Here is a 144,179-nt window from a genome sequence, read left to right as displayed (position 1 = left end):
CTCATACCATGTCGAACTGCCATGGTCAAACTGTATCATACTTTCTACAGCATACTTCATACAGCATTATATTCGCGTGGCAGCCACACGCATGGCATGCATGCTTACACTGATATTATAGTGAAAGTTTAAGGTATGACTAGGAAACAGCTGGGAGTGGCTAATCAGGTTCCAATTGACTGGCCAGCTGACTTTAGCATTGCAAACCTAATGACCAAAAGGGGGGGTGAAATTTATTGCTCTCCTTAGATAAGGAAAGCATCTCTGCAAGGATGGATGAAATATGCCATTTGGGGGAGGTGGATGGCAGAAATGTCTAAAAGTAAAGTTTCATTTACCGATGCAAACAGATGAAATGTAAAATACACAATTCACAGCAAGCAAGCAGCACAGAGGATTTAAGCAGAGGGAGATAGCAGGAGTTCAGCTTGGAGTGGGATGATGCAGAAAATGAACGTACCGATGCAAACAGATGAAATGTAAAATACACAATTCACAGCAAGCAAGCAGCACGGAGGATTTAAGCAGAGGGAGATAGCAGGAGTTCAGCTTGGAGTGGGATGGTGCAGAAAATGAACGTACCGATGCAAACAGATGGAATGTAAAATACACAATTCACAGCAAGCAAGCAGCACAGAGGATTTAAGCAGAGGGAGATAGCAGGAGTTCAGCTTGGAGTGGGATGATGCAGAAAATGAACGTACCAATGCAAACAGATGAAATGTAAAATACACAATTCACAGCAAGCAAGCAGCACAGAGGATTTAAGCAGAGGGAGATAGCAGGAGTTCAGCTTGGAGTGGGATGGTGCAGAAATAAATGTACCGATGCAAACAGATGAAATGTAAAATACACAATTCACAGCAAGCAAGCAGCACAGAGGATTTAAGCAGAGGGAGATAGAAGGAGTTCAGCTTGGAGTGGGATGGTGCAGAAAATGAACGTACCGATGCAAACAGATGAAATGTAAAATACACAATTCACAGCAAGCAAGCAGCACAGAGGATTTAAGCAGAGGGAGATAGCAGGAGTTCAGCTTGGAGTGGGATGGTGCAGACAATGAACGTACCGATGCAAACAGATGAAATGTAAAATACACAATTCACAGCAAGCAAGCAGCACAGAGGATTTAAGCAGAGGGAGATAGCAGGAGTTCAGCTTGGAGTGGGATGGTGCAGAAAATGAACGTACCTGTTGAGAGAGGGAGAAGGTAGATGGATGTTATTAACTGCCATGGTCAAACTGTATCATACTTCATACAGCATTATATTCGCGTGGCATGCATGCTTACACTGTTATAAAATATCAATTCTAGTTTTCTGCATTCGCGGTCAGATATCAATAGTTTGGACCAGTTCACCGGGATTAGCAGCAGCCTGTACCCAGTTCCCATGAATAATAGTCTTTCCTAAACAAGCCAACATTGTCAAAAGGGAGAGAATGAGTCCTTTTCTTACTTATACCTCTGTGTTTCTGCTCCTCATCAGAGATCTTGCTGACAGGACAATTACTGCATCCCTGTAGTATCAATCTGGAGAAACTTCCTTCTGCCTCCATCTGCAGTATACGTACTCCTCAACTCCACTTCTGGAACTTCCCGCTCAGAGTCCCGTTCCCTCGCTCCCACCTTCTCTTATATTGGTAGCACACTTACACAAAACAACATGAGATTTATCACTAAACAACAAAACCATATCAAATAGGTAACCAGCGTAGTCTGTATCCCCCCTTCAATAGAACACATTTAACCCCTTGAGTGGCACGCCCGGAAATTTTCCGGGACGAGCTCCACTGCTCATAGCGACATAGCCCGGAAGATTTCCAGGCTATGTATCACTATGGGAGCTGCAGAGCACAATGCCACAAGCTGTGACAGTGTGCTCTGCCTGCACAGACCCACAGAGAACAAAGCAAGGGCTTTGAAAAACCAGCAGAAGATATTGCCGATATGCCGGCAATCTCCTGCTTTGTTTACAGGTTGCCATAGAGACCATCGGCTTGTCAGAAGCAAGCTGATGGTCTCTGTGGCAGGGAGAGCTTGGTGCTTGGCTGTGAGAGGACAGCTAGGTACCAGCTCTTACAGCAGAGATCAGAGAAAACCTCCGATCTCTGCTGTGTTAACCCTTTACATGCGGCAGTCTATGTGACTGCAGCATGTAAAGGGCTGTCACTGCAGCATGTAAAGGGCTGTCACCATGGGACCCCCCTCCAGAATGTGATCAGGGGGTCCTGATGGGTCTCTGTGGAAGTCCCCTAAAGGGACAAAAAATAAATAAATAAAAATTAAAAAAAAAAAAAAAGGTTTAAAATTATAAAAAAAATTATAAAAACACTCGTCTCCCTTTACTTTGTAAAAAATCAAAAATGCAATCACACATGTGGTATCCATGCGTCGTAATGACCCAGAGAAGGAAGTTAATACATTATTTAACCCCTTAATGACATGGCCCCTTTTTTTCTTTTTTCCCCATTTCTTTTTTTCCTCCCCTCTGTTTAAAAAAATCACAACTTGTCCCGCAAAAAACAAGCCCTCACATGGCCATGTCAATGGAAAAATGAAAAAGTTATGGCTCTTGAGACGCAACAGCAAAATTTGTTGAAATTCAATGATTAGACCATTTTAAAAAACCTGCCCTGGTGGACACGACAGGGTGGTAGGAAACCTGCCACTCAAGGGGTTAAACCATTGGGCCCCCCAGAGGTATGGATACCATTGGCTCGTTCCTGACTTATTGATGACCCCTTTCACATGGTAATTCTGTTATTAGACCCATTATGGTCATCTCCAGCCATAGGTCCTATATAGGCAGCTGGTGATGGACTCCTCCTACCCCTGAGTCATATAAATGTAGACAATGCAGTCCCCCACAGATACTGCAGTATTTCCAAAAAACAGAGCTCCAAACAGCCCTGTCACTTTGTGCATCATCAAAGGAGCTTCTTCTGACTGTTGCTGTAGCAGTGCCACCCATGCCTTCAGATGGGGAGAACCAGTGTAGTGGCAGCACTGCTCATTCTCATAATTGAGCTACTCTACTCCCTTACAGTCCAATATACTGGGCCACTAAAGGGGCGAGATTATTGAAATTTACATAAAACTCATGTTTCTATGGAATTTTAGGGTGGAGTAGAGGCAGCGCTTACATTGTACTGTAATTTAAGAGTCCAGTGTTGGGTGACCTCTTGGGCCACTTGGTCCATTTTATAAAAAGTAATCAAAGATAAAAGAGAGACAAATGAACAAAATGCTCCTAAGGAACCATAAGGAGGACAACTTGGCCCCCAGAAAGAATGGGTAGTAGTGGGGAGACTCATGTAGTTAGGTTGGGATAGTGTGGAAGAGGGGTTACCTTGCACAAACTGTAGTTGACCACATGACTGGCAGTGCCAGCTAGTCTAGAGGGGAAGTAAAGAAACAATAAGGAGCAATTCCTTGGATGGAAGATAGGTGTAAAGGTAACTGGGTGATGGTATTGGGGGGGAGTGACATGGCGGGATTTGGAGGAGGCAGGTAAGGTAGTAGGAAAATTCTGTTTTTACATTGCAGGGTAAAGAAAGACCCATCCAGCCTTCTTTATAAATTGTGTTGTGATGTTCTGTAAGATAGTATTGCGGCACTTTGCACACATGGAATCAGTAGCTATGTGTCATGGTAAGATAACCAAGAGCCGGACAGCTGGGTTTCTCATCTATGGGGGGATATGAGTTACGCTGCTAGTTTCTGGTTTGAACGGACTTGGTCAATCATGAATGTTGGTCTGGTTGGACCATCTGTTGCTAGAGGGAAGCCAGTAGAGGTCCGTAGGCACCGCCGGCTCTAAGTTGGTGGAAAAGACAAAAGCTACTTTAGATGGCTGGTCCATGGTTCAGACAGACTCGAGGAACCATGAATGTTGGTCAGGGTTGACGATCAATTGCTAGTGGAAAACCAGTGGAAGTACTACTGGCTCCAATTTAGTGAAAAGGGACACAAGTAAGACAGCTGGTCCATGGTTCAGACGGACTTGGGAAACCATGAAGTTTGCTCAGTGTCGGCTAGTGGTTTTTCAGGAGGAGGCAGTAGTGGAATGGCTGGGGGCTGGTGGGCCCTGGCCCATCATGTGAAGTGTTAAATCTGTTGGGATCTCCCAACTGTTACTGTATGGTGTTGTAAAATAAAGAGTCTCTAATGCCATAATGTTTCGTGGTAATATTGTTTGTGTGGTTATTTGTGTTAGATGATGGGGGGGGGGGGGGGTGTTAACATGCACTTCTTAAATATTGAAAATCAGGTCTTTTATTAAAATTATCAATTCAGTATTTATACGATGAAAATTACAATAATTGTTTCCCTATTTAAATATGAATTTAGAATTTGAGGAAAAGCTAAACTAATATCAAAAGTTTTGCTAAATCTGTTTTTGGCGATTACCCAGGAGCGCAGTGAAGGCAAATTTCTATGCCACCATTATTATAAGTGAGCCGTTACTGGTTAGAAAAATGTCAGATGTAAAGAGATATAAAGGAGAAGTAATGGCGCCTGTGTTATTCCAATGACTATGACCCTCTGGAGGATGGGAAGCAGGTCACCGGCGGAATCTTGGCTATGAAGACTTCTTCTGAGATACATTGTATCATTCCTCTGGGTGCACAATTAAAACGAGAGTGCGTTAAATCATGGTAATTATAGTACACATTCGCCGGTGCAGGATCCTGGATAGGTGTCGCCGCTTCTTGAAAAGTCTCTAAAATAACGTGAGATGCTTTGGGCAAGATGAAAGCTCCTGTCTATCTGTCCTGTGGCTTCACAGCCTAATAAAAGCAGGAAATGACAGGACGAGAAGTGATTCATTAGCCGATGTCAGATACAGCCCTGCTGTAATGTACATTACTAAGCACCGGGGCGCATCTTAAAAATGGAAGATGCTGTATGGAACAAATATACATGGCTTCAAATAGTTAAATAACCGCAAGCATTTCTATGTGTAATTCCAAAAAATCCACAGCTCCTAAAATGCATCATTTCCCTAGTTATCGCTCTGAGAGAATATTTGCCCCCTATTTTTGTTTGTACTTATTTGTTTCTCCGAATGACTTCTCTTCTTTAACCCTTTCCAATCCAATTTGTATCCTGGTTTTCCTAGGGGCCTTACTCTTTTTCTGCCGTTATACAACGGCGCTATCTGCTGGCTAAAGCCAGTACTGCATGAGGTGACACGTTGGATAGGCTCCGACAGCAGAGAGGCTGGCAATATATAGTAAGAGAACCCCGGCGGACATCTTCCAACATCGGAGCTGTACAGCCTTAAATCACGACAGTGGATTGGAAAGGGTTAACTGTTTTATTTCTGCATCTACATCGCTGTTTAGGGCCTTGTTTTTGCAGTGTTAGGCCTTAGTCAGACGGGCGTTTTTTTCGCGCGATTTGCGGATCGCATGACGGATGCGCATCCGCAAATCGCGTGACCGGTGCGCGCAAGTCGCCCGCAAATCGCCCGAAAATCTGCTCCTAGCCGCGTTTCATTAGAAACGGGCCGGAGCAGTCCAGCGCATTGCATTCAATGGAGACGGCAATAGAGCCGCCTCCATTTAAAGCAATGCGCTGCGGGCGAGCCCGGGATGAATTGTCGGTAAGGGCTTAAATATATAAGCCCTTCCCTGCAATTCATCCTAAAATGTGTAAAAATAAAAAAAAATTATATACTCACCTTCTCCCGGCAGCCGGAGCTCCGCGCGACCGTCCTGCAGTGGGTGTGAAGGGGGTGTGAGTCAGACCTGCCCCCTGATTGGCTCAGCGCTGAGCCAATCAGAGGCATGCCTCACTCACACCCATTCATGAATTCATGAATGGATGTGAGTCAGACCTGCCCCTGATTGGCTCAGCGCTGAGAGGCAGCAGTCACTCACCCATTCATGAATTCATGAATGGGTGTGTGAGTGAAACCCGGCCTCTGATTGGTCAGGGCTGTGACCAATCAGAGGCAGATCATTCAGCAGGCGGGGATTTTAAAGCCCCGCCGGCTGATTAGTGCCGAGAAGCAGTTCAGGAGAACTGACAGCGGCCGCGGCTGGACTCCGGCTGCAGCGGAAAGGTGAGTATACAATTTTTTTTTATTTTAACACATTTTAGAATGAATTGCAGGGAAGGGCTTATATATTTAACCCCTTCCCGACAATTCACCCCGCGCACGCCGGCAGCCCATTGCTTTCAATGGAGCGGCTGTATTGCTGCTACAGCTGTGGCAGAGAAGAATGATTTGTCTTCTATATGTTCTCAATGGGGTCGGCGCTGTTGCAGCGGGACGCCGGCTGTGACTGACAGCCGGCTCCCGCTGCGGGATAGCGCTGGATCATATGTGATCTCGCGCTATCTCCAGGACGTAAGTTTACGCCCTGTTGCGGGAAGTACCAGGCTGCCAGGACGTAAACTTACGCCCTGCAGCGGGAAGGGGTTAAACTCATTGTTGCCCCCTGTAGTCCCAAAGCCTCCCAGCAAGGTAAGATCTAGAGACGCAGTAACAGGCTGCAGCAATGGCGTGAGGAATGGACCTTTGATCTTGCTTGGTTGTCTGGAGCTTCGGGGAAATCGTCGCCTATGGCAAGTTGGGTCTTTGGGAACGCTGCGACTCCTATAACTACGTCACTGGTTTAGAAGTTTACACTGTATGTTCCCTTTATTAGAGACCCCCTAATGTACTTTTCTGATTGGTGCTTCACTGTATGGAAATTAGAGCCATAATATTGGTAGCATAAATCCAAATCCAAAGTTTTCTGAGGATCAGTTGAAGCAGGTCACCGGTGGTGTTGTGTAACGGTGTGACGGTGACAGATGGAGGCAGAGACCGCACTTCTTTTGTTATAGAAATAACTTTATGAAATGAAAGGTTAAGGTTAGCTGACGGCACTCCATAGGAGGGCACCGATACTTCAAACACTATGGATTTTAAATCAAATTTCATATTTTTAACGTATAACTCCACATGCCCAAATCAGGGGAACATCTCAGGGAGACAAGGCACTTTGAACCTCAATGATGACTAACCCCTGTCTTCGTAGTACTCCATATTCATCATCATACTCCATATTACATTCTCGAATGTCCGTGGCATGGCATTGCAGGTGCCAGATACATCCCGCAGCACTGTGGACACACCGTAGGTGCATAAAGCCATCTCTAGTACACTTCCATCATGCAATCTTTCATTTGCGCATAATGCTGCTACTCCACAGTGCCTTGTTTCCCCCATTACAAGATCTACACATGGTACCCGACTTCACTTAGCTACACAGTGTTGTACATAACATATCACTCTACCAAGTAATTCACACATAACTACAGTCCCATGGTCCATATTAGTCCATCATAGTCCCCAGTGTGTGTAAGCTAAAGTCTTGTTGGGCCAGTTTTCCACATCCCGCAGCTTGCTCCGTCCTGAGTTTAGGAACCGTGGCGTGGTCTTCTTCTTCTACGGGAAGGGAGACTTCCTCTCCCTCCACGTAGCTTGTCGCTGTCCTCTTTGCTCCTTTGGTTTCTTCAGCTTCATTCGCCATTATCAGAGCTTTTAAGTGGGCCTTCTCCTGTGCTGCTCCCCAGTCTGGGAACAGTGCTACACTTGCAGCTTTTGCCTCTTTCCACTGTCCATGGCCATGTTGACCATAGGCTTTTCTCTTGGTTCCTCTCACTGCTGCGTCTGCTTGCAGCTGCCTTGTCACTACTGCAGTGATACAGCTCTAATCACTTTATATGTGTCCAAGATGGCCGCCAGACGCGCCAATGTTGGGCAGGGCTTCGCTCTGCTCATCATTTCCTATAAATCGGGCTTATCTTCTGGACGCTGATGCTCTAGCTGCGTCACCGCCCATGTCACCAAGAGAGTAGAGCCTCCTTCTAGCAGCCTCCAAGAGGCTTTCCCAAAATGTTGTGTCCTGTGCCTCTACTATTCTTCCTTTTCCTGCTGCTGGTCTGGCATGGAAGTGGCACCTTGAACCACTGATGCATGGGCCTGTGAGAGCAAAGGTGGTTCTAAGTGCTGTGCCCTCTCCCCTTACCCCATCCTAGCTGAGTTCTGGGCTGCAGGGAGTGGGGCCTGCTCGTGGCACTCAGGGCACTCATCTAGAAATCTGAGCTATTGCTTTGTAAGGGGGATTAATGTCAGCGCTACCCCCTTACACAGTTTAACTGTGAATTCACATTAAATGGGAAAATCCAGCGATCTGAGCAACTTCCAATGAGGCCCGGTCATTGCTGCTAGACTAGCTGGGGATGTGATGTAACTGCCGACCGTGTGGGGTTTTTCATGTAATGGTGTGGAGATAGAGTTGCCACCCAGCCGATACTTTTCCCGCCGGGCCGGTGCCGGTATTTTTTTTTACCGGCACCATTACAGGCCAGTGTTTTGGTCAGGCCCCAGTGAGAGAGAGGATGGGTAGACATGAGGTCACTCAGTGATCTGCGCCTGCGTTTAGACTGTATGCGATGCAAGCAAGTAAATACGTCCTTGTATATTCGGATGCTAATTACACTCGTGTAGATTGGCCCTTACACTAACATGGGTTTGCGCATTGTGATACTGCAACAGTAATAGAAGACCAAAAAGTTTATAAAAAATTGTGTTTTGGAGCCCTGAGGCCAAGTCTGGATGGTCTGCTATTGTTTCAAACTGACTCCAGGTTGGTTGGTGACACTTGTTAGGACTATGGTTGCCACTCAGCCAGTAAACCACTGACCCAGCCAGTATCCTAATCTAGAACGCAGTGCTGGTATTTAGTTTTTGCCAGCCATATTAATGGCTGGTAATAAATAATTACCTGGTATGAGCACCTCCAGCCTGGCAGCAATCCTGTCATCAGGCATTATAACTTAAGGTAAACTCCTGGTGAAGATGCTGCAGCACTTGGGGAACATCCTCATTCCAGTCCCAGTACCATACTAGGCACAGTGTGGACATTTTATGAGCACTTCAGCGTGGTCCTGACTTAAAGTTTAGCAAGTTAGTACTTGATAGCAGGGTTGCTGCCCTACTGGAGGTTCAGGGGTGGGGAAGGGCACCAGGGGGGGGGGGGGGCACTATTACCACTAGAGCTACTGAGGGGGCACTATCACCAGCAGCCACTGCAATAGTAAAGGAGAAAAAAAATGCTGTGATAAGCCACGCCCCCCCCAAGACATGGCCCTTTTACCATGGCCGGTATCTTTTCGTGACAAAGGTGGCAACCCTATATGGAGAGGAAACTGCAAATTTTGTGAAGGAGGAAAAACGTCAGCGCAAGGATGTGGATGGAAACAATCAATGAAAGGGGTCGGAGAAGGATGTCAGGAATCGTTCTGACCAGCAGGCGCTGCACAGTCAGGAGCTGAATACAAAGCTGGAGCTCCAACTAACGTATCCGAACAACACGTTATAATAATGCAGAAAGAGATTAACTAAAATACTGTCAGATTTAGAAGATTGAAGAAGCTGAATATTTTTCTTCCCCAGAGTAAAAACTAATGGAGGGGGCGAATATCACGTTTACTTTGTTGCTTTGTATACATTCCTGTGACCCGTGTGTGCCGCCGACCATTATCCTGCTGGAAGCCGCCATGAGATGAACACATGTGGCTGCAGGATGTCCTGAACATATCGCTGAGCTGTCATTGTTCCTCAAACCACTACTAGGGGGGACCGACTGCCGTATATAATGGCCCCCCAGACCACCACACCAGCAGAGGGCAGTGTACCACTCCACAGCAAAGGCAGGATTGAGGTGCTCACCCCAAGGTCTCCAGACACGAACACAGCCATCATAAGTGCCCAAACTAAACCTGGATTCATCGCTGAAGACAAACAGATTCCCCTCTATAGAGTCCAGTTTCATTATTCGTGAAAACCACTGCAAACGGAGGTGACAGTGGGTGTTAGAGGCAGTACATGTAATGGGGGTCGTGAGACCAAATGTTCTTCAACCAAGCCCCTGGAAATGGCTCAGGCAGACACAGAGGTGTAATGATGCCGCTACCAGTCTTTGGATGATGGACAACAAAACATTTCATAGCTGTCGGAGGAGGTGTTCATAGCTGTCGTATGATCAGATGCTCCTCTCTACTGGTGGTCTGTTGGGGGGTCCTGAGCCTTGTCACCTTGTGTCCCCCATCTACTGGTCCCAACACCCCCTAACAATGTGGTCAGACGCTCCTCTGTACTGGTGGTCTGTGGGTGGGTCCTAAGCCCGATCACCTTGTGTGCCCTCACACATCCACTGGTCCCAATGCCTCTTAACAGTCTGGTCAGACGTTCCTCTCTACTGGTTGTCTGTAGGAGGGTCCTGAACCCGGTCACCTTGTGTGCCCTCACACATCCACTGGTCCCAACACCCCCTAACAGTCTGGTCAGATGCTCCTCTCTACTGGTGGTCTGTCGGGGGTCCTGAACCCGGTCACCTTGTGTGCCCTCACAAATCCACTGGTCCCAACACCCCCTAACAGTCTGGTCAGATGCTCCTCTCTACTGGTGGTCTGCCCGGGGTCCTGAGCCCGGTCACCTTGTGTGTCCTCACACATCCATTGGTCCCAACAACTCCTAGCAGTCTGGTGGGGGACAATTTATCGATACGACCATCCAGCTTCTCCCATCCCAATAATGCGCCCCTCTCAGACTAACAGGGTGAAATCTCTTCTCTGCGTCATAGAGCCGTCTAGTGGTCAACAAGCTTCACACAAGTGAAGGAGGGGTCACTACACACAAGGAGCCTCCGAGAGCCTTTTATAGTGTAGGGACCTGAAGTGAGTGGGGCCCCTCCATAATGTTACATGGTTGTCTCGTGCATTTGTATTGTCAGCGTCTTACATGTAGTGTGTATCTGTGATGTGTATTCCACCTCTGCAGCACTGAATGGGTTAATGTCTGGGTTATGTCTGGGAAATTTATCTTGTGTGTCATGTGACGGTGTCATATATATGTGTTTGCAAGATGTATGCAAGGGGGCTTTTAGCAAGAGAGAGAGAGGGAGTCTGAAATGGTAGTCTTGCAACCACAGTGACCGTCCGGAGTGTGGAGAATGGAGGAAGTGGAGTGATTCCTACTGCTTGGCCTGGGACTATTTCACCTAGAGTGTTGCAGTACTACCTTTAAGTACTAAGTATGAGAGAAGGACTGCTGTACGGCCAGAAGCCAAGGACCAATAAATGTGAGTGTTGACCGGTAAAGAGTAATAGAGAGAGAGTCGCCGGGAGCGGGATCACACAGATAACTGGTACTGTGGATCGTAGGGGAACACCCCGAGTGTCCTCCCTGTTATACCACTTTATTTAGTTATATCTGTGCCAGACTGTTGATGTTGTGAAGGTTCAACCAGCTACAGTAAACAGACATTACCGACTGTTACCGGTTTGTCCATAAAGTTTCCCTGTGTGTGGACTGCGTTATTGATGGCATTCAGATTCACCGCAGAGTATAGAACGGTGATGTCACGAGTTATAAGAGGACATTAAGGTAACTCACCGTTACTTTTCCCTGTGACCTGGACGGGTCCTGTGCTACCCCCAGGGAAGGAGATGGTAGAGCCACCATGACCAAAGTAATCCCTGTCTTCCCCGCCATCTCCTCGGCTATGGGCCCTCTCCTCAGACGCTGCAATAGGCCAAGGGGGGAACTACTTTTAGGGTCTCCGTTGACAAGACCATTCATCTAATCACCACAAATCTCAGCATTTACATATCTGCCTGAGATGAAACCACAGGACAAGTTTTGCAGCAAAACAACAACTCATCTAGTGGCGTGATTGTTATTTTTACAATGAGTGTATATATATACGCATTGTAAGAAATATATATATTATATATTGAAACTTGTCGGTATAATTGCACATTAAGTGTGAGGACCAGATTCCTACGCACATAATGTGACATGATTTCCTTAACCTGTTGTGATGTATTATTTCACTAATACTAATTTCTGGAAAGTTCTGGTTTCCGCCTCTGTCGCTGAATCAGCATTTTATTTGAAATGTCATGAATTTGCTCATTTGTCTTGTGGAACGTATAAAGTATTTTCAAACTGATTAATTTTTCCTTCAATTAATTTCGCCGTTTTCCCCTGATATCACTTTCATTTCACTCAATTTAATGTTTCCTTCCTACTGAGTTAATTTTAAAGTCATGTCCCATTCGTCGTCCAGCCGGTCATAGGAGTGCAACTTTCACAAAAACTTATTCCTTCACTTCTAGTTCCCTACTGTAATGTTCCACTGCAGTAAATCCGGTTTGGCTCTGTTCACATTACGCTGCGGCTGTACGTCATTTGGGGTTTCCTATACAATAAAAGAGATAGGACTTTCTTTTGGCCTTCATTGGACAAATGGGGTCTAGAGCTACACTGGCATAGCATAATATGAGCACAGCCTAATGCTAGCACACGGCTAAATGGATCTGAGAAGTTTTGATGAGCTTACACTCACAGGGGAAGTGGGTCCAGAATTGTAATTTGTAGCTCTGGGAGCTCCATTACAAAATCTGCCATGTGTCATTTACTACACTGGTGTCTCCTCATGAGCCTGAAGTGATTTTGGCCCCTTAGGCACCAGGGCCTGGGTGCACCAGCTACATCTGTAGCTACATACCTGAACATCCTCACAGGGGTAGTTATAGAACTCATTGGGGCAATAGCAAAACTCAGAATTCCACCTCCCCCCTCAAAAAACAATTATATATAAGAAACAACATATCCATATGACATCTGTTATAACAGATTGGGCTTAGATACAATGGCTCAGTTTTAGTATACTCCTATATAATGCAGTCACCACTTAATAGATAACAGCTGTACAAAATGATATTAATTACAGTGCAGATACCTCCAGTAATCACAGGTGATATCTTCTCAGATTGGAGTCATCTTTTTTTTTTTTTCTTCTCTATATGACCTCAGACCAACATGAAGACTTCTTCCAGCCCCAAAATGTATCTGAATACTCTCTCCATCCTGCTCCAACCACCACTGATCCTCTTAGTGTTCCCTTTGTAGTAATAGTGCTCCCAAAAAGTAATGGTGCCCTCTCTGAGCCCTCCAAAGTATTACTTCCTACTTTGTGTCCCCATAAATTAATAGTGTCCTCTGTAATCCCCTAAAAGTAATAGTGTCCCCTTTGTGCTCCTCAAAGTTATAGTGCCCCTTCTCTACTCCCAAAAAGCAGTAGTGCCCTGCCTGTGCCCCTCAAAGTAATAATGCCACCTTTGCGCTCATTAAAGTAATAATGATCTCTCTGCACAACTCAAATAATGCCCTCTTCAAACCCCTTAAAGTAAGAGAGGCCCTTACTGTAATAGTGTCCCCTATATACCCCCACATGTTATAGTGCATCCTCTGCACCCCTAAAAGTAATAATGTTCCTTCTGTACCCCTCAAAGTAAGAGAGCTCATAAATATAATTGAGCCCCATCTGTGATTCCAAAGTGGCAGTGCCCCATCTGTGTACCCTCAAAGTATAATGAAAAAAGTTTAGTAATAATACTCCCTTTGCACCCTACAAGGTAATAGTTCCTCCTCAGTACCCCTCAAGGTAAGTGAGTCCCTGAATGTAATAGTGCCCCCTCTGTGGCTCCACAAAATAATAATGCACCATCTGTCTGCCCTTCAAAGTAATAATGCTTCCTTTAGCCCCCCTTCTCTCCACTTCTGGCTATAAGGAGTGGAAGAACTATCTTGCTAGCTACTTACTGTGTAAATTGCCAAGAGGCTCACTGCATGCAACTGGCAGCTCCGTTCTAAAACTAGAGGTCTAGTTATACCGACATGTGGACATGTTGCAGCTTCAGCAGCTTGCAGAGAAGGAAATTAAATAATGAAGTAAACTTTGTGACAACAACCCTAATGGGCACCACTTTGTGGAGTTCGCTACTTAATAAATTTGGTGTAGCGCAATTGAGGTGGATTTGTGTTCTACTCCTGTAGATTGTACTGTATGCTGGAATCTGCCATGTGAACTGGAAATAACAGCTGAAACGGCAGAGATACGTGATTGACAGTCGATAAAACCGTAAATGCGCTTCTTTAAGAAAACCAACGAGATTCATATGGTAATATCAGTAATGAGACATATGGCCGCATTTGTTTTCCCAAACATCCCAATTAAGAGAAAGGAAACGGCTCTGATGGCGTTAATGATGAAGACGTATGCAAGCTTTAATATCATTTGCCTGTTCAGCTGTGAAATCAAATTTAGTGATATTAGGCAGGACACAGGCCGATGTAATAGCAGCATATGGAAGTATATTTACCATGACTAATAAATTCCAGAGTATAAAAGAGACAGAAAGGAGAAGAAGAAGCCATTATACATGAAAAGAGAGATAAGAGAATCGAGTTCTGCGCGATTAAACATTGAAAATGAAAACAAAACCGCCACCCCCGGATAACGATATTTCCTTCTTGACATTCCAAAGGCTGTACAATATCCTATGGCTGATGCTGTTTAAAATGGCAAATTAATATCTTATACTCATCCTAAGTGGTTAATATTGCCACAGAGACTACGTACAGCAGTGTGCCAAAAATTGCTGCAAAATTGTAGTGTGTGCCACCTGAGCTGCTACAGAAGGAAGAGAGGTAAGGATCCTATGGCCTAGAGCTGGAGGAGAATGATCCACACTGATGAGGAGATGGAGAAAGAAGCAGAGAGTAGTGCTACTGACCCTGGGCAACACTGCAGGATCTCTTAGGTTGGTAAAAGTGGCAACGCCCAGGCATCCAACTGTAAGTGAGGCCGACCTCAGCTGAGAAGGGAAAGAATGTCAATCCCCAAAGGGGAATGATGTATTGTGTTCTATAATCTGTATTGTCATGTTGTTGTTGTTAGCCAACTTTTACATATCCGGCACTTTTACATATCCCGACTATCAGCCCTTGTAAAAGGGACAATGATCAGCTGACGAATGAGCAAACACTTGTTTGTCTGCTGATCATTGATTTTTAGAAAGCATAAAAATTCTCGCTGGTCGGCTGCTCATCTCCCTGTGTGAATGAAGAGTTGTACAGCTGACCAATCACAGCTTTATGGTTAAGATCAATTGTAGTAACAATCATTAGTCCCCATGCAGTGTAGGCAGAGCAGGCGCACAGCCGAGGAGACGATGAGGGAAGAGAATGGTCACTTGTCATGGTGGCTCAACCGTCCCCTCCCCAGTTCCGGGTAGCACACGACCCATCCACATCGCCACAGTGGGAGTTCACAAGTAAATAAACATGGGTGGTAACCAGGCAAAGTTACCTGAAAGTCCTTATTGGTCACGGGTGACGCCACTGTTCCTTCCTTTGGTGTGACTCTTCTTGAGAATAAACGGGGCCCACACAAGGTAGTCTTTTTCTGGACACACTGGGAACGGTCGATGATGTCCACTTTACTGAACAACACAGAATACAATCCAATGGCAATACCTAGCAAAGCAGCAGTGGAGGTACATGGGGCATCCATACAAAGTCCACAGTCCAGTTATCTGTGTCTTGCTTACTCTACCAGAAAAGCTCTCAACACTGGCTTGCTCTCAATAACTCACTGAACACTTGCATGTGAATATCTCCATCTCTCTCTCTGTACTCATCATCAGAACTGAAGACGATTGCGTAGGTGCCAGTACATGCTTTCCTGGCTCCCTCCATAATGTCATACATGTATGTCTTACGTAGATGCTCTGTGCAAAACTGTCTTGTCATTCTGTTATGTGTATTGCACAGCTGCAGCAAATGATGGGTTAATGTCTGCAAAGTGTGATCTAACTGTCTGTTAATGTATCAATTTATATCCTGTCACGTGGTATGAGAGGCTATAAATGTGAGTGCTGGAGAGTCGGAAAGGGCTTCCATCATGTGTCCAATCTTCAGTTCCAGCAGAGAGAGCAAAGCACAGAGACACATGAGGGCACCTTCAGCTCTCATGTGTTGAAGATGGAAGAGGAGGAAAGGTTTTCCTGGAGTGCTTGTTTCTGTGATGAGGACGGAGTGAGCCCCCAAGAGAAAGAGTGAACAACTACTGAGTAAGGCTTTCTCAAGGGTCAGTGCAGAGGTACTCTTCTTTTCTCAATTGTTCACACCCAAGCATCCTGAAGTTTGGGACCGCTGGGTGAAGGTACACTTGTACAAGTGTCACACACACAGGTGTCCTGAAGTCTGTCATCGCTGTGTGGAGGTACTCATCTTCACGTCTGTCTATATATACACATCTGTAACACTACCTGCACTTGGAATACTGTCAACTCTTGACTTGTATTGTTGGAGTTGTTATCCAGTAAAGTTATTCGGGGCCCTGACCACTCCCAGGGACCCAAGGTACTCTATTCCTGTCTGCGGCTCATTTATTCTCTGCCGATGTTCATGCTGGTGGATACCGGAACGTGGCGTCACCCGGGACAAACTCTTTTCCTGTTCTGCCATCTATTGGGCATTCCTATCCTAGGGGTGTCCAGAAGAGGCCCAGCGCTGCCCTGGCCTTGGCTGTGTGCATCCCTCCAGGAGGGAGCGTGGTAAGTGCCGCTGTGACAAGCCAGCATCTTGCCCTCCCAACTCTTCCGAGTATGCCACGTGTCCAGGGCCACCCTACGGGACGCTGCACTTGCAGTTACATTGGTGGAGGCCATGCATCCACAAATCTCTCTGCTTCCTCCATCTTCTCCACACCCAAACTAAAGGTGTCTGAGCGTGGGCAGACTCTCATTCCTTCCAACTCTACGTTCTCTCCCCAACTCTCAATTCTCAACTCCACTCTCAATCTCCATCTTGCAAACACATATATGTAACACGATCATGTGACTCAAAAAAATATACATTTCCAGACATACCCAGACACTTAACCCTTAAGGGGCTGCAGACATGCAATGCACACAATGCTGATTCATGCTGCAAGCAAAACAAGGAAACTACAAAAGCACCAGACAGACATAGATCATTTAAACACACTCTGGAACTTTCCATTCACTTCAGGCCACTACACCCATACCAGCAAATCTTGGCCCATGTAAGAGGACACTTAAGATTGATTCTTGCACCACAAATGTTGGAAGAAGACTGGTGATGACACACAGAAAGAAGGTGGACTTATCCAGGAAGGACTGATGATGTCATTGAGTGTGTGGGTAGGGTTTTTTGAGGAGGACTACTCATGTCACAGAAAAAGGGGGGGGGGACTTATCTGGGGGGCAGGGGTTGGTAATATCATTGCATGCAAATGTGGACTTATTTGAGAAGGACTAGTAATGTCACAGTGTGAGGCTACCTACACATTGGCAAGTGCGACATCGCACTTGCCAACGTGCGTTTTCGCGCTGATGGAGACGTCTTTCTAGCAAATACACTTCCCATCACTTATGTGAAGTAGCGAACTTCTAGCGCGGCATTCAGGTGCATTAGCGGATTGGCAAATGTTTTCCATTGTTTTCAATCGGAGACCTCACATCCCACTTGCGTGCACATTGTACGGCATGCGATGTGTTTTACTGTCCCATTGAAGCCAAAAAGGTGGTGCGTTCTGAGGAACGAGAAGAGAATGGACATACCATGATATCTTCGCTCAATGTATATGACTCCATTCAAAAGATTGGGGTTCATATTCACGCGGGATTTGTGAGTCTTGCAACGCACAAATTTCGTGACCATTTCTCGGCCATGTAAAACCAGCCTTAAGAGGTGGACTTTTTTTTAGGAAGAACTGATAATGTCATTGAGTGTGTGGAAGGGTTTTAATGCGGAGGACTGGTAATGTCATGGAGTAAAGTGGTGGACCTATCTAGGGAGGTCTGGTGATGTCACAGTGTGAGGAGGTTGACTTATTTGAGAAATCACAGTGATGTCACACTTTGCAAAAGTGGATTATCAAGGAAGGACTGGTGAGGTCACTGAGTGAAGAGATGGACTTATCTGAGGAGGGCTGGCCTGATGATGTGGACTTATTAGGCAGGACTGGTGATGTCACAGGGTAAAGAAGTGAACTTATCAGCGCTTGTGGTGTCACTGAGTGTGCTATCAGGAAAGGACGAGTGAGATGTTGGACTTATCTGGGGCAGGCTGGTGATGATACTATGTTGTGAGGTTTGTTTGAGTAAGGCTGTTGTGTCACTGAGTGCTTGGCCAGATTTAGGCCACCTGTAGACGGCAGAGCAAGGTTCCATATCCTGGAGCCGGCAGCACAATCCGGTTCTAACCATGGCCGTCGACCCAGCGTGCCAGTCTTTTATCATCTTCTTCTGTACTGCGATTGGTCCGCACGGCTTGCTGCCGGACATGCACAGTACAGATTTTTTTAAACTCCTGTGAAGGCATTCGTGTGGAGTCTGCACGAAAATGGGGCATGTTGTAATTTTTTTTCCTTGAGAGGAAAATCGCAGTCGCTGTCGGCTTGTGTGAGCGGTAATGTGGATGCTCTATTGGTTTGGATTTGTGCAGAATACCGTGGATCAGCCGAGCGGAAGACGATCATGGATTTCAAACCCGGTTGTGAGGCGGCCTTATCTGTGGAGGTCTGATGATGTTACTCTGTGTGACTATGAGGTTTATCTGGGGAGAGCTGCTGATGTCATTGTTGGGGAAGGTGATGCCATTGAGTGGAGGTCGGGTTTATCTGGGGAGGATTGACTGATGAGTCTTGGGGTAGTATTATTTGAGGGAACACTGGTGAAGTTTGTGGATAGGGTTATGTTGGAAGGACTTGTGGTGTCAGTGACAATGGAGGCCAGGTTTCTTGGAGAGAACTAGTGATGTCACTATGTGCGACTGTGAGGTTTATCTGGGGAGAACTGGTGATGTCACTGCTCAATTTTCTTGACTCTATACATTTAGCTATAAAGTTTCCCTACCCTGCTGTGAGGAAAGGGGTGTGATGAGTGACCCCTCCGCTAACAGGCAATCCCTCTGTCTGTGAGCTGCAGGATCTCATCTCGTTGTCTCTCTTTTCACCTGTGGGAAACTTAACATCATTTGTTTTTTTGCACTTTGTAAAATTCACTATGTCTTCAGGAAAAGAGAAATCAGTAGACACCTGGAAGCGTTTTTCTAATTTGGGAGTCATTATAAGCATGGTGCCTCTGTAGCAGTTTTCACAGCTCAGTCTGCAATGCAGCAACAAATTATCTGCATTGAAATAAGCTCTCACTGGAGCCGTCGCTGGAGTTTGCGGGAAAAAGTTCAACTGTTGTTTTTTTCTAATAAAAAAAACAATAGTAAAAGTATTTGCACCCTTCATGAAAAGAGTAAAAAAAAAGAAAAAAATATTCCTGCTAAATAAAAGTCCTTGAGTCTTGAATACTTTCTTAGGGCTCATGTACACTGAAAAGGTGAGCAAAAGGAACTGGTATGGCAGCACAAGAAACCTCTATAGACTCTGCACCTGTATATGCCCCATAGTCACTCTATGTGCCATGCTCTGTGGCATCTGTACAATACCGTAGTCTCCTATGTCTCCAAGACTACTAGGAAAGAATACCGCCATAATACGGCATCTAGCGATCCGGGAGCAAATAGTTTTCTCTTTGTGCCTCTATATAAAATTGGAGACACATGTGTTGGACCCATTAACCCTTTCCAATCCAATGTCGGGCCTGCCCCGACCTCATCATTTCCCTCCACAGCTCCGATGTCGGGGCAGGCCCGACACTGCAGTGCAGGAGTGCATCTTCACCCGATCATCAGACACATCAGGTTCAGGTGCACTCCTGCACTGTTCCTCATCGAGGACACCCGAGGAGAAGGCAGAAAGGGTTTTTAACCCTTTCTGCCTTCTCCTTTACACATTACATAGCGCTCAATTAGCGCTATGTAATGCACAGAGATTCCGGCCGGCGATCATGTGACCGCCGGTGTTACCTGACCCCCAGCGGTCACATGAACGCCGAGCCGGGAGCCTGCACCATGGGGGGACCTGCTTACCTGACCGGCGTCTTGCGCATTCTGCTTCTGCCTCCTGGCCCGGAGATCATGTGACCTCCGGGTGCCACCTGACCCCAGCGGTCACATGATCGCCGAGCTGGGAGGCAGAAGGAGAATGCGGAAGACGCCGGACAGGTAAGCAGGTCCCTCCACGGTGCAATGAACACCTGCACCCTCCTGAACTCTGTCAGTTCAGGAGGGTACAGGGAAAATGTATTTTTTCTCATCCATTCTCCCCAGCTCCAATTTATTTGGAGCTGGGGAGAATGGATGAGAAAAAATAAATGGATTGGAAAGGGGTAAAGTCTATGGAAACCATATGAGGGATCTGTACAGCATAAATTAAAGAATGAATATTAAAGTACGTAGCTTTTGGAAGATATGCCCCACCCAGGGGTGCCCCTACCATGAGGTGACCTGGACCAGGACCTCAGAGGGGCGATGGCGGGTTACGACTTGGCTGGTAAGTCACTGGCCCAGATGGTATTTAGTTTTTTAACGGGCATATTAGTGGCTGGTAAAAATAGTTGCCTGCTTCTATAATCAGTCTGTGACCCCTAACCTCTCTTAACCCTGGCATCTGCGGTCCTGCATGCAGATGTTGTTCTGTATGCAGCACAGATGCCAGGTGAAGAGGTCAGGGGTCACAGACTAATTACAGCAGTGGCCGCCAGACCGGACCTACAGATGGAATGAGTCAAACATTTGTCGGGTTGCTGCCCAACTTGAGGTCAACTCTAATGGGGTCAATATTACTACTGAGGTCACTGACAGGTCACTTTTACTATTGGGGCCACTAAGGTGGCACTTACTATTGGGGCCACGTCTGGAATCCCTATTATTCTGTCACTTCAGACAAGTCTCAGTGGTTTAAATATATGTTGGGTGTCTTATGTATTGGTAATTTCAATTCCTCTAGAATGATGACCAGGTTATGGCCAGGTTATTTTGATACAGGGTTAGAACTGTTGCCCTCGGTGAAGTGGTAAACCATGTGGTCCTGGGTGGCAGGTGGCACTGCCCTGGCTGTTTCACCCCCTTTACTACTGTGTAGAACTGATATCTGACTATTATAGGGTGACATTAGGAGCATTATTAGGAGTGTACTAGAGATGAGCCTTTGTATCCAAGCCAGCTACATCATAGATATTCTGTCTCCCATATCATTTTTTGGAGGTGGGGGACCAATTCTGATGTTTGCTATGGGTCCAACAAGCTCTGTTTACGTTGGTAAGAACGCTATGGGAGCCGTAGTGGTGGCCACATTGGGTGTTGTAGTAGAGGCAGGATCTCCCTGTATACATGAGTATAGGATCCAGCGCCTCTCCTCATTAGGGAGGCTTGTGAATTAATGTGGTTGTCATTCTCCAATTTGGGATCTTCTGATGAGTTTTTCACGCCACGATGATTGCAAAATAAGCGAGCGTAAGTGGATTGGCCGTGCTATAAATCCCTTCCAAGGACTGAAATGATACAGAGGATGAAATTAATTATGTTCTTCATTAAGTGCATTCAATTTCCTTCCTCTTTTCCTCGTCTTGAGTTATGACATTTGACTTGTAGTAATTTGTAAATTAATGACATCTTATTTCCTTTATTGCTTTCTGGATTTTTCTCACTTCGGCTCCTGTAACATTCGTCACTCATTAAATTTATATCTCATTGCACCAGAATCTATCAGCCTAATGGACAAACGTTGCTGTGTCCCTCACTGAGACGGATTCTGAAGACTTGCTTTAAGGTGATAAGATGATAGATTGAGCTTTTTGGGCTGAATAATTATTTACAACCTGGAGGTAAAGTGGAAAGATGAGACTTATAAACTCTCACCGATGACAAGTGAGCCAATTAGTGAGCATAAAATATTAGTCGTCCTCTCGTGTCCAGTCATTTGGTATCCTATTCTGTCATTTCTGCTATTCTGGTCTCCCATAGATGGTGGAGGATAACTAATAATGAACACCATTGCTGTGCCCATGGGGATGCCACTCAGCTTTCCATAGACCATAAGGGCGACTTCACACGGACACATTTGTGTGCGCAAAAATTGTGCACGCAATAGCCAGAGAATAGATCCAATTGATTTCAATAGGTTCATCCTTATTTCCTATTTCCAAGAAATGCGCACACAAAAAAGTAGAACCTACTCTATTTTTGTCCGCATAGAAGTCTATGAGAGGTGGCCAAATGCACAGATAGATGCGCATTACACTGCGCTACTCCATGAAAATAAGAACACATCTGGACCTCGTTAGGCTAAATATTGGTTTAAATCAGAGTGGGGGGTGCTACATGCACATGTGAACAGGCCCTGCATGTGCAAAAAGTGCGGTACGATGCGCCAATACATGCACAAATCAACTTTGTTCACTGTGCAAATACATTGCGCAGAGGCGAGTGTAGTTACACATATGATTTTCTGAAGCTGCACTTACTGTAGTTCTGGAATTTTATTCATTCACATACATATGCACAGTTTGCCACTTATACATATATGCATACCAAGGACGTAAGTAAAGGATCAGGGGTCCTGATGCAAAAGGTGAGTTGCCCCCCCCCCCCCCCCCCCTCTATCTGTATCTGTAACTTGATGCTTCTGGGCCCCAATGCAAAACCTGTAAAAGGGCCCCCAACTATAATGCTTTACTCATAGTACTGGGCTCCCTCTATGGAGAAGAGAGGCCTTATGGGCCCCCTAAGGCTCCTGGGCCCAGGTGCAACCGCATCCCCTGCATCCCCTGTAGTTACGTCTCTGATGCATACATACATTTACATATACACACTCTGATGCATAGAGGCGCATCTTTGCATAAATATTGTCACAGCGCGATAGTCGCAACTTAAGAATGGGATCGGGGTGACGTCACAGCATTAGTCCCAATTCATGTGACCCAGTTATTTGGTGCATGCTCAGTGTTATTTTGATACTGGGCACCAACAAGAATGCTTGTCTGTATGTATTTGGGTAGATCGGTTGGCTGGAGGGGTGGGACAACCCAGACAGCCAACCAATGACTATTAGTTTGTGCATATTTATTACGACTCTTCCCCAAAATAGGCGCCAGTTATACTCCTACTTGACTTCTCTTCAGGGTTCCGTGTGACTCCTGTCTGAAGACTCTCTGTCTGAAGATGGTTCTGGTCCAGTTGACAGTTGCTGATTTTGATCTGCATGTTAGTCAAGATAAGTCAAGATTAGTAAGTGATTACTAATTATCTGGGGTTTATGATATCTTATCACCTGTACTTCTGTGTTTTCTACATTTGTGTTACAGCTAACCTTTGCCACACTCCTTGTTACAAATAGGGAAAGTCAGGGTCACCCCAGGTTCCTGATGTGGGGCCTCATTCGTCTGACCCTGATTAAAGGTAGGGTTCCCACTTATCAGTAGGTTAGGGTCAGTTCCCTGGCAAGAAAATGGCAACTAACAAAAGAAGACAGACAATTATGACCCTTAGGCAGGCTTCACACGGGCGAGAAAACTGCGCGAGATTGGTGCGTTGCGAGATGCACAAATACATGAGCAATGTTTTCCTGCATTGCATTGCACTGCCATGCGATGTAGGAAACAAATTATGGCTCGTTCTATCTTTGTGCATTCTCTCTCATCGCATCCCCTAGCGTCCGAGGAGCGGGCGCCAGCCTAGGAGACAGTGGGGTAGAGCTTGGGCCCTGTCACGGTGGCTCTACTATCTCCCCCCCAGAGGGTAACCGGTGACACATCCAAGGGACTGATGGCAGGCTGTTAGACAGGGGAAACCAATGATGGATTACCTTAGTCCTTTGTGTCACGTGTGACACCATCGTTCCATCCTCTGCGGTGAGTCCAGTTGTTGGTAATAAAGAGTCCACACACAGTGATTTAATTTTCTGAGCCAAACCGCGAACGGTCGGTGAAGCTCGTTTACTTGAAGCAACTTGATTACAATCCAAGGATTCACGCCAGCAGTAAAACAGTGCAAAACTAAAGACGGTGTGACAGGGAGGATTCACGGGTGGACAGGAGACACCACAGTCCTGTTATCTGTAGGTCCTGATCCTGGCAGCACTCTTTCTTCTCTTCAATTCTCTACCAGTCAACACACAGATTTGGGAAAAGGTGGGCTGCAAGGTGGCTCTTAATTCCTTAAAGGGGTTGTCCCGCGAAAGCAAGGGAGGGTATACACTTCTGTATGGCCATATCAATGCACTTTGTAATATACATCGTGCATTAATTATGAGCCATACAGAAGTTATTCACTTACCTGTTCCGTTGCTAGCGTCCTCGTCTCCATGGTGCCGTCTAATTTCAGCGTCTAATCTCCCGATTAGACGCGCTTGCGCAGTCCGGTCTTCTCCCTTCTGAATGGGGCCGCTCGTGCCAGAGAGCGGCTCCTCGTAGCTCCGCCCTGTCACGTGTGCCGATTCCAGCCAATCAGGAGGCTGGAATCGGCAATGGACCGCACAGAGCCCACGGTGCACCATGGGAGAAGACCTGCGGTGCATCGTGGGTGAAGATCCCGGTGGCCATCTTGGTAAGGTAAGTAAGAAGTCGCCGCAGCGCGGGGATTCGGGTAAGTACTAAATGGTTTTTTTTTTTAACCCATGCATTGGGTTTGTCTCGCGCCGAACGGGGGGCCTATTGAATAAAAAAAAAACCCGTTTCGGCGCGGGACAACCCCTTTAATTCTCTCTCTCTCTCTCTCTCTGTCCAAGGGTGCCACTGACATCTCCTGGGTCAACTTCACATGAAATCGATGATAAGATAAGACTGACGCAAGCTGAGTTATCTGCAGGCAGCGCTGATAACAGCTGGTAACATTCTTTAACAGCTTTCTACAGCCACTGTCCCACTGGAGAACAATAGTGATGTATTTAGAGAACAGACCACCCGCTGTTCTCTAAATAAATGCAAATGAAGTACTAAAGGGCTGATTAGCCCATTAGTAGCTAATGCAAAACGATCACTCAGGAGTCAGGGCTGTCAATTTCTGACGAATTTTGAGCAATCATCTGTATGTGTAAACGCATCTTTAGACAACAATTTAAAACAGACTTCTAGGTTATGTCAGATCTACTTAAGAAGACAAAGATAAGCAGGTTGGCTCCAAAGAATGAAATGGCCTGCACAGTCATCAGACTTAAACCCCATTGAGCTCGTTTGGGATGAACTGGACAGAAGGGTAAAAGCAAAGGAATTTAGGGTGAATGCACATAGGGGGAAAATCCATGGCGGGATTTCCCGCAGAATCAACGACCATGCCCGCTGCCATAGGATTACATTAGATAACGCAATCCTATGCAGACACCCGCGATTTGACCGTGTGAAAACTCGCGCGGTAAACAAATCGCTGCATGTCCCATTTCTGTGCGAGCCTCGCAGAGGCCAGCACAGAAACAATACCAGTGACGCGCTGGCTCTGTGAAGAGGCAAATTCTAGATTTAGTTTGGTGAAACAAAGTTAATCCACTATTTTTATTCATCTTTTCCTGTTTTTTTGTTTGCATTTGAGACATTAAGATGTGAAAATCTAAAAAAAACAGGGAAAAATTGAGGTGTTCTAAAACGTTTAACCCACAGTGTATTTACATCCAGGAAGCATGTTAATATTACACCCTGCACAAACATAACAAGAGCGTGATTTTAGCGCAGAATAGGAGCGTGAAAAGATCGCATCTAATAGAACTAATGGTTTCCTATAGAAACGTTCAGATGAAGGAATTTTAGATGCGCAAAAAGCTTGCACCTAACAAAGATAGGACATGTGTGACTGCAATGTGCGCATCTAAGGTCGGTGCTGCGAGAAAAGATCGGACCTGAGCCATCTTTGGTGCATGCTGCGCAGGAGTGTCCATAGACTCCTATGGGAGCTGGATAACACTCACCGCGCACCTCTGATCATGGTAACGGGCAATTTCACTGCTAATTAAGCTTGAGAATTAATAGCTGGAACTTAACCATTCACACTATTTGGAGGTTTAAGCCCTATACCCCTCTCCTGCAAGCACGTATTTAGTAAGATTATTTCAGGTCTTTGAATTTGGGGCCAAAGATTTATGGATTGTCCAAGACAGACTTTCATTGTGCCTATAATGGTTAGATTTATGATTAGACATGAGCGAGTATACTCGCTAAGGCACATTACTCGAGCGAGTAGTGCCTTAGCCGAGTATCTCCCCGCTCGTCTCTAAAGATTTGGGGGGTGGCCCGGTGACAGGTGAGTTGCGGCGGGGAGCGAGGGGAGAGAGGGAGAAAGAGATCTCCCCTCCGTTCCTCCCCGCTCTCCCCCGCCGGCCCCCTGAATCTTTAGAGACAAGCGGGGAGATACTCGGCTAAGGCACTACTCGCTCAAGTAATGTGCCTTAGCGAGTATACTCGCTCATCTCTATTTATGATGCAATTCTCTGGTGATTGCAATGAGATGCAATGTTACAATGCAGAAGATCAGATCTTGCTGTGATACCTGTTCTATCGTATAACTAGGTATACAGTATTTGCCATTCAGGTGTCTTAGAAAGTTTGGTGGTAAGCTCCCTTTCAGTATGTGATGACTTCTACCATGGACGCTATGAGAAGGTCTGATGGGTCAGTCCAAACACATGAAGCCTGTGATGGCAGATTCCACGTCTGAAGCCATCCAGATGTCACTTTTCCTCCGAGGACACTTTACACTTCAATATTTCTGGATTGCAAATTAGATCCTAAAGGCAAAACTCTGCAATGATTGTACAGTTCCACATGGTCCATTACCAGCCCATCACAGCTGCCCTCCCAGGATTTCCCAGCTCTCTGCTGACGCTACAATTTATGATGAAGTTGGAGATGACTTTTTTAACTGTTTCTTACATCCAAAAAAAACAAGAAAACGGAAATATAAACAGACAAAAAACCCCACAGAAAGCAGCCAAATACTTACTAAGGACTCAGTCAGAAGAGCAGTTTTTTTGCACACCTATGTGCGCAAAAAAAAGCGCTCAATGCATTATCAAAATGCATGTGACTTAGTTCTGTGTCCATTGCTTTCAATGGGGCTAGCGCAACCCCTGCAGTGATTTTCGGTGAGGCGCTTGAAATATAAGCCCTTCCCTGAAAATCATCCCTAGCTGCAGTAAAAAAAAAAGACATCACCTTCTGCCGCTCCAGTGCGTCTTGTCGCTTGGTCCCCGGCACTGCTCTGAAGCACTTTCTGCTGGGGGGGATTTAAAAATCCCCGTCTCTAGAAAGTGCTGGTCTGTTCGGCTGAGCGCTCAGCCAATCACAGACAGCTCTCAGCCATTCATTGAATTCAATGAATGGCTGAGCGCTGCCTCTGATTAGCTGAGTGCTGTGACCCATCACAGGCAGCGCTCAGCTGTCATTCAATGAATGGCTGAGTACTGCCTCTGATTGGCTAAGCGCTGTGATCAATCACAGGCAGCACTCAGCTGTCATTCAATGAATGGCTGAGCACTGCCTCTGATTGGTTGAGCGCTGTGACCAATCACAGGCAGCACTCAGCTGTCATTCAATGAATGGCTGAGTGCTGTCTGTGATTGGCTGAGCGCTCAGCCAATCAGACAAGCACTTTCTGGAGGTGGGGATTTTTAAATCCCCGGCCAGCAGAAAGTGCTTTTTTTTGTGTACATAGGCTGACACTTGTCTGATCTTTGTGCAGGTGAAGGTACAGATGAGCAGCTGCTCACACACCTTCCCTATATGGAGGGGCGGCTGCTTAGTACTATTCACAAAAACAGGCATATTAATGGTGTCAGGCCACATTGTATGTGTAGTGCACCATGCAGGCCTACTAACAACACCATATTTTAATGTAGCGGGCTGACCTGCACCCTGTAGGTGAACCACACTGGCACACTGGGCGCCCCTAGGATTCAGACGCACTGCATGTTACTGATAAATAAGAGGTATTGGTTAATTTTTTTGGCCAAAATACACAAGCTGATGGCGGTCTGCATATTAAGGGATATGGTGTTTTACCTGCCCTCCTGCATTAGTAAGTATAGGACCTCTTTCTGTGATTTTTTTCTTCTTACATCTTAGATGCATTTCCTCGTACAGATGTGTAGCTGCAGGGTGGGCAGAGGTTATGGTTGATGCTTAAGGAAGCCCAACAGTTCTGCATATTCCTGTATGAGGCTACCAAACCTAGAAATGACATTGCAATGCACTTGGGTTCAAAAACTTCAAGTCACCACTCTGTCTGTCAGTAATATAGTAACACAGTAACATAGCAACATAGTATGTAAGACTGAAAATAGACCTACAATGTATGTCCATCCAGTTCAGCCTATTAACCCTAAGTGTTGATCCAGAAGCAGGCAAACCCCCCTGCATGAGGTAGAAGCTAGTTTTCCTCATTTTAAGGTAAAAAAAGTTCCTTACCGGCTCCAATCTGGCAATTGCCAAAATCATGGATCACCGACCCTTGTGAAGTAATCAGTGATATAACATGTAATATTATTACACTCCAGGCTCCTCTTTTACTCTTATTCTGCCACCCGGGAGCAGGGCAGAGAACTGTCAGTTCTCTGCGGTGAGCCTATCTGAGTGATTTGAGTCCCGTGAGCAGAGAATCGCTATGATTCTCCTGTCGTGGACAGGGGGCTGTGCTTTCCTTAGCAACACTATGGAAAGCGTGCACTGCGTTACTCGCGGCTGGATTATCGCCGCGAGTAATGAAATGCAAGATCGCCCGTGGACAGGAGCCCTAAGTGAGTTTACCATCAGCACATCCTCAGGCAGAGAGTTCCATAGTCTCACTGCTCTTACAGTAAAGAACCCCTTCTATATTGGCGTAGAAACCTTCTCTCCTCTAGACCAGCGGTTCCCAAACCGTGCTCCGCAGAGCCCTTGGGGCTCCGCGAGTGACAGTCAGGGGCTCCGCCTGAGGGTCTGTGTGGTGAGCAGCCAACGGCTACTCACCACTGTAGTGATTACTGGCGGGGTGCCGCAGCTTCCCAGCCAGTAATTCCGCTGCACAGCTGATCCCAGTACACACTCTGACATCAGTGTGCACTTGGGATTCTCCTCCCCCTGAGTCCTCTCCTCCTCAGTTCCGCAGGGGAGGACTCAGGGAAGAAGAGTTCCAGGCGCATACACTGCTGTCAGTGTGCACCAGGGTTCAGCGCTGAGCAGAGGAACAGCAGCGCTGAATTCAAGGAGAAGGTAAGTATATGGGTTTGGGGGGCTATTATTACTGGAGCTACTGTGGGGTTAATATCACTGAGGGGTTTAATATTACTGTGATGTTAATATTACTGAGGGGGTTAATATTATTGTGGCTTCTGTTGGGTTAATATTACTGATCGGGTTAATATTACAGAGGCGGTTAATATTACTGTGGCTACTCTTGGGTTAATATTACTGATGGGGTTATTATTATTACTGTGGGGTTAATATTACTGAGGGGATTCATATTATAAATGTAGCTACTGTGGGGTTATTATTATTACATGGGCCACTGTGGAGTGGTGGTGGGGGTCACTATTACTGTTGAGGCCACTGTGAGGGCCACTATTATGACTGGGGCCACTATTACTACTGGGGCCACTGTGGGGGTTACTATTACTACTGGGGCCACTGTGGGGGTCACTATTACTACTGGGGCCACTGTGGGGGACACTATTACTACTGAACCACTATGGGGGACACTATTACTACTGGCGCCGCTGTGGGGGTCACTATTGCTACTGGCGCCACTGTGGGGGTCACTATTACTACTGGGGCCACTGTGGGGGTCACTATTACTACTGGGGCCACTGTGGGAGGTCACTAATACTACTGGGGCCACTGTGGGAGTTGCTGTTACTACTGGGTCCAATGTGGGGGTCATTATTATGACTGGCGCCACTGTGGGGGTTACTATTACTACTGGGGCCACTGTGAGGGTCACTATTACTACTGGGGCCACTGTGGGGAGTCACTAATACTACTGGGGCCACTGTGGGGGTTGCTGTTACTACTGGGTCCAATGTGGGGGTCACTATTACGACTGGTGCCACTGTGGGGGTCACTATTAATACTGGTGCCACTGTGGGGGTAACTATTACTACTTGGGCCACTGTGCGGGGTCACTATTATTACTTAGGCCACTTTGGGGGTCGCTGTCACTACTCGGACCACTGTGAGGGTTGCTGTTACTACTGGGGCCACAGTGAGGGTCAGTATTACTACTGGTGCCACTGTGGGGGTAACTTTTACTACTGGGGCCACTGTGGGAGACACTATTACTACTGCGGCCACTTTGGGGGTTGCTGTTACTACTGGGGCCACTGTGAGGGTCACTATTACTACAGAGTCTATTGTGGGGGTCACTATTACTACTGAGGCCATTGTGGGGGACACTATTACTACTGGGGCCACTATGGGGACACTATTACTACTGGCGCCACTGAGGGGTCACTGTTCCTACTGGGGCCACTGTGGGGGACACAATTACTACTGAGGCCACTGTGGGGGCCACTTTTACTACTGGGGCCACTGTGAGAGGTCACTGATACTACTAGGGCCACTGTGGGGGTTGCTGTTACTACTGGGTCCAATGTAGGGGTCACTTTTATGACTGGTGCCAGTGTGGGGGTCACTATTACTACTGGGGCCCCTGTGCGGGGTCACTATTACTACTTAGGCCACTTTGGGGGTCGCTGTTACTACTGGGGCCACAGAGAGGGTCACTACTACTACTGGGGCCACTGTGGGGGGTCACTTTTACTACTGGGGCCACTGTGGGGGCCACTATTAATACTTGTGCCACTGTGGGGGTCGCTTTTACTACTGGGGCCACTGTGGGGGACACTATTACTACTGCGGCCACTTTGGGGGTTGCTGTTACTACTGGGGCCACTGTGAGGGTCACTATTACTACAGAGTTCATTGTGGGGGTCACTATTACTACTGAGGCCATTGTGGGGGACACTATTACTACTGGGGTCACTATGGGGACACTATTACTACTGGCGCCACTGAGGGGTCACTGTTCCTACTGGGGCCACTGTGGGGGCCACTATTACTACTTGTTTCACTGTGGGGGTCACTTTTACTACTGGGGCCACTGTGGGGGACACAATTACTACTGGGGCCACTGTGGGGGTCACTATTACTACTGGGTCCAATGTGGGGGGTCACTAATACTACTAGGGCCACTGTGGGGGTTGCTGTTACTACTGGGTCCAATGTGGGGGTTTACTATTATGACTGGTGCCACTGTGAGGGTCACTATTACTACTGGTGCCACTGTGGGGGGGTCACTATTAATACTGATGCCACTGTGGGGGTCACTATTACTACTGGGGCCACTATGGTGGACACTATTACTACTGGGGCCACTTTAGTGGTCGCTGTTACTACTCAGACCACTGTGGGGATCGCTGTTACTACTGGGGCCACTGTGGGGGTCGTTATTACTACTGGGGCCACTGTGGGGGCTTACTATTACTACTGGGGCCACCAATATAGGGGGTCACTATTACTATACAGGGCGGATTTGCTGCAGAATTCACAGTAACTGTGGCACCAAAGTAAATGAGATTTAAAAATTTCATCCACACGCTGTGGAAAAAATCTGCACAAAACCCAGATACTGACATGCGGTGCGGGGTTTAATTCCACAGTATGTTCATTTAAATAAAATGTATATCAATAGCCCATCCAGTGTTCCAGCATTCCTCCCTGTTTTTTAAACGGTCCTGTCCTTTTATAATGACAGAGGTAAAAAATTATATGTCGTGATAAGACATGCCCCCTAAACCCTCCCCTGACCACACCTTGGGGGTGCACGAGAAACTTGTGCTTCAAAAAGGGCTCCATGGCTGAAAAAGTTTGGGAACCACTGCTATAGACATACAGGGGGCCCCCTTGTTACAGCCCTGGGCATAATAGATCATGGGAGAGATTTCTGTACTGACCCCTGATATATCTATATACAGTAATTTGAGTGCCCTCTTGTTACAGTCCAGGTATAAATAGACAATGGGAGAGATCTCTGTATTGTCCCTGATATATTTATACATAGTGATTAGAGCACCACCTTGTTGCAGTCCTTGGTATAAATAGATGATGGGAGAGATCTCTGTATTGTCCCCTGATATATCTATACATAGTTATTAGAGTGCCCCCTTGTTACAGTCCAGGGTATAAATAGATGATGGGAGAGATCTCTGTATTGACCCCTGATATATTTATACATAGTTATTAGAGCGCCCCTTGTTACAGTCCTGCGTATAATAGATCATGGGAGCGATTTCTGTACTGACCCCTGATATATCTATATATAGTAATTTGAGTGCCCCCTTGTTACAGTCCAGGGTATAAATAGATGATGGGAGAGATCTCTGTATTGTCTCCTGATGTATCTATACATAGTTATTGGGTCACCCCTCTTTTTTCTAAACTAAGTAACCCCAGTTTTGATAATATCTCTGGGTACTGTAGTCCGCCCATTCCATTTATTACTTTTTTTTATTAAGTAATTTTTATTGAAAATACTTTATCGCTTTTTTTTACTGTATAACAAACATTATATTACCCCATTACACAATTCAATCCCCCCTCCCACTCTCCTCAGATATATTACTTGTAGTCCATTTGTGCCTTTAACAGAAAAATATTGCATAGTGTTCATGTCGTTCTCCGCTTCAGTGCAGTCCGGTCCCCTTTAAAAGTAGATTTTTTGCTTTGCCTAGATGTTTTGTTGCAAAGGGGATAACTATCTCTATTCCGACCATTACCACCACCCCCCCATGAATAACGAATACACATTATAGTGCGCCATGTTTCAGTACAATTAAAGCAGTAATTGCTTCATGGAATGCAGTCAATTTAACGGTGTGTTATTGACACTTGTGATCTTTTTATATTCTCTCCCTCCCTGTATCCATAGCTCACTCTCCAAGCCCTTTAGCATTCCCCTCAAACTACCCATTTTCCTTATATTTTGTGCCAATCATCCCAGTGGGAAACTACTAAGCAGATTGCACTAGTCCTGGAGTACTCGACCATTTTAACCATAACTTATTATATTTATGTCCTGCTTTCCGTTTAAGATATATCCCCTTTTCCCATGGCAATATTCTATTACCCTTATCCCTAAACTCTCCTAGCATGGGAGGGGACTTATCTAAGCCATGCTGTGCTATCAGCTCCCTGGCAATATATAGGCTCGCTATTGCCATTTGCTCTTGCTCTTCCACTGGTAGATCATTACATATACAATGTGTAGTAGCCCAGAGTTAGGTTACTACACATCTATCACTGTGTCAGTATGAATGTTTATATTCAGGAGACAATGTGGAAAATGATTGGTGTTCCATGTTTTAATTATCAGGCAACAAGAATACTTGGTTTCTTAGGGGTTAACTTCTAATGTTCCCATTAGCTAACTCTGCATTATTCAGCAGAATTCAACTAACCCTCTCTCACTCCCGTCAATCATCCTTAGGTAACTTGGGTATTGGACAGTTAGTTGGGTCCTCACTCAGGATTGGTAGACGCAGAAGGTATAAAAGATAGTGAGAGGGTGGGGTTAAGCAGTTCCTTTTAAGTCTAGCCAGCTGAATAGAGACTGAAGGAGACCAGGGAGAAGAAGAATCTATTCTAAACCAGTGTGGTGGGAAGAAGAATGCAAAGTGTGAGTATGAGCCCAAAGGAATTATGGAAAAAAAGAGAGAGGTCAGAAACTAAAGGAACAGAAGTTGAGGTTTACTAAAGTAAGAATGGAGTAGAGAAGGCTGGAGGGAGAAGAGAGAATCCGTGAATGTGTCTACACAATATTAGTCAAAGCCAGTGATGAAAGTTGGAAGTGTTTTACTGCAATGTGTTGCCACAGCCTCCCTGAGAGAATTTTCCAATGCCATTTCTGCAAATGTGATTTAAAGTTCCATATTCCCACAAATCAATGTGATGCAACCGTTATTGCCAGTGAAATTGAACTGTTGTTGTCTACTGGAAAGTTGCGCTATTCCCTGTCTCACCTGCAAGAAAGAATGGAAAATTGTTTTTATCTAAAGACTGTCTGCTGGATTACTTCCCACCATTTGTAGCAACTACACTGAGGTACCACACAACTCGGCAGTAATGTAAGGACTACTACCCCCATCTTTCTTTGTTTTTGGTCTAGCCCCGTTTTATTTTCTTTTTATTTGTTTTTGTCCACCCATGTACTGACTGGCATCACGATAGATTAACGATTATGTTATTTTAACCGTATTTTATTTCTTATTTTTACCACTCTTGCATGTCACACACTGACCGAGAGTGCGATTTCCCAAGTTGGAGGGAAGCAGCAGAGCCACCATGACTACTCTTTATTTTTCCCTGCTGCTTTACCCATGTTGCTGGTCCGTGCTCGATCGTGCTCGCTCTAAATGATACATATCAGTGCTGTGAGGTCCAGGTTGACACCATACACAGCACTCATCAGAGACTGCACCTCAGTCTAATACCTATGTAGTTTTGGGCATCGCCACATCATGTGTATCAGACCTGCAGTATGAATTTTACATTGCATATATAAAGAGTTGTCCCTCACCCCTATCTTATGTGGAAAGTCGGGGGTACGGCACACTCTATGCAGTAAGTACAATTGTTATAGTCTGTGCAACAATTTGGGGGTCATCTCCACTATTTCACTCCACTGCGAGTCTTCTATTTGTCCCATATCCGCCTCGCACTAAAGGCCTATTTACACCAGCCGATGATTGCTAAAAAATCGATAATCGGTGCGTGTAAATGTGCGCCCATCGTCTGCTTTTCGGGCACTGCTGGCTGATCATTAAATTCAGTCCAACATAAAAATCGTCGCTCACTTTTATCAGCAGTTCTCCACGGGGGGTTCTAATAGCATTGTTTCCCCGTGGAGAACAAATGATCTGAGCGCAGATAATAGCGAAGGTTTCATTTGCATACCTAGTTGGTATTTAAGTAGCTTAGAAGCTACTTAAATACCAATTAATTTTTATGCAAAATGATCGCTCAAAGCTGTCACTGTCGTTTGAGGGATCTTTGAGTGATCATCTGCCCGTGTAAACCAGCCATTCCTCTTGGCCACTTTTAGGTTCCCCCGGGTTTGGATAATTTTGCAAGTGGGTGTATATTAATAAGATTTTTCCTCCTGCAGACTCAATGGTACCTATGATTTCGGCTATTGGTAATTTAATAGTTTCCACTTCCATATGACCCGTTTCTGTCTGGTAAGCGTGACATAGCCGCAGGTACTTGTAGAATTGTGCATGTGGTATGTCATAAACCAGCTGCAATTGGTGAAACGTTTTTATTCCTGTGCTTGACAATATTTGAAGGATGCGTCTAATACCCCCGCTTCCCTAATTTTCATCGTCTTGTAATTTATTTAATTGTAAATGCCAGAGGGGTGCCCCATATGGGTGAGTACTGTGTATACCCTTTAATTCCTAAGACGTTTCTTATTTTCCACCACACTTTGTGCATGGGAGAAAGTGTAGGGAAATACTTGCCATTGCATTTGAAACTATGTATCTCTAAAGCTTTGTATACATGTGTGTTTTCCAAATGTCCCTTTATGAAGCTTTGATATGTCCTTCTTGAGTACTGTTGCCCAAAACTGTCCACAGTATTTCATGTGTGGTCTGGCCAGTGACTTGTAAAGCAGAAGAACAATGTTTTCGTCATGAGCCCCCAGACCTCTATTGATGCCCCCATGATCCTATTTGCTTTGGCAGCAGCTGCCTGACACTGGTTGCTCCAGTTAAGTTTACAGCTAATTAAAATCCCGAGATCCTTTTCCATGTCAGTCTTAGGGTGGTTCCACATCTGTTTGGGGAGCAGGAATGGGGAATCCCCATGGCCAAACAGCTCCATCTCAAGAAGGAACCAAATAGTGCCTAACAGACCCCATTGACTATAATGGCGTACATTTGGTCTCTGCTCAGCTGCCGACTTTCAAATGGAAGAAAAAGCACCGCATGCAACACTTTTTCTTCTTGTATTTTTAGTTGGATCTGTGGTGGAACCTCCGAACGGAGGTTCCAAAGCTGATGTAAAACCCCCTAGGTATACTAAGGCCCAGTTAGAACCTGGTCTATGACCTTAGATCTGGCCTGGACGGCGCAGATGTGCCTAGTGTTAATGGTGAGAGTGCTTTTAAGTGCTCAAAGACTGTTCTTGGTGCTCCTACAGGGGTGCCTACAGTGCAAGTGGTTATAGTTTCTGGGAGTAGTCAGGAGGGGTCACAGATTCCAGTTGCCCCTTCAACAGAGACAACATCTGGTAGGAGTTATGCCAGTATCGCCATTGGAGGGAGAGGGTCATTCTTGTATCCAGGCTCTAGGGAGGGCATTTTGCAACAGCACCTCCTTGGAGCTTTATAGAAGGGGGAGAGTTCAATTGCATACGAAGGAAGAGAGGCAGACCTATGTATATGGATAGAGAGGCATGGCTTAGGTGTCTTCAGAGAGCCAAGGGGGTAGATCGTAATGTCCCTACAGATAACCAGGCAGAATATAGTCTGCCTTCGCTGGAGAGGCAATGATGTAGGTTTTCCAAGAGGGAAGGTAGTGGAGCTTTTGCTGAAGATGAGCTTCAGGATAGTTGACATCTTTTACCTGATCCATTGCTATGGCACGTCTGAGTTTGACACCAGTTTCATTCACCCTGAGGGTCTAGACCTCTTTTGGGGGAATTACGATCTGATGAAAAACGAACCAATTAGACTTTGCCATCCAGGTGATGTCTCACCAGGTCAAGATCAAGAAGGTGACCCTTTTGACCCATAATGAGTCACTTTCTTGCTTCATCATGTCATGATGTGGCTCAGTCCATATGGAGAAGTAACAGACATGCCCGAAAAGAACAGTGATGAGCATGGCTTCTGGTCCAGGGCCTGGAAGTTTATGGTCAAGCTGAAATGTTCAGTGGCTCACATACCATCTGCAGCCTTCATTGGCAGGGACAGTTTCCTGGCCTTTTACCAGGGGCAGCAAAAGCTCTGCAATAGGCGTGGCAACCCCTCAAACGTGAGCGCCACTTGTAAAACCTTTAAGTGCGCTCTGTGTAGGGGTGGTCATCTAGGTGCCTGCTGTGCAGAGATTATCTTGGTCACCCATTTAGCCACTAGCCGCACTCCTTTGCCAGTGCAGTCTCAGCCTCTATGAATGAGGGTCGTGATTTGACCTTGGGGGAGACTAACCGAGGTGGGGGAGCTATTGAACCATTGAAGTACCAGCAAAAGATGGCTGTTTAGCAAAGACATCTGAAAAAGTGCAGACTGAGCAGGGAGCTGACAGGAGCTCACATGGCAGGTGGGTTAATGGTGGCCCCTGTTCCAGAAGTGAATCTTGTGGCTAAGGCTTTGAGGGACAGCGAGTTAGATGAAGAGGATAGGAGGATCCAGAGGAAGGGGGATGAGACCAACTCTTCAGATTTCTCCCCTTACGAAAGTGTCAATGAGAAAGACAAGAGATGGTTAGAGAAAAAGCAAAAGCTAGGTGCCACAAGGAAGAAACAAAACATGGATTCAAGGTCTTCTCCCACTCTGGGCCAGGTTCTGGAAGGAGAAACCTGCTTGACTTCAGTTTGACTCTCCAATGGATTCTGGGCCCTCCAAGATATCTATTCCTCCTCTTCTGATGGGTACGTGAAGGGCAAGGTTCCTAGGGTCAATGGGGGTGCTGAGTTTCCTTCTCATGAAGGCATAGTTCCTTCCAGGGAGGAGGCTACACTAGAGCCTGGAGACAAGGACAACAGGGTCCGACACATCCGTGCCCAAAAAAAGAAGCCAAGGGCTTACCTCTGAGCCCAAGGAGGGGGATGTGAGGAAGAAAGACATCTGATTTAAATCACACATGATGTTGGCATTCATTCTGCTGACTCTGGCATCTTCAGGGTGATCTCTTTACTCAAGAAGTGCCTGTACGATAGACACGAATCCTTGGTTTTTGAGGGAGATTTTAGGAAGTACCGCTTGCCTGACCCTTACAGAAACTGTACAATGCCAGTGAATAGTAAAGTACTCACTGGACTAATTGCTAGTATGGGGTCCCTGAACTGATTTAGATCATGGATTCTACAGTTTGTCAGATCCTGCTATTCGCAACTCTTGAGAAAAAAGGATCTAGATTCAGATGGGATGTCAGCTTTCCTGGCTGAAACTGCCCCTGAGCCAGGGGTAGACACCTCTCTTGTTGTTTTGACAGAAGAGATCCGAGAAAATGGGACCTTCAAAGACCTCTTGCTTCTTTTCTCGACATAGGTATTAAATGAGAGTCTTTCCTAAGGCGCTCTGCCTAGGTCAATGAGGAGGTCAGCCTTGATCATTCTGTCAGTGGGTAAAGATTTGAGGCATATTGAGAACCAGAATCCTATTGCGCTTTTCAATACCAACAGGAAGGTTCTGGCAAAAGTGCTGTTTAATCGTCTGGTGAAGTTTGCAACCCGGCTCCTTTCGGGGCCCAGCATTGCTCTGCTCCAGGCTGTAGCACCTTTAGTGCTGTTATTGGTGTCCAGGAGGCAGTGTAGCAGGGTAAGGCTGGTCACTGGGAGGGGTACTTGCTGTTCTTGGATCAGCCTTAAAAGCATTTGATCAGATTAATTATGAGTATCTCTGGTTAGTCCTTCTGAGGTACGGCCTGCCTATGGGGTTTGTGGATTTGGCTTAGAACATTGTATACAGGGTCTGAGCCTTTCTCACTGATAAACGGTTGGCTTGGCTGCCTTTTTGAGGTGGGGTCCGGCGTCCTACAGGGCTAACCTCTAAGCCCCCTATTGTATGGGTCTGCAATGTATAACTACCCTAGGAGCCTTAATCGTGGACCTATAGCAGGGAATGGGGATGGAAAACCATGCTAAACACTGTAAAAAAATGGTGTGTGTGAGTGGGGCCTTAGGCTTTCGGGTTATGGCCCCCTGCACACGGGCGTAAATTCCACGGTGGGATTTTCTGCAGAATTTCCGCCTGTGCCTGCCTGCATAGGATTGCATTACAAAATGCAATCCTATGCAGATGGCCGCGATTTGTATGCATGAAAATACACGCGGAAAACAAATCGCGAAATGTCCCTCCTGGCACGCCGGCTCCGTTCTGCGCACACGCTGGCTGGGCGGTGGGCGGCACATCACAGAGCCTGAGCCGCGGGAGCAGGTGAGAGCCGCACTGGTCACTGCAGGGATGCAGGTCAGATCCCACTGCGAGAATTCTCGCAGGCGATCCGACACGGCCGTCTGCAGGTGGCCCATATGAATAATATTTAGTGTATGACGTGTATTTTGGTTTATTGGAGTTTATTCTGTGTTTGTATATATGTATATCTTCATGTTTTGGATGGTAGGTAGGTTGGGTGTGGAGTTCGGGGGAGTGGGATTCACGGCTTGAGCCACAGCCTGGCACGTATGCCAATTGGCTTTGTATTTATGTTAGTTTTTTGTTAGTTATGTTGGTATTTATGTTATTGCATATGATTTGTGTGGTTTCTGTGTGATGCGGCTCTGCCTGAAGTTTTAGTTTCTATGTCTTTATGTTCTCAATGAGGTATATGAGCTATATGTTGTGAGCATACAGTGTAATTGTTGCAGTTTTCCTGACTTTCTTATGTTTTGTAGTTTTAGAAAAGATCTACAGGATATGATTCAGGAATCAGGACCAGATAACTTTTGTCATGGAGATAAATGTGATTTCAATATAATTTCTGCATCGTACCGCATTGATACATTATGTCATATTATATGCGGTAGAGGAAGAGCAGAGGGTTGCTGTAGACTGGATATAGGATGGAGAGAAGATGTTTCTTCCAAATCCCAATACATATTTGATGACTTACATATGGTGTATAAATAATAAAGGATCATACAGTGCTCACTCCCACGGGGGGATCAGGGTCAGAACATGAATTACATTTTTCCCCCATGACTTCTGTCCCAGTTAGAATTGATAACAACCTCTAAAGCTGAAACTAGTTTTTCTTTCTGAATGTGTCGCTGAGTGTCCGTTAATGTGTCAGCGTTATCAGCCAAGTTCTCGTAAATTATCTTTAGACAAAAGAAATTTGTCTGCGGCGCCAACTAAAATGATCTTAATATAATTATCCATAAAACTATAAATCAGACTTTTCAGATAGATTTATGGAATCAATTGACTTTAGTCCTGTTCTAATATAAAATATATTTGACAAGTGTTATTACGAGCTCCACGAATTCTCGACTATTCGGCAGGTTTCTCGTTACCGGAATCGAGGCCAAATTCAGAGCACATTTGGCTCCCCTGAGATCTGCACCACCGGGGTTTCAGAGAATACTGTATATCTTTACAGGGGTGAAATTCTGGCTGCCTGCAGCCACCACTAGGGGGCACTCACTGAATGCCACAAGTGTTGTATGCAAAGGAATCTATAGAAATGCAGTGCAGTGACACTCCTCCGAGTGTCAGCTGCAGTTTGGGGTGTTGCCACTGTGAAGGATTAGTTAAATGACAAAACACATTTAGTAGTAAACCATAAAGCTGGGTTCACACAGGGCGGATTTGCTGCGGTTTTGCCGCTGTTTTCCATTGCCATTTTGCCACAGAAGAAATGCTTCTGCGGCAAAACCGCTTCAAAGGTTAATTTTGGCTTGCGGATTTTCCTGCGGAAGAATCCGCAAGCGTTTTTTTTCTTCAGCGGTTTTTACTTTTTGCCGCGTATTTTGGTGTGGATTTTGCTGCGTCCATAGAGGTCTATGGACAAAAAAGCGCCGCGGAAAAGACAGAAGAATGGACATGCTGCATCTTTGAAAACCGCGCCGCAGTTGCATTTCCGCACTGCGGCTGTGCGGAAAAAATCCGCCCTGTGAGAATAGCTTTTTTGCAAAACTCATTTGTGCTGCATTGCACTGCAAGGGCAGCGGTTTTGCCGCAGTGCGGATATGCAACGGCAATCCGCAGCAAATCCACCCTGTGTGAACCCAGGCTTACAGTCTTTACTTGGCAGCTGAATCAGCAGTAGAGTCACTTTAGGTTGGTGACAATGTTTTGAAACATTGCAACACTGTTTCAATACTTTGATAATGCAATTTGTAACACTTGTCTACACAGACTCTGGAATCTTAGCAAAACTGTCTTGGCTTGCTGGCCTTTGTGGAATCAAGTACAGTCTCTTCACTAAGCAGCGAAGCCTTTTGCATGATCTCTGGTACTTGCGTCACACTCCTGACTTGAACGCCAGTGCAGGGTGCTTTGCAGTTGCTGTATATTCTCAGTTGCTTATTATTCACAGTCTTTCTATATTCTGTTTAGTTACTCATCAGGCCTCGTGTATTCCTTGGACACTCTTGACCGTTCACATTGATTAAGAGTCACAGTCTCTTAGTGGTGTAGGTCTTTTTCTCTGAGTCAACAATCCAAAGGGTCACCGATTTGATCTGCAGCAGCCAGAGGCATAACTTGAAGCTCCTGGGCCCCAATGCAAAACCTGGAATGGGGCCCCCAACTATAATGCTTTATTCATAGTACTGGGCTCCCTATATGGAGAAGAGAGGCCTTATGGGCCCCCCAAGGCTCCTGGGCCCGGGTGCAACTGCATCCCCTGCATACTCTATAGTTACCCCCCTGGCAGCAGCTATAGTGGCCGAACTGTCTGGACACTCTTCCTCTGGACAGGATACTTCAGGGATTCTCTTGCAGCGCACACTTACAGGCCACATCCAATCTTTTCTGTAGCAGGCACCCTAGGGCTTCACTTGTGGCTCACAACCACAGTCTGCACCTCAATTCTGCTCAAACCTTTCACTCCTCTTATGCAGTTTACCAATGCAAGAAACAAACCAACTTGCATGCCACATACTATCTCTTATACCTCAACAAACACCGCCCCGTGGTTCGAGGTGTGTCCTAGCATTAATCTATCAAACACATATGTCCCATCCAGCATGGTACCTAGCGCTAAACACCAATAACATGACTACCGTGACTGAGAACGGGACCAATTGCACAATGTCCACATAGGCCACAACAGAGACTGTTACAGCTCTCCATCTGCCTGGTTATACACTTTTTCACCACCTAGTACTGAAGGCTACTTGCACCTTAATGAGAACTAATTTTTCAGTTTTTTTCCATCATCGCATTCCTAAAGCCATAATTTTTTACTTTTTCGGTTACATGGCTGAATCGAGACTTGCTTTTTGTCGGTCAAGTTGTATTTTTTAATTGCATGATTTTCAGATACATACACTCATTATCAAAAACAGAAGGAGTTGCTGGAATCAAATGAAACTTTCTCTGTGATTGTAACATTGATATAAGTGAGTGATTACAATATCAGAGCAAAAGGACCATTTGTTGTGGAGAACCGACACCTTCTCTGACACCTTGTCTAGTATCCTGTTGTACCGCCTCTATCTTGGATACAAGATGTGATACGGGGAGGCATGGAGGCTCTAGTACCCTGTTGTACCGCCTCTAGCTTGGATACAAGATGTGATATGGGCGGGCATGGAGGCTCTAGTACCCTGTTGTACCGCCTCTAGCTTGGATACAAGATGTGATACAGGGGGCATGGAGTCTCTAGTACCCTGTTGTACCGCCTCTACCTTGGATACAAGATGTGATACGGGCGGGCATGGAAGCATACAGGTTCTGTATGGTACTCTGCAGCATATCGCTCCATATTTGCTTTAAGTGAGCCTCTAGATTGTACAAACCAAGCTTTCGAAATTGGTGTTCCAGATGGTTGCATACATGTTCTATTGGCTAAAAATCTGGTGACTGGGCAGCCACGGAGGTGTGACAGTGTTGTGGGGACATTTCTGTGACCCCCTTGTGTGTGCAGCAGAACATTATCCTCCTGCCTCTTGGAAGCCGCCATGAGAGGAACACGTGTGGCTGCAGGATGTCCTGAAATATCGCTGAGCTGTCATTATCCCTCGTATCACTACTAGGGGGGGCCGAGTGTCGTATGCGATGGCCCCCCAGACCATCACACCAGCAGGGTGCAGTGTGCCGCTCCACAGTAAAAGAATGATTGAGGCGCTCACCCCGATGTCTCCAGACACGAATATAGCCATCGTCAGTGCTCAAACTAAACCTGGATTCATCACTGAAGACAACCCGTTTCCACTCCGTAGGGTCCAGTTTCTTCGTTCATGACACTACTGCAAATGGAAGCAACGGTGGGTGTCAAAGGCAATGCATGTTATGGGCAGCAGTCTGATCAGACGCTCATCTCTACTGGTGGTCTGTCGGGGGGTCTTACGCCCGGTCACCTTCTGTGCCCTAACATATCCACTGGTCCCAACACCCCCTAACAGTCTAGTCAGACGCTCCTCTATACTGGTGGTCTGTAGGGGGCGCCCTGAGCCCGGTCACCTTGTGTGCTCTCATACATCCACTGGTCCCTTACACCTCCTAACAGTCTAGTCAGACGCTCCTCTATACTGGTGGTCTGTAGGGGGCGCCCTGAGCCTGGTCACCTTGTGTGCCCTCACACATCCACTGGTCCCAACACCTCCTAACAGTCTGGTCAGAATGGCCGCTGGGGGACAATTCATGGATACGACCATCCAGATTCTCACCTCCCAATAATACTCCCCTCTCAGACTCTGGTAACGGGGTGACATCTCTTCTCTGCGTCGTAGAGGCGTCTAGTGGTCAACAAGCTCTACACAAGTGGAAGAAGAGGTCACTACACACAAGGTACCTCCGAGAGCCTCTTATAGGCCAAGGGGGGGAACCACTATTAGGGCCTCCGGTGACAAGACCGTTCATCTAATCACCATAACTCTCATCATTTACACATCTGCCTGAGATGGAACTGCAGGATGGATTTTGCTGCAAAACGGCAACTTCTTCTAGTAGTGGGAGTGTTTTGACAACGAGCGTATAATGTATTGTATAACATTTATTAATTTCTTTAGCAGGATTGGGGGAAAAAATCCACCATTGTTTTATGGATTTCATTTTTACAGCGTTCAGCGTGCAGAATAAATAACATGACATTATTCTCTGTCAGCGCAATTCCAGAGATACAAGGTTTATACAGATTTTTTTCATGTTTTGCTATTTTTGTACACTAAGAACCCTTTTTTGTGCCTGAGATGTTTGAGCATCAGCGAAGCTTTTTCCTGCAAATAATCCCACAATGCTGCCGCTTGCGATTTTTTTTCACGCGAAAGGCAATAGAGTTGCTAATGTTAAAAACAATAATGTTATGTATCGCACGAACATTGCAAGTTTGTGCATGGCGATGCAATATTTTGGAGGTCCCACAGGGAAACCTGGGCGAGTAAAGAAAGGCTTATTACAGCAAGATAGGACATCCTGCCATGAAAAACTACAGTGTGTCATGGAGATTACTGTTGAGCGAACCAAAGAACCCCAACAATCGATCCGTGCTTTGGGTGGAACTTTTCTAAAAGTCTTGTTTGATGTAAACCAAAACCTCGGGTGACTCATCTCAGCCAAACCCACTAAAATACTCCTCCCTTGTCACTGGACTAATTAAGTATTTACTGTTCTCCTCATCCCTTTCTGGTATTTATATAAGTGCAAATTAATCACACCATGTCTGTGCCCTCCCATGTGACCATGTGCAGGGGTGTAGCTAAAAGCTCATGGGCCCGTGTGCAAAAGGTTTATCTTGGGGTCCCCCAACTTCTCCTAACCCCATAATGCGAAGGCGTAACCTGAAGCTCTTGGGCTCCAATGTAAAACCTGTAACAGGACCCCCAGCAATAATGCTTTATTCATAGTACTGGGCTCCCTATATGGAGAAGAGAGGCCTTATAGGCCCCCTAAGGCTCCTGGGCCCGGGTGCAACCGCATCCCCTATAGTTACGCCAGTAATCATGTGTATATGTTTTTATATAAATACATCTTTAGATCTGTTCCATTTTGTAAGAGTAAGAACCCTGTGTAGGTCTGAAAGCTCGCTGTAACATCATGTAATTTGTTAGCCATTACAAGGTATCATATCTACAAGATTACGTTGTTTCTCTTGCTGAGAACAATCACATTTTGCTCTACTGGCTCACACCGTACCAAACCTTTTTCGTGTTACTCACTGTGTGTTTATACATGAAGGCAGGATAAATCAATGGGACCTTGCTGCTTTCGTTTTGCACACGTGAAAAATAAAAAAAATGAATATGTGTGCAAAAAAATACAATAAGTTCCAAATACGCAGTGAAGACACCCGTGCAAATAAGTCCTAACACCAATAAACCGCGTTGCATCCAGAACAATTTTCTTCTATGTGTAAAAAACAAAATTTTTCAAGACAAGAACTGCAGTTAATTATTTCAATCCTGCTTTATAATTTCCCTTTTTGTTTTCATGTTTTTTTGTTTTTTTTTGCTCATGAAACTAATCAATTTTGAGCACTTTTGATCATTGAACTTTCGAAAAAAATTAGGTTCATACAATTAAATCAGAGTAAAAATGTCTGTTAATATGGCCAGAGGCCGGAAATACTAACCAGATTTATGTTATTACCTGTAAAAAGGTGCCGAAAACAAGAGACAAGAAGAGAGAACATCATCCGTGGTGGCAGTGGCAGCAGATGTATCGTCTCCCGGTAGTGTGAGCCGGCAGGTGGTATCTGATCTTGTAGTAAAGGGAAAGTCTAGTAACTCTTGTTAACTAACAAAACAGGACATAGGAGTAAAGAAGAAAAAAAAAACACATAAGTAATGTCAGCAGGTGTTTTGTCTTCTGGAAGAAAAACTCCTTGTTGGTGTGCCAATTAGTGCCAAATCTGGTCCTATAGAGATACCCAAGAGCCTGTTATTAACTAGGAAAAAGGACACAAAACGGAAAAAAATGGCAAAAAAGCAAACAAAAATACACTGATAGCGGCGACAGGTATATCTCCTCCAGGAAGAGAAGCTATTGGCAAGTGTGAATGGGCAAGTGGTGCCAAATCTTGATGTACAGGGATGGCGGAGGGCCTGAGACAAATACAAGATTGAAAGGACTACAAAAAGAAGAAAAAAATTAATGTCGGCGGCAGATATACCATCTCCTGAAAGAAGAGCGCTCAGCAATTGTGTAGGGATAGGCTGTGCCAGATCTTGTCACACATGGATAGCTGAGGGTCTAGTCTCACCCATGAACATAAAGCACAAAGCTAAAAGGACGCCAAAGGGCAGAAGAAAATAAATTGATGGTGGTTGGAGGTGTATTGTCTCCGGGAAAAGGAGCTCTCAGCAAGTCTGAACGGATGACAAGAAAGTTAGGAAAAATAAATGTTGGCGTCAGGTGTATCGTCTATTGGAAGAGGAACTCTCAGCAAGTGTGAATGGCCCTGACTCACTTCTATTTAGGGACTAACAAAACACGAGGAGCCTTGACGATTGGCTTGTGAGCTCAAGTATTTTGGCCAAAATCCAACTATTACCTCGCATTTAGTATGTATTATTCACATGCAGTGTGGCTTTACACGTCGGGAAAGCCTAGGGTGGCAGTACCAATGTAGTTCACTTTTTAAGGTGCAGGGCAGCCCGCCAAACTATTATGGTGTCATTAATAGGTTGCCTGTTTGCATGGTGCACTACATGTATCAGGATGGTCTGGCACTTTGTATCTACTCTGTGCAGGAGTATACACCAAGCAGCTACCACCCTCTATATATGAGGTTGTGTGAGTGGCTGTCTCATCGGTGTCCTCCACAGGTGTAATTGGCTCCCTCATTTGGCATATGGCTGCCTGCTTGCTGAGGTTGGTGCACATGTTTGCCCTCCTCTGTCAGTAAGTATATGGCTGTTCTCAGTGATTGTTTGTTTTTATATTTCCCTTTCTGTGATGAACATTCCAATAATGAAATCATTTTTGAAGGACAAGCATCTTCCAGATGATGACACTTCCGAAGTCACAACGTGGCTTTTGGAACAACTTCTACATGTGTTTACAGTTGCATAAAGAGATGGGAGCCGTGTGTGTTCCTAGGTGGGACTGATGTAGAGAAGAACTAATAACTGGGCCAAGTTTTGTTGCTCTCAGTCCACGGGAAGTGGGTCAGGGGAAATCTTTAATGAGCACCCCCCCCCCCCCCCCCAGTTAATGGTCTGTTTTTACCCCAAGAGACAAAACACAAAACTGAAAGAACTCTAAAAACAAAAATAAATGTTGGCGACGGGTTTATCGTCTCCTAGTAGAGGAGCTCTCAGCAAGTGCGAAATGTAAAGGTGGTGCCAAATCTTGAAGTACAAGAATAGCCGAGGCTCTAAGTAGACAAAAGAGAAAACAGGATGTCGGGAGGGAGAAAAAATGAGAAAAAATATAAATTGACGGTGGTGGCAGGTGTATCGCCTCCTGGCAGAGGAGCTCTCAGCAAGTGCGAATGGGCAGGTGTTCCAGATCTTGTAGTACAGGGATAGCTGAGGGTCTGGTGTTACCCCAGGAGACAAAACACAAAACTGAAAGGACGCCAAAAAGAAGAAAAGAAAATGTCGTCAGCAGGTGTATCGCCTCCTGAAAGTGGAGCTCTCCGCAGGTGTGAATAGGCAGATGGTGCCAGATCTGGTCATTGAGGGATAGCTGAGGGTCTGTTCTTACCCCGGGGGCAGGACGCAGAAGTAAATACTTCTTATTATTTGTTCATCCACTTCTTCATACTTTAGTAAAGATCAAGGTTATTCCCCTGAAGGAAGAGCCGTATAAGAACAGTAAATAGGAACACTCAGCTAGTTTCTTGTAGTAAAAAAAAACAAAACACAACTCTTGAAAAACATGTTTGTCTCAATTATGATCAATGCGGCCGCCGTCTGGCGGCAAGGAAGGGGTGACCTACTTAAAGCGAACACCGCTCCTCTGTCATTGCACAGATGAGTCGCTTTACTTCTCCTTGTAAGTCAAGATTATTACATTCTGTACATTAGTTTGTGGTCACAGACAGCAAAAACCAACTTCAAATCCAATATTTTCCAGTGAAGCCCGGATATCAAATATGGCCGCCAGTGCGTAACGCAATTACCGTACGCTTTATATAATCCATCAGAATCATCTCTATTTTATCCCCTATTTGCAGCTAAAAGGGCAGCAGATGAAGAAGAAAGTCTGAAGATCTTCGCTAATAAGAAATGCTTCTTGTAATATCCTCAGGAAATGTCTCATTTCCTTTAGAGGGCCTTAAATCCGTCAGTCCTCCCACTGTGCTCTCTCTATATACATATTTACGGGACATGAAAAAAATTATAAATAGAGTAAAATGAAGAAAAATGTAATACTTACCTATTTTGGCGCCCCCCCTCCCCCCTGTCCAATGATCCAGCTTCACAGGCTTCAGCAGTAATTCCTTTATGGCCACTAAAGCCTCTGATTGGTCACGTACACAACGGCTTGTGACCCGCGCCACTTCTTCTGGGTTTCGTGTGTTGGGCATCGGGGCTGCAGTGCTCGAAGGGGAATCGCCAGGAGAGGTGAGTATTCAATTTTTCTTCATTTTAACCCTTTATAATTTTTTTTAATGTCCCAGAAAACGCCTTTCAATCCCCTCCTTAGGCCGGCTTCACACAGGCGAGAAAATCACACAATTGTTTGCAAAATACGAGAGTGAGTGAAAATGTAGAATTATGAAACCTGTGCTTTTCAATGGTTTCCTTCACATTTGCGATATATTCACTCATGCAATGTTGCGTGAAAAAAAATTGCGGCATGTCCTATCTTTCTGCATTTTGCTTTTTTAAAAATCTCCCACATTTCCCTATGGAGCCTCCTTTCTATCGCATCGCAATGCATGAACTTGCGATTTTCATGCGGTGCGAAGCGTTTTTAATGGTAAAAAGTCCTCTTGACTTTCGCACACAAAAAATTGCGGCAAAATCAGGCAAGAAAATTGCGCAAGAAAATCGCAAGCGGTAGCGATGTTTTTGTGAAAAAAAGCAACTCTGACGATCAAAAATCGCAGAAAAAAAACAGGATTTTGTTGTGATTTTCTCGCTGCAAAATTGTGATCGCCATTGTGAAACCACCCTTTGCCAATCCTCACACGTGCCGTCGGCAAAATGCTGTGATTTCGATAGCAGAAAAATCACATGCAGTTTTTGGCTGATGCCTGCTTTTTTTTTTTTTTTTTTTAATACTTGTGTATTTTTTTTACTGGTGTTTTTTGGGTAGAGTTTTTTTAGTCACACATGAATTTTGAAACACCAGAAAAAATGCCAGACCCTGAGCATACTGCATTTTTTACAAAAACACACTACAGACCCCAAAAATGCAGCAAAGGTGAGAAAGATGGCGCTACAAAAAAACACAACGGAACTTACTTACTATTGAAAATTTCACAGTTTTCAGGTGCAAATTGCAGCACCAAACTGTCAGACATACTTTGCGCCACATTTACTATGCGTTCTACACACATTCGGTCACTTTTTTGGCTGTGCCGGACAAAGGGGCATTTCTTCATAAAAAAGAGGGCGTGACTTAAATTGCTCCAAAAATTCTGACAAGTTGCGCCAAACTTTTGCTGCAATTTTTGGAGTAAACTAAACGAACTAAAAGGTGGTGCAAACCAAGACTAGAAGGTCATAAAATGTAATAGATTTATCATTCAGCTGAGGCATTGTGATAAATCCGGTGCATTTAAGACTGTCTCTTCCACAGTATTAGTACATAAGCCCCGCTGTTTGTCGCCTGTTTCATATTTTACTATTGAGCTGCAGCAAACATCCAGCCCTTGTTTTACGGCTTTAAAAAATTCCACTCAAAGCACAAAAAGTGCTGTTTTTGTAAAAAGACTGATGCTGCTGTATTAAAGGGTGACTCTGGTTACAGGACAACCCCGCTAAAATAGTACTGGCTGCATGAAAGTAATAAACAGAAGTATACTCCTGCCTACCATGACCAGCGCTGCGCTCTGCTGCTGCCCGCTGATTGTTGTGACATATGGTTAGTTTCACTCGTCTTGATCGCCCCGATTTTAGTAAAATTGAATAGCGTTAGCCCGAACCGATTTTTGGTGAAAATTGTGGTAAAATTGAATTTCCCATAATGCCTGCTGCAGACATTAGCATGCAGCCAATCAGCAGCTTTACTGATGTCACCAAGAGTGTCCTTCATCTTGCATATGGGCAGCAGTTTCATTGGATGCCTGCATCACATGACCTAGCCATATATAACATAGGCACAGTGTAACCAGCGGACAGTTTACATTTGAGGCAGAGAAGCTCCATCATATTTATTTAAAAATAAATATTGTTATTTGTATAGCGCCAACTTATTCTGCAGCGCTTTCAGGTAATTTATTTACCACCCCCACCAAGCTGGGTACTCATTTTACAGACCTTGGAAGAATGGAAGGCTGATGAGTTAACCTTAAGCCGGCTACCTGAACCATTCAGGGATTGAACTTGCAACCTTCAGGTTGTGAACGAGAGTTTAGGATTGCATTTCTGCTGCCTGGTCTGTTGTTAGGGATAGATATTCTACAAAGTATATATTGCTGCTGGGTGTGGAAGCTTGTATACCAGCAGAGGATTTACATGAGGTTGTATTGGAGGGAACTGAGAAAAAAGTTGCCTCACATTTCTTTGTGGTCTGTGCATTGGGAGAGGTTATATTTTTGCTGCTGTCAAAGTTGTTGTTGTTGTTAGCCGTTTAGTCGGTCACGACCCTCGGTGACTATAAAGGTGAGCTCCCACCATATTTTTCGGTTTTGCGCTGCTTCTTTCAGTTGTGTGATATCCATCCCAGTATCAGCTCTGACAGTATCGACCATCGTATCATTTGACGTTGCATCTTCTTTTGCCGCTGATCTGTCCAAGCATTATAGATTTTTCTAGTGACTCTGCTCACATTACATGGCCAAAATACATGAGTCTGAGCCCGGTCATCTTGTCCTCCATGAGCCTGAGCCCGGTCATCTTGTCCTCCATGAGCCTGAGCCTGGTCATCTTGTCCTCCATGAGCCTGAGCCCAGTCATCTTGTCCTCCGTGAGCTTGAGCTCGGTCATCTTGTCCTCCAGGAAGCCTGAGGCTGGTCATCTTGTCTTCCATGAGCCTGAGTCTGGTCATCTTGTCTTCCATGAGCCTGAGCCCGGTCATCTTGTGCTCCATGAGCCTGAGTCCGGTCATCTTGGCCTCCGTGAGCCTGAGCCCAGTCATCTTGTACTCCATGAGCCTGAGCCCGGTCATCTTGTCCTCCATGAGCCTGAGTCCGGTCATCTTGTCTTCCATGAGCCTGAGCCCCGTCATCTTGTGCTCCATGAGCCTGAGCCCGGTCATCTTGTCTTCCATGAGCCTGAGCCCGGTCATCTTGTCTTCCATGAGCCTGAGCCCGGTCATCTTGGCCTCTGTGAGCCTGAGCCCGGTCATCTTACCCTCCAGTGATATATCGGGTCTTATAAGATTTAGGACTTCTCTGTTTGGTACTCTCACCATCCAGGTCATACGCGGCAGCTTTCGCCAGCATCACAGCTCAAACGCATCAATCCTCCTTCGATCAGCTTTTGTTGCAGTCCAGCTATCACATCCATACATGGCTATGGGGAGGATGATGGTTTAGCTCCTATGCTGATATCCCTACTTTTCCAGATTTTGTCCATGTTTACCATCACGCTTCACCCCAATGCTATCTAACGTTTTATCTCTGGCATGGATTCTCCAGCCTGGTCAAAGTACATAGCAGCAAAGCAGACGACAAAATACACTTTGGCGAGAGGAATATTGCAGTCCGCTGTTTGTGGCCTCAGGCGAGGTTCAAAGTCGCCAGTCTGGCCACTACAAATTATTTACAGACCTTTCATAGCAGTGGGGTTGGGGGAATTCAATCATGCTGTGCTAAACAGGGACAGTTCACAAAGATACAAGCTTCTCTCTGTGTCCTTCTGTTCTCACATATTGTGACTTATTTAGTTACTGGTGCTTTTTTCGTTAACATAAAACAAGAAAACCAAACAGGGAAACAGCAAATACACATAGTGTGTGTCAGCAACCTCAAGCATTGTTCAGTTAGGCCAACAAAGTATTTGCACAGCTAGCAGTGGTTTGCTGAAAACTACAAAGTTAGCTGATAAGTGGGCCTTCTTTTGTTTACAGTGACGCCCCCATGCTACGACTGACCCCTATTCTGACCAATTTTCGGGAGGAGCACAGTGTTCCCCAGATGTGAGGCTGTATTCCACAGCAATTTGGGGGGCTTTGGCCGCATTGAGAACCTTCTGGAGGGCAAATTAATGAACCTGATTTTTACTCTATTTGACTCTAATGAGTGTTGGAATAGGGAGCTCCAATTCACAATGATTTTGGTGAAATCGGGCCGATACCAACACAAACCGATTATTCCACTAATCGCTCACTACTACATATGATGCCATAGAAAATCATGTGACCGCTGTAGCCAATGAGAGGCTGCAGCCTCATGTTTTTGAACTTCTGGCATCATCGTGGTCAGAATGTGAGTGCTAACACCAGAAGAACAAGCGGTAGATCTGCACCCTCCCATTGGCTGCAGCGGTCAAGTAACTTCCTCTAACACAGGGGTCCCCAACCACCGGTCTGCAGACCTGGGCTGGGCTGTTAGGTGTTTAGCTCCGGTCCGCGGCACCGCCGGGAACTTTTCTTCTAAACGCAAGGCCCGCGGGCTGAATCCGGCCCGCTGCCTCGTGTTATGTGGCCCGCGGCGTGCCAACGCCGCTCACCACTGAAGTGATTACCAGCTGGGGTGCCGCAGCTCCCCGCTGGTAATCGCGCTGATCCCGGCGGACACTGATGTCAGTGTGCAGCCAGGATCCTCCTCCCCGAGTCCCCTGCTCATTAGTTCTGCAGGAGAGGACTCGGGGAGGAAGCGTGCCGGGCTGCACACTGACGTCAGGGCAAGCAGAGAGAGAGAGCGGCGCTGACAGCAGGAAGGAGGTAAGTATATGGGTTGGGGGGCTGCTAATTACTTGGGGGGGCTGGTTATTACTGGGGGGGACTGCCTATTACTGAGGGGTCGGGGCTGCCTGTTACTGGGGGGGGGCTGCTTACTACTGGGGGGGGGATGCTTACTACTGGGGGGGCTGCTTATTACTGGGGGGGCTGCTTATTACTGGGGGGCTGCGTATTACTGGGTGGGCTGCGTATTACTGGGGGGGGCTGCGTATTACTGGGGCGGGGGCTGCATATTACTGGGGGGGCTGCTTATTACTAGGAGGGGCTGCTTATTCCTGGGGGGGCTGCTTATTACTGGGGGGGCTGCTTACTACTGGGGGGGCTGCTTATTACTGGGGGGGCTGCTTATTACTGTGGGGGGGGGGCTGTCAATTACTGGGGAGGAGATGAATTATATGTTGCCCTATGTGTGTGCTTGGGGGGGGAGAAATTATATGCTGCCCTATGTGTGTGCTGGGGGGGGGGATAGATTATATACTGCCCTATGTGTGTGCTGCCAGGCGGGAAGGGGGGGGGGGATATATTATACTGCCCTATGTGTGTACTGCCAGGACATTCTAAATGTCATAATTAAATAAGTATGCACTGAACTCCAACCCCCTTCATAACCCCGCCCCATATAACCAAAGCCCCGCCCATGTCCCGCCCAACCCTGCCGGGCCTTGTAAAAATGGTCTTGCTTGAAGCCGGTCCCTTGTGCCAAAAAGGTTGGGGACCACTGCTCTAACAGACTGCAGCACTGGTTCCTAGGTACCACAAGTATAACAAAAGAATACTTCTGTTTATTGTTTTCATGCAGCTAGTGCTATCGAAGCGGTAACCAGACAACCGCTTTATGACCTGCACACAAAACATCCATCATATTACGGACCTGTTGAAACCCCTAGCATCTTCACTGCTGGACCCGCTAATTCTGGTGTCCTCCAGTGAATGCCCATGGAGCTGCATGGTGCTGCGCTGTGAGCACAGGTCCCACTGCAGGACTTCGGGCCATCATGCTATCCCCGTGGAGTTTGTATGACATTTTGGTCAGTAGTCCGCTGGAGGTCATTCTGTAAGGCTCTGGCACGCTCCTTCGGTTCCTCCAGACTTGATGCCAGGTTGATGCCCTCCTATCCAGCTCTCCTCGTGTAAAGGTCTGTGCCCCAATGTATGCTCCAGGCTCTTGTGCTGGGAGACTCAACAAACTTTTCTTGCTCCGGCTCTTGTTGTTGCCTCTCTGGAGCTCCTGTTGTCACTTTCATTTGCACTATAACGTGAACCGGGTTCACAATCACGTCTGCTTCCTGACTGGAATAATTGATGTCCTTGAAGTCTAAGTGACTTGGGGTTATATTGGGATACTTAAATGTTTCGGGAATTTTATTTGGAGCAGTGTGCTTACCTCACTGGTTCTCCTCGATCTCCAGCTGATACATGATGTTGCGATGTTCAATGTGATTAAATTCTGTAGCCACAACATCCAGTCAATGCCGGCTGCTGTGACTGCACTGTAGATGAAAACTTAAAGGGGTTGTCTCGGCTTTTTCTAACTGATGACCCATCCTCTAGGTAGGTCATCAATAGTTGAAGGACGGGGGTCCACCGCTCAGGACCCCTGTCCATCGTCCTGACAGTGGGCCATACATCATTATCAATGGTCAAGAGAGTAAGTGGGAGCACCGGCTTCACTACCATTGAAATTAATAGGAGCGCCGCGCTGTTCTTCCACTTCCTACTACTCTCATGGTCAGGACTGGATGTGACATCTTAACCATGAGAGAAGCAGGAAGTGGAAGAGCATCGCGGTGCTTCTACTTCCTGTGCTGACCGTTGATGACAGTCGGCTGGACGATCAGCTAATGGACAAGGGTCCCAAGCAGTGGACCCCCTGACTATCAGCTACTGATGACGTATCCAGAAGACAGGTCATCAGCTGAAAAAAGGACAGAAAACCCCTTTAAGGTTTACCAATAAGGGCCAATACAAATGAATGGGATTAGCTAATATCACTTTTACTACCATTCAACATCTCACCATAGTTCATTGTAGCGTTGAAAATGGCACATTAAATTAAGGGCAGCTCTTTGGAGTTAAGCTATAAATAAGTATACCCTCCCCATACCGTAAGTATATTACCCACGTATGCTGTGAGCAGATCATTACGCATTTGTGGCCACCATGTAAAGTGCTGGAAATGCACAAACACAACATCTCAGTGACATCTGTCATCTGGGGTAACGGCGAATGTGTAATTTTCAGCATAAGAAGGGGGCAGACAGCAGCCATTGTGTTTGTCTGCCGATGACAAGGTAATTGTGCGAATTACAACAAATCTGACTCCACAATTAGCAGCGATGCATCAGGTGCACTTTGGTTCTAAGGTTTTGCTTTGTCTGCAAATCACATTTATAGTCACTGAACCTGTTCTATATCTGCTCCCTGGGCCAGGAAAGCCAGCGACCGAGCAGATGGCTGAGGAGTTTAAAAAAAACCGGAAAAACGGCGAATAATGCAGGTCCCGCTCTTCAAAAACGAAAGAATCATACCTGATCCTGGGACAGCTGGGTGATGACTACTATCGGAGGCGTCCATAAATAGTTATCGTTTGGCTTTTTTCCCTTTGTTCTCAGGGTAGGTGGTCTCAGAAGTTGGACCTCACTCTTCATAATGTTAGGACTATTACTCTAAAAAGGTTTATCCAGGATTAGGAGAACATGGCCGTCTTCTTTCAAGAACAGCCCTACGCTGTCCATTGGCTGTATGTAGTATTGCAGCTTAGCTCCATTCACTTCAATACAGCTGAGCTGCAGTACCACACATAATCTGAGGACAGGTGGTGGCACTGTTCTCAGAGGAAAGCCTCCATCATTTTAGAATCTTCTACAACCCATGTAAATTCCGTGGATCTTCATTTTCTCATTTCCCAATGACTGGAAATACACATATGGACCTATATACTATTAAAAACCAGATTCAATAAGAGGTGCATATTGAATTTTGCTCTGAGCTCACACGTCTCAGAGGTCCCTGCTGGTTCAATGTCTGTCCATTGGAGCAGATTTACTAATCCTGTCTAAGGGCGAGTTCATGTGGCAGATTTTGACACGGATCTGCAGCAGATATCATTCTTTCAATGGAAGTGTGCGGTTGATCTGTGCCAAAATCAACATCAAAATCTATACCAAATGGTGTGGATTTTGGCTAAAATTTGGGTTTTTCCAAGTGAATTCTGCCTCTAAAAACTGTGTCAAAATCTGCGTCTTCCCGATGTGGTGTGAGGCCGGCTTCAGAATGTGCCTGTGCAGTATATTGAATATTGACCTCAGTGGGCTCACTCACAGGCGGGGATTCTTCTGGTACATTATGGTCTCGTAAAAAAAAAACCCCACAGCTTGCTCTATTTCCCTGCACAAAAAGTCCCATTGAAGTCAAAGGGCCGTGCGCAAATGTGTTCACAATACACAAGGAGATACGTGAATCACTGCGCAGTAGTAAAAATGCATCGTGAACTCATTAGAGTTATTACATCGGCCCGATGTTTACAACGCGAACATAAAATGTTTCCGCAGTGGTCGCGGTGAACGTCTAAATCTGCTCGGTTAGGTGATTATTTAGAGGGTCAGTTTGTAAATGGAGCAGATGTCTAATATAAAAAAGCCTACAGGTCTCTCTCTGTCTCTTTATCTGTCTATTTTTGTCTGTCTCTTTATCTGTTTGTTTGTCTCTCCATCAGTCTTTCTCTCTGTTTGTCGGTCTCTCTGTCTGTTTGTCTCTCTCTGTCTCTCTATCAGTCTCTTTCTTTGTCTGTCTCTCTCTCTCTGTTTCTGTTTGTCTTTCTCTCTATTTCTGTCTGTCTTTCTCTCTGTCTTCCACTCTGGCTGTCTCTTTCTCTCTGTTTGTCTGTCTCTCTGTCTGTTTGTCTCTCTCTGTTTCTCTATCAGTCTCTTTCGTTGTCTATCTCTCTCTCTGTTTCTGTCTGCCTATCTCTCAGTGTCTCTGTATCGCTCTGTTTCTCTGTCTGTCTCTTTTGTTCTCTTTCTATCTCTCTGTCTTTCTCTGTCTGTCTCTCGCTCTCTCTTTCTGTCTCTATTGCTCTCTCTGTCTATCGCTTTCTCTGGATCTCTCTATCGCTCTTGTTCTGTCTGTCTATTGCCATCTCTGTCTGTTTCTCTCTGTCTCTCTATTGCTATCTCTCTGTCTGTTTCTCTCTGTCTCTCTATTGCCATCTCTGTCTGTTTTTCTCTATTGCTATCTCTCTCTTTATTTGTCTGTCTATCGCTCTCTCTGTCTCTCTACCAACATCATCCACCAAAGTTACAGCAAAGTGTGGTGCAAGAAAAAGCACGTAGGCTTATTTATATTAGATGAGTCATGCCAGTAGCGGGGGGGTGGGTGGGTACAGTACGATACAATAATGCCCGTGCTAAAAAGCAAAGTTCGGTCCGCAAAACACTGCGTGCATGCGCATACCCTCGTGTGAAGTCAGCCCAAGACTGATGAAGCACCTGGTGATTGGCGCACGGTGGACCGTCATATGTGCCCCGTGTTTATGGTGATTATGCCACCTCTTCATCTCCGTCACTCATCGCCACTTTTTCACGTTCTCTTATCTTTAATATTTTTCCAGGGACTTTAAAAGAAGCCGAGACTGATCAGCGGCCAAGACTCAGGAAAGACAGCGAACATGTCATAACTATTTCATTACCCAATTACCTCACCTGCGCTTCCCAAAATCTCCGCTATCTGCAACCGAGTGAAAACCAAAAAAATCGATCCCAACACAAACAATTTTGCTTTTTTAAAAGGTGTGTTTAGAATGGATTGGGCGGGGGATGGGGGGGCGTCCTACGAGCCGCGGATACAATCGCTGTAAAGGCTACATAAGCCGTGCATAATAAACCAGATTGATCTCTATATAATGCGTATTGATCGCTGGGAGATGTCAGGCCTTATGCCCTCCACTGCGCAGACGGACGCCATTAAGCGGCTCGAGGGCTTTTATTAAATCATTTTCCTTTGCAGCCTTTAATTAAGAGCGATCTTCAGTGATGACAGAGCCGCCCGTGAAAATGTCGCTGTCGCTGCAGACATATCATCACCATGAAAAGTCGGAAGAGCATTTTCGTCTTCCTATTAGCTGCGGTGAGAAGCCAAGAGGGTCTGTGTTTGTTTCTCAAGTGTTATATTTCAAGATCTCTGCTTGCTGTCTGTGAATGGAAACATTACATTCCGAGGCTGAGAACATGTACAGGTCGGATATTGCTGAGGGTTTGCCACAATTGTATTCAGGACTCCCAACTGTTCCAGAGTTGGCAGGACCATCCTGGATTTTGGGTCTGCCCCGCAGGGGCGGGAGGCAGGAAGCATCTGCTGCAGGGGCAGCCGGGAATGGAGTATAATAAAAAACAGCTTTCCTGCTGCTCTGGTCCACACTAATCTGGTGCCCGCTCTACAGGCACGAACACGGCCCTCGTCAGCGCCCAAACTAGCCTGGATTTAGTTTAACAACCTAGTTCAACTCACTGTTTAATTTGGAAGGGTCGTGATCCGGGGATTATTTCAATGACAGTCGTGCCTGCAGTTACAATCGCCGGCCACTACACAGAGGTCGGCATGGAGGCTTCAGATCTGACCTCTGTGTATTTGCGACGCTGACAGCTTGTGCCCACTCAGCTGATCGATGGGGTCCCGAGTGGCGGAACCCAGGCGCTCAACTACTGATGACTAGAGATGAGCGAGCACCAAAATGCTCGGGTGCTCGTTACTCGAGTCGAACTTTTCACGATGCTCGAGGGTTCGTTTCGAGTAACGAACCCCATTGAAGTCAATGGGCGACTCGAGCATTTTTGTATATCGCCGATGCTCGCTAAGGTTTCCATTTGTGAAAATCTGGGAAATTCAAGAAAGTGATGGGAACGACACAGAAACGGATAGGGCAGGCGAGGGGCTACATGCAGGGCTGCATCTCAGGTTCCCAGGTCGCACAATAGCAGCAAGAGTGACCCCCTCCCAACAATTTTTACTTCTGAAAAACCCTCATTAGCAATGCATACCTTAGCTAAGCACCACACTACCTCCAACAAAGCACAAGCACTGCCTGCATGACACTCCGCTGCCACTTCTCCTGGGTTACATGCTGCCCAACCCCCCCGCACGACCCAGTGTCCACAGCGCACACCAAAGTGTCCCGCAGCAGCCTTCAGCTGCACTCATGCCACACGCTGGCCTCATAGCCACACCACCCTCATGTCTATTTATAAGTGCGTCTGCCATGAGGAGAAACCGTAGGCACACACTGCAGAGGGTTGGCACGGCCAGGCAGCGACCCTCTTTAAAAGTTGCCGGGCAATAGCCCACAATGCTGTACAGAAGCAATGAGAAATCCAATCCTGTGCCACCTCCATCAGGAGCTGCACACGTGGGCATAGCAATGGGGAACCCATGTGCCACACACTATTCATTCTGTCAAGGTGTCCCATAGCTCAATCCACACTGCAAGGGGAAAGCCGTCTGCGCTCTTCCCCTCTACCCAAGTCAGTCAGTGTCTTTGTGCCAGACAGGTCAAACACCGCGATGGGAGCTAAGTTTGCACGAGCAGCATAGGTGGGTCCTAGGAAACCCAAGACATGAACCAAAAATTGATCTGACTGGCCAAACATGGCAGACTTGCACCGCAGCCACGACATAGGCCTCGGCCCCCAGCTTCAGCAATCCTAGGCAGGAAGCGGACTTTCACTGCACCCAGGACATAGGCCTCTGCACAAATCCTCAGCAATCGCGGGCCTACAGCGGACTCCAATGCTAGCGTAGCTGTGCACGTCTCATTAGCGCTGTATTGCTCCTGTGGTTTGTCCCAATGCAGTGCCCTGGATAGTAGAGTTAATGTCAGATTAAATACAGGTGGGCTTCGGCCCACACTGCATGCCCCAGTCAGACTGGGGTTTTTTATAAGTAGACACAGGCAGGTACAACTCCCTAATGTGAAGTCCCTGTGGACCGACAGCATGGGTGGGTCCCTGGAACCCACCGGCGATACATAAATAAATCCCATTGCATTGCCCTGCACAGCTGAGGTAACGTCAGATTACATACAGGTGGGCTTTGGCCCACACTGCATGCCCCAGTCAGACTGGGGTTCTTTATAAGTAGACACATGCAGTTACAACTCCGTGTGGATTGACAGCATAGGTGGGTCCCAGGAAGCCACCGGCGGTACATAAATATCTCCCATTGCAGTGCCCTGGACAGGAAAGCTAACGTCAGATTAAATGCAGGTGGGCTTCGGCCCACACTGCATGCCCCAGTCAGACTGGGGTTTTTTATAAGTAGACACAGGCAATTACAACTCCCTATTGTGAAGTCCGTGTGGACCGACAGCATGGGTGGCTCCCTGGAACCCACCGGCGGTACATAAACAAATCCCATTGCAGTGCCCAGCACAGCTGAGGTACCGTCAGGTTTAATGGAGGTGGGCTTCGGCCCACACTGCATGCCCCAGTCAGACTGCGGTTCTTTATAAGTAGACACATGCAGTTACAACTCCGTGTGGACCGACAGCATGGGTGGGTCCCACGAAGCCACCGGCGGTACATAAATATAACCCATTGCATTGCCCAGCACAGATGAGGTAACGTCCAATTAAATGCAGGTGGTCTTCGGCCCACACTGCATGCCCTAGTCTGACCGGGGTTTTTAATACATAGACACTGGCAGGTACAAATCCCTCATGTGAAGTCCCTGTGGACCCACAGCATGGGTGGCTCCCTGGAACCCATCAGCGGTACATAAATGTATCCCATTGCAGTGCCCTGCTCAGCAGAGCTAACGTCACATACAATACAGGTGTGCTTCGGCCCACAGTGCATGCCCCAGTCAGACTGGTAATATGTACCTTAACAGTAACCGCGTTGGTGGGAATGTGGTAGCGACTGCGGATCTAGTAGCGCGGTTTTATTTAGTTGGTTTTCGGAAGGTGGCCAGGATTAAGTGGGCCGTGACGGGGGGATGGTGGGGGGGCTCTCTTGTTGTGTCGGTAAAGGTGAAATTCTTGGACTGCCACCAGACGGACCAATGCAAAGGTATTTGGCAAGAATGTTTTCATTGTTGGAGGAGGAGGGGGATGTTTTTGAGGCACTACGTGTCCTTTCCACGTGTCCGTGGTTATATGCACCTTAACAGTAACCGCGTTGGTGGGAAATGGCCTCCCCACCATCATGTCTTTGGGAAGCCTCCGTTTCCACACCCCAGTGACATAGCATTAGCAGCGGTATAGGCAGAGCCCAGAATTAGTAACATTTCAGCGGTAGCATTAGCAACAGGCCCCAGTAACATATCACTAGCAGCATTATAGGGGGAGTACAGTATTAGTTCCATTTCAGTAGTAGTAGCAGTCCAGACAGGCCCCAGTAACAATTCCGAAGCAGCAGTATAGGGGGAGCACAGTATTAGTTCCATTTCAGTAGTAGTAGCAGTCAAGGCAGGCACCAGTAACAATTCCGAAGCAGCAGTATAGGGGGAGCACAGTATTAGTTCCATTTCAGTAGTAGTAGCAGTCAAGACAGGCCACAGTAGCATTCCCATTGCAGCTGTTTAGGGAGATAACAGTCTCTTTCACATTTCAGTGGCTGCAGTATAGACAAGGCCCCAGTTACATTTATGTAGCAAAAGTGTGGGCCAACCCCACACACCTTGCTGTAGCATGAGTGCAGGCGTAGCCCATAAAAATTACGAGGATTACACTGTAGGCGAGGGCCCAAAAAAATTGGTGTACCAACAGTACTAATGTACCTCAGAAAAATTGCCCATGCCCAACCAAGAGGGCAGGTGAAACTCATTAATCGCTTTGGTTAATGTGGCTTAATTTGTAACTAGGCCTGGAGGCAGCCCAGTTAAAATAAAAATTGGTTCAGGTGAAAGTTTCAACGCTTTAATGAGAATTGAAACGTATAAACATTGTTTACTAAAGTAATATGACTGAGCCTTGTGGGCCTAAGAAAAATTGCCCGTTCGGCGTGATGACGTGAGGTTTCAGGAGGAGGAGCAGGAGGAGGAGGATGAATATAATACACAGATTGATGAAGCTAAAAGGTCCCCGTTTTTTATGGTGATAGAGAACGATGCTTCCATCCGCGGGTACAGCCTACATATTGTTTAGGTACCGCTGCTGTCAGCTTGTGGAGAAAAGAAGTCTGGGGAAATCCAGGCTTTGTTCATCTTTATGAGTGTAAGCCTGTCGGCACTGTCAGTTGACAGGCGGGTACGCTTATCCATGATGATTCCCCCAGCCGCACTAAACACCCTCTCTGACAAGACGCTAGCCGCAGGACAAGCAAGCACCTCCAGGGCATACAGCGCGAGTTCAGGCCACGTGTCCAGCTTCGACACCCAGTAGTTGTAAGGAGCAGAGGCGTCACGGAGGACGGTCGTGCGATCGGCTACGTACTCCCTCATCATCCTTTTACAGTGCTCCCGCCGACTCAGCCTTGACTGGGGAGCGGTGACACAGTCTTGCTGGGGAGCCATAAAGCTGGCAAAGGCCTTGGAGAGTGTCCCCCTGCCTGTGCTGTACATGCTGCCTGATCTCCGCTCCTCCCCTGCTACCTGGCCCTCGGAACTGCGCCTTCTGCCACTAGCGCTGTCGGATGGGAATTTTACCATCAGTTTGTCCGCCAGGGTCCTGTGGTATAGCATCACTCTCGAACCCCTTTCCCCTTCGGGTATGAAAGTGGAAAGGTTCGCCCTATACCGTGGGTCGAGCAGTATGTACACCCAGTAATCCGTAGTGGCCAGAATGCGTGTAACGCGAGGGTCACGAGAAAGGCATCCTAACATGAAGTCCGCCATGTGTGCCAGGATACCTGTACACAACACATGGCTGTCCTCACTAGGAAGATCACTTTCAGGAACCTCCTCCTCCTCCTCAGGCCATACACGCTGAAAGGATGACAGGCAAGCAGCATGGGTACCCTCAGCAGTGGGCCAAGCTGTCTTTTCCCCCTCCTCCTCCTCAACGCGCTGAGATATAGACATGAGGGTACTCTGACTATCCAGCGACATACTGCCTTCCCCCGCCACCGTTTCCGAGCGCAAAGCATCTGCCTTTATGCTTTGCAGGGAACTTCTCAAGAGGCATAGCAGAGGAATGGTGACGCTAATGATTGCAGCATCGTCGCTCACCATCTGGGTAGACTCCTCAAAGTTTCCAAGGAACTGGCAGATGTCTGCCAACCAGGCCCACTCTTCTGTAAAGAATTGAGGAGGCTGACTCCCACTACGTCGCCCATGTTGGAGTTGGTATTCCACTATAGCTCTACGCTGCTCATAGAGCCTGGCCAACATGTGGAGCGTAGAGTTCCACCGTGTGGGCACGTCGCACAGCAGTCGGTGCACTGGTAGATTAAACTGATGTTGCAGGGTCCGCAGGGTGGCAGCGTCCGTGTGGACTTGCGGAAATGTGCGCTGAGCCGGCGCACCTTTCCGAGCAGGTCTGACAAGCGTGGGTAGCTTTTCAGAAACCGCTGAACCACCAAATTAAAGACGTGGGCCAGGCATGGCACGTGCGTGAGGCTGCCGAGCTGCAGAGCCGCCACCAGGTTATGGCCGTTGTCACACACGACCATGCCCGGTTGGAGGCTCAGCGGCGCAAGCCAGCGGTCGGTCTGCTCTGTCAGACCCTGCAGCAGTTCGTGGGCCGTGTGCCTCTTCTCTCCTAAGCTGAGTAGTTTCAGCACGGCCTGCTGGCGCTTGCCCACCGCTGTGCTGCCACCCCGCGCGACACCGACTGGTGGCGACGTGCTGCTGCTGACACATCTTGATTGCGAGACAGAGGTTGCGTAGGAGGAGTAGGAGGAGGGTGGTTTAGTGGAGGAAGCATACACCGCCGCAGATACCACCATCGAGTTGGGGCCCGCAAGTCTGGGGGTGGGTAGGACGTGAGTGGTCCCAGGCTCTGACTCGGTCCCAGCCTCCACTAAATTCACCAATGTGCCATCAGGGAGATATAGTGGCCCTGCCCACCTGTGCTTGTCCACGTGTCCGTTGTTAAGTGGACCCTGGCAGTAACTGCGTTGGTGAGGGCGCGTACAATGTTGCAGAATGCGTGCTCGTGCAGGGCTGGGACGGCACATCGGGAAAAGTAGTGGCGACTGGGAACCGAGTAGCGCGGGGCCGCCGCCGCCATCATGTTTTTGAAAGCCTCCATTTACACAAGTCTATATGGCAGCATCTCCAGGCTGATCAATTTGGCTATGTGCACGTTTAACGCTTGAGCGTGCGGGTGCGTGGCGGCGTACTTGCGCTTGCGCTCAAACAGTTGCGCTAGCGACGGCTGGACGCTGCGCTGAGAGACATTGCTGGATGGGGCCGAGGACAGCGGAGGTGAACGTGTGAGTGCAGGCCGGGAGACGGTCGTACCTGTGTCCTGAGAGGGGGGTTGGGGCACAGGGGGAGAGTCAGTGGTGCAAACCGGAGGCGGTGAACGGCCTTCGTCCCACCTTGTGGGGTGCTTGGCCATCATATGCCTGCGCATGATGGTGGTGGTGAGGCTGGTGGTGGTGGCTCCCCGGCTGATCTTGGCGCGACAAACCTTGCACACCACAGTTCGTCGGTCGTCTGCACTCTCAGTGAAAAACTGCCACACCTTTGAGCACCTCGGCCTCTGCAGGGTGGCATGGCGCGAGGGGGCGCTTTGGGAAACAGTTGGTGGATTATTCGGTCTGGCCCTGCCTCTACCCCTGGCCACCGCACTGCCTCTTCCAACCTGCCCTGCTGCTGCACTTGCCTCCCCCTCTAAAGACCTGTCCTCAGTAGGCTTAGCAAAGCAGGTGGGGTCAGTCACCTCATCGTCCAGCTGCTCTTCATCCGAATCATCTGTGCGCTCCTCCCTCGGACTTACTGCAATTAGTACTACCTGAGTGATAGACAACTGTGTCTCATCGTCATCGTCCTCCTCACCCATTGAAAGCTCTTGAGACAGTTGCCGGAAGTCCCCAGCCTCATCCTCTGGACCCCGGGAACTTTCCAAAGGTTTGGCATCGGTCATGATAAACTCCTCTGGTGGGAGAGGAACCATTGCTGCCCAATCTGGGCAGGGGCCCAAGAACAGTTCCTGGGAGTCTGCCTGCTCCTCAGAATGTGTCATTTTCATGGAGTGAGGAGGCTGGGAGGAAGGAGGAGCAGCAGCCAGAGGATTCAGAGTTGCAGCTGTGGACGGTGTAGAAGACTGGGTGGTCGATAGATTGCTGGATGCACTTTCTGCCATCCACGACAGGACTTGCTCACACTGCTCATTTTCTAATAAAGGTCTACCGCGTGGACCCATTAATTGTGAGATGAATCTGGGGACCCCAGAAACTTGCCTCTCTCCTAATCCTGCAGCAGCCGGCTGCGATACACCTGGACCAGGAGCTTGGCCTGTGCCCACACCCTGACTTGGGCCTCCGCGTCCTCACCCCCGTCCACGTCCTCTAGGCCTACCCCTTACCCTCAGCATGGTGTACTACGAGATTAGAAGAAACAGAACGCTGTAATTAAATATGCCGCTTATTGGCCTGTGGTTGGAGGCTGACTTCGCGTACGTAACGCACTGCAGAGGCAGGCAACAATTATGCGCAAGGCTGGGTATTAATTCAACAACTACTACCCCCAGCAGAGACGCAGTAAACTGAAGGCAGTGACAGGCAGGCCTAATATTGTATTTTTTGGAAGTTTTGGGGAAAAAGCCCACTGCCTATATAGCCAGTATACCTCTCTCCCTGCCTCACCAGTACTGCTCCTATACTGAGTAAAATGACTGCAGACTGAGGACGCAATGCTCTGCACGCCCGATATACAAAAAAAATAAAAAATTGTGCAACACTACTCACAGCAGCCTCAACAGTACTGCACATGGTCAGATGTGGCCCTAAGAAGGACCGTAGGGGTTCTTGAAGCCTAAAATCACTCCTAACGCTCTCCCTATAACAGCAGCAGCATCAGCAGCACTGTCTCTGATCTCTGTCAGAATGCATCTGTGGCGAGCCACGGGCGGGGCAGATTTAAATACTCTGGTGTCATCTGATCTCCCCAGCCACTCACTGCAGGGGGGTGGTATAGGGCTTGAACGTCACAGGGGGAAGTTGTAATGCCTTCCCTGTCTTTCTATTGGCCAGAAAAGCGTGCAAATTTCTCAGAGATGAAAGTGAAAGTAACTCGAACATCGCGTGGTGCTCGCCTCTAGTAACGAGCATCTCGAACACCCTAATACTCGAACGAGCATCAAGCTCGGACGAGTATGCTCGCTCATCCCTACTGATGACCTATCCTGAGGATACCATCAATAGTATTTCAATGGAAAACCCCTTTAAGGCAAAAAAAAGGCTTGTCAATAACAAGAAGGAAGGGATGGACAGAATTTTTAGGGACCCGCAGAAGACGACGGCTCAGTGATCTTATCTTCCTGACATCAGCGGCTCCTGGTCTTCGACCTCTGAACAGTAACATTCTCTGAGAGCCGCGACAGGTGCGAGTGGAGCAAACGTTGAGCGTTACGATATCATCGGCGGCGGCGGCGAATGGAGGCTTGTAAAAAAACACATTTCAAAGGAAGTTGTTGATGCTTCTGTGAGGCTGTGATGGAAAGAAGCCGCGATCCCCCCGCACTTAAGCTATGAACATTGAATTCTTGGCCCAGGTACTGCTCTTATGTCAGCAGCTGGCCATATTGAGAAAAACGTACCAAGCTTCTTATCTCCCCGCATCCATTTACTACAGATTTGCTCATTTACATGTGTTGGATACATCCACAGACAAATGCAAAGAGCAGTTCTAGGCAGGACATGTAAAAAGTCAATCTGCTCCTTACAGATTTGCATGGGGTGGGGGTAAGTTTTCAATTGATCAGAATTACATTAGGTGTGAAAATCCAGCAATCTGAGTGACTTCCAAGGAGGCTGGGTCATGGGTGCTAGATTAGCTGGTGTCGGGATGTCACTGCCAACTGCATGAGATTTTCTCGCGTGACGGTGTGGAGAGTATACCAAGAATGGCGTGATTGAGGAAAAACATCCAGCGAAAGTGGACACTGTGAATGGAAACAACTCAACTTACCGAAAGGGGTCGGAGGAGGATGTCAGGAATCGTTCTGTCCAACAGGCACTGCAAAGTCAAGAGCTACCAAGTACAACGCTGGGGCTCCAACTAACATGTCCGAATGCACAACTCGTATGAAACACTGGTCTACGTCAATGTACCCTAATATGCTCCATTTCAACCATTGGTCCAAGTGAACTTCTAATAGATGTATTAAAAGGTGCAGTGCATTAAATCTGGGGCAAAATTCAAAGGAATATTCTGGACTTTTTTAACTGATGACCTACCCCCTGGATAGGTCATCAGTAGAGATGAGCGAGTATACTTGCTAAGGCACATTACTCAAGTCTCTAAAGATTCGGGGGCCGTCGCAGGTGACAGGTGAGTTGTGGCGGGGAGCGGGGGGAGAGAGGGAGAGAGAGATCTCCCCTCCGTTCCTCCTCGCTCTCCCCCGCCGCTTCCCGCCCTGCCGCCGGTCACCGAATCTTTAGAGACAATCGGGGAGATACTCGGCTAAGGCACTACTCGCTCGAGTAATGTGCCTTAGCGAGTATACTCGCTCATCTCTAGTCATCAGTAGTTGATGGACAGGGGTCTGCCACTCAGGACCCCTGTCAATCGGCTGATCGTCTGGCTCGCTGTCAGTGCAGTGGGCGGGACATTGTCATCAATGGTCAGAGTAGAACATCTCTCATTAAACTCAATGGCAGCACAGCACTTCTACACTTCCTACTCAAGACCAGGGTGAGGACGTCACATCCTGTCCCAGGCAGGAGTTTTAAGAGCTGGCGTTCTCATTTCCTCCTCTCACCACTGATTATGATGCCCAGTCCGCTGTCAGTGCAGTCCTGAGCGGTGGACCCCCGTCCATCAACTACTAATGAACTATTTAGAGGGTAGGTCAGCAGTTTAAAAAATCTGGAATACCCCTTTAAGCCTCGTTTACATGGGCATGGTTAATGCCAAATGTATCAAGAGGCTTTCGCTTCTTCACACATTAGTTGCGTCTGGCAGATCCTCCATGAACCAGCTTCCGGTTCCAAGCTAGAATAGGTTTCTGCTATGATGTATGCCAGTTACTTCTGTACAATATAGTAAATATGATAAGACACACCCAAATATTAGGCCACACCTACTTTTTAAAAAACGTGTCAGGACTAACGTAAAAGTTGAACTTTTAGAGGGTGCACCAAGGTTTTGCAGAAATAATGGTGTACAAAAGATAATATATATAGGTATACAACCGCCAGGGCAGAAAATGATGTATATCCTGTAAGCTGCTACATCTGCTCTTCGGCTCCTGCGTTGGCTCTACATTAGGACAGTGAGGATGATGATGGTGATGACGATCTGCTCAAAGTATTCCTAAAAGTATCTGGAAAAACTTATGATTCATAAAACATATGGCGTTTTTAAATATTGATCCCGGCAGCGCCGAAGACCAAATGATATTAGTGTAGCATAGGATTCTATTTGTAACTCTGGGATTAAAGGCAGGGAAGTGGAAAATTGGACTTAAGCAGAATTCAGGTGGAGTGGAAAGTACATCTGGCGGAGTTACGAAGGAAAGAGAACGGCGGCGCAGAGGAGCATTATTTAAGAAATCAATTCTCGGCAGGCTCAAATGAAGCAAAAAGGAACATATTGAAATGAATCCCACGATCTGATTATCCTTAATTTATTTGGGTCTGATCTGTGCACAACGAGGCTCTAAAATGAGACAAGCTGCCCCCCCCCCCTCCGCACGTTTTATAGCGCTGATGTTATGGATGCATGATACGCTGAATATCCCTGTTATATCTTATCAGAAGGCTCTCCGGCCGCGGCGGAGCTTTGTCTCCGTATAAGTGCGCGGTGATTGAATGGGGCGTTCGCAGTCGATGTCTCTTTGTAGTTTGATGGGCGCCGTCACTTTGTCATTCTATGCCCATTCTTTGTATTTCGGGCTGTAGATGGAATGCTCAGGGGAGTCCGGAGAGAATGGTTAGGCGGGGGATGTTTATAGGGGTGTCAAGCGTTACGGGATGTTCACATGAAGCAGAAATGCTGCAGATTCTCTGCAGCGAAATTGACTTTGGAAATCACGCGTGATTTTGCGGTACAGGCATCGTGTCTGAGATGTGAAGGAATGTCTTCCACGCAGTGCAGAGAAAATCCGCAGCATAGATTTGTAGATTTTCAGTGCAGATTTCAAATAACGGAGCAAAGTCAAAACCCTAATTGGTGCGGATTTGGCCGCCTTTTCACTTGCGGAACAGCTGTGGAATTCAATCCTTGTATTTCAAGGGCTAAACTCCACATCGCGGTTCCGTAGCATAAATAGACATGCAGCGGAATCAGAATCCACAGTATTTTACTTTGTTAAATCCTCTCCGCATGGATTGTACTTCACACGAGGGAATTTGCGCAGCTAACTTAGGGTGACTACCCACTACAGGTTTTTTTTTCATGGCGAAATTCGCAGCCTTTTTTTTCTGCAGGGGTCTATGGGACTTATAATCTTAAAATCACTAGAGATGAGCGAACGCGTTCGTCCGAGCTTGCTATTCGTGCGAATATTAGGGTGTTCGGGATGTTCGTTATTCGTAACGAACACCATGCGGTGTTCTGGTAAATTAAACTTTCTTCCCTGAGACGTTAGCGCTTTTTTTTGGCCAATATAAAGACAGGGAAGGCATTACAACTTCCCCCTGCAACGTTTAAGCCCTATACCACCCCCCTGCTGTGAGTGGCTGGGGAGATAAGGTGTCCGCCTGATATGAAAGTCTGCCCCTCCCGCTGCTCGCTATGGATGCATTCTATATGCGCTCAATGGGGCCAGCGGCAGCAGCGCTGACCCCATTGAGAACATATAGAAGACAAATCCTTCTTCTCTGGCACAGCTGTAACAGCTGTAGCAGAGAAGAACGATGTTTGCCCATTGAATTCAATGGAACCGGCAATACAGCCGACTCCACTGAATGCAATGGGCTGCCGGCGATCGCAGGATGAATGGTCGGAAAGGGGTTAAATATATAACCCCTTTCCTGCAATTCATCCAGAAATGTGTTACACTAAAAATATATACCGGCGTATAAGGCGACCGGGCGTATAAGACGACCCCCCAACTGTCACCTTATACGCCGGTAATACAGTGGAGAAAAGAATAAAAAGCATTACTTACGTTTTTAGATGATCTGCGGTGCTCCTGCAGGCTGTCGCTCCCTCCTAATCCACGGCAGAGTATTCCTTTCTCCACGAAAGACTTTAAATCCCTGCCTCCAGAAAGACACGTGCCTTCAGCCAATCACAGCCAATGACAATGATGTCATTGAATGGCTGTGATTGGCTGTGTTTCTGGAGGCGGGGATTTCAAGGCTTGAAATCCCCGCCTCCAGAAACACAGCCAATCACAGCCATTCAATGACATCATTGTCATTGGCTGTGATTGGCTGAAGGCACATGTGCTTCTGGAGGCAGGGATTTAAAGTCTTTCGTGGAGAAAGCTTGTCTGCCGTGGACCAGGAGGGAGTGACAGCCTGCAGGAGCGCCGCAGATCATCTAAAAACGTAAGTAATGCTTTTTATTCTTTGCTCCACTGTATTACCGGCGTATAAGGTGACAGTTGGGGGGTCGTCTTATACGCCCCGTCGCCTTATACGCCGGTATATATTTTTAGTGTAACACATTTCTGGATGAATTGCAGGAAAGGGGTTATATATTTAACCCCTTTCCGACCATTCATCCTGCGATCGCCGGCAGCCCATTGCATTCAGTGGAGTCGGCTGTATTGCCGGTTCCATTGAATTCAATGGGCAAACATCGTTCTTCTCTGCTACAGCTGTTACAGCTGTGCCAGAGGAGGACGATCTTTATGCTGACAGTGGGGGGGGGGGGGGGGGGCACTCTTGCCGCTATTGTGGCTTAATAGTGGGACCTGTGAACTTGAGATGCAGCCCACCATGTAGCCCCTCGCCTGCCCTATCCGTCACTGTGTCATTCCCATCACTTTCCTGAATTGCCCAGATTTTCACACATGAAAACCTTAGCGAGCATCGGCGAAATACAAAAATGTTCCGGTCGCCCATTGACTTCAATGGGGTTCGTTGTTCGAAACGAACCCTCGAGCATCACGGGAAGTTCGTTACGAATAACGAACACCCGAACATTTTGGTGTTCGCTCATCTCTAAAAATCACGACCACGCAAAATCGCAATTTCGCTGTAAATTGCGATTTTGCGCGATCTCGATTTTAACCTTACAAGTCCCATAAATCCCTGCAGAAAAAAAAAACGCTGCGAATTTCGCCGTGAAAAAAACCTGTAGTGGGTAGTCACCCTTACATGCGCAAAAAACCCCCGTGACTATTAAAACCAATGGTTTCCTATGGAAACGTTCAGACAAAAGAATTTTAGCCGCACAACAAAAAAAAATCGCAACTGAAAAGAAAGGACATTAGAGTCTGAAATTCCCTGCTGAGCGAAAATATAGATCTTGACCTATCTTTCATGCACAAAGAGCAGGAGTGTCCATAGACTCCTATGGGAGACTATGCGAGCCGGCCGGCAAAGGGAGAAGAAGGGATCCCCCTCAGCTGGAATGGATGGGGTTCCTTTGTTCTGCCCTGCAGGACAAATGCCTTGAACCCCTCCATCTCTGCTGCAGGGGGAATCCCTTGTTCTCCCCTGCTGGGGAACCCCTCCATCCCCAGTGAGATGAAGGGAGTCCTCAGCAATAAAGGGCTTCTCTTCACTGCAGAGAAAGAGAGATGAAGGGGGTTCCCTTGGGGCTTCCCTTCATCTCTTTCTCTCTTCTCCCAGAGCTGCAGCACAGTTTTCTGCAACACGCATCTCCAGATTGTGTGAATGGACGATTGTTACACTCATGAAGCTCGGAACTCGACTGAGGAAAATCGTCCATTCACATAATTTTTTGCACAGTTAGTTGCGATTTTTTTGCGCGGCTATCTTGTGCGCAATTTTGATGCCCATGTGAATGAGCCCTAAGGTGTCCGGCACACCTTTATTTATACTGCACACTGAGCGCTGTTAAAAACAAAAAAAGGAATTGCAAAATTTGTTCTTGCTTCTAGAAAAAAATGAAATAAAAATCACTCAAAATGTTATAGGTTACCAAAAATTGGAAATAAGGAAGATGGAACAATACCCCTGCAGCGCCACCTATTGGATGGCAGCATTCCTGCAAATCAATGTATGACCCTTTATACACATCTTTATAACAACACTAGCCAAGCCAGAATCCTACTGAAGACTGATGAGGGGCAAAAACCCCGAAACAGCTGTCTGTGTATGGATTCTGGCTTGGTTTCCTATTCCCAATCATTGTTATAAAGACCTGTATAAAGGATCGGAAATTGATTTACAGGAATGCTGCCTTCCAATAGGTGGCGCTGTAGGGGTACTATTTCATCTTCCTTATTTGCATATTTCCCAGAGGAGCAATATTAGTCTCCTCACTCACCTTCTAGGTACTCTCCTTAGAGCTCCTTCACACTGATGATCGCAATTTCGCATTGAATGCAATGGCTGTGATTGGTTCATCAAGTGCTGCAGTGATTGGCTGAGCCGGAGCGCTCGAGAACCAATCATAGCCAGCGCTTCCTGGAGGCAGGGATTTCGAACCTCTAATCCAGGAAGCACTGACTGAAAACTACAAGCAAGTCTGCCGGAGCTGCAGAGGAGACAGCACTAGAGATGAGCGAGTATACTCGCTAAGGCACATTACTCGAGCGAGTAGTGCCTTAGCCGAGTATCTCCCTGCTCGTCTCTAAAGATTCGGCAGAAGGCAGAATTTATTTTTCCCCCAATCCCCCTAAAAAAACGAATAAAAGTTATACAATAGATTTCATGTACCCAAAAATGATGCCATTTAAAAAAACAAAACAAAAACAAGCCCTCATATCGCCACGTCGACGAGAAAATTAATAAGTTATGGCTCTAGGAATGCGATGAAGAAAAAAGTTTGAAAAGTTAGTTGGTCATTAAGGCGCAAACAGGCTTTGTCACTAAGGGGTTAATCAGAAATGCTCTTGCTCCACAAAATAATCCAGTAATATAAAACCGACCTCTTTGTAGAGGACAAAAGAGCTGTTGTTATTATTAAGTGCTGGAAACCGAGGAGCGCGGCTCGTATCATTTAATTTGCGGCAATAGCGGCCACTCATCTTCATTAGGTAGTGTGAGAATGATTTTTGGGTCAGGATCTTGGCTATGAATTGCTGCTTTCTGGGATCCTGCCATCCAGACCCAGACCGCGCGCTCAGCGCCAGCATTCTGGCATTGACCTTTATTTCACTCGTTCATATCCAGCCGGCCGCGGCCAAACTATTTATTTATTTAGCTTGTTGGCTCGCTGAGTGGAGCAGATAGAGCGCGTTATGTGGTGGGGTGCAGCGCGGACCATCCTTTACTGTTGGGTTCATCGTCTGTTACAATATGCTGGATATACCGAGCGGATTCTCTACTAGTTTGTAGCTTTGTTTCATATGCGGTGTTATATATTACTTTCATAAAGGGCCGGATACGCGGCTGGTAAATAAAAGCTTCAGCAACATATAACCCGTACAGGGTGGAGTCAGAAAGCCGGATGTAGAGCTATATCTCAGTACTGGTGACCTTGTGCTGAAAGAACAATAGTGTACTTGAATAGGAAGGCATGGATGCCCTACATGATGGTATGGCACATGGGCCCCTGGGGCCCCAGAACATGGATTTCAGTTTTGTGTTGTGGTCTCTGTAAGAGAAAGAAAGTAAAACCCAACATCGTTTGGGGGATTTAAATGCCGGTTAGAATTGACAGCGGCATTTAAAGGGTTAACAGTCCCGATGAGCCGCGCGACTTAATGGGGCTGTTGCCGTTGGGTGTCGGCTGTAAGAAACAGCCGATGCCCGCGGTGTATGACGAGAGATCACCCCACGATCTCTCTTCCTACATAGACCACTGATACAGGCCATCGAAAAGCATATCAGTGGGCACGGAGGGGTTGAGCAAATCTAGCTGTGCTATGATGAGCAGTGCAGACAGAGAAAAGCGGTGTGGCCAAGTATTAGATGTGATCAAAGGACTTAGGCCTTTGGTTCAGAGTGATGGCCCCAGTGAGGGGGAGGGAACTAGGGTGGCAACCTCCAGCGGTAGTTCGCAATCAGGGGGATAATATGCGGTACAAGGAGGGAATAGGATGGGAGTCTGCTGGCAGTTTAATGAGGGCCAGTGCAAATTTGGGGGAAACTGCAAGTTTAAGCATATCTGTCTACAGGGTAACGGCACTTTGCATGGGGCAGCCAGATGCTTTAAGAAAGGTAAAGGAAAGAGCCAGCTAGTGCTGGAAAAAAGGGAGGGCGCCAGTGAGGCTGGCAGAGAAGGTGCCATATCTAAATAGGTATTTGGACATTGGTAAAGCGGAATTGTTATTTGTTGGTTTCTGCGATGGTTTTAGAATTCATTCCCCCATTCATAATGTCCCATTTTCTAAAAAGAACTTGCAGTCCGCAATGTGTCATCCTGAAGTTATTACAGAAAAGTTGAGGAAGGAGGTGCTTTTGGGCCACATGGCGAGGCCTTTTAATAACCCGCTGTGTTCGGTTTTTATAGTTTTACCGTTGGGTTTGGTACCCAAGAAGGAATCAAGCAAGTCTTGGTTGATTCACCATTTGTCTTACCAAAAGGCTGCTTCACTTAATGGTATTGATCCAGATCTCTGTTCGGTGGTTTATACATCATTTAATGAGGCCGTCAGTTGGGTTAGGAAGTATGGCAATGGGGCATTACTGGCTAAAACGGATATATTGAATCATCTTTTCGTCTTCTCCCAATATAGCCTGAGAGCAGTTGTTTATTGTGGTGCTACTGGGAAGGAAGCTACTTTGCAGACAGATGTTTGACTATGGGGTGTGCGATTTCATGTGCATATTTTGAGGCATTCTGTTCATTTTTGGAATGGGTGATAAAGGTTGTAGGGGGTATTGGTTCAGTGATCCATTACCTGGATTATTTTATTGTATGTTGGGCTGGCAAGTTCACCAGTATGTTCAACGCTTCTTGCCACGGTGCAATAGTTGGCACATAATTTTGGGGTGCCATTGGCCCCCAGATAAAATGGAGGGTCCATCAACATGTTTGAATTTTTTTGGCATTACCATTGATACAGAGTTAATGGAGTGTAGGCTACCGTTGGAAAAAGTGCAGTCTCTGTGTCAGGAATTGCAGAGGACTCGGCGGGAGGACAAGGTCACGCTTCAGGATTTGCAATCTCTATTGGGTAAGCTTCACTTTGCATGTAGGATTATGCCCATGGGAAGGGTTTTCTGCAGAAGGCTGGCTTCTGCAACGTCAGGAGTAAAATCGGCACATCATTTTATTTGTCTGGGAAGAGAGCATAAGGAGGACTTGGAGGTATGGTTGTCTTTTTTAGAGCGCTCTAATGGTAAATTGGTGATGTTGGAAAAGGTTGTGGAGAATGTTTTACAGATGCAACAGGAGTTGCAGGTTTTGGTGCTTATTTTCAAGGGCAATAGTGTGTGGAAGGGTGGCCTGAGGACCGGAAGGAATCGGGTTTGGTCAAGAACTTGGTGGTACTATAGCTGTTTCCAATTATTGTTTTTGTGTCCTTATGGGTGTCTTTTTAAAGAATAAGGTGCGTTTTCATTGTGACAATATGGGGGTGGTACAAGCCATTAATAGTTTAATGGTATCTTCTCCCCCAAAGGTAAACTTGCCGTGCAAGTTGGTGTTGGATACGTTGTCATTAAACATGTGGGTTGTAGAGGTGCACGTACCGGGTGTAAAAAATGTAATAGCGGATGCTCTCTCTCGGTTTCAGTGGTACAGTTTTTGAGAGTTGGCTCCAGGTGTGGAAGCAGAGGGGTGTATATGCCTGGCTCTTCTTTGGAAATTGGTCGGAAAACAAAGGATCACCTAATCTGCAGCATCTGAGGAGCGGGCCCCAACCTAGGAGACAGCGGGGGTACAGTAGTTCACTTCTCACGGTGGCTCTACCGTCTCCCACCTGAAGGGTAACCAGGGACACGTTCAAGGGTGAGGGCAGAATATTTTAACAGGAAAACCCACTGGTGGTTTACCTTAGCCCTTTTGTCATGGGCCACGCCACCGTTCTTTCCTCCGCAATGAATTCTAGATGATGGAATAAAGAGTCCACACACACAGAGTTGAAGTTTAAAGGCAGAACCGGAAACAGTCGGTAAAGCCGTTTACTGGTAACACAACTTGTAACAGTCCAGTAACATCCACCAGCAATAGACTTGGTGTAGAAGAACACGTGGTGTGACAGGAAGGAAACACCGGATGAGAGAGGGACTTTCACAGGCCAAATTATCTGTGTATCTCTGTTCCCAGACACTTTTCATAAACACTCAACAACTCTCCACCGGTACACACTAATGGAGCAGGAACATACACTTCAGCACTGCACGGTGAGGACTCGCAATTACTTGCGGCTTGTCTCTCTCTTAATCCTCCAGGTAGGGAAGAAGAAGGGGTCCATAACACTCACAAACTATCCTCTCAGCCTCTTCCATATTCACCTGCACACAGACTGAAGGTGTCTGTGTGTAGGCCAGCTCCTCTCCAATATATATATAAACATGTTCACATGACATGCAAATAGATACTTTTCCAGACATAACCGAGACAGTAACTGATTCAGTACTGCAAAGGTGCAATACACATCATATTCACTCACATGGAACACATTGGAAATAGACGTAAGCACAAGACTACATAGATCATTCAGAAACTTCCATTTATCCTTTGGTAACATAAGGATGGAGGACAAAGAAGGAGCATTACCATACTGGTTGGGGAATGCATATGTGGTGGGCTGGTCTGTTGCAAAGGGGAATTGGTTCATGGCTGGACTGGCATTTGTTTTGAAATTGAGGGGCAGTCAGGCTGTGCCAAAAACTTTTTTAGTAGGCTTGGCCCTTCAAGGTTTTCAGAGGGAAAAAGAGAGACCGGATAAACAAAGGCCAGTTTCATTTAAATTGTTGGAGGAACTGGCGGTTGGATTGGAAAAAAAATGTTTTGAGTAGTTTGAACTGGGTTTATTTAGAGTAGCTTTTGCATTGGCCTGATTTGGAGCATTGCAATTGAGGGAGTTGGTTTCTCCTAATGAAAGAAAAGGGGGTGGCTTATTGACAGAAACTTGTGAGACTTCTAGAAGGGAGTTTGGAAGTTTGTATATGCGAATCTAAAACGGATCAGAAAGGCAAAGGAAAGAGGATTGTAATTGGGTGAGTTCAGAGTTCACAGATGTGCCCTGTCAGGTGTTGGAAGGTTTATTGTGATGCCTCCGGTGTGGGGGCAGGACCTTTCTTGCATCAGGCAGATGGGTCATTTTTGTCCAGATTCCAATTTATTGCGGTGTTTCAGAAGGTTTTGTCAAGTTTGAGGATTGATGGCTCCAATTTTGGGTCCCACTCTTTTAGGGAGGTGGCAGAAAGGGGATTGGGTCCGGAGGTAATAAAGAGAATTGGCAGATGGGAGTTTGGAAGGTATAGGTCCTATATCCTATATATTGTTACTAGCTTACCCGTTGCGCGTTGCTGCAACATCAGAAGAAAGGAAAATCAAGTAAACTCGTTCTTATAACATTGAATTAACATTGTGTATTATGTTGTTTTAATTCTATGTATTTAATCAAGTGCTTGTGGATACACAATATTTTTTGTTTTTCCGTCTGGTGTGTACACGAATAAATCCGAAGGTTTTCCGACGCGTGAGCTGGCCACATACAGTTGTCCATGTGAGAAGCACGGATTCTCCAAATCTAGCCCACACACTTGCAGCGATTGTCCTTGTGCTCTGTTGATGGTCATTGCAAAAGCGAGTCGCACCGGAAACTGTAAACGTTTGAATTCAAATGGCATGTCTGTTGGGATAATTGGAATCCGTGGCAACAGAACATCTTCCCCTTTGAATTTCCCATTCAAAATTGTAGCTACGATGACATTGTTCATCATCTTTTTCACTGAAAGTCTTGTACCGTTGCAAAGTCGTGGTGGATGGATGTTTCGGAGAAGAATGATAGGCACGCCTATTTTCAATGTTAAAATGTGCGGTGGCATACCTGGAAAATCGAGTGAATTCAAGAATTCCGTTGGGTAATTGACAGCTTCATCTTGATTCATCACAGTATCGGTGGACTTATACGTTGTCGCTTCGCCTGGTATTCCATTTTGAATGCTGAAATTGATGGCATTGACATCGTTGTTGGTAGCTGCTAATATAGCCCGTGCGCTGAGCCACTGATGATTTTTGTAATTCCGCGCGATATTTGGGAACACCTTTTGGATCAATTCGTCTTTGGTTGATGTCATCTTTCCAAAGTTTTTTGGCAATGTGATACATTGTGTAGATCTGTCGATAGGCATTTTCCCATTTCCAATATCCAGCAATTGTTTTGCGAAACGTTTGGCGGATGCATCATTTTGTAGTTGAACACGCATATTGGTTTTCAAAGTCAATTTCTTAACATGTTGCCATAGAACTGATGATTTGAGACATGCATTAAGACATAATCAATGCTCGTGCAAATTTCAAGTTTCTATGACATTGGGAAGCGAGAAAATTAGATTCCGTACGTAAAATTTGGATGCTAATTCTTTGGCGCTTACAATTGAATAATCGAGTTGGGACCCATTAACTTTTCCTATTTATGACATAATCAATGCTCATGCCAAATTTCAAGTTTCTATGACATTGGGAAGCGAGAAAATTAGATTCCGTACGTAAAATTTGGATGCTAATTCTTTGGCGCTTACAATTGAATAATCGAGTTGGGACCCATTAACTTTTCTTATTTATGACATAATCAATGCTCGTGCCAAATTTCAAGTTTCTATGACATTGGGAAGCGAGAAAATTTGATTCCGTACGTAAAATTTGGACGCTAATTCTTTGGCGCTTACAATTGAATAATCGAGTTGGGACCCATTAACTTTTCCTATTTATGACATAATCAATGCTCGTGCCAAATTTCAAGTTTCTATGACATTGGGAAGCGAGAAAATTAGATTCCGTACGTAAAATTTGGATGCTAATTCTTTGGCACATAGAATTGAATAATCGAGTTGGGACCCATTAGCGTTTCCTATTTATAATATAATTAATGCTCCTGCCAAATTTCATGTTTCTACGACATCGGGAAGTGAGAGAATTAGTGGCAATGATGGAAATCGAACGATCTACGTGGGGGTGGGGGTCGTAACTGTCGACGACGCACGCATGCACGCTATTTATCGTAGCATAAATGTACTATGCCTATAATCTTCCCAGGAGTGTACTCAACAACTTCCCAAAGTTTCATGGCGATCGGATGAATGGTGTAGTAGCGCATAAAGGACAAACAGACACGCACGCAAATTCCGTACGTAAAATTTGGATGCTAATTCTTTGGCGCTTAGAATTGAATAATCGAGTTGGGACCCATTAACCTTTCCTATTTATGACATAATCAATGCTCATGCCAAATTTCAAGTTTCTATGACATTGGGAAGCGAGAAAATTAGATTCTGTACGTAAAATTTGGACGCTAATTCTTTTGCACATAGAATTGAATTATCGAGTTGGGACCCATTAGCTTTTCCTATTTATGACATAATCAATGCTCCTGCCAAATTTCATGGTTCTACAACATCGGGAAGTGAGAGAATTAGTGGCAATGATGGAAATCGAACGATCTACGTGGGGGGGTCGTAACTGTCGACGATGCACGCATGCACGCCATTTATCGTAGCATAAATGTACTATGCCTATAATCTTCCCAGGAGTGTACTCAACAACTTCCCAAAGTTTCATGGCGATTGGATGAATGGCGTAGTAGCGCATAAAGGACAAACAGACACGCACGCATACAGACATACATTCAATTTTATATATATAGACTAGCTTACCCGTCACGCGTTGCTGCGAAGACAGACAGACATATATTCATTCGTTTTTATGTATCTAGATAACAACCAATCGCAGTGCAGCTTTCATGTTACCTCAGTGGTATAATATATAACAACCAATCACAGCGCAGCTTTCATGTTACCTTAGCAGTATAAAATATAACAACCAATCACAGCGCAGCTTTCATGTTACCTCAGCAGTAAGAGAAATAACAACCAATCACAGCGCAACTTTTATTCTGCCTCAGCAATATAAAAAATAGCAACCAATCACAGCGCAGCTTTCATGTTACCTCTGCGGTATTATATATATAGCAACCAATCACAGCGCAGCTTTCATGTTACCTCAGTGGTATAATATATAACAACGAATCGCAGCACAGCTTTCATGCAACCTCAGTAGTATAAGAAGTAGCCATCAATCACAGCACAGCTTTCATTTTACCTCAGCAGTATAAGAAATAGCAACCAATCACAGCACAGCTTTGTGATACATTCAGCGGATGCATCATTTTGTAGTTGAACACGCATCCCGTTGCTCGTAATGCCTTTTGCTTTCGTGCTTGAGATGGAAATCAAACTATCTTTGTCTGGGGGGCATAACTGTCGACGATGCTCGCACGCGCGCCACCTATCGTAGGATAGTTGTACTATGCCAGTAATCTTCCCAGGAGTGTACTCAACAACTTCCCAAAGTCTCATGGCAATTGGATGAATGGTGTAGTAATGCATAAAGGACAAACAGACAGACATACATTCATTTATATATATCAGGAAGTGAGAGATTTAGATTCCGTACGTAAAATTTGGATGCTAATTGTTTTGCGCTTAGAATTGAATAATCGACTTGGGACCCATTAACTTTTCCTATTTATGGCATAATCAATGCCCTTGCCAAATTTCAAGTTTCTATGTGAGGAAATGACATTCCGTACGTAAAATTTGGACGTTAATTCTTTTGCGCATAGAATTGAATAATGGAGTTGGGACCCATTAGCGTTTCCTATTTATGACATATTCAATGCCCGTGCCAAATTTCATGTTTCTATGTGAGAAAATTGCATTCCGTACATAAATTTTGGACGCTAATTCTTTGGCGCATAGAATTGAATAATCGAGTTGGGACCCATTAGTGCTTCCTATTTATGACATATTCAATGCCCGTGCCAAATTTCAAGTTTCTATATGAGAAAATTACATTCCGTACGTAAAATTTGGACGCTAATTCTTTTGCGCATAGAATTGAATAATCGAGTTGGGACCCATTAGCATTTCCTATTTATGACATATTCAATGCCGTGCCAAATTTCAAGTTTCTATGTGAGAAAATTACATTCCGTACGTAAAATTTGGACGCTAATTCTTTGGCGCATAAAATCGAATAATCGAGTTGGGACCTATTAATTTTTCCTATTTATGACATAATCAATGCTTGTGCCAAATTTCAAGTTTCCATGACATTGGGAAGCGAGAAAATTAGATTCCGTACGTAAAATTTGGACGCTAATTCTTTGGCGCTTAGAATTGAATAATGGAGTTGGGACCCATTACCTTTTCCTATTTATGACATAATCAATGCTCCTGCCAAATTTTATGCTTCTACAACATCGGGAAGTGAGAGAATTAGTGGCAATGATGGAAATCGAACGATCTACGTGGGGGGGTCGTAATTGTCGACGACGCTCGCACGTGCGCCATTTATCGTAGAATAGTTTTACTATGCCTATAATCTTCCCTGGAGTGTACTCAACCACTTCCCAAAGTTTCATGGCGATCAGATGAATGGTGTAGTAGCGCATAAAGGACAAACAGACAGACACGCACGCAGACAGACAGACAGACACACACACGCATACATTCAATTTTATATATATAGATAAAGCTAGGGATGGAGGAAGTGGGCGGAGTATGGGAGGAGATACATGGAGAAGAGGGATGCTGATAGCTTGTCTTTTTCAAATTTATTTGGGGTGATATTTCTCCCTATCCCATTTCCTCTTATCCCTCCCCCCCTTTTCTCCTTTTTCTCATCTTTTTTAGGTCTTTACCCGGCTCTGGTGTGAATTATGGGGCATTTCAATGTTTATTGGGGTTCCAAGAGGGCTAGTATATGCCCGAAAGGAAGACAGTTGGGGTTTGTGGAGAATGTAGCACTGCTACGGTGGATAGGTTTATGGAGTATGTTATGGTGTAGGGTAATATTGGAGTTTCAGCATTTTGTGGGGCTGTATAGGGTATCGAATATTTTGGTTCTGCATCTTGGGGGGAATGATTTTGGGAGACCTTTTTGGGAGCTTTCAATGGATATTTGTTATATGTTACGTTTATTGAAGTCCTTCCCAGATTTGTTGGTGGTATGGTCAGGAAATGTGCAGCGTAAATCTTGCTGTAACGAAGGGCGGTAGATAGGTTGAATAAAGCACGGATTAAATTAAACAGGGAGATTTCGAGGTTCATAGTGAGGAATAGTGGTGTGGCTGTTTGTCATGTTGATTTGGAATCTGGACTGGGTAATTTTTGAAGGAGTGATGGTACAGCAGGTCACAACTCAGTTATATCTATGTCAAGTACATCAGATCCTGATGCCTAGTATTTTAGTGCTCCAGTCCTTGGAATGGTTTAGTGCCCTGGTTACTGATGTCAAGTGGGTTAGATCCCCAGTCCTCAGTGTTCAGTCTTTTAGTGCTCTATTCTGTACACTGGTTCAGTACCCTTGTTCCAGGTGTCCCGTGATTTAGTACCCTGGTGTCCAGTGGAGTGATATAGTACTCTATTTCCTGGTGTCCAATGGTTTAGCATCTTGGTCCCTACTGTCCAATGGTTTATTGTACTATTTTTTGCTGTCCAGTGATTTAGTACCCTGGTTCTTGGTGTCCAGCGATTTAGTACCCTGGTCTCCAGTGTTTTAGGAACCTGGTCCCTGATGTCCAATGATTAATATCCTGGTCCCTGGTGTCCAGTGGTTTAGTACTCTATTATCTGGAGTTCATTGGTCTATTATCCTTATCCCTGATGTCCAGTGATTTTCTACCCTAGTAATTGGTGTCCAGTGGTTTTAGTACTCTATTTTCTGGGGTCTAGTGGTTTAGTACCCTGTTTCCTGGTGTTCAGTGATTTAATACCCTGGTCCCTGGTAATCAGTGATTTAGTGCTCTTGTTCCGGAGGTCCAGTGGTTTAGTACCCTGGTGTCCAGTGATTAAGTACCTCAGTACCTGGTGTCCAGAGGGTTACTACCTTGGTCCCAGGTGTCCAGTGATTTAGTATCCTGCTGTCCAGTGATTTAGTACCCTGATTCCAGGGGTCCAGTGGTTTAGTACCCTGGTCCCTGGTGTCTAGTGGTTTAGTACTCTGGTGTCCAGAGATTTAGTACCCAGTTCCTTGGTGTCCAGTGATTTATTACCCTGGTCCCCGGTGCCCAGTGATTTAGTACCCTGGCTCTTGGTGTTCAGTGATTTAGTACCCTGGTACCTGGTGTCCAGTGATTTAGTACCTTGGTCTCAGGTGTCCAGTGATTTAGTATCCTCGTGTCCAGTGATTTAGTGCCCTTGTTCCTGGGGTCCAGTGATTTTGTACCCAGTCCCTTAGTGTCCAGTGATTTAGTACCATGGTTCTTGGTGTCCAGTGGTTTAGTGCTCTATTATTTGGAGTTCATTGGTTTATTATCCTTATCCCTGGTGTCCAGTGGTTTTCTACCCTAGTCCTTGGTGTCCAGTGGTTTAGTTCTCTATTCCCTGCTGTCAGGTATATTAATGCCCTGTATTCCTGTGTGTCAGTGGCTCGTTAACTCTTTGTGCTCCCTTAAGGTTCTTACCTTAAATATACCCAGACCTTGAACAGCTTGGAAAGGAAAGAGAAAATAAACCCAGCGAGGACGAATAATGATTCATCGTTTATTGCTGGCGTTCCCCTTTAGAACATTTGCAGTTTTCACCTTCTCATACAGGATCGCAGAGCGAGGCTTTTACTGTGGAACGCGGCGACTTCCTGAGCGTTCCTTGCAGGATTCTGGTTAAGTATATCATAAAATCGCTCAGTCCGGAGCATTTTTAGGGGAAATATCATTACCGTTTATACGATACCTCAGTGCAGTTGTTAAACAGAATCTGTAGCACAAACTGAGTGATAACGCAAGAAAACATCTGTAGGAAGCAGCAGGAGATTGCGCCCCGGAAAGTCATTTACCAAGGATCTGCTCCTGACTCAACAATTTATCACAGCCCGGCCTAACGAAATCCAAAACTAATTAGCGGCTAATTGACTCTAATAAAGTATGCAGTCATTCCGCCCCACAGGTAACGGCTGACACCCCTCAGCTTAACCTCATTGATGCTTCAGATGTGAAGATCCCGACAGAAGCTGCTACATTGTTTCTTAAAGAAGCAGGAATTCTCTTTTAAGATGGAACAAAGTGTTCTAAGTTTAGGTTTTCGGGTCCATTCAGGACAAATGCCCCCGATCTCTGAGCCTGATGTTGGGGTATGGCTTCACTCAGTTCCATACGTCATGCCAGTACTATGATAATGTAACTACCTGAGATAAGTCAAGTCTGCACAGCCAACGCTTTATTACAAGGTTGGTGCAAATACTCTGGTCTTCCAACATCTATGGCATAAAGTACAGTATAAGCAGGACTGTTAGGCTGGTTTCACACTTGCGCAATATTTGTACGTTGCGAGGCGCACCAATCTTGCACGAATATGAATGCCATTCTTTTGAATGGAGTCATATAGATTAATCATTTCTTCCTACATCGTGGTGCTGGAAAAGATGGTGGCTTTTCCTATTGCGTTATTTCTTCATGCTCTTGCTTAAAGGGGTTGTCCCGCGCCGAAACGGTTTTTTTTTTTTTTTTAACCCCCCCCCCCGTTCGGCGCGAGACAACCCCGATGCAGGGGTTAAAAAAACAACCCGCACAGCGCTTACCTGAATCCCGGTGGTCCGGCGTCTTCATACTTACCTGCTGAAGATGGCCGCCGGGATCCTCTGTCTCCGTGGACCGCAGGGCTTCTGTGCGGTCCATTGCCGATTCCAGCCTCCTGATTGGCTGGAATCGGCACGTGACGGGGCGGAGCTACACGGAGTCGGCATTCTACACGAGCGGCCCCATAGAAGACTGCAGAAGACCCGGACTGCGCAAGCGCGGCTAATTTGGCCATCGGAGGGCGAAAATTAGTCGGCTCCATGGGAACGAGGACGCCAGCAACGGAGCAGGTAAGTATAAAACTTTTTATAACTTCTGTATGGCTCATAATTAATGCACAATGTACATTACAAAGTGCATTATTATGGCCATACAGAAGTGTATAGACCCACTTGCTGCCGCGGGACAACCCCTTTAAGGCCGGATTCACACAAGCGTAAAATTCGGCACGCAGTACGCAGAGAATATAATCTATTAATTTCAATAGTTTTGCTCATATTTGTGTAGTTTGCACATTTTGGTTTCACAAAAAAATACGCACCACGCATTTTATTCCTGCGCATTTGAGTGGGGAAAGAACGCATATTCACCTTATTAAACTAATTAGCCAATTCAATAGCTGATGGCATTGTTGCGTGTTTTTTTACATGTGCAAGTGTGCACGATTTGCGTATGCACAAAGTATAGTATAAACCGCACTTACACATGCAAATACACAATGGCCATTAAACAAAAATGCAGCACAAATAAATACGCATACGCTCGTTTGTATTTGGCCTAAAAGGATTGTCCACTTTGCACTTTGGCTGTGTCCAGTGTCATATCTATTAGTGGTGGAGGAGGTCCCTTGCTTGGAGACCTGTACTCATTATATGATACGGCACGTATCTGAACCTCTTGGTGTACTAATTCCAAAAACTATGATCAAGTTTTGGTCAAACCCTAAGGATGGATGGATGGATAGACAGCAGTCGCTCAATCAGCTGAAAAGTTGGTGAATATTAGCATTCTCAATTGTATCACTATTGGTAGTACCCTGTTGTACTGCCTCTAGCATGGATATAAAATGTGATACGGGCAGTCATGAGGGCACTAGTACCCTGTTGTACCGCGTCTAGCTTGGATACAAGATGTGATACAGGCGGGGGCGGAAGCTCTAGTACCCTGTTGTACCGCGTCTAGTTTGGATACAAGATGTGATACAGGCGGGGGCGGAAGCTCTAGTACCCTGTTGTACCGCGTCTAGCTTGGATACAAGATGTGATACAGGCGGGCATGGAGGCTCTAGTACCCTGTTGTACCGCGTCTAGCTTGGATACAAGATGTGATACAGGCGGGCATGGAGGCTCTAGTACCCTGTTGTACCGCGTCTAGCTTGGATACAAGATGTGATACAGGCGGGCATGGAGGCTCTAGTACCCTGTTGTACCGTGTCTAGCTTGGATACAAGATGCCATACAGGGGGCATGGAGGCTGTAGTACCCTGTTGTACTGCCTCTAGCTTGGATATAAGATGTGATACGGGCGGGCATGGAGGCTCTAGTACCCTGTTGTTCTGCCTCTAGCTTGGATGCAAGATGTGATACAGCAGACGTGAAGGCACTAGTACCCTGTTGTACTGCCTCTATCTTGGATACAAGGATGGGCATGAAGGCATGCAGCATATCCCATGACATTTTCTATAATCCTTATATTCCAATATCCCATACAAAGATGGACTGCCTGCCAGGCACACCTTGAGGCCAGTGGGGTTGCCTCTGAATCCATGCTATAACTCATGAGATTCATCCTCACACACAATTATTTCTCCTTTGGCAAAAAGATATTCCTGCGGATCACCAGAACCACCATGGGCAGCAAAATGGCACCACAATATGCCAACCTATTCATGGCAAAACTGGAGAGTGACTTTCTGGCCTCCTGCTCCAGCAAACCATTGACTTACTTCTGCTACAATGATGACATCATAATCATCGGGCCAACATCGAACAAGAACTAATAAAATTCCATGAGAAATTCAGTGCATTCCACCCCACTATGAACCTGCAAATTAATCACACCATGTCTGTGCCTTTTCATATGTATGTATAATATATAAAATGTGGTTGTTATCAGTAAGAGAAACCAAGTAATCTTGTAGATATGATACCTTTTAATGGCAAACAGAAATGCACGATGTTATAGTGAGCTTCCCAACCTACTCAGGGTCCTTCCTCAGGCTAAATTAAATGGATCTGAAGAGGCATTTATATATATTTATATATCTCTGGAGCAGAGATAATGCACTAGCCTGATGACCCCCTGACAGCAGTTTAGAGACCATAAAACTTTCACATCTCTTATCAGTGAACTAAATTGAGCATTTACTGCTCTGCTAACCTTTTCTGGTATTTTTCGTAAGTGCAAATTAATCATACCATGGCTGTGCCTTTTCATAAGTGTATATATATATATATATATATATATATATATATATATATATATATATATATACCTCTTCATTATGCCTGAGGAAGAATCCTGAGAGGTTTGAAAGCTCGCTATAACTTCATGTATTTTTGTTAGCCATTAAAAAGGTATCATATCTACAAGATTACTTGGTTTCTCATGCTGAGAACAATCACATTGAGCCTCTAGATCATGCAAACTCTTAGGCTATGGCAGTTGGAATCCCAGATGATCCCATATATGTTCAACTGGTAATAAATCTGGTGACTGGGCAGCCACAGAAGCGTGTCAATGTTGTGGGGGCTCCTGTGACCCCCCCTTGTGTGTGCGGCGGAGCATTATCCTGCTGCCTCTTGGAAGCCGCCATGAGAGGAAAACATGTAGCTGCAGGATGTCCTGAACATATCGCTGAGCTGTCATTGTTCCTCGTACCATTACTAGGGGAGCCCGACCATTGTATGCGATGGACCCCAGACCACTACACACAGCAAAGGCAGAATTGAGGCACCTGAGGTCTACAGACATGAACGTGGCTGTCGTCAGTGTCCAAACTAAATCTAGGTTTGCCACTGAAGGCAACCCCTAAAAACGGAGGCGACGGTGGGTGTCAAAGGCATTACATGTAATGGGCACCATGAGACCAAATGTCCTTCAGCCAAGCACCTGGAAATTATTCTAACAAACACAAGGGCCTGTAACAATGGTGCTGCCTGTCTGTGGCAGTGGACAAAGAGACAATTGAAGCTGCTTGTGCTCCTCTCTACTGGTGGTCTGTCGGGGGTCCTGAGCCTGGTCACCTTATGTGACCTCACACATCCACTGGTCCCAATACCTCCTAACAGTCAGGTCAGATGCTCCTTTCTACTGGTGGTCTGTAGGGGGCGTCCTGAGCCTGGTCACCTTGTGTGCCCTCACACATCCACTGGTCCAAACACCTCCTGATTGTCTAGTCAGACGCTCCTCTCTACTGGTTGTCTGTAGGGGGCGTCCTGAGCCCGGTCACCTTGTGTGCCCTCACACATCTACTGGTCCAAAACACCCCCTAACAGTCTGGTCAGATGCTTCTCTCTACTGGTGGTCTGTCGGGGGTCCTGAGCCCGGTCACCTTGTGTGCCCTCACACATCTACTGGTCCCAACACCCCCTAACAGTCTGGTCAGACGCTTCTCTCTACTGATGGTCTGTCAGGGGTCCTGAGCCCGATCACCTTGTGTGCCCTCACACATCCACTGGTCCCAACACCTTCTAACAGTCTGGTCAGATGCTCCTCTCTACTGGTGGTCTGTAGGGGGCGTCCTGAGCCCGGTCACCTTGTGTGCCCTCACACATCCACTGGTCCCAACACCTCCTAACAGTCTGGTCAAAATGGCCCGGTTGGGGACAGTTCATTGATACAACCATCCAGCTTCTCCCCTCTTAGACTCTGGTAATAGGGTAAAATCTCCTCTCTGCGTTGTATAGGTGTCTAATGGTCAATAAGCTCTACACAAGCAGAATAAGAGGTCACTACACACAAGGAGCCTCCGAGAGCCTTTTATAGTCTAAGTGGCGAACCACTTTTAGGGCCTCAAGTAACAAGACCATCCATCTAATCCCTACAACTCTCATCATTTACATATTTGTCTGGGATGGAACTGCATGCTGGGTTTACAGCAAAACGACAACTGCATTTAGGGCGGGAGTGTTTTTACAAAGAGTGCATAAACCTTTAGAACTTTTAACTACTTCTTCGCTGCTGATATTCAGGTTCCCACTGCATCTTTGTTTGCATGTTCAGACAAGAAGTATATATGTGTGAGAACAGGATGGCACACTATAGGCCTCATGTCCATTGGCGGAACGGATTCCGCATGCAGGAACCCACAGTAGAATCTGACCCTGCCCCCTCCTGAGGACCCTGCAGGTCTTCTATTTACCCATCCGAGTCTTCTACCTTCTTCTTTATGACTTCAATAGAAGCCATCTGTGTGGGATCCGCACTAAAATGGAGCATGCTGCAATTTTTTCCCCAGATCAAAGGGTCTGCAAATCAAATCCGCATGCTTTATTTCTCTAGCAGAACCTAGACGGATCTTCCGCGCAGATTCCGCAAATCTAACCCGCCTGTAGACATTGGCCTAAATAAGAGAAAAATAATTCAAAAACATCAAAAATAGAAACATTTGTTATTAACAGCATACCAATTAAAAACATTTTAAAATCATAAGGGTATATCAAAAGGGAAGAGAGAACACTCCTATAATAGAGCGCCCCCCATACATGGTACCTCCTAAAAAAATCTATGACTCACAAAAGCTCTGGAAAAATGTTAAATAACTGAACTCATCTACATATTATACACACATGTACAAAATATTATGAATACGAAGGCAGACATAACTCACAGTATATCTTGGGTATAGATCAATCAGTAAGGCTCAAAAAAGGTGTTAAGTATGTATGAATCCAAGCATATAATTGTGCACACATGTACAGAATATTTCCTACAAGGAGACACCAATGACTAATTATAGGTAACCCAGTGTAAAGGTTAGCACTAGAGATGAGCGAGTATACTTGCTAAGGCACATTACTCGAGTGAGTAGTGCCTTAGCCGAGTATCTCCCCGCTCGTCTCTAAAGATTCGGGGGCCGGCGCGGGTGACAGATGAGTTGCGGCAGGGAGCGGGCGGGAGAGAGGGAGATCTCCCCTCCGTTCCTCCCCGCTCTCCTCTGCCGCTCCCCGTTCCCGAATCTTTAGAGACGAGCGGGGAGATACTCGGCTAAAGCACTACTCAATCGAGTAATGAGCCTTAGCGAGTATACTCGCTCATCTCTAGTTAGCACACTAACCTAAATATACTGATACATGATCAGCCATGAGAAAATGAGCCACATATGGAGTAGACAAAGTATGGTCAGCCAAGGCATAAAATATACCACCGGCACTGAAGAAAAAGGCCAGATGCAATGTGCAGAAAGCATGGTCAGCCAACCTAAATATTTAACCAGAGCAAAAGGGGGATCTAACTGATACCCCACGTGCATCACCACAATATGGGGGGTTCCTCAAGGGTCACCTTTCTGTCAGACATCATTGGATGCTGGCCGTCATGAATAAAGGTTTGTTAAATTTTCAATCAATGGTTGTACTCTTGTACTATATGACAGGAGGCGTCTATCATCTTCCATTATCTTATACTATCTTGTATCCTCTGATATCATTTTGCATTGTCTTGCATAATCTTGTATCATTTTGCATAATCTAGTATAGTGTTGTATCATCTTGGCTTATATAGTCTTGGATGGTCTTGTATCGTCTTCTATTGTTTTATACTGTCTTCCATTGTCTTGTATCAAATTGTACGTTCTTGCATTCTATTTCAACATCTTGAATAGTCTCTTGTATCTTCTTGTATAATCTTCTACTGTCTTGCATCATCTTGTTTCATTTTGCATCATCCAGTCTTGTATGGTCTTGTATTGTCTTGTACCATCCTCTGTTGTTTTGCATTGTTTTATATTGTCTCCCATCATTTTGTATTGAATTGTATCTTTTTGCATTTTTTCCCATCCTCTTGTATCGTCTCTTGTATAATCTTCTTTAGTCTTCTTTTATTTTGTGTTGCCTTGCATCATCTTGTATTGTTTTGCTAATCTTTTATAGACCTTTATCTTCTTGAATTATCTTGCATTATCTTGTATCGACTTGTATTGTCTTCTATGGTCTTTCATCATCAGATCTTACTACATATACCATAGAATGAAGCAAAATACTTGGAAATAGTCAAGTCAATCTACACAATTGTGGCAGTTGTCATTTCCATTGATGAGGTCTGAGCTACCAGTCGGTTACACAATACATTTTTGACCCTGTCGTTGGGCATCGTTGTGTCTCTGTTGCCTCTTGGCCCCTTTAATAATGGCTTTATAATGTTTCACTAGAATTCCTATTTTATAATATCCTTATTGATGAACTGTAGACACAATGTTGTTTATAAACCTGTTTCCTTGAGCCGTGCGGTGGTGGATGCCTCGCTGTGTTCTCTAATGGCAGCTAACATTTCTACATGACACGTTCATAACAACCGCAGGTAACAAACTAAACGGCTCATTTTCAGCTCCACAATGACCAAAAATCGCTCCCAGAATCCAAACCAAAACGAATTCTCGTGAGGAAAAACTGTTGTAATTAAGGGCTTTCAGTTCCGCGGCTGTCAAGTCCTTTTGTGCGTCTTTTTTTGGCAAATGCTACGAGACCTGGAGCGATATTAAATAGACCATCTGTTGGTCTTCATTAAGCCTGCTCTCATCAACAATGCTATTAAATAAAATTGAGCAGGCTAAAAGAAGCTTTGACATCTGGACTTCCAATCGGCACATTGATCAATATTAATAAAGACTCGTTGCGAGCTGAACATTTCCAGCTTGGGCAGACGGGTGAGCAGTCACCTTGCTGAGTTCTCCGGCTCATAGTCAGGTACAGATCATCCACATTTGATGTCAGAATCCTACATGATTATATTTATCAGTACAGGCTGAGGCAGTGGTGTTCACAGAGGACAGAGTCTGGGGGCATAGCAAAGATAAAAATAAGGTCCTTCTCAGGAGCTGCTTGACCCCATCACACTCCTGGCTACTTAGGACAGGAAGTTATGGTGCCCTCTTGTCGTCCTCATGACTTTAGTATTTTTCAACTTCCTTGCTTGCTGACATCGTGTCATCGGCGGAGACCACATCCCTGTGTAGGTTTTCACTACCTTAATTCAAATGTCGAAAACCGTAATGGTTCCCCTATAGTTACTCTAAGGATTGCCTTTCTTGCAAGAGACTGTAAAAGGGGTGAACGGTGTTGCGCTCTCCCTCTTCCTAAAGTGGCTAAACTGCTTGGACATACGGACTACCTGGAACCCGTCAGGGAGAGGGGCGCCTGGGAAGTGAAATGTTCTTAGCCACACCAGATAAGAGGCCCTTCCACCAGCTAGTGCCATGGCCAAGGAGGGGACATTGCAGAGGCGCTCCGGGCACCATGTTGAGAGTGCTATGAGTGCTGTGGAAGGAGGCTCCATCTGCTAAGTGACATCAGTGGTAACTGCTGGGAAGACCTGCTCATATAGGAAAAGATATAGGGCTAAGCCCCGCCCTCAGCCCAAAATCACTGGGAAGGTTTCAGGCATCCCTGGCCCTATATAAAAGGAATTTTGTACTGTGCCACAGGGAACACAGCACAGAGAGAAGCGCAGCAGCAGCCAGTGTGGTTAGGGAAATAGCACTACAGGGGCCAGTGGAAGTGGTGGGGGCCACACCTTAAAGTGGATGTCTGAGTTGTAAAATCTCTGGACAACCCCTTCCCTATGCAGTAAAATAACAAGTGGTGATATTCTCCCTGCTCCCACTGTGTCCCGCAACAGTGCTCAATTTATGCCTGGTTTATGGAATGTTACAGGGGCTGCGGCCCATAACAGAGCTCAGTGTTCAATCGCTGCTATTGACTGCAGCCCCTGTGACATCCTGTAAACTGGCCAGGACTGCAGCTGTAAACAGAGACCAAAGTGGGGGACCGAACACCATTGTGGGACACAGCAGGAGCGAGGAGAGATGAGTATATCACCATTTGTTATTTTACTGCATTGGGAAGGGTTTGTCCAGAAATCTTACAACCTGGACAATCCCTTTAAGGACAGTGGCGTAGGCCACATTCTCCTGCCAGGGAAGCACCATGGACAGGTTACAGCAGAGGGTTCCGATGACTTGAGAGTGATGATAGTGACAAACCGCATAGGAGTCTCACTTCCCGCACGGGACTTGGCCCAGAAAGATGAGGATGGTGCCATGACCTGGAAAAGAGACAAGCCGCAAGACCCGTGAGACCATTCCAACAACATGACAGCGTGCAGATGCTGTAGGGATTATGTTGGATGTGTATGAGCTGAGGGAGTATCTCCCTGAAGGGACCATTGTGATTTGGGGATTGTGATGTAACACTAGAGTTAGCTGTGTTAGTAAGCAACAGTGCGTGAAACAGAGTTAGGAAGTTTAGAATTAAGTTAGTTTGTAAATGACACTAAAGAGATGCTGTGTAAGGACCCTATTATAAAAGGGTGATAAGGTACTTGTAATAGTGGGGTGATGCACTGATGGGAGACGTACTTTAGGCGTTAAGTCTCATTGATCAATATTAATAAAGACTCGTTGCGAGCTGAACATTTCCAGCTTGGGCAAAGGGGTGAGCAGTCACCTTGCTGAGTTCTCCGGCTCAGTCAGGTACAGATCATCCACATTTGAGGTCAGAATCCTTCATGATTATATTTATCAGTACAGGCTGAGGCAGTGGTGTTCACAGAGGACAGAGTCCGGGGGCATAGCAAAGATAAGAATAAGGTCCTTCTCAGGAGCTGCTTGACACCATCACACTTCTGGCTACTATGGTGCATTAAGTCTGTGATGTTGTATCTTGCCACGGAAGTCCTAAATTATGATAAGCCAAGTCAAACTTCACCTGCCAGAAATGCAAGCTTTTGTCTCAACTGGAGGAAAAGGTGCAAAGTCTTCAGGAGAGAATAGCTACATTGAAACTCATTAAAGAAGATGACAGAGCAAAATGACTTCAGAATATTGAAGGAAAAGAAATGTCCAGTGTAGCTGCAGAAGCCAAGGAATGGAAACATGTGACCCAAAGAAGCAGGAGGATCAGAAATCAGCCAGCACCCATACTGCTTGGGAACCGGTACCAGGTTCTCACGCAGGAGAACAACGAAGAGGTACATCAAGAAATGACTTTGCCACAAATAACAGTCTAGTAAGCACTCAGAATCCTCTTGGATGGAGAAAAAGAAGTGTTATTGTGAAGAAGAAAAGGAGAATAGTGGTTGTAGGGGATTCCCTATTGAGAGGAATAGAGGCCGCTGTCTGCAGACCTGACATAACCTCACGAGAGGTGTGCTGTCATCCATAAATCAAAGAGGTGTCTGATAGGCTGTCAAGACTCTTCAGTCCTACAGAACATCACCCATTCCTATTAATACATGCAGGGACAAATGACACTGCAAAAAAAAAAAAACATTGCAACTATCTGCAGAGACTTTGAAGACCTCAGAAAGAAGGTGAAGGAACTAGGAGTACAAGTAGTCTTCTCATCCATCCTCCCAATGGATGGCCATGGAATAAGAAGATGGAACAGGATTCTAGAGGTAAACAACTGGTTATATCGATGAGACCGTCATCAAAGATTTGGATTCCTAGACCATGGAGTGAATTACCTATATGATGTACTGCATGCTCGAGATGGGTTGCACCTTACAAAAACAGATATGCATATATTTGGTGGGTGCCTTACTTCATTAGGAGAGCTTTAAACTAGAACAACATGGGAAGGGAAGTGAAAGGCCAGGTAAAAATATACAGGTAATTAATACATTTGAGAACCTCGCTATTAGTAAAGTATAAGTAAAAAGAAAGAACAAAGATAAAAAATTCAGAAGGAAAGTGGAGGAGCAAAAGACACCGATCACAAACTAAGATGTTTCTACACAAATGCCCAGAGCATGGGGAACAAACAAGGGGAATTGGAGCACCTTACACAGGAAGAGAAATATGATGTCAGAGGCATCACGGAAACTCAGTGGAATGATACACATGATTGGGGTTCAAGGCTTGAAGGATACAACTTATTTATAAGAAACAGACCTAATAAAAGAGGAGGAGGTTTTGTGTTGTATGTTAGGAAAACATTAATCTTCACTGAGATTCCAGCTTCAGAGCATGGGAGTTCGGTAGGAACTGTTTGGGTAAGAATACAAGGAGAGAACAACAGAAAGGACACCATTGTAGGCATTTACTATAAGGCTGTCTGGACAAGCAGAAGATATCAATGAACTCTTTCTATATCAGATGATCAAGTTCACAAAAACATATGATATAGTGATCATGGGAGATTTTACCTATCCAGACATTTGTTAGGAATCTCTCTCTGCTACAATGTGATTGTTCTCAGCAAGAGAAACCAAGTAGTCTTGTAGATGTGATGCCTTCTAACAAAAATACATGATCCTATTGCAAGTTTTCGGACCTACGTAGGATTCTTCTTCATGCAGAAGTAATAGATCCAACGAATTCTTATTCGCTCTTGCTGTTAACTTTATCTTCTAAGTGGTAGAAGAGAAAACAAGGGGATCTGCTGTCTTGGACCTAATTCTTACAAACAGGCAGGAAATGGTTGAGGAAGTAAGGCCTCCTTCCCACGAACGGATTTCCGCCGCGTAATTCGCGGCGAAAATCCGCTGCGTTGCCCGCAGCTATTAGGTTCTATTGAACCTGATAGCACAATGCTCACGATGCGTAATTCCAGCGCGGAATTACGCACCGCGATTTCTCCCGTCCTCACCCGCAGCATGCTCTATTTTCTGTGGGTGAGGACGGGCTGTACGCACTGACGGCTTCCATTGCAGTCAATGGAAGCCGTCCGTTCACGCTATCTCCCGCTGTAACCAGCGGGAGATAGCGTGAAAAAACGCTTTCCCGCCCACCGCCGCGCGTCATCTGACGCCAAATGACGCGGCCGGCCGCGTCACGTGACACGGCCGGCCGCGTCACGTGACACGCTCGGTGACGCGGCGGTGGTGGGCGGTGACGGGCGGTGACGCGGCGGTGGTGGGCGGGGAAGCGATTTCACGCTATCTCCCGCAGGTAAGTATAGGGGCTCTGGGGGGCGCCGTGACGGGCTTCACTGCGTAATATTACGCGGCGGACCCCGTCACGCTCGTGGGAAGGAGGCCTAAGGGTGGCTGGGACCTTAAGAGGCAGTGATCATGCTATCCTTGAATTTTGGATAACAAGGGGAGGAAGACCTGAGAAGACTCAGACCTCAAGATTGGATTTCAGAAAGGCAGATTTCAATGAACTCAGAAAGAGGGGAGGAAGAATCCAATAGCTGGATGTTCTTAAGGAGAGAAATGTTCAAGAAGGTTTGGAAATGTTGTGAAATGAAAATCTCAAAGCACAATCGTTACCAATCCCTAAAAGAAGAAAGAATGGGAATAGAGATGAGCGAGCACCAAAATGCTCGGGTGCTCGTTACTCGAGACGAACTTTTCGCGATGCTCGAGGGTTCGTTTCGAATAACGAACCCCATTGAAGTCAATGGGCGATCCGAGCATTTTTGTATATCGCCGATGCTCGCTAAGGTTTTCATTTGTGAAAATCTGGGCAATTCAAGAAAGTGATGGGAACGACACAGAAACGGATAGGGCAGGCGAGGAGCTACATGTTGGGCTGCATCTCAAGTTCACAGGTCCCACTATTAAGCCACAATAGCGGCAAGAGTGGGCCCCCCCCCTTCCAACAACTTTTACTTCTGAAAAGCCCTCATTAGCAATGGATACCTTAGCTAAGCACCACACTACCTCCAACAAAGCACAATCACTGCCTGCATGACACTCCGCTGCCACTTCTCCTGGGTTACAAGCTGCCAATTCCCCCCCCCCCCACGACCCAGTGTCCACAGCGCACACCAAAGTGTCCCTGCCCAGCCTTCAGCTGCCCTCATGCCACGCCACCCTCATGTCCATTTATAAGGGCGTCTGCCACAGGAAAAGCAGGCGCACACTGCAGTGGGTTGGCACGGCTAGGCAGCGACCCTCTTTAAAAGGGGCGGGACGATAGCCCACAATGCTGTACAGAAGCAATGAGAAATCCAATCCTGTGCCACCTCCATCTGGAGCTGCACACGTGGGCATAGCAATGGGGAACCTATGTGCCACACACTATTCATTCTGTCAAGGTGTCTGCACGCCCCAGTCAGACCGCGGTTTTTTATAAATAGTCACAGGCAGGTACAACTCCGCAATCGGAATTCCGTGTGCACCCACAGCATGGGTGGCTCCCTGGAACCCACCCGCTGTACATAAATGTATCCCATTGCAGTGCCCATCACAGCTGAGGTAGTAATGTCGTGCTTAATGCAGGTGGGGTTCGGCCCACACTGCATGCCCCAGTCAGACTGGGGTTCTTTAGAAGTGGAAACAGATGCATTTACAACTCCCTGTGGACCGACAGCATGGGTGGCTCCCTGGAACCCACCGGCGGTACATAAAAATATCCCATTGCATTGCCCAACACAGCGGATGTAATGTCAGCTGTAATGCAGGTGGGCTAAAAATTCATTTGATTACACTGTAGGTGAGGGCCCACAAAAATTGCTGTATCAACAGTACTAATGTACATCAGAAAAATTGGCCATGGCCAACCAAGAGGGCAGGTGAAACCCATTAATCGCTTTGGTTAATGTGGCTTAATTGGTAACTAGGCCAGGAGACAGCCCAGTTAAAATAAAAATTGTTGGAGGTGAAAGTGTCAACGCTTTAATGAGCATTGAAACGTATAAAAATTGTTTATAAAAATTATATGACTGAGCCTTGTGGGCCTAAGAAAAATTGCCCGTTCGGCGTGATTATGTGAGGTTTCAGGAGGAGGAGCAGGAGGAGGAGGAGGAATATTATACACAGATTGATGAAGCAAAAAGGTCCCCGTTTTTGATGGGGATAGAGAACGATGCTTCCATCCGCGGGTGCATCCTACGTATTGCTTAGGTATCGCTGCTGTCCGCTGGTGGAGAAGAGAAGCCTGGGGAAATCCAGGCTTTGTTCATCTTGATGAGTGTTAGCCTGTCGGCACTGTCGGTTGACAGGCGGGTACGCTTATCTGTGATGATTCCCCCAGCCGCACTAAACACCCTCTCTGACAAGACGCCAATCGCAGGACAAGCAAGCACCTCCAGGGCATACAGCGCGAGTTCAGGCCACGTGTCCAGCTTCGACACCCAGTAGTTGTAGGGGGCAGAGGCGTCACGGAGGACGGTCGTGCGATCGGCTACGTACTCCCTCACCATCCTTTTACAGTGCTCCCGCCGACTCAGCCTTGACTGGGGAGCGGTGACACAGTCTTGCTGGGGAGCCATAAAGCTGGCAAAGGCCTTGGAGAATGTTCCCCTGCCTGCGCTGTACATGCTGCCTGATCTCTGCGCCTCCCCTGCTACCTGGCCCTCGGAACTGCGCCTTCTGCCACTAGCGCTGTCGGATGGGAATTTTACCATCAGCTTGTCCGCCAGGGTCCTGTGGTATAGCAACACTCTCGAACCCCTTTCCTCTTCGGGTATGAGAGTGGAAAGGTTCTCCTTATACCGTGGGTCGAGCAGTGTGTACACCCAGTAATCCGTAGTGGCCAGAATGCGTGTAACGCGAGGGTCACGAGAAAGGCATCCTAACATGAAGTCAGCCATGTGTGCCAGGGTACCTGTACGCAACACATGGCTGTCCTCACTAGGAAGATCACTTTCAGCATCCTCCTCCTCCTCCTCAGGCCATACATGCTGAAAGGATGACAGGCCAGCAGCATGTCTACCCTCACCAGTGGGCCAAGCTGTGTCTTCCCCCTCCTCCTCATCTTCCTCCTCCTCCTCCTCACCGCGCTGAGATATAGACAGGAGGGTGCTCTGACTATCCAGCGACATACTGTCTTCCCCCGGCTCTGTTTCCAAGTGCAAAGCGTCTGCCTTTATGCTTTGCAGGGAACTTCTCAAGAGGCATAGCAGAGGAATGGTGACGCTAATGATTGCAGCATCGCCACTCACCACCTGGGTAGACTCCTCAAAGTTTCCAAGGACCTGGCAGATGTCTGCCAACCAGGCCCACTCTTCTGAAAATAATTGAGGAGGCTGACTCCCACTGCGCCGCCCATGTTGGAGTTGGTATTCCACTATAGCTCTACGCTGCTCATAGAGCCTGGCCAACATGTGGAGCGTAGAGTTCCACCGTGTGGGCACGTCGCACAACAGTCGGTGCACTGGCAGATTAAACCGATGTTGCAGAGTGCGCAGGGTGGCAGCGTCCGTGTGGGACTTGCGGAAATGTTCGCAGAGCCGGCGCACCTTTCTGAGCAGGTCTGACAAGCGAGGGTAGCTTTTCAGAAAGCGCTGAACCACCAAATTAAAGACGTGGGCCAGGCATAGCACGTGCGGGAGGCTGCCGAGCTGCAGAGCCGCCACCAGGTTACGGCCGTTGTCACACACGACCATGCCCGGTTGGAGGCTCAGCGGCGCAAGCCAGCGGTCGGTCTGCTCTGTCAGACCCTGCAGCAGTTCGTGGGCCGTGTGCCTCTTATCTCCTAAGCTGAGTAGTTTCAGCACGGCCTGCTGACGCTTGCCCACCGCTGTGCTGCCACGACGCGCGACACCGACTGCTGGCGACGTGCTGCTGCTGACACATCTTGATTGCGAGACAGAGGTTGCGGAGGAGGAGGAGGGTGGTTTAGTGGAGGAAGCATACACCGCCGCAGATACCACCACCGAGCTGTGGCCCGCAATTCTGGGGGTGGGTAGGACGTGAGCGGTCCCAGGCTCTGACTCTGTCCCAGCCTCCACTAAATTCACCCAATGTGCCGTCAGGGAGATATAGTGGCCCTGGCCGCCTGTGCTTGTCCACGTGTCCGTTGTTAAGTGGACCTTGGCAGTAACCGCGTTGGTGAGGGCGCGTACAATGTTGCGGGAGACGTGGTCGTGCAGGGCTGGGACGGCACATCGGGAAAAGTAGTGGCGACTGGGAACTGAGTAGCGCGGGGCCGCCGCCGCCATCATAGTTTTGAAGGACTCCGTTTCCACAACCCTATACGGCAGCATCTCCAGGCTGATAAATTTTGCTATGTGCACGTTTAACGCTTGAGCGTGCGGGTGCGTGGCGGCGTACTTGCGCTTGCGCTCAAACACTTGCGCTAGCGATGGCTGGACGGTGCGCTGAGAGACATTGGTGGATGGGGTCGAGGACAGCAGAGGTGAGGGTGTTGGTGCAGGCCAGGAGATGGTAGTGCCTGTGTCCTCAGAGCGGGGTTGGATCTCAGTGGCAGGTTGGGGCACAGGGGGAGAGGCAGCGGTGCAAACCTGAGGCGGTGAACGGCCTTCGTCCCACCTTGTGGGGTACTTGGCCATCATATGTCTGGTGGTGGTGAGGCTGCTGGTGGTGGCTCCCCGGCTGATCTTGGCGCGACAAAGGTTGCACACCACTGTTCGTCAGTCGTCTGCACTCTCAGTGAAAAACTGCCAGACCTTTGAGCACCTCGGCCTCTTCAGGGTGGCATGGCGCGAGGGGGCGCTTTGGGAAACAGTTGGTGGATTATTCGGTCTGGCCCTGCCTCTACCCCTGGCCACCGCACTGCCTCTTGCAACCTGCCCTGCTGCTGTCCTTGCCTCCCCCTCTGAAGACCTGTCCTCAGTAGGCGTAGCAAACCAGGTGGGGTCAGTCACCTCATCGTCCTCCTGCTGCTCTTCCTCAGAATCCTCGGTGCGCTTCTCCCTCGGACTTAATGCCCTTACTACTACCTCACTGATAGACAACTGTGTCTCATCGTCATCGGCCTCCTCACCCACTGAAAGGTCTTGAGACAGTTGCCGGAAGTCCCCAGCCTCATCCCCTGGACCCCGGGAACTTTGCAATGGTTGGGCATCAGTCACGATAAACTCCTCTGGTGGGAGAGGAACCATTGCTGCCCAATCTGAGCAGGGGCCCGAGAACAGTTCCTGGGAGTCTGCCCGCTCCTCAGAATGTCTCATTTTCATGGAGTGAGGAGGCTGGGAGGAAGGAGGAGCAGCAGCCAGAAGATTCTGAGTTGCAGCAGTGGACGGCGCAGAACTCTGGGTGGATGATAGGTTGCTGGAAGCACTTTCTGCCATCCACGATAGGACCTGCTCACACTGCTCATTTTCTAATAAGGGTCTACGGCGTGGACCCATTAAATGTGCTATGAATGTCGGGACGCCAGAAACGTGCCTCTCTCCTAATCCCGCAGCAGTCGGCTGCGATACACCTGGATCAGGAGCTCGGCCTGTGCCCACACCCGGACTAGGGCCTCCGCGTCCTCGGCTGCGCCCACGTCCTCTAGGCCTACCCCTACCCCTCAGCATGCTGTATTACCAGGAATGCAGAAACACAACCCTAATTTAATGTACCGCTTATTGCCCTGTGGTTGTAGGCTGAGTTCGCTTACGGAACGCCAGGAAATAATTTTGCGCAAGCCTGCTGTAACACTCAGCTGGCTGCGTATTTATTTTGAGAACTACAACCCCCAGCAGACACAGACCCAGAACACTGAGCACAGTGACAGGCAGGCCAAATAGTTTTTTTTCAAATATTTTTTTCTAAAGGACCACTGCGTATATTCAATCTATATATGTCTTCTGGCCCTGCCTACACAATTCTGTCCCTGATGTGTGTGTCACGGAACTGTAGCGTTGCACTGTTATTAAGTGCAACAGAGTGGTGATTTCAGAGGCAGGAAAGAATTTTGCGCAAGCCTGCTGTAACACTTAGCTGGCTGCGTATTTATTTTGAGAACTACAACCCGCAGCAGACACAGACCCAGAACACTGAGCAGAGTGACAGGCAGGCCAAATAGTTTTTTTTCAAATATTTTTTTCTAAAGGACCACTGCGTATATTCAGTCGATAATATATGTCTTCTGGCCCTGCCTACACAATTTTATCCCTGGAGTATTACTGCAGGGCGCAATGCTCTTCACGGCCGATATAGCAAAAAAAAAAAAAATGTGCAACACTGCTAAAAGCAGCCTCCACACTACTGCACACGATTAGATGTGGCCCTAAGAAGGACCGTTGGGGTTCTTGAAGCCTACAGTAACTCCTAACGCTCTCCCTACAGCAGCTCCAACACTATAGCACTGTCCCTCAGCTATCTCACAACGCATCTGAGGCAAGCCGCGGGAGGGGCCGATTTTTATACTCGGGTGACACCTGATCTCCCCAGCCACTCACTGCAGGGGGGTGGTATAGGGCTTGAACGACGCAGGGGGAAGTTGTAATGCCTTCCCTGTCTTTCAATTGGCCAGAAAAGCGCGCTAACGTCTCAGAGAGGAAACTGAAAGTAACTCGAACATCGCGTGGTGCTCGTCACGAGTAACAAGCATCTCGAACACGCTAATACTCGAAGGAGTATCAAGCTCGGACGAGTACGTTCGCTCATCTCTAAATGGGAAGTATATATAAGGACCAGGATGGATGAACACAGAACTTAAATAGATGCTAGAAAAATATGTTTTTCCAAAATGAAAGAGGGAGCATAATTAAGGGCTCAATCAGACGGGCATTTTTTTGTGTGTGCATGTTACTTGCTTTTGCAATTCACATCTATTAAGATCCAATGCCTTTTCAATGGCAGCAGTCGATATTTACCTGTGCACAAAAATGCGTAGCAGTAAATATAGGGCAGCAGATTTTAAAACACAAGTAACTGCGGCATCCAACCTTTTTTGGATGTGAAACCCCTGGATGCTGTCACATCCAGGGGTTTCACCTTGTGCTCAGTGGGGCTGGCAGCAGCAGTGCTGACCCCATTGATAACATACTGTGAAGATCGCGATCCTCTGGCACAGCTGTGAAAGCTGTGGCACAGGAGCGCGATGTTCTCCCATTGAATTCAACAGAGCCAGTGCTACAGCTGGTTCCATTGAAAGCAGTGGGCAAGCCATGCAGTGATTTTCAGGGATGGGCTTTACATATAAGCCCTTCCCTGAAAATCATCCCTAAAATCTGTAAAAAATAATAATAATAAAAAAATATATACTCACCTCTCCGCAGCTACCGAGGCTCAGGCTCATCCAGCGGTGTATTCTCCCTGCACTGCTCTGAAGTGCTTTCAGCAGGCAGGTATTTAAAATCCCCGGCTGCTGAAAGGGCTGCCTCTGATTGGGTGAGCACTGTGACCAATCAGAGGCAGCACTCAGCTGTTTTTTACACATTTTAGGGATGATTTTTCAGGGAAGGGCTTATATTTAAAGCCCTCCCCTGAAAATCACTGCAGGGCTTTCCGGCAGCCCATTGCTTTCAATGGAGCCAGGTGTAGCGCCGACTCCATTGAATTCAATGGAATAGCATTGCGGTCCTCAGTGTTCAGTGACAAGAGGACTCTCCGCGGAGATGAAGAAATCCTCTGCCACAGCTGTCACAGCTGTAGCAGAGGATTGCGATCTTCTCTGTATGTCAATGCTGCCGCCGGCCCCATTGACCAAAGGTGGAACCCCTGGATGTGACAGCATTCAGGAGTTTCACATCCAAGGAATCCCATGCTGCAGCTGTCACAGCCACAGCTGGGGATAGTAGGTAGCGTACTTTATGTGCGCATAAACGCTGCCAGGTCTGGGTTTTTCTGCGTGACGCCCGATTCGGTCATGCAAATTTGTTTACGCATACGTTTTTGCGCACATAAATTTGCCCATAAAATCATCCGTCTAACTGAGCCCTAAAGAAAAATATAATGCAATCTGCAGAAAATATAGCAAATGTCAGAAAAACTAAAGCTGATAATGAATTGAGACTTGCAACAGAGGCCAAAAGCAATAAAAGGGGATTTTGTGGGGATGTCAAAAGCAAAAGAAAAGTCAAAGATGCTATGGGATGTTTACAGCATTAAAACAGTGAATTGGTTAAAACTGATATTGAAAAGGCTGAACTTTTAAATTCCTATTTTGTATCTGTTTTCTTTCAAAAAGTAAATGTAACATCAGCTTATCTTCCTTGTGCTATTGAAGGAATAAAAGCATGCAGGCTATCTATAAGCAGAGAGATGGTGAGGGAACACTAAGCTAACTTACATGCATTCAAGTCTCTAGGTCCAGATTGATTAAATCCTAGGATGCTGAAGGAAGCAGCGGAGATAATTGATGAACCACTCGCCATAATCTTTGACAATTCCTGGGGATCAAGAAAAGTCCAGAAGATTGGAAAAGGGCAAATATTGCCCCTATCTTCAAAAAAAAAAAAGAAGGTGGAGGCAGGAAACTACAGGCTTGTGGGCCTGACTTCTATACCGCTAAGATCTTAAAACAAATTAAACAGCATGTATGCAAGTCCTTGGATAAGAATGGAGTAAATAACTTGAGCCAACATGGACTGGAAACAAACCAGTCATGCCAGTAAAATCGAATTTCCTTCTATGACAGAATCACTGACTGGGTTGATTAAGGAAATATGGTTGATATAGTATATCTTGACTTTAGTAAAGCATTTGGTCATTATTAAAAAAAGGACCAAATATGGGATTGACAAGGCAACTGTTAGGTGGATTCAGAACTGGCTGAGTGATCGTACTCAGAGTGGTCATAAATGGCTGTACATCCAAGTGGCAGAATGTGTCAAGTGGGGTACCACAAGGCTCTGTCCTAGGCCCAGTGCTGTTCAACATTATTATAAATGATCTGGAGGAGGGAATTGATGGGAAACTGATCACATTTTCTGATGACACAAAGCTAGCAGGGATAACTAACACTAGAGAAGAGAAAGGGGATTCAAAAAGATCTAGAAAAACTTGAACAGTGGGCAGAAACCAACAGGAAAAGTTTTACAAGGAGAAATGCAAAGTCCTACATCCGGGCAAGAAAAATGAAAAAAGCACATACAGAATGGGAGGGATTGGGCTAAGCAGCAGCACATGTGAAAAAGACTTGGGTATACTAATAAATCACAGACTGAACATGAGTCAACAATGTGATGCAGTAGTAAGAAAGGCAAACAATTCTGGGATGTATTAGGAGAAGCATAGAGTCTAGACCACATGAGGTAATTATCCCCCTCTACTCTTCCTTGGTCAGACCTCATCTGGAATACTGTGTCCAGTTCTAGACAGCCCAATTTAAAAAGACATAGACAAACTGGAGCAGGTTCAGAGAAGAGCTACCTAGCTACCATTTCAAGTTAACAAGATGGTAAGCAGTCTGCAAAACATGTCCTATGAGGAACGGTTAAAGGATCTGGGAATGTTTAGCTTGCACAAAAGAAGGCTGAGAAGAGACTTAATAGCTGTCTACAAATATCTGAAGGGCTTTTACAGTGTAGAGGGATCAGACTTATTGTCATCTGCACAAGGAAAGACTAGAAGCAATGGGATGAAACTGAAAGGGAGGAGACACAGATTAGATATTAGACAGTGAGGGGGATCAATGAGTGGAACAAGCTACCATGGGAGGTGGTGAGTTCTCCTTCAATGGAAGTGTTCAAACAAAGGCTGGACAAATATCTGTCTGGGATGATATAGTGAATCCTGCATTGAGCAGGAGGGTTGGACCCGATGACCCTGGAGGTCCCTGCAACTCTATCATTCTATGATTCTAAGTACGATTTACTATCACACAAAGCCTCATTATGTTAGTAAAGTTTATTTGGTAAAATAGTAGCATAGTATGTAAGACCAAAGAAGACATATGTCCATCCAGGTCAGCATATTACTCCCCCCAATGTTGATCCAGATGAAGGTAAAAAAACAAAAACAATGAGCTAGAAGCTAATGTTCTCAATTTAAGGGAGAAAATTCTTCTCCTATTCCAATCTGGCAATCAGAATAATCCCGAAATCACGACCCTTCTGAAGGTTTTAGTTTAATTATTCATATTTGTTGAGGTAGCCTAGTGTGTTGAAGGACTCCGTCACTTATGGCATACAACGTGCCATTTTTTGCCGTTCTGGCATTAATCTTAGCCAATACTCTAGACTAGCCCTTCCACTTCAGCACTTAAGAGCTGATTGAAGTCAGTCTGCCCTGACATGTTTTTTTTTTCTCTTTGACTTACACTGCCTGACCCCTTTATTATAGTTCTACCTGTATGGAAATTAGCCCTGTGACCCCAGAATGTAGCATTAAATTACACAATAAGTTTTCCGTGTTAAACCACATAAGATGGGAAAATCCAGGGATCTGAGCAACTTCCAAAGAGGCCGGTCATCGGGTGTGGACTAGCTGGGGCGGGGATTTCTCTGCGAACCTTGTGGGTTGTGAATGGGAAGTGGGGAAGCGAACCTTGTGGGTTGTGAACTGAAGTGAATGGGAGCTAAGCTGCAATACTACACACAACCCTATGGAAAAGGGTGGTGCTGTGTTTGAAAGAAAGAAGCCATGTTTTTCTAACCCTGAACAACCGCTTTAAGAGGTCCAGGCCCCTCACTGTATAGGACAGGTAGATTGCTGCTTCCTCTTTTAGTGTCAGTCAGTTATTTTGTATCCTCTGCTACAATATTACTAGTAGTAAGAGATTACACCCAACATGTCATTCATGTCTGTCACTCACTTGTCTCTGCCGCCATCACAGCCCGACCAAGATAAAATATGTACATTAATAAACTTATGGGAAATGTCAATAGCGAGCGCTGCAGGAATTCCCGGGACGAGGCAGCAAGCATGTGCAGAATATTCACATCTAACAGCAAAGATGAAATATAATCCATATGTTTAGAGAGATGACAGACTCATTTATTGTGAGAACAGAGATGTACGCTTCACTGCGAGCCTCGGAACGTAATTACCCCAGAGAAAGACGTTTTAGTATATGCAGCAGACGAGATCGCATTTTATATAGTAATCAATTTTGCCAGAAGCCACAGACAAAATATGACATTAACAATTCTCATATTAGTGGATTGTAACAAATATTGGATGAAGTGGGCACTTACGTCAGTTATACTAGTCATTCAGTGATACGTCCTCTATTGATGGAGCTTGATACATAGGTGTAGGCATTGTAGTAGTTATATTCTTGTACATAAGGAGCAGTATTATAGTAGTTATATTCTTGTACATAGGAGGCAGTATTATAGTAGTTATATTCTTGTACATAGGGGCAGTATTATAGTAGTTATATTCTTGTACATAGGGGCAGTATTATAGTAGTTATATTCTTGTACATAGGGAGTAGTATTATAGTAGTTATATTCTTGTACATAGGAGGCAGTATTATAGTAGTTATATTCTTGTACATAGGAGGCAGTATTATAGTAGCTATATTCTTGTACATAGGGGACAGTATTATAGTAGTTATATTCTTGTACATAGGGGGCAGTATTATAGTAGTTATATTCTTGTACATAGGGGCAGTATTATAGTAGTTATATTCTTGTACATAGGGGCAGTATTATAGTAGCTATATTCTTGTACATAGAGGGCAGTATTATAGTAGTTATATTCTTGTACATAGGGACAGTATTATAGTAGTTATATTCTTGTACATAGGGGCAGTATTATAGTAGCTATATTCTTGTACATAGGGGCAGTATTATAGTAGCTATATTCTTGTACATAGAGGGCAGTATTATAGTAGTTATATTCTTGTACATAGGGACAGTATTATAGTAGTTATATTCTTGTAGATAGGGGACAGTATTATAGTAGCTATATTCTTATACATAGGGGGCAGTATTATGGTAGTTATATTCCTGTACATAGGAGGCAGTATTATAGTAGTTATATTATTGTTAGAGATGAGCGAACGTGTTCTTAACGAACACTTACGCACCCGGACACCGGCTTTGCCGAGGACTTCAGTGTCCGCGCGTAAAGCTTCGGCGGGCGCCGGGGGGCGGGGAGAGGCGCGGCGGCGCGGGCGGCAGCAGCGGGGAACAGGGGGGAGCCCTCTCTCTCTCCCTCTCCCCCCCACTCCCCGCCGCACCCCCCCGCGCTGCCACGGTGACCCCCGAACTTTTTTCGCCCGAGCACGGAATTGCTCGCAAAGTTCGGTGTTCGGGCGAAAAGGGGCGGAGCCGAACACGTTCGCTCATCTCTAATTATTGTACATTGGGGGCAGTATTATATTAGTTATATTCTTGTACATAGAAGCAGTATTATAGTAGTTATATTCTTGTACATAGGGGGCAGTATTATAGTAGTTATATTCTTGTACATAGAAGCAGTATTATAGTAGTTATATTCTTGTACATAGGGGGCAGTATTATAGTAGTTATATTGTTGTACACCGGGGCAGTATTATAGTAGTTATATTGTTTAACACCAGGGCAGTATTATAGTAGTTATATTCTTGTACATAAGGGACAGTATTATAGTAGTTATATTCTTGTACATAAGGGGCAGTATTATAGTAGTTATATTCTTGTACATAGGGGACAGTATTATAGTAGTTATATTCTTGTACATAGGGGACAGTATTATAGTAGTTATATTCTTGTACATAGGGGGCAGTATTATAGTAGTTATATTCTTGTACATAGGGGACAGTATTATAGTAGTTATATTCTTGTACATAGGGGGCAGTATTATAGTAGCTATATTCTTGTACATAGGGGCAGTATTATAGTAGTTATATTCATGTACATAGAGGGCAGTATTATAGTAGTTATATTCTTGTACATAGGGGACAGTATTATAGTAGTTATATTCTTGTACATAGGGGACAGTATTATAGTAGTTATATTCTTGTACATAGGGGCAGTATTATAGTAGTTGTATTCTTGTACATAGAGGGCAGTATTATAGTAGTTATATTCTTGAACGTAGGAGGCAGTATTATAGTACTTATATTCTTGTACATAGGAGCAGTATTATAGTACTTATATTCTTGTACATAGGGGGCAGTATTATAGTAGTTAAATTCTTGTACATAGAGGGCAGTATTATAGTAGTTATATTCTTGTACATAGAGGGCAGTATTATAGTAGTTATATACTTGTACATAGGAGCAGTATTATAGTAGTTATATACTTGTAGATAGGGGGCAGTATTAGTATTATAGTAGTTATATTCTTGTACATAGGAGCAGTATTATAGTAGTTATATTCCTGTACATAGGAAGCACTATTATAGTAGTTATATTCTGCTACATTGCATGCGTCATTATAGTAGTTATATTTTTGTACATAGGAGGCAGTATTATAGTAGTTATATTCTTGTACATAGGAGCAGTATTATAGCACTTATATTCTTGTACATAGGGGGCAGTATTATAGTAGTTATATTCTTGTACATAGGGGGCAGTATTACAGTAGTACTATTCTTGTACATAGCGTGCAGTATTATAGTAGTTATATTCTTGTACATAGGGGGCAGTATTATAGTAGTTATATTCTTGTACATAGGGACCAGTATTATTATAGTTATATTCTTGCACATAGGGGGCATTTTCATAGTAGTTATATTTTTGTACATTGGAGCAGTATTATTGCAGTTACATTCTTGTATATAGGGGGCAGTATTATAGTAGTTATATGCTAGTACATAGGGGCAGTATTATAGTGGCTATATTCTTGCAGTATTATAGTAGTCAGGGCTCTTCAATTAAAGCATATTCTTCTGATTGTATTTGTGGCATCCCTGCTCCCATTCCGTTTAGGATTTAATAGTCAGTAAGCTGCTCAGTAGGGGGTAATAGTAAGCCAAGTAGAAAGCTGCCCCTAGGGTAGATATTAAATATGTGGTTCATCTGTAGCCACAATGGAATGAAAATCCAGAAGACATTTAGTAAAATCTACTTTATAAAATTTGTCCACGATGCGGCTTCAGGATATTTACTGCTCTTGTTTTTTTTTTCTTAGCTTTTAGCTGATATTATTTTACAGCAGATACGTTGCAGCTTTAGGAAGGGGAGAAAAAACTTTTTGTTGTGCGTCCGCACTGGGTCGAGAACAAGGTATCGGGACATATATTATTTAACTTTATTTGGTATCAGGCTCCTCTGTGCGTCCAACCGCTCTCTGTAATTCATTTATTTCCAAGACTTCTCCATTCTGCTTCACAACATTGATCATTTACTTCCTGTGAGACAAATACGTTACTGAGATACTTTGCCAATGTCAGCAACCGGATAAAGGTAAAATATGGGCAAGATCACAGGGTCTCTTTTGCAGCACATCTTCAACTATAAAACTGGAAAGTTTGCATTTTCATGAGTTTGGCCCAAAATAAATAATCTGTGAAGCTGTAGAGTTCTCCGTTTCTTCTACAATCCGTCATAGAACTGGACCTGACATCAGAGGCAAATATACAGGCTGCAACATTGTTTCTATACTTGTTCTCTTTGTACATTGTATTTTTGCTTTTGCTCTATTCTTGAAGATTTAGATTCTATATTTGTGTGTAGATTTAAATGAGGTGGCTCCCAAGTCAACCCCTTTACAAAGACTCTTTTAGGGTTTATGGCTCTCATAAAAGGGTTCCCCTAATTTGTAATCCCCCTCTATGAGCCAGGGTCCTGTAAGGGACTTTCTCTAGAGATTCACATTACTGGTCAAAGGTTTTAGAGCACCACAATTTTTTCAGTTATTTCTGACATTAACATAGTTAAAGTCCATTAAATAACATAAAATGGTTCAAAAGTTTGGAAATAAGTTAAAACATAAAAAGATTATGAAATTTGTATCCAAAATGCAACAATACTCTGAATTTATGATTTTAACCAAAGTTTTTTTTTTTACAGGGAACACATCAAGGACAGCTACTCTGTAGTACATAAATTATGGTTTGAAAATGGGTGCAAACTATTCCTCCAGGTGTCTCAACATTTGTTGATTACTTTCAAGCCCTCTGATTGTATATAGCCAGTGCTGGAACAGACTGCATTGCACCATCTAGGCAAGATTTTGACAGTTTTTACTCTTCATGACAGAGTACATTGCTATCATAATGAAGAGAAAAAGGCAATTAACCAAAAAAGACAGACAATTATAACTCTTAGAAGTGTAGGTCTGTCCTAAAAAGAAATTGCCAAGAAAGCCTAGTTGGTTGTCAGTACAGTTTCCTATACCATCAAAAGGCACTTGGAAACTGGAAGAAACTCACAGGGAGAGGTCTGGCAGACCAAAGACCACTGCAAGTTCAGGTAACAAGTTTTTGAGAGTCAACAGTTTGCATGATCGGCATCTTGCAGCACAAAATGTTCAAGTACAGCTAAACCCCTTAAGGACATGACCTATTTTGTCCATGAGATACATCAATAAGCAGGAAGCAGCACAGCAGCGGAGGTCCTTACTGAGTCATTTCATAGGTAAAAAAATTCTCATCTCCATTGGAACACCCAGGTATAAAAAAAATGGCAGAACGCAACGTTTTGGCCAACATAGCGGCCTTTGTCCATGAGGACATTGATTTTTGGGTGGGATTTTCATCTCCACTTTTCAAAAGCCATAACTTTTTTTTCCTTTTTCTGTTGAAATGGCCGTATGAGGGCTTGTTTTTTGTGTGACAAATTGTAGTTTTTATTGGTATCATTTTTGGGTACATATAATATATTGTAAAACTTTTTTATGGAGGGTAGAGAGAGAAAACACAGATTCTGCCATTGTTTTATTTTCTGCGGCATCAATCATACAGTATAAGTCTTTGTTCACACAAGCGTATATCAGCTGCCATTTTCATGGCTGTCCGGTATACGCTACCATCTGATGCATTGGATACCAATGCATCAGATCAGACGGGCGATTTTCCGTCACGTAAAAGCGTCAGGTTGGCCAAGATCGCGCATTTTGGCCAGCAAAGATTTGGATTTCTAGACCATAGAGAGAATTACCTATATGATGGAATGCTTGCTAGAGACACGTTGCACATTACAAAAACAGGTAAGCATGAGGAAGTAAGGGTGGCTGGGACCTTAGGAGGCAATGATCATGCTTTCCTCAATGATGGATAAAAAGAGGAGGAACAACTGAGAAGACTCAGACCTCAAGGTTGGATTTCAGAAAGGCTGGATGTTCTCAAGGACGAAAATGTCCAAGAAGGTTGGGAAATATTGTGAAATAAGATTCTCAAAGCACAATTGCTAACAATTCCTAAAAGAAGGAAGAATGGGAAGAATTTAAAGAGACCAGGCTAGATGAACACAAAATTTGCACGCATGGTAAAAACTAAGAAAAAAATGTTTATCAAATCGAAAGAGGGAATATCTAAAGAAGAATAAAATGCAGCCTGCAGAAACTGTAGGGCAAGTGTCAGAAAAGCTAAAGCTAACAATGAATTGAAGCTTGCAGCAGAGGCCAAAAGCAATAAAATAGGATTTTGGGGGTATGTCAAAAGCAAAAGAAAAGTCAAAAATGCTATAAGATGCTTACAGCATCAAAATGGTGAATTGGTTAAGAATGATGCTGAGAAGGCCGAACTTTTAAATTCCTATTTTGTATCCGTTTTCTCTCAGAAAGTAGATTAGCATTAACTGATCTTCCCTGTGTTATTGGAGGAATAAAAGAATGCAGGCTATCTATAAGCAGAAAGATGGTGATGGAACACTTTCCTAACCTAAATGAATTCAAGTCTGAGGGTCCAGATGAATTACATTCTAGGATACAAAAGGAGGTAGTGGAAGTAATTGCTGAACCACTTGCTATAATCTTTGAAAATTTCTGGAGGCCAGGAAAAGTCCCAGAAGATTGAAAAAGGGCAAATGTTGTCCCTATCTTCAAAAAAGGAAAGAAGGTGGATCCAGGAAACTACAGGCCTGTGAGCCTGACTTCTATACCGAGAAAGATCTTTGAACAAATTATTTGGATAAAAATGGAGCAATTAACTAAAGCTAGCATGGGTTTGTAACAAACAAGTCGTGCCAAACGAATCTAATTTCCTTCTATGACAGAATCACCAACTGGGTTGATCAGGGAAATGTGGTGGATATAGTATATCTTGACTTTAGTAAAGCACTTAAAGTATCTCATACCATACTTATTGAAAACATGACCAAATATGGGATTGACAAGGCAACTGCTAGGCGGATTCACAACTGGCTGAGTGATCGTACTCAAAGAGTGGTCATAAATGGCTGCACATCCAAGTGGAAGAATGGATCAAGTGGGGAACCACAAGTCTCTGTCCTAGGCCCAGTGTTGTTCAACATTTTTATAAATGATCTAAAGGGAGGGAATTGATGGGAAACTGATCAAATTTGCTGATGACACAAAGCTAGGAGTGATAGCTAACACTAGGGAAGAGAGATTGAGTATTCAAAAAGATCTAGAAAAGCTTGCACAGTGGGTGGCGACTAACAGAATGGTATTTAACAAGGAGAAATGCAAAGTCCAACATCTGGGCCAGAAAAATGAAAAAAGCACATACAAAATGGGAGGAATTGGGCTAAGCAGCAGCACATGTGAAAAAGACTTGGGTATACTAATAGATTGCAGACTGAACATGAGTCAACAATCTAATGTAGTAGCTAGAGATGAGCGAGTATACTCGCTAAAGGCAATTGCTCGAGCAAGCATTGCCTTTAGCGAGTACCTGCCGGCTCGAGACTGAAGGTTCGGGTGCCGGCGCAGGGGAGCGGTGAGTAGCGGCTGTCAGCAGGAGGGAGCGGGGGAGAGAGAGATCTCCCCTCCGTTCCTCCCCTCTCCCCCGCAGCTCCCTGCCCGCCGCTGGCACCCGAACCTTCAGTCTCGAGCGGGCAGGTACTCACTAAAGGCAATACTCGCTCGAGCAATTGCCTTTAGCGAGTATACTCGCTCATCTCTAGTAGTAGCCATAAAGGCAAACACAGTTCTGGGATGTATTAAGAGAAGCATAGAGTCTAGATCACGTGAGGTCATTATCCCCCTCTACTCTTCCTTAGTCAGACCTCATCTGGAATACTGTGTCCAGTTCTGGGCACCCCTGTTACCATGCAGGGCGGCGCAGGGTCCCGCGGTCGGTGCGCGCCGCTCCGGCGTCGGCTCCATCGTCCTGGAGCCCCGGGGTCGGGGCTCTCCCGGTGACGTGGGGCGGCCGGTGTGCGGCGGTGTGCGTGTGTCCACCCGTAGGGCGCCGCCCGCACTCCTCCACCTGTCTTATGCAGCAGTGGGGGAGTTGGCTCCTCCCACTCTCCGACCCTAGGCGGAGTCTTGTAGTTATAAGGCCGGCAGTGACCTGAGCTCACTGCCAGTTATTGGTTCTGTCAGCCGCTAGTCAGTTCTGTCTGCAGCCTGTCTCAGTCAGTCCTAGTTGTTAGTCAGCATCCTTTCCAGTTTGCCTGTAGCTCAGTCTTTTCCTGTTTGGTCATTCCATCTGCCTTCTCTGTCGGCACTCTGTCCCCCGTCAGTTTGTTTTATCTTTGCAGTCGCCAAGTCCCTAGGCAGGATAGGGACCGCCGTCCAGTTGTCCGCCTGGGGTTAGCCAGGGTCGTGGCAAGTAGGCAGGGACAGTGGGGTGCGGGAAGTTCAGGGCACCCCACCTGGCGCTCGGGGGGTCAGAGTGCCGTAACAGCCCCACTTTAAAAAAGATGTAGATAAACTGGAGCAAGTTCAGAGAAGTGTTACCAAGATGGTGAGCAGTCTCTCCCTGTTTCTGGCAGACACAGGTGTCATCCTGCTTTACTTGTAGCCTGAGCTTCTACATACTTTCTTTCAGCACGGGTGCATAAAGGACGAGTTAGCTGGTCACAAAACACCGTCAATGGTTACCTGTCCCACATATTCTAGCTCAGCTGTAGGGCATCGCCAATCATTGCCCTAATTAGCTGAGTTAGGAATCCTCCTCCTTTGCCTCAGTGTTGTTGTGAGTTTCTCTCTGACACCCAGCTTAGGTTCTGCTTCTGCATTTATCCAGTTTTTTTCCACTGTTCATCTGTTTGTTTGTTCCTGCCTCTGCACTCTACTTGTCAGGTAGCCCTTCACCTGTTCTGCTGTCTTGTTCTTGTCCGCAGTCCTCTGTTTCTGCTTTTGGATCCCACGGACCCTAACTGCAGAGGACTTACTGTGTTGTTCCAGGAAATTGCGCAACAACAGGAACATCTACACAACGTAAGTACTGGCATATCTACACAGCGTAAGTTCTTAACTAAGCATAATTTCTTCTACAGCAGTCCTCCCCCTACTACTGGGTTTGCCATGGCTCTGGCTACACAACCCCACTCTGGACTGGAACACTGGTGAGGTGTTAAGAGTGGGTAAATCCTGCCATACCAAGTGCCTGCTTCCCGTTCACCCAGCTCACCATTCTACTGCACCCCAGAACCTGCGGGGTCTGCCAGAGGCCTACCATGGTTTTGTTGATATTTTTGACAAGAAAAAGGTGGAGTGTTTTTCACTGCATTGCTCCTATGACTGCCCAATTGAGCTCATGCCAGGTTCCGTACCCTATCGAGGTAGAGTATGCCCCCTATCATGTCCCCAGACTTGGGCCACAGCTAAATATGTTAAAGGGGTTGTCCCGCGCCGTAACGTTTTTTTTTTTTATTCAATAGGCCCCCCGTTTGGCGCGAGACAAACCCAATGCATGTGTTAAAAAAAACAAAACGTGTACCCGAATCCCCGCGCTGCGGCGACTTCTTCCTTACCTTACTAAGATGGCCGCCGGGATCTTCACCCACGATGCACCGCGGGTCTTCTACCATGGTGCACCGTGGGCTCTGTGCGGTCCATTGCCGATTCCAGCCTCCTGATTGGCTGGAATCGGCACACGTGGCGGGGCGGAGCTACGATGACAACGCGGGACCAGCTCTCCGGCACGAGCGGCCCCATTCACCAGGGAGAAAACCGGACTGCGCAAGCCCGTCTAATCGGGCGATTAGACGCTGAAATTAGATGGCACCATGGAGACGAGGACGCTAGCAACGGAACAGGTAAGTGAATAACTTCTGTATGGCTCATAATTAATGCACGATGTACATTACAAAGTGCATTAATATGGCCATACAGAAGTGTATAACCCCACTTGCTTTCGTGGGACAACCCCTTTAAGGACAACCTAGCCAAAGGGTTCAATCATATATTGGGGTTTGAACGTGATGACTGTCAAGAACAAATATCCTTTGCCCTTGATCCCAGAGCTGTTTGACTGCCTGCGCTGTGCACAGATCTTCAACAAGCTTGGTCTGCGTGGGGCTTATAATCTAATCCCTATTCACGAAGGAGAAAAGTGGAAGAGCACTTTCAATACACAAGACGAGAGTTATGAGTACTTGGTAATGCCTTTTGGGCTAGCTAATGCTTCAGCTGTCTTTCAGGAGTTTGTGAATTACATTATCAGGGATCTTCTTCACACATGCATTATTATGTACTTGGACGACATCCTGATCTTCTCACCAGATATTCACTCTCACCGAAGACAGTTCCGTACCATACTCCATCTGTTAATGGAGAACCACCTTTTTGCTGAATTCGAGAAGTGCATTTTCAAGTGTGAATCCCTTCCTTTCCTGGGATATATTGTGTCCAAGCAGGGTTTTCAAATGGATCACGATAAGGTATCTGCTGTGCTGAATTGGCCCCGTCTGTGAGGTCTTCGGGCAATTCAGCGTTTTTTGGGTTTTGAGAATTACTACCGACAGTACATTCTGCACTTTTCCACCCTAACGTCGCCCATCTCTGTACTCACTCGGAAGGGAGCTGATGCCAAGCAGTGATCTCCTGAGGCTGAATCTGCTTTACAAGCTCTGAAATTAGCTTTCTCGTCTGCATCCGTGCTGCACGGACCGGAGGTCATGAAACTGCTTTTTTTTGGAGGTTGATACTTCGTCCTCAGGTGCAGTCCTATCACAGAAAGGTGCATCAGGTAGAAGGGTTCTGTGTGGCTCTTTCTCCAAATCTTTCTCTGCTGCCCAACGGAATTGGAGACTGTGAGCTACTGACCATCAAGATGGCTCTGGAATTTTGGCAGTTTCTGCTGGAGGGAGCTTCTTAGCCCATGATGATTTACACCAAACATAAAAACTTTACGTATTTACAGATCGCACCGTGGCTTAACCCCCGTCAAGCCCGGTAGGTCTTTGTTTTTTGCTCGGTTCGACTTTGTCTTATATTTTCATCTGGCTGACCAGAATGTTAAAGCTGATGCGCTATCAAGAGAATTTGAATCTAATGATTCTCAGGAGGCTCTACAATGTATCATTGACCCTGTCAAGATGTTAACCGCGGCTCCTGTCCAGGTTAAGGATATCCCACCAGGAAAGAATTTTGTAGCCGAGTCCAATAGAAAGTTTGTCCTGTCCTGGGGTCATTGTTTGAAGGTAGTGCAGCACTCCCGCTGGGGTAATCGTTCTGATAAGGTCGGCCCCACTGTCTTCATCTTGGACCTAGCCATACCTGATCGGGAACCTGGAGAGATGCACAGGACACGACTCTGTTCACACACTGAACCCAGAACAGGACAGTTCACACCTCATGTCTAGGCACCATCAGTGTCATACAGAACATGTGTCTGTTCACACCAACATACAACAGGTAGTGCATACGACATATAACAGGAACCCTTACCTAGAGCTCACATGCATAAAGATGGTAAATCATAGCTAGTCCAAATGTCCTCAATCCACGGGGAATAGAGAGTCAGCCACCATGCTGACATAATCGACAATTAGTATCAGGCATCACACATCTGACACATACATAGGACATAAGACGTCTGGAGGCCGCACCTGCCAAGGAATAAGGAGTAACCCTTGGGGCGCCTGCATCTGCATGGTCACCATATCACACACTACTTAATGCATGCACCCCAGAAACCGCCAAGAGGGGAGGGACAGCAGGTGTCCATGACTGCCTTTAGGGAAGGAGAGAGACACTTCAGACAAAGCATGCAAGCACCAGCTCTGATTGGGCTCAACACAGAGTAAAGCATTAAAATGACCAGCAATCTCTCACAAGAGTTGCTGGTATTTATCTGCAGCAGACAAGGGGAATTGACTAGTGGAGAATACCACACCCACACAGCCAGCTCAGTTAACCACTACCTGTGAAGGTGTGCACAAGGAAGCCTGTAGAACCACAGGTCCCAGATGCACAACCTTAACACCAATTGTAAAGCAATTAATTGTGTAACTAAACCATCCTGATAGCAATGTGCCCTGTCATATCACATTGCATTAAGAGGGAAGTAAAAAACATATGTACAAGGTTAAGAAGCAAAGAATGGACTAGAAATAACCACAGGAACAAGAATACACTGACAAGCAAAAAAGCTAGACTAGAAATAAGATGCTAGGATCAGACTGGATATAAATGCACATAGCTTACACTATAGTCAGCAATGCACTGCAGAAGGCAGGAATATTTAAAGATAGGCTAATCAGGAACTTCTCTCCAAACAAGTCTGAGCTGCAGCAGTGTAGTCAGCTTGCCCGTTTAATAAATAAGCTGTGGGACAGTTATATAACAATGGCCCCAATAACAAACTAGAAGACAAGTGATTACAGAACAGCGGGAGAATTCTTGCTGAAAATAACAAAGCCAGATGAGTTCAAAGCCCTGATGTGTGGCCCAGACATTTTCTGGGGTCCCTAAGAATCACAACATGCACCTCCATTGAACATATATCCATACTGAGTGACTACACATTGAATTGTGTGTTTTAGTTCACTGCTGAGCAGAGAGAGAGAGAGAGAGAGCAGCGTATCCACAATTTCATTTTCACAGTTCTGCAACCAGCGGATGTCATTGTGATATTAATAAAATGCAGCAATCTGAGACTGACAACAACATTGTGAAAATAAATAGAATTCCAGTAATAACCTCACAGCTAATTTTCACAGGATTACACATAATAAACTTTCACTTACCCTAATCTGACTCATTAGGCATATCTGTTTTCTTCCCTATTCAAAATGTACAGCAATTAATTATTTATTTGCCTTTAGAACCAAGTGACAATAATGTTGTTTCTACATCAGAGGTTCATCAATGTGATCAGGAGAAACATGCAAAGACTAATAGTTATTGCTTAAAATAGCATAACTTATACCAGTTGTACATACATAATTATTTACAGAAGATGCCCAGGTTATACCAGCAAGCTTCATATCACTATATACAGGATTGGCTGATATACCCGGCTTCATCCAAGTTAAATTGATGGTGATGAGTAAGGATGTGGCGCTCACTAGAAGGATACTGAAAAGTGTAGTAGGTGAGTGGTCTTGATTGCCAGGTGAAGACGAGTATTCCTAGGTGCTGTAAACAATCTCATAAGAGAGAGCGGCTAGAGGGAAACTCCGATCATGGCATGAAGGAGGAAGATATAAATGAGATAAAAAGAAAAAAACCTCAGCGCTCGCACCGTAGAATAGGTGGAAATAGAATATACTGAAGGGACTAAAGTTATATCACTTACTTCAGGGAGGCGCCTTTAGGGTAGGCGCCTCCTAATCCAAATAGGCGTATCAAATATGGTACCGATCAGCAATGATGAACAGGTTCCACGATTTTAATAAAACAAGATAAAATATAATACACAACGCGTTTCGGCCGAAACGCGTTGTGTATTATATTTTATCTTGTTTTATTAAAATCGTGGAACCTGTTCATCATTGCTGATCGGTACCATATTTGATACGCCTATTTGGATTAGGAGGCGCCTACCCTAAAGGCGCCTCCCTGAAGTAAGTGATATAACTTTAGTCCCTTCAGTATATTCTATTTCCACCTATTCTACGGTGCGAGCGCTGAGGTTTTTTTCTTTTTATCTCAAGTTAAATTGATACTGGTGTTTACATGGAAAATTTTATGAAGTCATGGTTACTTCAGGGGAACCATGGAATAAAATATGTATACGCATAGAGGAGCATTAGATTCTCCTCAGGCTGCATGTACTGATGTCCCCCTGCAGAATGTGCCGCCTCCTGTCTCTCCTCACTTTTAACCCTTAAATGGAACATCCCTTTTATTCAAATTTAACCCCAGACTGGAGGTTGCAGCCCTTTCCTAGCCTTAAAGGCATGCTCCATTCCTGCAGTCCATGGTCGCTTCCTTATGTACTTTACAGCCTTTCAGTATATACACACAAAGGTCAGTTAGATTCTCCTCAGTATATACATATAGGTGTGAGGTAGATTCTCCTCAGTAAATACACATAGAAGTAAGGTAGATTCTTCCCAGTATGCAAGTTATTTACCTAGGCTTTATTGTTTCTGAGAAAAGAACTATGTCATGTATCGCAGATTCAGTTTTTCGCTCTTAGAATTTAATATTGAAGTTGCAACCCATTTACTTTTCCTTAGGATGTAAAGAATGGTTGTGGAAAATTTCAGGTTTGTGCGGCTCAGAAGTGTGTTATTAGGTACATCACATAGGGGGGGGGGGGGTGTCACTTATTTTTGCACTTAGAATTGAATAATCAAGTTGTGATCTCTTAACTTTTCGTATTTATGACCGAAAGAATGCTTGTGCCAAATTTCAAGTTTGTACGACACTGGGAAGTTAGAGAATTAGATTATGTACATTTCATGGGGGTGCCAATACTTTTGCACTTAGCATTTAATAATCGAGTTGTGTCCCCTTTAAGTTTCTTGTCTAGGACCTAAAGAACAATAGTGCCAAATTTCAAGTTTGTACATTACCAGGAAGTTACAGAATTAGATTAGGAACATTACATAGCGGTGCACTTACATTTGCACTTAGCATTGAATAATTGAGCTTTGACGCCTTTACTTTTCCTATTTAGCACCTATGGAATGGTCCTGCCAAATTTCAAGTTTGTACAACACTGGTAAGTTAGAGAATTATATTAGGTACGTTACATAGGGGTGCACTTACTTTTTCACTTAGAATTGAATATTCAAGTTGCAACCCCCTTTACTTTTCTTATCTATGACCTAAAGAATTCTCATGCCACATTTCAAGCTTGTACGACATCGAGAAGTTACATTATATAGGGGTCACTTACTTTTGCACTTAGCATTGAATAATCAAGTTGTGACCCCTTTAGTTTTTCAATTTAGCACCTATATATTGGTCATTCCAAATTTCAAGTTTGTACGACATCGGGAAGTTAGAGAATTAGATTAGGTACATTACATAGGGGGTCACTTACTTTTGCACTTAGCTTTGAATAATCAATTTGTGAATACTTTAGTTTTTTTATTTAGGACCTAAAGAATGCTTGTGCCATATTTTATGTTTGTGCGACTCCAGAAAGTTAGATAATTAGTGGCGAGTCAGTGAGTGAGTGACTGAGTGAGTGAGTAAATGAGTGAGTCAGTGAGGGCTTTCGCTTTTATATAGTAATTATTAGGAAATTATAGTACCAGTGTTTCTGGTGGTGCAATGCGCTACACAGCCGTGCTACATGGTACATCCATCATGATCCCCACACACAGCTCTACTACATGCATCCTGATTCACACACATCACACATACACAGCTGTGGTACATCCAGGCTGATTTCCAGACATCACCAGCTCAGCAGACTCCTGGATACAGTGATCAGCCCCTGGTCATGTGATCCCTGACTCCACCTACACAGGTGATCACATGGCAGTGACGTCACCACAGGTACTGGGGGCTGCTGTCGACTTATCCAGTATACAGTACTTTCTACCACAATGCACAATGGCTCCTCCCACAGCAGTGAACTCACCGCAGGTTCTTCAGCCCACTGGATCTCTTTTATCAAACTACACAATGGCTCCTCCCACAGCAGTGATGTCACCACAGATCCTTCAGCCCACCGGATCTCTGTGGTGGCAGTAGGTCGGTTTCTTCTGTCAGGACCACTGAGTTGTGTCTGAGATAATAATGGCTTAGCTTTACTCTCGTTTTGTTATATTTGTCCTCCCTTTCCAAGAGCCCTAACTTTGTTGTCCTTCTGTCGGTCAGGATCTGTGTTTTATATATGTTGTAGGATCTGCAATTATATTACCAGGGGCAGAGCGATGATGTCACCAGGGACAAGCATGAGAAGCACCCACACACAAACATACGTACATACTCACGGTCAAGTGGTCGCTGGTAGTTTGATGTATAATATATCAGCTGTACATACATAATTATATACAGGAGATACCCAGGTTATATCAGCATGCTCCATATGACTATACTAGCTGATATACCCGGCTTCGCTCAAGTTAATTTGGTACTGGTGTTTATCTGGTGTTCACACGGAAAATCTTATGAAGTCGTGGTTACTTTAGAGATACTGAGGAAAAACATATGTTCACCATTTTGCATAGTTCTCTGCGTTACCCAGGAAACACCACGTGGAGGTAACCATGCGACGTTTCCTTCATATAAAATGACATCAGGAAGTGAGAGAATTAGATTACGTACATAAAATTTGGACACTAATTCTTTTGCGCTTAGAATTGAATAATCGAGTTGGGACCTATGAACTTTTCCTATTTATGACATAATCAATGCTTGTGCCAAATTTCATGTTTCTATGACACTGGAAAGTGAAGAAATTACATTCCACACGTAAAATTTTGATGCCAATTCTTTTGCGCATAGAATTGAATAATCGAGTTGGGACCCATTAACTTTTCCTATTTATGACATAATCAATGCTCGTGCCAAATTTCCCGTTTCTATGACACCAGAAAGTGAGAAAATTAGATTCCGCACGTAAAATTTCAACGCCAATTCTTTTGCGCTTAGAATTGAATAATCAAGTTAGGACTCATTAACTTTTCCTATTTATGACATAATCAATGCTCGTGCCAAATTTCCCGTTTCTATGACACCGGAAAGTGAGAAAATTAGATTCCGTACGTAAAATTTGGACGCTAATTCTTTTGCGCATAGAATTGAATAATGGAGTTGGGACCCATTAGCTTTTACTATTTATGACATAATCAATGCTCGTGCCAAATTTCCTGTTTTTATGACACTGGAAAGTGAAGAAATTACATTCCGCACGTAAAATTTCGACGCCAATTCTTTTGCGCTAGAATTGAATAATCAAGTTGGGACCTATTAACTTTTCCTATTTATGATATAATCAATGCTCGTGCCAAATTTCATGTTTCTATGACACCAGAAAGTGAGAAAATTAGATTCCGTACGTAAAATTTCGACGCCAATTCTTTTGCGCATAGAATTGAATAATCGAGTTGGGACCCATTAACTTTTCTTATTTATGACATAATCAATGCTCGTGCCAAATTTCCCGTTTCTATGACATTGGGAAGTGAGTGATTTAGATTATGTACGTTAAATTTCGACGCCAATTCTTTTGTGCTAGAATTGAATAATCGAGTTGGGACCCAATTTCTTTTCCTATTTTGGAGATAATCTATGCTTGCGCCAAATTTCATGTTTTTACGACATTGAGAAGTTGGAGAACTTTTGGCGAGTCAGTGAGTCAGTGAGTCAGTCAGTCAGTCAGTCAGTCAGTGAGTCAGTGAGTCAGTGAGGGCTTTCAGCTTTATATATATAGATACAGGATGTATAATGTATACCAGATGTACATATTGTGGCAAGTTGGGGTAACTTACCTAGTGGATTGCCGTCTTTGTCTCTCAGCAGGAATGAACACCACGTGCATAAAGGCTCCAGAGTCATGAATTTCTTTAACTTCTGGTTTCCACCAGCATTTATTCCATATCACATGTGTACAGCATACAATGGTCACAGTTCACAACCCACAGGGTATCTGTCACCACCCCTCACCTGGGGAGTCTTGAGGTGTCCTCCTCCTGTATCAGACTTGGGATTGGCCCCAACTAGTCCATGCCAGACTTCTGGCTCCTAGTTCCTGATGTGGTGTTTTTGCATAGCCTCTCACTCTGGCTCTTAGCCAACTACCCTCTGACTGTGGCAGGAGCTGAAACTTATATTGCTTCCTGCCACGTCCACAGGTGTTACCTCTTGTTTCTGCAGCCTGAATGCCTGTCTACCACCCTCCGCAGGCCATTATTTGTACCACTTTCCTACAATACAGTATATAATTATATACAGGAGATACCCAGGTTATATCAGCATGCTCCATATGACTATATACAGGATGTATAATGTATACCAGCTGTACATATATAATTATATACAGAAGATACCCAGGTTATACCAGTATGGTCCTTATTACTATATACAGGAGATGTATAACTTATACCAGCTGTACATAAATTACAGTGTGCAACAAATGTTTTAAAACATTTTCGTAACAGAAAGTAATTCATATGTTTCAGTAAAATTAAAACATGCTGATTACATTGGTAATTTAACCAATGTTATTTAACCCCTTAGTGACCAGGCATTTTGTTTTTATTTTAAAAAATCGTAACTCCTTTATTTATCCACCAATGTGGGAGGAGTTGTATTTTTCAATGGGACCATATAATGTACTGAAAAGCTTTAAAAAAGGTCTAAGTGGAGTAAAATGGAGGAAAAAAATAAATTCCGCCATCTTTCGGTGCGTCTTGTTTCTATGGCCCACAAACTGCAACAAAAATGACCTGATAACTTTATTGTATGGGTCAGTACGATTACTAAGATACCAAACTTATTTTTATTTTTTTTTCAGACATTTAATTTTTTAAAAATTATTTTATGCCATTTTCTGCGTGCAATAATTTTTTTATTTTTCCATCCACATAGTTAAGTAAGGGCTCATTTCTTGCGGGATGTCCTGTCGTTTGTGTTAGTAGCATTTTGGAATACATACGACTTTTTGATTACCGTATTTTCCGGACTATAAGGCGCACCGGATTATAAGGCGCACCTTCTATGAGCGCATTATAAGCAATCTTGCTTCATATATAAGGCGCACTGGATTATAAGGCGCAGCACATTAGTGCTGTGCAGGGGCCGGAGAGGCTTCTATCAAGCCTGATAGAAGCCTGTCCGGTCAGATCGCGGTTGCTAGGCAGCCGGGGGCCTTCTGAAAGGCCCTAGGGCTGTCTATGCAGAGCGCCTAGCAAGTCGTGCGCTAGATGGGCACTCTGCATAGACAGCCCTGGGGCCTTTCAGGAGGTCCCCGGCTGCCTAGCAACCACACAGCGTCCCGCGATCTCATCGTGGGACGCTGTACGGGCCCCCTGAACATCGGTTGCCGGCTGTGCTTACAGCGGGCACCCGGCGGCAGCAGTTCTGATGAGCCGCGCCGCTCGTTAGGACTGTTAACACTTTAAATACCGCTGTCAGAGTGGTATTTAAAGTGTTAACAGTTCTGACAAGCGCCACGGCTCGTCGGAACTGCTGCCGCCGGGTGCCCGCTGTAAGAACAGCCGGCACCCGACGTTGTATGGAGCAGGATCCACCCGCGATCCCGCTCCATACTACTACTTGTTTGACTTGCGAACGGGCTCCCGGAACGGAACCTGTTCGCAAGTCGGGGAGCACCTGGACTGTCGGGTTCATATATAAGGCGCACCGGATTATAAGGCGCACTTTCTATTTCTGAGAAATTCTCAGCATTTTATGTGCGCCTTATAGTCCGGAAAATACGGTACTTATTATTGCATTTTTTCTTGAAGACAGAATTACCAAAAAAGCGCATTTCTGGCGTTCCTAATTTTTTTTTCAGATGACATTCACCATGCGGGGTAAATAATGCATCACTTTGATAGATCAGGCTTTTACGGACGCAGCAATACTAAACGTGCATTTTTGTTTTATGATTTTGATTCTTTTACTTAGTCTAACCAATAACATTTAAAAACACAGTTCACTAATTACAACTTACCAGTGGATGATATGCAGTATTTCTGCCACGTGGGAAACATACCCTATATGTTGCATGAACCTACCCTTAGGGTGGATTCAGACGACCGTATATCGGCTCGGTTTTCCCGCCGAGGCGATATATGGTGTCCTCATCTGCAGGGGGGGAGGATTGAAAAGCCAGGAGCAGGAACTGAGCTCCCGCCCCCTCTCTGCCTTATTGCAAATAGTGCAGAGGGGCGGAGAGGAGGCAGAGAGGGGGTGGGAGCTCAGAGCACTGCTCCTGGCTCTTCCAGCCCCCCCCCCCCCTGCAGAGAGAGACGACGTATATCGGCTCGGCGTGAATACCCAGCCGATATACGTTCGTCTGAATCCAGCCTTATAGTATTCAGTCAGCACGCGGTGTGTAACAGGGACTGCAAAATAATTGCACAATCACTTTGTTATTCTTTTTATGAAGCAAGGTTGATGGCGAGTCTGCTGGATTAATTGTAGAGGCAGATTTTAAAAAATGCAATACGACGGCAATTGGATTACGTTATTCCCCATAACTGGAGAACCTTACGTGGCAGAAAAAAACTGATATCATATTTAAATTCAGCGCACTAAAGTTACTATTAGCCACCTATCTGCTTATCTGTTACAAACATTGTGTTGCACAGTGTTATATACAGGAGATACCCAGGTTATACCAGCATGCTTCATATCACTGTATACAGGGAGATGTATAACTTATACCAGCTGTACATATATAATTATATACAGGAGATACCCAGGTTATACCAGCATGCTTCATATCACTGTATACAAGGAGATGTATAGCTTATACCAGCTGTACATATATAATTATGTACAGGAGATACCCAGGTTATACCAGCATGCTCCATATCACTATATACAGGAGATGTACAACTTATACCAGCTGTACATATATAATTATATACAGGAGATAGCCAGGTTATACCAGCGTGCTTTATATCACTGTATACAGGGAGATGTATAGCTTATACCAGCTGTACATATCTATATATATAAAGACGAAAGCCCTCACTGACTCACTGACTGACTCACTGACTGACTCACTGACTGACTCGTCAAAAGTTCTCCAACTTCCCGATGTTGTAGAAACATGAATTTTGGCACGAGCATAGATTATCTCCAAAATAGGAAAAGTAATTGGGTACCAACTCGATTATTCAATTCTAGCGCAAAAGAATTGGCGTCGAAATTTTGCATACGGAATCTAAATATCTCACTTCCCAATGTCATAGAAACTTAAAATTTGGCGTGCGCATTGATTATGTCATAAATAGGAAAAGCTAATGGGTCCCAACTCGATTATTCAATTCTATGCGCAAAAGAATTAGCGTCCAAATTTTACATACGGAATCTATTTTTCTCGCTTTCCGGTGTCATAGAAACGTGAAATTTGGCATGAGCATTGATTATGTCATAAATAGGAAAAGTTCATAGGTCCCAACTCGATTATTCAATTCTAGCGCAAAAGAATTGTTGTCGAAATTTTACGTGCGGAATGTAATTTTTTCACATTCCGGTGTCATAGAAACGGGAAATTTGGCACGAGCATTGATTATGTCATAAATAGGACAAGCTAAGGGGTCCGAACTCCATTATTCAATTCTATGCGCAAAAGAATTAGCGTCCTAATTTTACGTGCGGAATGTAATTTCTTCACTTTCCGGTGTCATAGAAACATGAAATCTGGCACAAGCATTGATTGTATCATATATATGAAAAGTTAATGGGTCCCAACTCGATTATTCAATTCTAAGCGCAAAAGAATTAGTGTCCAAATTTTATGTATGTAATCTAATTCTCTCACTTCCTGATGTCATTTTATATAAAGGAAACATCGAATGGTTACCTCCACGTGGTGTTTCCTGGGTAACGCAGAGAACTATGCAAAATGGTGAACATATGTTTTTCCGGTATCTCTAAAGTAAGCACGACTTCATAAGATTTTCCATGTGAACACCAGATAAACACCAGTACCAAATTAACTCGGGCGAAGCCGGGTATATCAGCTAGTATAATTATATACAGGAGATACCCAGGTTATACCAGCATGCTCTATATTACTATATACAGGATGTAAAACCTATACCATGTGTACATATATAATTATATACAGGATATGTATGACCTATACCACTTGTGCATATATAATCATGTATGAGTACACGGTGTATGGCTTTAAGCTTGTGTGATGATGCTTCAGTAGAGTTGATAATCTATTGACCGTCGCAGGTTGTTTCTTTGGCCCCTTCCTCGGGGTCAGCGGATCCCCATCTGTATATTTTATTTCGCCGTCTTTACGTTTCTGTTTTTCAGACGTCTTTAGTCTCCAGATAATTTAAATGCAGAAAACATCCCTAAAAGTTTGCTTTGACCTTTCCGTGGGTGATATAGATGGGGGGCTGTCTGATGCTCATTACAATGGTGCGTTCAATCACTGTCTCACACGCGGCGTGGTTAATAGGTTTGCTTTCTTACAGGTATTTCCACTCGGTGACAGACATGATTAAGTACGGTTTTAATTATAAGGCATGGTGGGTGAGGGTATTGTCATTTTCCTTAGTAATGTGAAGCGTTCTTTGTCTCATTCAGATGTGTCTGGAATTCTTGGCTTTGTGGTGTAGAATCAGCAGTGTCTAAAGAGACTCTTCACAAGACACAATGGCTTCCTCCTTGAGAAGACATATGTCGTGTGCGAATTTCATTCTGACATTTATAAAGAGAAGGAAAATAACTGTGATGATGTGAGGGCCAAGGTCGCCTTTCAGGCGCATATAATTGGGCGCTTTGTGCTCTGTCACTCAATGTCGTACACTACTTCCATTATCACCATAAAAGCAGCAAAACAAGGGTTAATGACAAGCAGGTGATTGAGTGAGTCATGCAATAAATACTAGTCGTAAGTATGAGTGGCCCTTGAGAGACTTGGCTCTCATTGGACAGCACATGGACACCAGGTCATGTGCTGTCTAATGTACATGGATACAGCACATTGCCACGCATTGGAATATCCAATTTTCAGCCATGGAATGGAGAGGAATTGGACATGCCATGAATTTACCGTAATCTCACGCAAACCATCAAATCTGTGTGAAAAAGCATCCATGTGCATGGCCTCATAGCCTGTAATGTGGCAGTGTGCTGTCCGTAGAATTATATGGAAAGCGAACTGCCCTAAAACATGCTACTGTGCCGGAGGCTTATTAAGATAATTTTATGATTGCGCTAGGACTTCTTGCTAGGAGAGAGGGAGAGAGAGCTGATGGTCTGGACACAGAGCTGCCTACATAGAAACCACAAGTACTGGCTTTAATCCCTCAGTGCCCCAGGATGTATAAGGAGGATCAGAAAGACTCTGTAGTATTTAGGGAGTTAAATGACAAGGATCAGTCAATAGCAACCATGGTATCTAGGCAATTAGAGGGAGGAAGCTCCTTCTGTCCACAATGGCCCCCGCACAAATACAATTGCATGATACCGATGGGTAATCATGCAACTAGAGCCCAAAAAAAGACCCCCAGGCACGCCATAGCTGTATAACTATTACCTAATAGATTGCTTCACAGTTTTAGATGCACAAGGGATAATTCTTTGCTTTACTGAGTAGTATACCACAGATCACATTGTGGGTTTAAATAAATAAGAGAATAAATATTAATACATTTATTTTAAAAATGTACATAGTTAAAAAAAAAAAACTTTGTTTTTTTATTATGTAGACATAAAGCAATTAAACCACACTCAGTATCGCACTAATCATCATGGCCTGTATAATTACCTCCATACTGTCACTGAACAAAATCTATTATACCAAGACTAGCATTACCTATAATAACACTATATAAGGGCCAAATAATACCCCCAGACCGCGACCACACAATACCACCGCAGTGTTGCTGAAAAACAAAAACTATACAAAGAGCACCGTTATATCCAGTGATAACAGGTGCCGTCACCTCTGACTGAGGGCTTATTCAGACAGGCGTATATCGACTGGGTTTTTACACCCGCCCAATATATGCTGTCCCTCTCTGCAAGGCGAGAGTGGGGCCTGTCCGGGAGCAGTGCACTGAGTTCCCGCCCCCTCTCCGCCCCCCGCCACTATTTGCAATGGGAGGGGATGGGGTGGAACATAGCTCCACCCCCATCCCACCCTCCTATTGCAAGCAGTGGGGCGGGGAGGGGGCAGTAGCTCAGTGCACTGCTCCCGGACAGGCCCCACTCTCGCCTTGCAGAAAGGGACAGTGTATTTTGGCCGGGCGTAAAAACCCAGTCGATATACGCCTGTCTGAATAAGCCCTGAACTTGTTCACTTAGATACAGAGAGCCAGTGAGGGGGCGGAAAGGTGAGACAAGTTAGCAGAGCTGGGCCGGGCCGGTCTGAATGGGTACACAAAAGTTTAGCACGCCTGTTCACGCGTTTTTATGTCGCCGTATGTCGAACGTAAAAACGCTTACGCCCGTGTGAATTCAGCCTTTAATGCAGAAATGATGTACATTTTCTGCTGTGGACAATCAGCATCATTTTTCACTATGTGTGAGCGTTCCCTATCTGTGCTGCATGATCAAAAGCTGCAACGTAATACTACAGGCATTTCTGAACATGTGCTCATAAAACCACGTGCAACAAAAACATCAAAAACTGGGACGTGTGTGTGTTAGGGGGGCTTCGGTGGGGGCATGCTTTTTTTTTGAGTGTGTGTATGTGATATGTATATACACTGTAATTTACGATGCCTCCTGTAATCGCTGCATCTCCCACAATGCAAATCAGCATAGACTGCCTTGTAGAAACACTGAGCCAGCAGGGGGCAGCAGTGAGCTGTGACATTCTGCAGTCTGAGCTGTTTGGAATCCAGTAGAGATGTGATTACAGCTGTGGAGGTGACTGGTGTATAAGACTGATTATACACGGACGCACTTGTGTAGCGCTTTGCACGCAATATGCACTGAATATAACCCATGGATATCAATGCGTTTGTTCACATTAGCTCATTTTGCACGCACATTTTTTCCAAACGCAGCACGCTCTATTTTCCTGCACATTTGCAAGCAAAAATGGCACATATGGAACTAATTCATTCAATTACTCATGTCGATGAATGGGAGCATGCCTGAAAGATCTTGTGTGCGTCAAAAATACAGTGCAACAAACGCGTAGGCACCCAAAAATGCAAAGCCCATTGTGCAGATGCACATGTAAATTTGCTTACGTCCGTGTGACACCAGCGTAAGAGCTTATTCAGACGACCCTATATCGGCCGGGTATTCACGCCCAGCCAATATACGTCGTCTCTCTCTGCAGGGGGAGGAGGCTGGAATAGCCAGGAGCAGTGCTCTGAGCTCCCGCCCCCTCTTCACCCCCTTTCCACCCCTCCGCACTATTTGCAATGAGAGGAGGCGGGGTGGGGTGGGGATAATTTCTGGGAATTAGCTCCGCCCCGTCCCGTCTCCCCTCATTGCAAAAAGTGCAGAGGGGAGGAGAGGAGGCAGAGAGGGGGCGGGAGCTCAGAGCACTGCTTCTGGCTCTTTCAGCCTCCTCCCCCTGAAGAGAGGGACGCCGTATATCGGCCGGCGTGAATACACGGCTGATATACGGTCATCTAAATAAGTCCTCAGGCTGGATTCACACAGGCATTGGCATTTTTACGTTGGCTGCCAGCGACGTAGAAACACATGAATGGGCGCACAAATCTGCTAATCTGTCTCCGCCTCTCCGCAAAAGAAGGGGCGGGAGATAGTGTGCTAAGCTCCACCCCCTCTCCGCCCCTTATTGGCAGCCAGTAATGGGAAGGAGCGGGAACTTAGCAACTATCTCCGCTCCCATCCCGTACCCTCCCATTGCAAACAACCAGCAAGGGGCGGAGAGGAGGAGAGAATGTGGAGGGAGTTTAGCAGTGAACTCCCTCCCACCTCCCTCCTCCGGCTGCTGTCATTGGCTCCTAGAGGAGTCTATGCAGCGGCCGTATTTCGGCCAGGAAAGATAGTTCCACGACCTGTTGGGTGTAAAAGCACCCGGTGCTATAATGGCTGGCCGGGTGCTTTTATGCCACAGGAATACGCCCGTGTGATCTGATGCATTGGAATCCAAAGCATCAGATGGCGGCCTATAAAGGCCGGCCGGTATATACCCGTGTGACATCAGCCTAAGGCTTTGTACACCTGGGAGCGGTTTGCTGCATAACGTCTGCACTGACAATCCACAGCACAAGATCCGCATAGAAAATGGCACCATTTGGTGTGGATTTTGATGTGCTTTTTAATGCAGAATTTGGTGTGGCAGACCCCCCCCCCCCCTCCCCATTTGAAGAGCTGCATTAGTGCTGTAGTTGAGCGCGCCGCAGGTCAATTTCCACAGTGGATTTTTTCCGCAGTGCGTGGACGAGATTTTTAAATTTGCATCCACTGTGCTGCTAGATTTTCTGTCCCGTGTGGATATAGGCGAGCGCCGCCGGCACAGTTGGTGTATTTGCTGCAGGCCTTTGCTACGAATTTTGCTGCTTCTTCTCTACTAGATACTCCATAGGTTTTAACCTTGCATATATTCACATGGACGACTTTTCTGACAAATTTTTGGACCAAAAAAAAAACCAATCACTCCAAAATGGGACGGTAATAAAGCATATTATTGTAAATCGTTTTATTCACTTATGCAATTAAAAAAAATAAAAATGGTCGCACCTCCTGTTTTGTGATTTTCCTGTGAAAGTCACCCATTCAAGTCTGTGTGTGCAACTACAATAAAAAGGAGGGCACTTGTTTGATGCGATTGTAACCACTTTTTATTCCCTGTAACCATGGTAACCACACAAACGGTGTGCAGAACCTTTACTTACATCCTTTAGCCCATCAGGCTGGGTTTTTTTGCGCTTAAAAATCAGAAGCAAAACGCATAAAAGTAGTGCAAAAAAATCATATGAAAGGAATAAAAAAAGCATGAAAAATGGGTCAGATTTTTTGCAGCATGTATGGGTACGTGCAGATCATGAATCCCCGCCGTCTTTCAAAAATTCAGTGGATTCATTGCAGAAGCCTTCCGCTCCTTGTGCCGGAGAGCTCAGGAATCTTCCTCACATTTCTGAGGGACCTTTCACACAGGACAGAATTAGGTCGCAGGACGCAGGCAAATCCGGAGCTGCAGAATGCAACACTAAAATCCACAGACCTAAGGGCAAAAATACACAACGTATGAAAACACGCCACTACGGAGTGCAGCTGTGCATGAAACAGTTCTTTTTTAAATTCTTATTGGGCCATTTAAACTTTCCCCCAAAACAAGACACTGTCTTATATTAATTTTTGCCTCAAATTAGCAACAGTGTCTTATTTTCGGGGGCTGTCTAATACTACTCACCTAGCAGCCGGCATTCAGGTCCTTGTGCTGGTCCGCATCACTGCTGCAGGCTGCTGTGTCCTCCTTCATGCCGACAGAGCAGTTCCTCCTGAAAGCTGGGCTTGAATGCTCCGCCTCAGAGCATTAGCTTGCTGGAAGAGGGGTATTCAAGCCCTGCTACCAGGAAGAGCTGCTCTGTCAGCATGAAGGAGGACATGGAAGCCTGCAGCAGCAATGGACACCAGCACGAGAACCCGAATACTAGGTAAGTATTGTTTTTTTTTAAACATGTAGCCTAGATAGGGCTTGTTTCGGGGGAGGGCTTAAGTTTCAAGCATGCCTCCCTCCCCTTCCCAAAACCTGGAAAGGTCTTATTATCAGGGGAAACACGGTATATACAAGAATGATAGGGCAAGTCCTATTTTTTGTCGCCCATACTATTAACGGACGAGAATACCGCAGATGATTACTACGGACGAAAACCGGGACTAAATCATGCCCATCTGAAGAAGCCCTAAAAGCGGATATTGATGCGGAGTTACAGGCGGGTTTTAAGCCATATTCAATTCTGCATCAGAAGCCACAGGCAGGCTGCAGATTTTGCGTCGGAATTCGCTGCGGCTTGCAGCCTATTCCGTCCCGTGGGAAAGGTCCCTCAGGAATCCTGCAGACGAGCGTGATGTGATTGCGCTCTGAATGGAGTGTAGCATTGCTCCTTCACTGTACTTTTATGCGTTGTTGGGCTTATACACATCGGTGCATGACAACCACGCCATATCTGAACAGGCGGGGCGGTCTATTTAGTCTGTTTATTTCCTCTGACCATTATCGGGTCAGTAACTGCCAGTCCTTTTCCCGTGTGCCAGGTTTCTCCACAATCCTTTTCAGTAACTTACCTCCTGTGCAATGGACTCGTTTGGCTTCTTCAGATAACCAAGCTATGCACATACAAAACCTCGCGGGTCCGGCGATACGTATGCGACACTGTAGGCGAGGGCCGACAAAAATTGCTGTATCAACAGTACTAATGTACATCCAAAAAATTGGCCATGCCCAACCAAGATGGCAGGTAAAACCCATTAATCGCTTTGGTTAATGTGGCTTAAGTGGTAACTAGGCCTGGAGGCAGCCCAGTTTAACGAAAAATTGGTTCAAGTTAAAGTTTCAACGCTTTTAAGAGCATTGAAACATATAAAAATTGTTTAGAAAAATTATGAGTGAGCCTTGTGGCCCTAAGAAAAATTGCCCGTTCAGCGTGATTACGTGAGGTTTCAGGAGGAGGAGCAGGAGGAGGAGGAGGAATATTAGACACAGATTGATGAAGCAGAAATGTCCCTGTTTTGGATGGTGAGAGAGAACGTAGCTTCCATCCGTGGGTGCAGCCTACGTATTGCTTACGTATCGCTGCTGTCCGCTGGTGGAGAAGAGAAGTCTGGGGAAATCCAGGCTTTGTTCATCTTGATGAGTGTAAGCCTGTCGGCACTGTCGGTTGACAGGCGGGTACGCTTATCCGTGATGATTCCCCCAGCCGCACTAAACACCCTCTCTGACAAGACGCTAGCCGCAGGACAAGCAAGCACCTCCAGGGCATACAGCGCGAGTTCAGGCCACGTGTCCAGCTTCGACACCCAGTAGTTGTAGGGGGCAGAGGCGTCACGGAGGACGGTCGTGCGATCGGCTACGTACTCCCTCACCATCCTTTTACAGTGCTCCCGCCGACTCAGCCTTGACTGGGGAGCGGTGACACAGTCTTGCTGGGGATCCATAAAGCTGGCAAAGGCTTTGGAGAATGTTCCCCTGCCTGCGCTGTACATGCTGCCTGATCTCTGCGCCTCCCCTGCTACCTGGCCCTCGGAACTGCGCCTTCTGCCACTAGCGCTGTCGGATGGGAAGTTTACCATCAGTTTGTCCACCAGCGCTCTGTGGTATAGCAACACTCTCGAACCCCTTTCCTCTTCGGGAATGAGAGTGGGAAGGTTCTCCTTATAGCGTGGGTTGAGCAGTGTGTACACCCAGTAATCCGTAGTGGCCAGAATGCGTGTAACGCGAGGGTCACGAGAAAGGCATCCTAACATGAAGTCAGCCATGTGTGCCAGGGTACCTGTACGCAACACATGGCTGTCTTCACTAGGAAGATCACTTTCAGGATCCTCCTCCTCCTCCTCTTCCTCCTCCTCAGGCCATACACGCTGAAAGGATGACAGCCCAGCAGCATGTGTACCCTCACCAGTGGGCCAAGCTGTCTCTTCCCCCTCCTCCTCATGCTCCTCCTCCTCCTCAACGCGCTGGGGTATAGACAGGCGGGTGCTCTGACTATCCAGCGACATACTGTCTTCCCCCGGCTCTGTTTCCGAGCGCAAAGCGTCTGCCTTTATGCTTTGCAGGGAACTTCTCAAGATGCATAGCAGAGGAATGGTGACGCTAATGATTGCAGCATCGCCGCTCACCACCTGGGTAGACTCCTCAAATTTTCCAAGGACCTGGCAGATGGCTGCCAACCAGGGCCACTCTTCTGTAAAGAAATTGAGGAGGCTGACTCCCACTGCGCCGCGCAAGTTGGAGTTGGTATTCCACTATAGCTCTACGCTGCTCATAGAGTCTGGCCAACATGTGGAGCGTAGAGTTCCACTGTGTGGGCACGTCGCACAGCAGTCGGTGCACTGGCAGATTAAACCTATGTTGCAGTGTCCGCAGGGTGGCAGCGTGCGTGTGGGATTTGCGGAAATGTGCGCAGAGCTGGCGCACCTTTCCGAGCAGGTATGACAAGTGTGGGTAGCTTTTCAGAAAGCGCTGAACCACCAAATGAAAGACATGGGCCAGGCATGGCACGTGCGTGAGGCCGCCGAGCTGCAAAGCCGCCACCAGCTTACGGCCGTTGTCACACACGACCATGCCCGGTTGGAGGCTCAGCGGCGCAAGCCAGTGGTCGGTCTGCTCTGTCAGACCCTGCAACAGTTCGTGGGCCGTGTGCCTCTTCTCTCCTAAGCTGAGTAGTTTCAGCACGGCCTGCTGACGCTTGCCCACCGCTGTGCTGCCACGCCGCGTGACACCGACTGCTGGCGACGTGCTGCTGACACACCTTGATTGCGAGACAGAGGTTGCGTTGGAGGAGGAGGAGGAGGAGGAAGGTGCTTTAGTGGAGGAAGCATACACCGCCGCAGATACCGCCACCGAGCTGTGGCCCGCAATTCTGGGGGTGGGTAGGACGTGAGCGGTCCCAGGCTCTGACTCTGTCCCAGCCTTCACTACATTCACCCAATGTGCCGTCAGGGAGATATAGTGGCCCTGCCCGCCTGTGCTTGTCCACGTGTCCGTTGTTAAGTGGACCTTGGCAGTAACCGCGTTGGTGAGGGCGCGTACAATGTTGTGGGAGACGTGGTCGTGCAGGGCTGGGACGGCACATCGGGAAAAGTAGTGGCGACTGGGAACCGAGTAGCGCGGGGCAGCCGCCGCCATCATGCTTTTGAAAGCCTCCGTTTCCACAAGCCTATACGGCAGCATCTCTAGGCTGATCAATTTTGCAATGTGCACGTTTAACGCTTGAGCGTGCGGGTGCGTGGCGTCGTAGTTGCGCTTGTGCTCAAACTGTGGCACTAGACATTGCTGGATGGGGCCGAGGACAGCGGAGGTGAGGGTGTGGGTGCAGGCCAGGAGACGGTAGTGCCTGTGTCCTCAGAGGGCGGTTGGATCTCAGTGGCAGGTTGGGGCACAGGGGGAGAGGCAGTGGTTCAAACTGGAGGCGGTGAACGGGCATCGTCCCACCTTATGGGGTGCTTGGCCATCATATGCCTGCGCATGCTGGTGGTGGTGCCTCCCCAGCTGATCTTGGCGCGACAAAGGTTGCACACCACTGTTCGTCGGTCGTCAGGCGTCTCTGTGAAAAACTGCCACACCGTAGAGCACCTTGACCTCTGCAGGGTGGCATGGTGCGAGGGGGCGCTTTGGGAAACAGTTGGTGGATTATTCGGTCTGGCCCTGCCTCTACCCCTGGCCACCGCACTGGCTCGGCCTGTGCCCACACCCTCACTTGGCCCTCCGCGTCCTCGGCCGCGTCCACATCCTCTAGGCCTACCCCTACTCCTCAGCATGCTGTATTACCAGTGATTTGATTTCCCAGGCAGGAAAGAAGTTGGCGCAAGGCTGCACTCAACCGTAGCTGGTTGCGTCTGATTTTTGTACGTTGTACACGCAGCACACACGTACACGGAGACCTTAGGACTGACACAGGCAGGCCAAATATAATTTTTTTCCTTTTTAGCTTAGGGAAGACCCCACTGCGTATATTCAATGAACAAGAAGTTTAATATCTGTGGTGTGGCCCTCAAAAAGTGTCACACAACTATAGTGTAGCAGAGTTATTAACTCTAGCAGAGCAGGTATTTGCCAGTCAGGAAAGACAATGGCGCTAGGCTGCAGTAAAGCATAGCTGGTTGCGTCTGATTTTTGTACGTTGTACACGCAGCACACACGTACACGGAGACCTTAGGACTGACACAGGCAGGCCAAATATAATTTTTTTCCTTTTTAGCTTAGGGAAGACCCCACTGCGTGTATTCAATGAACAAGAAGTTTAATATCTGTGGTGTGGCCCTCAAAAAGTGTCACACAACTATAGTGTAGCAGAGTTATTAACTCTAGCAGAGCAGGTATTTGCCAGTCAGGAAAGACAATGGCGCAAGCCTGCAGTAAAGCGTAGCTGGTTGCGTCTGATTTTTGTACGTTGTACACGCAGCACACACGTACACGGAGACCTTAGGACTGACACAGGCAGGCCAAATATAATTTTTTTCCTTTTTAGCAAAGGGAAGACCCCACTGCGTGTATTCAATGAATAATAAATGTCTTCTGGCCCTGCCTACACAATTCTATCCCTGTAGTATTAATGCCGGGTGCAATGCTCTGCACAGCCGGTTTTGAGAAAAAAAAAAAAATATGCAACACTTCTAACAGCAGCCTGGACAGTACTGCACACGGATAGAAGTGGCCCTAGAAAGGACCGTTGGGGTTCTTGAAGCCTACACTAACTCCTAACACTCTCCCTGCCTAACCCCCACTTCTGTCCCTATTGCAGGGCGCAATGCTCTGCAGATCCAATTTTGGACAAAAAAAAAAAATACAGTGCTAACACAGTACTGCACACTAGTAGATGTGGCCCTGAGAAAGGCCGTTGGGGTTCTTGAAGCCTACACTGACTCCTAACGCTCTCCCTACAGCAGCACCAGCAGCAGCACTTTCCCTCAGCTAAGTCACAAGGCATGTGTGGCGAGCCGCGGGAGGGGCCGATTTTTATACTTGGGTGACATCAGATCTCCCCAGCCACTCACAGCAGGGGGGTGGTATAGGGCTTGAACGTCACAGGGGGAAGTTGTAATGCCTTACCTGTCTTTCAATTGGCCAGAAAAGCGAGCTAACGTCTCAGAGAGGAAACTGAAAGTAACCGGAACACCGCGTGGTACTCGTTACGAGTAACGAACATCCCGAACACCCTAATATTCGCACAAATATCAAGCTCGGACGAGTACGTTCGCTCATCTCTAATTGGAATCCAACGCTTCAGATGGCCACGATTTTTTGATGCCGCTAAATTACCTGCGTATATATGGTCATGCGATTAAAACCTAAAGTCACAGCAGCGCAAATCGACCTTTCACAGCAGACAATAAGATGAAATGTAAAACAATAGTAGCGCAATAAAGACAAAGAACCCCCCCCCCCCCTTACTCCATTGAAAGTCCTTATTATGGCCCTTGCAGACTGGGACAGAAAACCACAACTGAGGGCTTAAACACATGGGCACTTACCGCTACCGAGCATGAACTGCGTTTTTTTTTTTTTTAAAGTACTCGAACTCTGCGATAAAAAAAAATAAGTGGGCTGACAGATCCCACCCAATCCTCTTGCTCATAGAAAAACTACATGTGAGAAAAATAGGGAAAGTCCTATCTTTTCTCATACATAGTATCAACGCGAGAGAATCCTGATAGTGAAATCCAAACCATTGAAATCAATGGTTTTCTTTCGTCCTACTAGGCAGCCATGATTCTCCCAGCCGCATAATTGGACTAAAACACGTCCGTCTATTAACCCCTTAGTGACCACCCTATAGTGTTTTTACGTCCTGCTGTTGCAGGACGCGTATGGAGGAAGATAGCGCCGCTATCTCCCTCCATACAGCGCAGGTGTCAGCTGTTTATTACAGCTGACACCCGCGGGCAATAGCTGCGATCGGCCATACGGCCGATTGTGGCTATTAACCCTTTAAAAGCCGCTGCGGTGAGATCGAGGGAGCCGTGCAGGTGTCATGGCAGCCGAGGGTCTTCTAAAAGGCCCCAGGACTGCCTTGGGAGACTGCCTATCAAGCCATCTTATGATGTAATGCTATAGCATTACATCATACTGCAGGATTGATCAAAGCATCGCATGTTGTAGTCCTCTGGGAGGACTAAAGGAAAGTGTAAAAATAAGAACAAAAAAGTTTTACTAAGTATTTTTAAAAAAAGTAATAAAAGTTAAAAAAAAAACCCTTTTGCCATTTTTGCAATAAAAAAATCTAAATATTAAACCAAAAATACGCGTTCTGTATCGCTGTGTCCGTAAAAGTCTGATCTATCAAAGTAGTGCATTACTTTACCTGCATGGTGAACGTGGTACGAAAAAAAAATAAAGAACGCCAGAAATGCACTTTTTTGGTCACCCTATCTCCAAGAAAAAATGTAATAAAAAGCGACCAAAAAGTCAATTGTTTGCAAAAATACCAACGGAAACAACAGGACGTACTGCACAAAATGAGCCGTCACTCAACTATGTCGACGGAAAAATAAAAAATTTATTATGCACAGAAAATGTACACAAAAAATAATTTTAAAAAATTAAATGTCTTAAAAAAATTACAAGTAGTACAGCAAAAAAAAAACTATAAATGTTTGGTATCGTAGTAATTGTACTGACCCATGAAATAAAGTTATTGGGTCATTTTTGTTGCAGTTTGTGCACCGTAGAAACAGGACGCAACGAAAGATGGTGGAATGTCGTTTTTTCCCCATTTCTCTCCACTTGGAATTTTTTAAAAGTTTTTTCAGTACATTATATGGTATAATAAATAGCACCATTGAAAAATGCAACTCATCCCTCAAAAAACAAGCCCTCATACAGCGACGTCGATAAATAAAAGGAGCTGCGATTTTTTAAAAGGGAGGAGGAAAAATCGAAAATGGAAAAAAGCAAAAAAGCTCCGTCACTAAGGGGTTAAGCCCTGAGCCACGGTTTTCTGCCTGAAATTTGCACATGAAGTTGCTTTGACAAGTGCGTGGATTAGCTCTTTTTAACTGGGACTAATCCGTGTAAGGGCTCCTTCACACTGGCGATCGCGAGAAAGAAAACACAACATTTTTTCCCCTTAATTTTTGACCATCAGCTCTGCTTTTTCTTGCAAAAACACCGCTGCCACTTGTGATTTTCTCGTGCATTTTTTCGTGTGATTTTGTCACGATTTTTTAGCGCGAAGGTCAATAGGACTTTCTAATGTTAAAATCACATCACACGAAAATTGCAAATTAGTGCTTTGCGATCCGATAAAAAGGAGGCTCCATAGGGAAACACGGGAGATTTTTAAAAATACAAAATGCAGAAAGATAGTGCACGCAGCGATTTGTCTTTTTTCTCGCAAGATCGCATGAGTGGAAATAAAAATGCAAATGTGGAGGAAACCATTGAAAATTATTGGTTTATAAATTTTGCATTTTCACTCACTCTTGCATCGCACGAAAATCGTACGATTTTATCGCCAGTGTGAAGGCACTCTAAGGGCTTATTTACACAAGCGTATACGCCATTGGGTGGGGAGACAGCCCTTCCCTCCCCCTCGCCGGCTCTCTGCAAGGCAAGGAGGCAGGACGAGGCGGGAGCTAGTGTGCTGAGCTCCCGCCCCTCTCTTCCCCCTTGCTGCTGTTTGCAATGGGAGGGACAGGATGGGGGCGGTGCTTGGCTCAGCCCTTGTCCAGCCCCCTCCTATTGCAAACAGCCGGAGGGGAGGAGAGAAGGGGGGGAGTTTAGCAGTCATGCTGCTAAACTCCCTCCCACCTCCCTTCTCTTGCAGCTGTCATTGGCTCCCATGGGGGTCCATGCAGCTGCTGCTGGCGTAAAAGCGTCTGACCGGGCGCTTTTACGCTGCGGAGATATGCCCCTGTGCACGCATGCATTATAAACCAATGCATCAGAGGGGAGCGTGTATTGGCCGGGGTGTGAAAAACAGGCCGATATACGCCCGTGTGAATAAGCCCTAAGGCTTTCCTGATGCAAATTCCGCATCAAGAAGTAATGTTTTTGCCCCAAACAGATTTGAAATCTTTGTGCAAAAAAAAAAATTGCACTACATAACAATGAATTAGACATTTACTTGCATGGATTTCATTATAAATTTGGCCAGATTTGGGCAGATTCGGTACGGATTCCATGTCAAATCCACAACAGAATCTGCTATGTGGACGTGGCCGAAGAGTCTAATCAGCAGGCAGATCTGCAGAAAACCGTGACTCAGTCTTTCCGATGCGGATTCCACCTGGGTCTAAGACATGATGCAAATCAAGGTCGGTACCAAAGATTTTAGACTGTGAAATTATATCTGACAGTGGAGCATGAAGGGTTAAACTATGAGAAAGAACAAATAAATGCCCCGCCTGACCACATATCATAGATGGACTCAGCCTCTCATCTGTCAGGTGCCGAGCGCTGCACATGGCTCCGGCCATTAAATCTGTTGCGTTCTTACGTTGCAATCCTTCCCATGTCTCTTGCGTGCCGAAGCCATTGGTCTATGAAATTGGACCCGGCTGCAGTTCTTGTAACCTTGGAGTAAGTCACAGTGTGACCTTGTGTGTCAGCTGTAGACAGCATGAGACGTCGTTATCCCGGACCTGCGTGCGGTTCTGTCGCTCAGACATTAACATCCGGACATGAATATATTATCGCCACATTTGTTTCATGCGTTTTTAAGTTCAGAGTTCCCTTCATAACATCAGTGGCGGAGCGCGGAGCTGACAGCAACTTAATTAACAGCTCGGCTGTGTATTGAAACTGACAGCGTTATCATCACACGTGATGTTCTCTTCGTTTGCCCCATGTCATATTTAAATATGGATCTCATTAAAAATAGTGAAACGGCGAGTCGCTCAGTGCCATGATATTCTCTTGTGAGACGATGTCCTGACCTGCTCCGACAGATCACGCTCTGAGTCACTGCACCAAAAATACTCCCCATACATGAAGCTCAGTGACGGGAAAAGAGGATAGATTTTAATATTATAATAGTAATGAATGACATGCAGATTCTTCTAGGTCCTAAGAAATGTGCAGATTTCATAGGAAGATGCGATACTGCTACAAGAGGACCAGATGTACACAGGAACTAGAGGATAGATAGTTTAAAAAGTGTTATTCTCTTTCCTTCCTTCCCTTCTGTAAGCCTCTTACCGAGAGGAGCTGCAGGAGTAGTAGCTGTGCAGAGCACTAGAGAGTAGTCAGATGGAAGCCAGGAGTCGGCCACGGGGATTCTCGTTTGTAGTACAATGGATGAGACGTAGTCAGGAGGAAAATCCAGGAGTCAATATTAAGAAGTTTTGTAGCAATAGCAGACAAATAGACGCTGAATCAAACGATCTGAAGCAGAATAATCTCGCACTGAGGGAGTGGCAGGGTCAGGTTTATATAGGAAGTGCAATCAAAGACAGAGGTCTGGAGGCAGGAGCTAGAGAACTGGGATCAGGGAACAAGGCTGAGATATGCAAGAGAACTTGTTCAGCAAGCCGGATAGCTCATTCGGGGGAGCTACTGACTGCAGTACAGGAGGTTGTGGGTTCAAGCCCTTCCTTTGTTGACTTTCCTTACTTCTTTTCATTCCATTATTGGTTATCCCCGCACTGTTTCTTCTAATCCTTTTTTAATTCTTTTTTTCCCTCTATTTCCCCTCCCACCTGATTTATTTCCTTTGTTGCTCTTCCCTCCCTTCTTCTCTCTCTTCCTAGTCTTTTCCTTCCACCTCTACTTCTTTTCCTTTGCCCTCCTTCCCTTCCTTCCTTCCTTCCTTCCCTCCTTCTTTCCTTTCTTCCATTACTGCTTTTCCCCGACTGCTTCTTCTAATTCTTCTTTCCTCTTTCTTCCACCTCTACTTCCCCTCCCACCTGATTTTTTTCCTTCTTTGCTTTTCCCTCCCTTCCTCTCTCTCTTCCCAGTCTTCTCCTTCCACCTCTACTTCTTTTCCTTTGTTCTCCTTTCCTTCCTTCCACCCTTCCTTCCTTCTTTCCTTCTCTCCTTCCTACCTTCCATTACTGCTTTTCCCTCACTGCTTCCTCTAATTCTTCTTTCCTCTTTCTTCCACCTCTACTTCCCCTCCCGCCTGATTTATTTCCTTCTTTGCTTTTCCCTCCCTTCCTCTCTCTCTTCCTAGTCTTCTCCTTCCACATCTACTTCTTTTCCTTTGTCCTCCTTCCCTTCCTTCCTTCCTTCCTTCCTTCCTTCCTTCCCTCCTTCCTTCCTTCCTTCCTTCCATTACTGCTTTTCCCTCAATGCTTCTTCTAATTCTTCTTTCCTCTTTCTTCCACCTCTACTTCCCCTCTCACCTGATTTATTTCCTTCTTTGCTTTTCCCTCCCTTCCTCTCTCTCTTCCCAGTCTTCTCCTTCCACCTCTACTTCTTTCATTTTTTTTCCTTCCTTCTTTCTTTCCTTCCTTCCTTTTTTCCTTCCCTCCCTCCCTCCCTCCCTCCTCTTTTTTTAATCCTAGCAGCTATTAGAACCTGATTCCTGCCATAAAGTAATCTTCACAATGTAGATGCTTTTGAGCTGCCTGTACAGTATACATCCTCATTATGTTCTTACCTCCGAGCACACAGACAATATCTCTGCTGTATCTGATGTTTGCCTTTCCTGTCTTCAGTCTCCCGAGACATAGGAATGCCTTTATAAGGGTGTATGTGTCCTGCGTATTAACATATGATAATCACGGCCGCATAACTGGACAAAACAAAACCACTGATTTCAGTGGTTTCGCTTTCACTATCAGGATTCCCACTCGTTAATTCTACGGACCTAACTTCCTGCACTTTTTCCCCAAACTCCTGCGCTATGGCGAAGAGTTTGAACAGCTGGAGGACAAAAGAAAAACATCGTTCATGCACAACCATGCTCCGTAGCGGTGAGTATAGTTGCACGTATGGCCGTCTGAAACCGCCAATAATCACATCAAATATGCAGTACACTGGAAACACACATGCACATGCATATTTGCTGTATATGTTAAATCTCCACATAATACACACCAAAGTAGGACATGCTGTGGCAGAATATGCACATAAAACAACACAGGTGTGAGAGGCGCAATAGAACTAAATGGGCTTTTACACTCTGAAGAATATGTGAGTAATATGCAGGCAGCGTACGCCATGTGACTGAGCCCTTAGACTTACTTTGCTATTTCCACCGACTTGCACAATCCAGCTCAAGACACAAAATGCACCAAACTCTGCAAAACAGGCCGTGAAGTGGATATAAACACAAGCAGAGAGCGTGTGAAGAGGATGGAGGAGTTGTTTGTAAGAAACGCGGAGCCGCGCCGGCCGCCATACCGGCTACAGTCAAGAGCTGCAAATCAAGGTTGATAAATAGAGCGTCAGGAAGAGGGAAATGTCTGTCAGCTCCAAGGAGCTACTTCTTATTAAAGAGCATTTCTCTTCTAATAACCTGACTCAGTCTTATATTCTATTCAGTCATTCTCCTG

Source organism: Eleutherodactylus coqui, chromosome 8, assembly GCF_035609145.1.
Source record: "Eleutherodactylus coqui strain aEleCoq1 chromosome 8, aEleCoq1.hap1, whole genome shotgun sequence".
Taxonomy (NCBI): Eukaryota; Metazoa; Chordata; class Amphibia; order Anura; family Eleutherodactylidae; genus Eleutherodactylus; species Eleutherodactylus coqui.
Note: the sequence above shows the minus strand (reverse complement) of the source record.